Source organism: Canis aureus, chromosome 1 (genome assembly GCF_053574225.1).
Source record: "Canis aureus isolate CA01 chromosome 1, VMU_Caureus_v.1.0, whole genome shotgun sequence".
Taxonomy (NCBI): domain Eukaryota; kingdom Metazoa; phylum Chordata; class Mammalia; order Carnivora; family Canidae; genus Canis; species Canis aureus.
Genome location: NC_135611.1, coordinates 56,834,383 through 56,956,278, shown reverse-complemented (window position 1 = coordinate 56,956,278; position 121,896 = coordinate 56,834,383). Strand labels below are relative to the sequence as shown.

At 50.8% G+C, this 121,896-nt stretch overlaps 1 protein-coding gene and 1 long non-coding RNA gene across 3 annotated transcripts; both read left to right on the top strand.

The window, feature by feature from the left end:
- Positions 1–16,984: 16,984 nt before the first annotated feature.
- LOC144285575 (uncharacterized) lies at positions 16,985–34,766 on the top strand. Of its 2 annotated transcripts, none has more exons than XR_013353856.1 (5): positions 16,985–17,308; positions 18,775–18,934; positions 20,191–20,395; positions 25,023–25,125; positions 34,380–34,766. It is a non-coding gene; the product is annotated as an uncharacterized LOC144285575 (long non-coding RNA). The 2 variants fall into 2 exon arrangements; XR_013353871.1 differs by having other exon boundaries at positions 19,924–20,395.
- A 9,827-nt stretch (positions 34,767–44,593) lies between these two features.
- THBS2 (thrombospondin 2) lies at positions 44,594–73,626 on the top strand. Its single transcript, XM_077900182.1, has 22 exons — positions 44,594–44,933; positions 47,478–47,550; positions 49,134–49,687; positions 51,413–51,497; positions 54,763–54,959; positions 56,388–56,528; positions 57,077–57,173; positions 58,722–58,892; positions 59,504–59,680; positions 60,387–60,560; positions 61,103–61,230; positions 61,301–61,453; positions 61,942–62,160; positions 62,991–63,098; positions 63,470–63,629; positions 64,852–64,970; positions 65,479–65,713; positions 67,016–67,243; positions 67,683–67,954; positions 68,522–68,619; positions 69,845–69,984; positions 71,598–73,626. Exons 2-22 carry the CDS (start codon positions 47,499–47,501, stop codon positions 71,603–71,605), a joined length of 3,516 nt encoding a protein of 1,171 aa, XP_077756308.1. The 5' UTR covers positions 44,594–44,933; positions 47,478–47,498; the 3' UTR covers positions 71,606–73,626.
- The last annotated feature ends 48,270 nt before the right edge of the window (positions 73,627–121,896 follow it).

The window sequence follows — 121,896 nt, the reverse complement described above, 5'->3', positions numbered from 1 at the left end:
ATCAGATTGACCATAAAGGGACTTGAAAACAGCTTGATAAACATGCTTATGGATTTAGAGTAAAATATGCAAATATTGACTAAACAGAACAGAAGTAAGTGGAGAAATGGAAACTATAAAAAAGAGCCAAATGGAAATTCTAGATCTATAAGAATATAATGCCTGAAACTTGAAAAAAAAAAAAAAAAGAAAGAACATTAGAAGGCTCAAGAGAAGATTGAACCCATAGAAAAAAAGATCAGTGAAACTTAAAGGCAAGTCAATACAAGCACAAAATTGAAGCTTCATGGCAGCTAAGACTCCAGTGGACCCCCCACTGGCTTCGGGTGGAGGAAGCATGGATAGAAACCCACGGAGGCTGCATGGAGGGTGTGGTGGGAATCCAGGAGAGGATTCTCCTTATTCTGTGTGTAAACCCACACCCATCTCAGCCCAAAACCTGACTCAGGCATGCATGGAATGGGCCCAAATCAGCATAGCCAGGACTTAGAGAATTGAATTTTCACTTGAACTGATGGTCACGACAGGTGAAAGAGGACTTATGGATTGAATTTAACCAGGTGGTTAGCTTGCTAAAACAAAACTAAGAAGGGTTTCAAGAAGATGAAGATATAACCGGAAGTCTATACAAGATAACATTCTTGTTATAAATAAAATTTTACTTAATATATAAATCAATACCTAATACATAAATAATAACATAAATAAAATTTTACAATAAAAATTTACTTATCATACAAGAACAAGAAAATGTGACCCAGTGTCAAGAGAAAAGATCGAGAGAGAGAGAGAGAGAAAGAGAGAGAAAAGACCACGAAAAGAAGCCAACTGGAGATAACTCACATGTTGGAACCAACAAAGACTTTAAAACAGCTATTGTAACTGTGCTTGTTGAGATAAAAGAAACAAAAAACACTTAAAAGGGATGGAAATATAGGAATTAACAACAGATAAATGGAGTAACAACTAAATAATAGAAATAGTTAAGTAGATATAGCAAATGGAAGTTGTAGAAGCAAAGAATACAATCTGGAAAAAGTCACGAGATGACCTTAGTAGCAGAATGGAGGGAACATGGACAGAGGCCATCTGAAGAAAGGAGAAGGAAGAGATTTAAGGAAATGAACAGAACCTAGAACTTGGGGGCCAATATCAAATGATGCAACATCTGACAGTTGGAATCCTAGAAGGAGAGGAGAAGGAGATTGGGAGACGTGTCAGTCCCCTAGGGCTGGCCGGACAGGGCACCGCCACCGCTGCCCCCACCTTGGCTTCAGTTGAGGATCCAGCAGTGCCACCGGAAGCAGCTGCACTGGGATGCAGACCTGTCCACGAGCACGAGCTCCAGCTGGCACACCAGCCGCTGGGCATCACGGCTCAGGTGCATACCCGATGCTGGCCAACCAATGCCACGCTGTCCTGCCATGGATACTAGAGGGCTGGCGGGAGCTTGGAAAGTTGTGTGAGATGCTGGCGGTGCACAGCAGCATGAAGATGTACACGGCACCACTGTCAGGGGCTGGAGCATGAAGCCTCCGTGCAACAGATCTGTGTGATTTTAGCCTAAAAAGCTAACAATCCACAACTCTTGCTTTGGTCTGGCAGGAGCATAGACTTAAGCAAGGGCTCAGTGGCAATGCCTGTAGCACTCTGTGTCTATGCACCAGATTCCTGGGGAAGCCTCGCTCAGCAGGCTCTGCTGGGTCTCACCGTCCATGCAGTGGACCTGGTGATCTCTGGGTGTGCAGGGCTGATGCAACTAGGATCCTCCATAAGCCCTGAACCCTGCCTCAAAAAATGACACCACATAAAAGCTGTATATTGGGAATCAGCTTTGTATCCTAATTCATACATTTTAAGGGGATTTTAAAAATCTATAATGTTAAGATGAACAGACCATTATTTATTTATTTTTTTTATTTGTTTTTTTTTTTTTTTTTTTATTGGTGTTCAATTTACTAACATACAGAAGAAATGTGTGGGACCATTATTATTTTGCTATAAAATTCTAAATTTAACTCATAATAAAGATCAGTTTTCTAGATTAGAAGCCATGCTTTTTGTTTCCCTCAGGACTTAGGAAACAAATGTGAATGTCTTAAACTATCAGATGAATATGGAAGAGATTATGTTTAAAACTCAATTTACGGGATGCCTGGGTAGTTCAGCAGTTAAACATCTGCCTTTGGCCCAGGGCGTGATCCTGGAGTCCCGGAATCAAGTCCCTGCAGGGAGCCCGCTTGTCCCTCTGCATGTGTCTCTGCCTCTCTCTGTGTCTCTCATGAATAAATAAATAAAATCTTTTAAAAAAATGACTCCGTTTATATTCATGTTAAATATAACATATTACAACTTTAGTATTTCACAGAAGGAGATTTAACAAATTTAACAAGATTTAACAAGATAAAGATTTAACGAGATAAACATTCTAAACATGTCCAGAATCATGTTTAGACTTAAGAAGTATGTTGGTTCCTAGCTGCTTCCCGGATCCACTGAAGCAGACAGTGAGCTGATTTGTGGACGGTTCGGCTGCACGTATCAGAGAATGAAAAACTCTGCAGATCCTGGGCACCCGGTGCGTTATGTTGGGCTCTCCTCTGATGCCGTGGGATGGCTTCCACTGGGCACATGGCTCTGATCGGGGGATTGTAGGGCTTCAGATTCTTGGCTTTAAAGTTTGCATGTTTTGATGGGCATTATGAACTTCCTGTGTCACCTGCATTTGTGTAGGGTAAAGAAAAATGCAAAGATTTTTTTTTAAACAAAAATAAGAGTTGTTCAGTTTTGTTTTCTGGGCCGAAATATGGCGTATTTTGGGGAATGCTTCATGTGATTTTGTTGGATGGGGTATTCTGTGAGTGTTAATTAGATCAAGTTGATCAATAGTTCTGGGCAAACCAGCTCTAACCTGGCTGGTGTTTTGTAATCGATGAGTAGTTGTGCAGAAGGTGTCGAAGCCTCAAGCATCACAGGGTGTCCACTTCTCCTTGCACTTCCATCGGGTTTATCTCACGTGTCTACAGACTCTCTTGCATACGTGTTAAGATTGCTGTGACTTTTTGGAAACAAATCCCTGCATTACGATTTAAAGTTCTTCCTTATTTCCCCCAATTTTCCTTGTGAAGTTTGCTTTCTCTAGAATCAGTGAAGCCAATCCAGTGGTCATTTGGTTAGTGTTTCCATGGGGTGTATCTTTCTCCATTCTCTTATTTTTATTTTTTATTTTTTATTTTTTATTTATTTATTTTTAAATTTCCATTGTCTCCAACTTTTTTTTTAGGATTTTATTTATTTATTCATGAAAGACACACACACACACACACACAGAGAGAGAGAGAGAGAGAGAGAGAGAGAGAGAGGCAGAGGGAGAAGCAGACTCCATGCAGGGAGCCCAAGGTGGGACTCGATCCCGGGACTCTAGGACCATACCCTGGGCCAAAGGCTGGCGCTAAACCGCTGAGCCACCCAGGGATTCCCGTCTTATTTTTAATCTATGAAAGCTCTTACTTTTAAAGTGGATCTCTTGTAGACAAGATGCCGTTAGATCTTGTTTTATCAACCCTTCTTAAAATTCCTCTTTTAACTGGTGTATTTAGACCATTCATTCACATTTAAAGTGATTGATTACTGGCATAGTTGGATTAGTATCTGCCATGTTTCTAGCTATTTCTTCTTTATTTATTTTTTTCTACTTTCCTGCCTTTTCTGGTTTTAATTGAACATTTTATGATTTCATTATAGCTTAACATATTATTTATACTTCTTTTATAAAAATGTTTATTTGCTGTCTCAGGATTTGCAACGTGAATTTTCAGCGAGTATAAATCTATCAATACCACTGGGTGATGTAGGTGTCTTGTAACAAATTACTGCCAATATCTTCATGTCTCTCAACCATACCTGTGACATTTATTTCATTATTTATATGCTATTGATGCCCAATATGTTGTTGCTACTAATGTTACAATGTAAACACATGATATTTTAGAAAAAAATAAGAAAAATAAAGGATCTCACATTATCTTCATTTATTCCTTATCTGGTGTCCTTCCTTCTCTGAGGGCATGGCCATGAGTCTTCCCTTGAAGGGTTTCTCATGTGGGCTGCACAGGTCTGCTGTTGCTGAATTCCCCTGGTTTGGGTTTCTCTAAGACATTTTTTAAAAGATTTTATTTATTTATTCATAAGAGACACACTGAGAGAGGCAGAGACATAGGCAGAGGGAGAAGCAGGCTTCCTGTGGGAAGCCTGATGTGGGACTTGATTCCGGAACCCTGGGATCATGACCTGAGCTGAATGCAAACACTCAACCACTGAGCCACCCAGGTTCCCCTTTCTAAGACATTTTTTTTTTTGTTACTTGAGAAGGATAATTTTTCTGAATATGGAATTCTAGTTTGGTGGATTATTTTTATCTCCACACTTCTAATATTTCATTCTACTCTCTCCTTGCTTATGTGGTTTCTGATGAAAATTTAGTTACGATTTAAATCCTTGTTCCCTGTTCCTGTTTAGATAAGTTGGGTTTTTCCCCTTCTGATTTATTTAAATATTTTCTCTTGTCTTTGGCTTTCTGTAGTTTAAGCATGACATGCCTTATGCCACAGTGTGTGTATATGTGTGTATGCGTGTATTCAGTGTTCATCCTCCTGGGCATTCTCTGAGCTTCTTGGATCTGGGGTTCATTTTCTTCATTAAATTTCAAAAATTATTTTTCTTTACTAGTGTGATAACTGGATTGTAGGGTAGCTATAGGGCTTTTTGGGGGGTACCTCCATACTGTTCTCCAGAGTGGCTGTACCAGCTTGCCCCCCCACCAACAGTTTAAGAGGGCTCCCCTTTCTTCCCAGCCTCACCAACACCTGCTGTTTCCCAAGTTGTCGATTTTAGCCATTCTGACAAGTGTGAGGTGGGTCTCATCTTGATTTTGACTTATATTTCCCTGATGATTAGAGATTCTTAGCTGTCATGATTTCAAATATTTTTTGAGCTCCATTATTTCTCCTTTTAGTATTATAATGATGTGTTCGTTGAACAATTTATTATTTTTTATAGATTTATTTTTTACTGGTGTTCAATTTGCCAACATATAGAATAACACCCAGTGCTCATCCCGTCAAGTGCCTACCTCAGTGCCCATCACCCAGTCACTCCCACACCCCACCCACATCCCCTTCCACCATCCCTAGTTCGTTTCCCAGAGTTAGGAGTCTTTCATGTTCTGTCTCTCTTTCTGATATTTCCCACTCATTTTTTCTCCGTTGAACAATTTAAAGTTGTCTACAATTCTTTTATATTCTGTTTTATTGTTTAAAAGTATTTTCTCTGTTTGCATTTCAGTTGGGAAATTTCTACTGACATACCTTCAAGTCACTGACCTGTTCCTCAGCTGTGTCCAGTCCACCTATAGGCCCAGGGGGCTTTCTTTATTTCTGGTATGGCTGGTGTTGTTTATTTATAGCAGTACCTTTCGATACATTCTTAGTGTCTCCATCCCTAACTAAGCTCACATGAGCCATTTTTCTTGTATTTTGCACACTTTTTATTTAGATTAGAGCCTTAGTGTACTGATCGCCATCATTCTACATTCCTGGTCTTATAATTCCCACACTTGTGACATATCTGCATCTGGTCAGCATACTAATTCTCACCGCACTGTGCCATCTTGGCCTCTAGCACTCCTTGTTGTCTGCTGGTAGGTTGGGTTAAAGCAGACAGAATGGGTTTTGCAGGAAGCCTTTAGTGGGAAGTCGGACAGGACGTGGGCTCGGCTGTGTCCCCTTGGCTGTGATGCCAGTGACCTCCCACTCCTCGCTGTCCTTGGACTCATCCCCCTAAAACTTTCTTCTTAGAGTCTTTAGGCTGAAATCAACTGTCATGATAGGGGTGCCCCATTTGCCCAGTACATGTCAGGAGGGGAAGTATTTGATTTATTTACTATTTTGTTGACTTTCCATGTGTTCTGGGCCTCTGCCCTGGGCTGTTCCCTTCACATGTGCCTTAGCTTTTCCCCCCTTAAGTGCAGTCATTGGTGGGGGCTGGATTTCCCTGTCACCTCCTTCCAGGTGACAGGGAAATTCTTTTTCCCAGACTGTATGCCTTTGTTGTGGAGATTTCTCTGTGCTTATTGCAAAATCATTTCTTTTTTTCCTCCCTCTGTTACCAACATGAGGGATCTTTCTTCGCTCTTCACACAAACAACTGGGGAATTCTGGGGGTAAAACCCACAAATAGGGGAGTCATCCCAAAGACCACGGCTCAGGGACTCTCATCTTCACGCCTCTCCACACTCAACTCTTGCAAGGTGATTTATCCAGACTCCCACTTAGGTGTTCCCACCAGCTTGTGGCCTGTGTCTCCGTGAGTCTCGATGCACCTGCATCTTCAGATTTCAGGGCGGAGCCTTTCCCTGTGATCTCCATTCTCTCCGATCTAAGCAAAGTAGCTGAATTTCCATTTTTTTCTGGAATTTTATTGCAGTGAGGAGGAGACTGGCATCCAAGCTCTTTGTGTCTCAGTCTGGAACTGGAATTTCTGTTATGTGTTTCATTTTGGGGGCTCTCCACGTCCTCTGATTTTGATTTTTCCTGCCTTACTGAGGCCTACTCTTGGTTCACAGATACAGTATCTTTTTTGAAATATCAATTATGGTTTCTTATTAGTTTAAAATAATCTGCTCTTCTAAGGTTAAATGGATAAAAAGACAAACCAAGCACTGGGAGGACTTGTTTGTAAACCATGTATCTGATCAAAGACTTGTGTCCAAATATAGATAGTAACTATCAAAACTCACTGCAGAAAAACAGCCCATTTAAAAATGGACAAAATATTTAACTGACCCTTCATCAAACAAGATAGATGGGTGACAAATAAATGCATGAAAACCTGCTCCACATGATTAGATGTTAGGAATCCACAAATTAAAACCACATGAGGCAAACCCAGGCACCTGTCAGAATGTTTGCAATCTAAAGGACTGGCCGTGGCTGTTAGACGTGTGAGAGCAAACAACCAACCTGGGAAATAGTCTGGCAGCTTCTTAAAAGCCGAACACAGACTCCCTGTGTGCTCTACACTCACACTTCTTACTTGAGAGAAAGGCAAGCATGAGTCTTCATCAAGATTTGTACGTGGATATTCACAGCCACTTTATCTTTAAGAATAGAAAACTGGAAAGAATTCAGAATTTTCTCAGAAGGCGCAAAAGGAAACACAGTGTGTAACATCCAAACAGTGGAATCTTGCTCGGCAGCAAACGCCGTCTCTCAGACGAGCAACAGTGTGTGGATGAGTCTTGGGATAATCATGCTGATGGAGGGAAGCCAGACAAACAAGTGTGTCCTGTTGGTTCCAGGCACAGAAAATGTAGACATTGCAAGTCCCTCTGTAGGAACAGAACTGCAGACCAGCATCTTTCCGAGGACACGCGGGGAGTGGGAAGGTGCCGAGAAGAAGATCCAGAGGCGTATGGGACCTCCTGGGAGAGATGCACAGACTCATTACACTGATCGTGGTGACAGTCTCACTGACAACAGCTGTCAAAACTCAGGGATTGTACACTTTAAATATGTGCACTATATCTTCACTTATACATCAATAAAGATCCTAGTGCTAAAAACTACCAGGAGATCACATAGCATACAATCCAATTTATGGAAATTCTAGAGAAGGAAAAACCAACCTGCAGTGATAATGAACGAGTCCGTACTTGCCTGAGGCCCAGGTGGTGGGGAATGTGTGGTGGGACATGTGGGAATCTTGGGGTCATGAGAGTGTAGTGTCTTGATGGTGGTTGTAATTTTGGGATGCTCATTTGTCAGGACTTGTCAAACTGTACACTTGAGCCATACGTGTTACCCAGGATGTGGATTTTCCCTCAACATAGCTTATTAAACACCAGTCTGATTCCTGCACTCAGTTCTGTGGGGTTCATTGGGGACAGCTGTAGGTTTAAGCAGCTGTCACAAGGAATGGCATTGGGAATCTTCAAGGAACAGATAAACCAGGGGTGTGCGAGCCTGTGCTACGTCTCTAAGGAGGCGACTGCTCACAGGTTGGGGTTTTTCGGGGTGACTGTCGAACGCATCTGTGTCAGACAAATATTTATATGACGTTTGAAACAGTGGACCTTGTCTTTTTGTTCTCATGTAAGGAAACCCCACCTTAGGGATGGTGCTGACATGAGTGCAGAAACTATTTAAACCATCAGAGATTCATAGGAGCAGAGAATACACTTTGTTCTGAGATTCTGATTCAATCCACCTAATTCTAATTATTATTCACCAATGAATGAATTAAAACCATCTGATTTAGTCATGTTTGCAAAATGCTCTTATTAGTAACTACTTTGAGTGTTTTAATTGTATCTTTTTATAATCGTTTGGTAATAAAACCCCCTTTTAAGCTCATACGTGGATGTCAAGTGAGTAACGTAAATGACTTTTAGCATCTACGACAGTTGTGTGCAATGCCCAGAAAACTCTCATTAGCCTTTCCTCAGTGGGTTCCTGCCCCGGGAGGCTAGGGATGGTTTTAATTATTGGTTGAAGAGTACAAGTCTATAAAATATTAAACTATGATGAAATGGAAAGAATATTTTGAGGCAGCTACAGACAAAGCCTTGCCTGTCAAGATGAAAGTCTGAGCATGAGTCACCTAGCAGAGGGAGATCTGGTCCCTTTCTCCAGGAGGGGATCACTGCCGCTGGGCCGATTGCACAACCCATAGCCTTCTCGCCGCGGGGCCGCTGGGCCTGGGTGGGAGGCCGGGTCAAGCCCTCGGGGCAGAGTGGCGCCGCAGACGTCCTGGGGGCGCGCCGCGCCCCACATTGCGCAGAGCCAGCACCTGGGGGAGTCCCCGCGTGGGATTCCTGCTGCTTCAGAGCATATCAGATCTGAAAGTGCTGTGTGCATGTGAAGGAGCCCCGCTCCCGGCAGACAGCGCTTGCACAGCATCCAGGGTGGGTCAGTGGAGGTCCCGTGCACTGATTTCGTGGCCTCATTCAGGTTTCTGGGGCTCAGTGGATTCAGCGAGGAAGTGAAAGTTTATGCAAAAGTCAAGGAAACTTAATCCAGATGATGCGGTGAATCCCTGCCCCCACAGCACCCACAGGGACAGGGGATCAGGGAGAAATGCCTGAAGGAGCCTTGAGAGGACTTGCGAAGAAAAGCCACTGGAGCCAGGCTTGGAGCTCCCTAAACATGCCCAGTGTGTCGAAGCGCCCCCCCCCCCCACAACAGAAGTGTGGCCCTGAAACCAGAGGCAGAAATCGTGAGCGCGGATGGGCGTGAGCATGAGTCATGAGCGAGGGACATTAGTCATATTTCATAATGACTGAAATCGTTCCGTGATTTCACTTTCTTTCATGCCTCATCTAAACACCTGCCCCGATGCATGAACAAGCGGCTCGGCACGGTGGCCGCTCTGCTGGGTCTGAGGGGCCATCCTGATGCTCTGAGGGTTGGCGGCTCCTGGGACGTCATTCCTGACCCATCAGAGGTCACCAGCCCCAATTTATTACAATCTGGGTGGTCCCAGGCTGCGAGGAGTGGTCGCAGATCTGAATCGAGACGTGAGGAGGGCTCTAAGAGAGGCCAGCGAACGCTGACATCCCCCGAGAACTTGTCGGCCTCTCTCCAAGGGGAGCGGGTGCTGTGAGGCTATGGGGGTGCCGTGCGGCTCTGAGAGGGGGGCTGGAGGCAGGGCGAATGGTGCAGGGCTGAGGGTGAGGAGGAAGCAGGGTAGCACGTAGGAGGTCAGCTGATGGAGGTGGGTCGTGTGTCTGCTGTGGCACGTGTCCTGAGGTGTCCAAGGTGTCCCAGGGTGTCTCGGGTGTCCCAGGGTGTCCCAGGGTGTCTGGGGTGTCTGAGGGTGTCCCAGGGTGTCTGAGGGTGTCCCAGGGTGTCCCAGGGTGTCTGGGGTGTCTGAGGGTGTCCCAGGGTGTCCCGAGGTGTCCCAGGATGTCCCAGGGTGTCTGGGGGGTCTGGGGTGTCCTGGGAGCACAGTGGGGCACTTACCCTCATTCCTGGGAACAGGGTGACATGTCGAGAGGAATTCGCTTTGAGCTGAGTCTGAGGGAGAAGACCCAGGTGAAGGAGCCTGGCTGGGCCGGAGCGGCACCTGCGGGGACTCGGAAGAGCCGGGGTCTGCATCAGGGGTGCCCGAAGGTGAGGGCAGCTGCCGGGCCGCGGCGGGCTGCGGAGGTTCACATGTTTCCCAAGGAATCGGGGATTCGTGTGTTGGCCGATGGACCGACAACCCCAAGGGCCAGGCCAGATGGGTCTGTTTGCAGATGACAAGAAACTCGGGTACGAGTGTGGACAGGGATGGATGGAAGGTGAGCAGAGGTCATGAGGAGTGGGGCTGGGCCGGGCCCTCGTCACCAGCTCTGGAGCCCCGTCTTCCACGGCAGCTCACCCGGACACGTGTGAGGCTCTCGGTCCTCCGGGTGCGGTGTCCACCCGCAGGACAGCGGCGCCTGGACGCAGAGCGGGGGCTTTGCAGCCACACGGACCTCAGTCCCATTACGATCTCGTGCCTCACTAGCTGCGTGATTCCGGGGTGCAGGTAAGCTCCAGGAACCTCAGTTTCCTTATAAAAATCAAATAATAATACTCAGCCCTTCGGATCGTGAGTAGCCAGTATCTCGAGTCGTCGCCGGTCAGGGAGTGGGCACACTGGGACTCTAGCCAACTGCAAACATAAGAAGGGATGGACACACATGGGGGATCACCTAAATCTAGTTTCCTCACTTTCAGTATTTGTTTCAAGCCTCTTTATATTTTAAAATAAACCTGCAGTACCTGCATGACAGGATTTTGATACATGTCGTGTCATTTGGATTCATAATAATTCACTTGTGGTAACTGAAAATCAAGGATTTATCCAAAATGTCCCATTATCCCTGTATCAAATATTCCTTGTACGAAAAACCAGAATTGTAGGTGTGCCATTTTCTAGTTGTTTTTGCTTTTGAGTGAAAACAAAATTTTACTCAAAAGTAAGATTACTCAACTTTCTTGGAGCGTTCAATCTTTAAAAGTCATCCTTTTATCCTTTTAATTTGAAACCAGGCACCAACCGTCCCCATCTAAAAAAAAAAAACAAAATACAAAAAGTGAAAACCCCACTTTGCCTCGCTTTGTTACTCAGCGTTACTCATTCACAATGAAAATGATTTGATATTGTGTTTCATTTTAGAGAAAACACAATTTTATTTTTAAAAATTTTTTTAAAGATTTAATTTATTTATTCATGGGATACAGAGAGAGAGAGAGAGAGAGAGAGAGAGAGAGGCAGAGACACAGGCAGTGGGAGAAGCAGGCTCCATGCAGGGAGCCCAACGTGGGACTCGATCCCGGGACTCTAGGATCACGCCCTGGGCTGAAGGTGGCACTAAACCACTGAGCCACCCAGGGATCCCCAAGAAAACACATTTTTAGAGTATAAATCAAACATAAGATGAAACAAAAGAATCTCTGTTAGTGATACATTTAAAAAATCAAATTGGCTCATTTAAAATAGTTTTATTTGCTATTTATTAATAGCACAGCGCTCCTTTGTCAATTCTTGTATTTGACACAATAGAAATTACTTTCGTGTTAATGGTAAAAGATAAATAAGTGAATAAATTTAGTTTCCGGAATGCCTAGGTGGCTCAGAAGTTGAGCATCTGCCTTCAGTCCAGGGCATGATCCTGGAGACCCGGGATCGAGTCCCACGTTGGGATCCCTGCATGGAGCCTGCTTCTCCCTCTGCCTGTGTCTCTGCCTCTATCTCTCTTTCTGTGTGTGTGTCTCTCATGAATAAATAAATAAATCTTCTTTTTTGGATAAAAAGAGGGAATATGAATATTAACATATCTATTTTGTAAAACAATGAATAAGTCCGAAACAAATCAGAATGGTTACCTACAGGGAAATGGGGAGGGCACAGGAGAAGAATCTATGTTTCCCTGAATATCCCTTGTTTTCTAGTTCCGACTTTGGAGTTAAGTGCATTTTTAAAAATTTTACGTAATTTAAAACAAATCGAGAAGAAAATTTTAAAACTCAAAAACATGATTTTAACAGCAAATCAAATGGGTGACACAAACACACAGAAAAGAAATATTTCATGTCACCTTGGAACGTGGTCTTATATCTCTGATAAATAAATCTTAAAAAAATAAATTTAGTTTCCTCATTTTTGTTTATTATGTATTGATGCATTCAAGCTAAACGTTAGTCACCTTGGAACAGTGGCTACTTGGGTCCGGTCCACGATGCAATGTCCTGAGGATGCAGAGCCCGTGTCTGCACCCGCGGGTCCCTGCGGGGAGGGCGCACTGTCCTGGGCACCGTGCTTGTCTTGACGACTCTGCTCCCGACACCGTCCATACTCAGCGTGTCAAAGATTCTCTAACTCACGCCGCCGTCTCTGAGCCTGGCACGCGGGTGAGGACACCCGTGCAGGTCACTGAGCGCTGGGAATAGTCCTCTCTTGCACAAGTGGAGCAGCCCCGTGATGCTGTCCGGACCTGGCACGTCGCCCTGAGGGCCAACGACTGACCTGCGTGCCGGGAAGCCTTTCGAGCCCGACGTTTCTATTCCCAGTACGTGTCTCCTACCCTGTGTGTGGGCTTCTGGGATTTTCCGTCCGTGTGAGGGTGCGGTCCGTCGTCAGCGAAAGAGTAAAGTATCCCTTAACACAGGCAAAAAGTACACAAGAGAAATACTATTTCTGGATCTGTCACCGACTTAGCAACTTTGTCTTTCTGTTCCGCGGACAATCGGCACGTGAACGACGTAGGCCACACGGTCTTCTCCGGCCCGACCGCCAGCCACGCGCTGAGCCGCTGCTCCCGAAGCTGGGGGGCCGGTGAGCCCAAGGTCCGCGCCCGTCAGCGCCCGTCAGAGCCCTGGAACTGCAGCCGTTTGGCCTTCCGAGGTCCCCGCGTGTGATCCCGGAGCCCCACTCTGCATGGGAGCCCCAAACTCCCTCCTCATGCCGGTTGATCCCCGGTGCTATTCGATCCAAAGCACAGAGATGGCTGCGTGGACTAGAGCAGGAAAGCTGGAAAAAAACCAGCCTATGTTGTATGGGGAGAACAGAGCTTCCGTTCATCGCCCATGGGACTGAAGACGCCAGGAGCTCCGCAGGTGATGGATGACTCCGCAGTGTCCTGGAGAGTCGGTGGGACGGCAAACAGCGACGACATGCTCCACACACGCTCTCCTCCGGGCGCACGCCACGTGGAGGGACGGGGATCTCACTCTCAAAGTCTCTGAAGCTGAGCACTGGGCTGACTCGCTCTTGACGTTTTCCCACCAAGAACAGGAGCCCCGAGTGTCGCCTGTGATCTGCCCTGAATACGCTCACGGGGCGCCACGGAGGGCTGCCAACGCCCGGAGCCTCTGACTCGTCAGAGGACAGTGGTCAGGAACGTTCCTTCTTTGGAGCAATCCAACCATCCGTTCCCTCTGCACGTGGCTCTGCTGGGTGCGGGGTCCTGGGTGCACTGTCTCCCCTGGAGAAAGAGTGACAGGCTTGCAGTCCCTGGTGGCAGGAGCGGGAAGCCATGTGCCCGTCGCTCCCCTATCCTGGGGGAGGGGAGATGCAGGGGAGACCAAACCCCACTGGCGGCCCCCCTCTCCATGACCTGGACTTGTCTCCCGAGCTTTGAAGCCTCAGAGCGAGGCCCGGGCAGATGGGAGCGGGGATGTGGCTTTGAATTCAGGCTGCTTCCAAGGCATCCACAAGACATCAGTCTGTGTCACTCGACTTTTTTGAAAAGGTGTGGAAAGTGGGTAAGTCGGCCTTGCCCTCAAGAAAATTCAATGAATCTGTCAAAGTTTATCCTGCTGCATATTCGTGTTCCTTACACATCCACCAGGATGCACCCGTCCTGCCCAAGGAGGCTGGGCACCTGTCCTCCGTGGAGACCCTGACCCCGCCACCCTCTGTGGGGAAAGTGCCCAGACCTCTGCTTAAGAACACGGTCCCCAAACAATTCCAGCGGATGTGGTCGGCTGACCAATGGCTCGAAGGTGTGCAGATCCTCATCCTGGAACCTGTCCTGGTTGAAGAGACATTGCAGGTGAGATGGAATCAGCGTCTCCAGGGGAAGGTAGTTCTGGAAGGTCCACGTGGCCCTAATGCTGCCGCTGCCACCACAGTTCCTTGTAGGAGCGGACGGGGTGTGCATCAGGGGCGCAGAGAAAGGGGCCTGGTCTCCAAAGGAGGCGCCGGGGCGCTGGGCGTGGGTGCACAGTGGGAGCTAACGAGTCTGAGAACTCGGAAAGGAGAGGAAACGGATTTCCGTGGCTCGCGGAAAGCAGTGCTTGGTTCTGGCCCAGCGATGCCGACCGTAGTCTTCCTACCTGCAGAGCTGTGGGCGCCAGTGTGTGTGATGTTATGTCACCAGGTCTGCGGTAATCTGCAGCAGCAGCCACGGGGGGTCAGCACGGTGGACAGGCGCCCCGGGAGAGAGAGCCCAGGTGCACAGCAGCATGTCCATGCAGCGGCGAGCGACTTGCGAGGTGCAGGTGGGTGTGCAGCTCCGACTTCTATAAAGGGGTCCGTCTGCACCCTCTTGCCCTTCCCACGGGTGAAGGCCACATGGCATCTGGGCGCCGCAGCCACCGCAGAGATGACCTGGGAATTGGGTCCACACAGGGTGAGTCAATGAGATGACACCTGAGGATGGACCCAAGGGCACAGCAGCCCGGCTGCCACCCGGTGTTTCATGTAGGGAGAAATGAACTGGACTCCGCCTCGCAGGTGCCATCCCCTTCACACAACCACCTCCATGTCAGTACACGTCCCTGTTGGTCTCCTAGAGGGACACACACTTTTATTTCTCTCTCGGGGAAACTTTGACTGTAATACTGACCATCCGCTGATAAACAGGAAGAACACGATCTGCTTAGATTGATCTACAATAAGCTGTGTTGACCAAGAGCTTTCGATGGTTTACACTTGAAAAGTTGTTTTCACCAGATGTCCCTCCTATGAGTGGAAAGTGCAGCATCAGGAGCGGTCACTTGTGGGACGGTGTGTGTGGTGACAGATGGTGGCCACACCTGTGTGCACACCAGGACGGCCCTGTCGGGCCACCACGTCGTACACCCGCAGCTGAGCACCATCCTGTGCCAAACACACTCAAATAAAAGCATGTAGAACTGCACCACTCCAAGGTGGTACATCTCGGGCTCCAGGATGAGAGGACAGGAGAGAGAGGCAGCCTGCAAACCAGAGGGACAGAGTTGCAAACGCTGGACCCCCCCCCCATGTCTCCCCTACCTGGGCTCAAAGGGGATCACAGGGTGTCTCCCAGAGACAAGCATTGGGGATGAACTTCACATGAACGATTATCCCCTATTACTGAAAACACCATTCTCCAGCCACTAAAGTACCAGGGGCCTAATGAATAGCGTCCTCTGGGTGCTCGCTCTGGGTGCTTCAGCTGCTCTGAAGCACGAGGTGCTCGCTCCCTCCACTCTCCTTCCCCAGCCAGCTCTTCTGACACAGCTCGGCTCTCCTGCCCCAGTTTTAGGGCACCTGGGGGTGAGCTGTAACCTCTTAATTAGGGGCACCTGGGTGGCTCAGAGGTTGAACGTCTGCCTTCAGATCAGACAGTGATCCCTGGGTCCTGGGATCGTCCTGCATCCTGCTCTCTGCTCAGGGGAGGGTCTCCCTCTCCCTCTGCCCCTCACCCTGCTCGTGATTGCTCTCTCTCTCTCTCTCTCTCTCTCAATCTTTCTCTCTCACTCTCTCAAATAAATAAATAAGATCTTTTAAAAAATAAAAGAAAACGGTTCCTCTTTTCTGCTTACTCAAATTCAAAATTCTTTAGAGTTCTGAACTATGCAGTTTATGCCTTTGCTGTCTTCATCAGGGACGGCCCATCCAGGACGCGCTTCTCATAGGGATCCGCAGGGAGGTGTGGGTGGATGTGTGCCACACAGTGGGCTCACAAAAATACCTGCTTTGCTGTCACTCCTTTTATAAGAAAGAGCCCAGTGTATGTACGAATAGAAGAGATTCTAGTGGTTGATGGGTCACAGAAAGTGCTCGTCTGGGGGGTGTGCATGGGTAGGTCCCACCTCGTCTACACAGGCCGCATCTGTGTCCACATTTAGATAACTTGTTGCACTGCAGTTATGCCACATGTCGTTTGATGTGACTAAACGTAATCATGGCAGCAGCACCATGATCGCCGGATACACCCCGTGTCCTAAGTTTCACATAAATTATTTTAGATAGTTCTCAAAATGAATCGACACATAAATTCACTTAAATACATCTGAGAGGCAGCGTACCTTGCTGGCAATCACACAGCTTGTCCCGAGGTCTAGCTGGGTCCCCAGTCCTGGGCCTGCACAGATCTTAAGCTCCGTAATACCACTTCTCACTGTTTATTAATCAAGAAATTAAAAAAAAAAAAGAAGAGAAAAGTTAGAACTCTTCTTATTTATCTGGCATGGAAAATTTTTTCTTACCATGAACAACAGAAACATGCCAAGGCATAACTTTGTGGAAATAATTGTGCACAGTAAGTGATGTCATTGTAGGGTATTTAACATTTAGTGTAAACTAACTTCCAAATATCTGCTGCATGAGAATTGGTTGAAAGTTATGAGTCACGTCACTATGTTTTGATTTAGCATTAATTTTGGGGCCACTCAGGAAGTTGCAAAACTAATAAACTTAGATAAAAAAAATCAAACCATAATTATTTATAGCCTCTTGATTGGGTGGTGGCCAGGGAGGTCTCCAGTGGACCTGGCGGGGGAAGTCAGTGCACAGTCCAACGTGGAAAGGGGCCTGCGAGCCAGGCTCTGAAGGGGCAGCGCCAGCAGCCACACCAGTTCCCAGAAGTGACGCCCAGATGACAAGGCAAAATTACCTGGCATTGCTTTGCAGATACGCTGTCATGATCAGGTTTCTCAGAGCACAGAATTCGGTTAGCGCGGATCACTGAATGCCATTGGACGATACACAGGAGCAGACAGCCGGGCTCCCTTCCCTCTCTGTGCTGCGGACTGGGGTGGCCCAGGCCACGCACTGTCTTAGGATGGCGGTGTGCGTGGGTCCCTGCCCAGCCAACAGTGCTCCCTAAGCACTGGTCAGATGTTCCCCTGAGACTGGCCATCCTTGCTGCCCCAGGGTGCATGATGCCAGCTGTTGTGGGATTCTGGGTGCTACCCACCTGAATCCACAGCAGCAGCTCCTGGGACTCTCCGGCGTCGTGGAGGGAGCTGCCCGCAGCAGTGGGGAGAAGTGAGTCCCGGAAGTCAGCAGGCACGAGAGGGGTCTTCACGTGGTATGTCGGCACTCTCTTAAGGCAATCTCCCTCCAATAAGCTACCAGAGGTGACGCTCTGATCCAGAACAGGAAGGATCCTGTGTCGGTCTGCACTGATGGGGTGGCTGGAGGCATTGCCCGGCGTCCCTGGCCCTCCTCCACCCCCTTGGCCTCCTGCTCTCCTGGTTGCTCTTCGGGAGCTTCCTAACCTGGACCCAGCTGCATCCACCCACTGACTGCTGGGTTCCCCCCACTTAGTGTCTCCCGCCCCCTCTTCTCCATTCTCCCCCGGGGGGTGGGGGTGCACTGGGGCTGCTCCGTGAGGCTGACACCTTCCATCTGCAGTGGCAGGCCTGGATCTTCTCTGGGGTCCCACTCTCAGGGTGAGCCACCTGCGCCCCGTCTTTGTTCCCTGTCCCGACTGAATCCTTCCCATTCCATCTGTGGCCCCCAGTCTAAGTCTCAGGTCCTCCTGTCATTCACAGGCCTGCCACCCTAACAGCCGTGGGATATGCAGGCACCCTGCCCTCCCTGCATCCACAACCCAGGGGCCCCCAGGGGCGCTTCCGCCTGGCGGACCAAGTCTGTAAGGCCCTTGCACAGACGAGGACAGAGCAGGGACCTTTCCCCGTGTCTCACGCTGTGGCCGGGACGCCTTTCTAAATGCAGACCTGCCCAAAGGATACGTCTGGTTACACGCTCCCGGCTGCCCGGAGACTTCGCTGGCTGAAGGGGAAACGGGTCCATTCTGCAGACTGGAATTTGGCCATACTTTTCAAACTTAAAAATTCACAGGCCCTTTGATCAGTAATCTATGGCAACACCGTGATGGGGGAGGGATGGGGTGCAAAGGGGCATAGACGACGCCACAGCGTGAATGTTATATGTCAGCCGAGGCTGGGGGCGTCCTGACTGCCCGCAGTGGGGACGCTGGCTGAACAGTGAGGCGTGCGGTCATGGCCAGCAGTGCCGGGCCTCCTCCTATGCCCTACGGGGACGTCTGCAGATGTGCCTCATTCTACACAGCCCCTCGGAGCCCTCCGGACCTGCCTTCCGCTTCGGGGCGCCCTTCCCCAGCTCTGAGCTGCATTCCTGCCTGTCCCTCCAGGGAGCCCTCCCTGTGTCAACACATGGCTCGCAGCACTATGTAAAGGCCCGCTCCAGGCAGCCTGACTGGAGACGGTTGTGCAGTGGCAACACTGCGCCGTGCTACTGCTCACGTGAATCATGTTTGTGCACACGTGTCCTCAGGAGACACACAAGAAATGGGGGCCCTATAGCTCCCTGGCAGTGGGGAACATGGACAGGGATGCTTACTCTTCACAAAATCCTTTCAGATTTGCTTTTTGTTTTGTACCACATGCATCTATTAGGCATTTGGAAAAAAAAAAAAAAGAAAAAATATTAAAACAGACAAGCAAAATCCAGATCCCCAACATTGACAGAGTGGAGGTAAACTCCTTTTTTTTTTTTTTTTTTTTTAAGGATTTTATTTATTTATTCATGAGAGACACAGAGAGAGAGGCAGAGACATAGGCAGAGGGAGAAGCAGGCTCCATGCAGGGAGCCCGATGTGGGACTCGATCCCGACTCCAGGATCACGCTCTGGGAGGCGCTAAACCACTGAGCCATCCAGGTGTCCCAGGTAAGCTCCTTCTAATACAGTCCTTTGTGTGTGGGCTGCCTGGCTCCTGCCATCTCGTCGCCTCTCCCTCCTTCCAGGGGCCAGGGAGTGCTTTCTTCTGCCCAGATATGCCTCCCACCCCCGAAGCCTCCCCTTGCTCAGGCAGTTTCTTCCTCCTGGGGTCTCTCCTGCTGTCATCCCAGCCGGGGCCACCTACATGCCCTCTCGGGCTCAGCGCAGGTCCCAGTGTGGTGTCCTTGGAACAGCCGTCCGTCCTGGCCGCTCCTTTTCTAATTCATAGTGATTTCCCTGCACAATTCCACTATACATGTTTCTAGTCATATATTTAAACACGTCAGTTGCAAATGTCACATTTTTAATTTCTAACATAGCATATCATGCGCATAATAGATGTTCATTAAACAGTAAACGACTCCAATCAGGTTTTTACCTCCAGGGAGTTGGACATATGAACTCGAGACAGATCCTCTAGGCCAGTGAGGCAGGCACAGACCCTGCTCTCTCACGTGATCTGCAACAGGAAATGTGGTGCACGTGGCGTGTGGGACGTGAACAGTAGGGCTGCACCTCATGGGTTCCCAGCGGCGGCGGCGAGCGGGCTGTAACTACTATCCTTGCACTTCACCGGATTACTCTGTGTATAGTCCCTGAGCGGTTACAGTTTCTTTTAGAAAAATAACACTGTCTTCTCACTGGACCTGACCATATCCTGCAGTTAACTATGATTTAGTTCAGAATAAATAAGCGTTAGTGGAGAAAGCTTTCCGTTGGTGTTGACTCCTAAAATTCTTTTTAAAATGTGGTCAGAATTATATGTAAAAATAAAAAAAAAAAAGAATTATATGTAAAAATATGCACAGCAAAACAACTAAAAGGAGATGTCACAAAATCTCTGGAATATTTAGAGATGATGAAGATTATTTTGGAACGGTGAGGCAGCCAATTATTTATTTCTAAATTCTTTCTTCGATTGTCTTGATTTTCTGTAGTGGTGGAAAACAACAGTGGAAAACAACACTTTGGAAGCCAAGTAGCAGGCGTGCAGGGGTTACTGCAGCAGCTCTAACCTCTCTCGGGGAGGTCAGGTTTCGAATATCGAGGCGTCTTCCGATATCTGGCCAGTTGTGCTCTAATGCTTCCGAAGACTTAATGCCCAGCACAGTTGGTCTGTGTCACCCGACAGACGATTCAGATCGACACCCTTTACCCCACTTGGCTAAAAACAATTGTTTACTCAGTTCTGTCCTTGTTAAAAGGCCATTTTGGGATAACCTGTGACCTTCAGGGACACCTTCAGGGTCTCCTGGATGACTCCAAGTTGCTGATCAAAAGATCCTTTCTGCGTCCCTTCACACCCCTGGAGACGTTCGCCGTTTCTTATTGATAAAATACTGAGGCAAGAGCCTGGCTTGCTCACCTGTGCTCATCTCGGGGGAACAGACGGTTCATAAACACACTCAGGTAACGGTGCTCAGCCTCCCTCAGTTCTTTCAGGTACTTTTGTAAAATTCGTTTTTCTTTCTTTCTTTCTTTCTTTCTTTCTTTCTTTCTTTCTTTCTTTCTTTCTTTCTTTCTTTCTTTCTTTCTTCTTTCTTTCTTTCTTTCTTTCTTTCTTTCTTTCTTTCTTTCTTTCTTTCTTTCTTTCTTTCTTTCTTTTTCTTTCCTTCCTTCCTTCCTTCCTTCCTTCCTTCCTTCCTTCCTTCCTTCCTTCCTTCCTTTCTTTCTTTCTTTCTTTCTTTCTTTCTTTCTTTCTTTCTTTCTTTCTTTCTTTCTTTCTTTCTTTCTCTTTTTTTTTCCTTAAGCATGGCAGACGCGTTTACGGTTGTTCCGATCATTGCATGATACTCTGTTTGAAAAACCCGAGTTGTTGGAACACCTGGGTGGCTCAGCAGTTATGCATCTGCCTTCAGCCCAGGGCGTGATCCTAGAAACCCAGGATCGAGTCCCACGTCGGGCTCCCTGCATGGAGCCTGCTTCTCCCTCTGCCTGTGTCTCTGCCTCTCTCTCTCTCTCTCATTCAAATGAATAGTAAATGAGTAAATAAATAAAATATTTAAATAAAAATAAAGAGAAATAACTATCACAGTCTGTATGAGTTCTGCGAATTGTGCCGATGTTAACTGCTTCTTGCAGTTTCTGGCTAGGTGATAGCACCCAGATTGTGCCCTGGTTGAGTCTGTCGGCCGACGCAGAGGGAGGTACACAGACACGGTCATTCCCAGAGCGTTACTAATTACAGAACCACTTCCTCCAGGAGCAAGTTAAGGGTGATGCTGATGCAGCTGAAGGAAATGTGGGGGTCCCTTCCTTTGCTCCCGGTTTTATTTGATAAAAAGTTCCAGTGAGTTTGCAGCCTTGGGCTTGTTTATAGAGTTGAGCTATAACAGTGCAATTCAACACTCGTGGCAACGTGGACCTGCAGGGAGCATGGAGAGCTGCCATGGACTTGACGAACGAGAGCACTGAGTGACAGGCAGGTTTTTACACCTGTCTTGTCAGATGCCTGGGACACCCAGTGCCCCCTATTTCTCCCGTGTTGGACCTGCATGCTCAAGTCCATATGTCCCCCTCTTGTAGGCTAGCCTAGGCCAGCTCGCCCCCAGCAGTGGGCCTCTGAGGGAGCGCTGGACACTGTGTGTGGACGAAGGTGGGCTTGGGGGACTCTGCTGTCTTCGAGGGAAGGTTAGACGCTGCCACCAGTGATAGCATCCCTGCTTCCTGGGGAAGCTGTGAGTGAACATTTTCCAGGTCACCTCCTGAGTAGAAGCATGAATGTGGGCGAGTTGGTCCTCATTGCTCATTCCAACCCCGTTACCTGGTGTTTGTCTCTCCCTCCAGGATTTTGGCAACAAGTAGTGTGAAAGCCCCTAAACAATGAGAAAGTCTTTAAAAAGGAATTTGTGTATCTAACAGTGAATACACATAGATAGTGTTTTGGATAAACCATATCTCAGAGGGGTGGTAAACTCCAATCCAGCTGAGCGGCGCTGTTTACCCTGACCCCGGAGGAGACGAGGATGCCCATGACGGTGGTGCTGGCAGTCACTCTTCATCCCGAGTGTAGTGTTTTCGATGCACTGCCCTCTCACCGATCCTCACAACGACCCAGTGAGCTCACGGCTGCACTTGGGGCCTTTACAGATGAGGAAGGCAGCTCTTCGAGAGGTTAGGACTGCTCCCCAAAGCAAGGGACAGGACTCCTATCTGGGTTTCCCAGCTTTCTCCTCCTCACTGAGCTAAGCCTCCTCAGAGGCAGATTGAAGGAGATGATTTAATTGTATTTTTCCCTCAGTTTATGAGATACTTTCAGGCTCAACTTTCTGCAGATTGGGTTGCCTGATTTGAGGGCTCAGTTTAAAGCTTAAGAAAATACTTGTGGACATTTAAAATTATCTTACAAATTAGGCAAATAGACTTGCTCTTTTGCAATGTACCCAGTGCATTTTACTGCTGGAAACCAAGTGCCTTGGACACATTTGTCATCACATGAAAATAATCATGAGCCTACTTACAATTATGCTGAAGCAGATGTTTGCACATACCGGGTTATAATCTGAGGGCAAAATGTGTTATATCCTGATCCTGAGGGCATCATGCTTGGTGAAATAAGTCAGACAGAGAAGGACAAATAGCATATGATCTCACCTATCCGTGGAATCCAAAAGCAAAGTCTCAGACAAGAAAGCAGAGGCAGGGAGTGGGGGAGGGGGATTTTGAGGAAGGAGGTCAAAAGGCACAAGCTTCCAGTTTGAAGATAAATAAGTTTCAGGAGTGTCCTGTGCGGTGTGGTGACATCGCTGGGCTGCCTGGAGGGTAGATCCTGGGAGTTCTCACCACAACAGAACAACCCTTCTTCTTCTTTGTCTCTATGAGATGATAAACTTATTGTGGGGATCATTTCACAGTATATGTAAGTCAAATCAATACACTGTCCACCTTGGATTTATACAGTGCTGCGTGTCAGTTATACCTCAATAAAACCAAAAAGAAAAAAAATAATGTTAAGCTTGAAATGTGCGTGAGTATCGAGTGAGGCCTGACCATAATAAAAAGAGACAGTGACATGAAGTACAACATCAGAGACATACCTGCAGGAAATAAGTTGCATTTAAAAATGTACAGGAATACCATAGAAACAGTGAATCTGATAAAATATGAAGACTGGGTATTTATATATCGTTAATTCTGTTGTTACATAAAAAGGATTCATTTGCAGCCATGAAGAGTGTGCTTGCTCTTATAAATGCTACTTGGTGTTTTTAATCATTAATCTGCCATCAGCTTTAGGAAACAGAGAACAGGACACTTTTATGATTTAATGATTATGCCCCCAATATTAATAAAGATAAATAGCTTTAAACACCAAAAATTAATTTAAAAACCTCCCTTATTTATTCATTTTTAGAGAGGGGAGTGCAGGAAAGGACAGAGGAAGAGGAGGGAGAGAGTCCCAAGCAGACCCCATGCTCAGCCTTGATGAGGGCTCGATCTCAAGACCTGGAAATCATGACCTGACTCAAAATCAAGAGTTGGACACTTCACCGACTGAGCTGCCCAGGCACCCCTTAAAATATTCCTTTAAATCCAAAATCCTAGAGGAGAACACAGGCAACACCCTTTTTGAACTTGGCCACAGTAACTTCTTGCAAGATTCATCCATGAAGGCAAGAGAAACAAAAGCAAAAATGAACTATTGGGACTTCATCAAGATAAGAAGCTTTTGCAAAGCAAAAGATACCGTCAACAAAACTAAAAGACAACCTACAGAATGGGAGAAGATATTTGCAAATGACCTATCAGATAAAGAGCTAGTTCCCAAGATCTATAAAGAACTTATTAAACTCAACACCAAAGAAACAAACAATCCAATCATGAAATGGGCAAAAGACATGAACAGAAATCTCACAGAGGAAGACATAGACATGGCCAACAAGCACATGAGAAAATGCTCCGCATCACTGGCCATCAGGGAAATACAAATCAAAACCACAATGAGATACCACCTCACACCAGCGAGAATGGGGAAAATTAACAAGGCAGGAAACCATAAATGTTGGAGAGCATGTGGAGAAAAGGGAACCCTCTTACGCTGTTGGTGGGAATGTGAACTGGTGCAGCCACTCTGGAAAACTGTGTGGAGGTTCCTCAAAGAGTTAAAAATAGACCTGCCCTACGACCCAGCAATTGCACTGCTGGGGATTTACCCCAAAGATACAGATGCAGTGAAATGCAGGGACACCTGCACCCCGATGTTTCTAGCAGCAATGTCCACAATAGCCAAACTGTGGAAGGAGCCTCGGTGTCCACCGAAAGATGAATGGATAAAGAAGCTGTGGTCTCTGTATACAATGGAATATTCCTCAGCCATTAGAAACGACAAATACCCACCATTTGCTTCGACGTCAATGGAACTGGAGGGTATTATGCTGAGTGAAATAAGTCAGAGAAGGACAAACATTATATGGTCTCATTCACTTGGGGAATATAAAAAATAGTGAAAGGGAATAAAGGGGAAGGAGGAAAGATGAGTGGGAAATATCAAAAAGGAAGACAGAACATGAGAGTCTCCTAACTCTGGGAAACCAACTAGGGGGGTGGAAGGAGAGGTGGGCGGGGGGTGGGGGTGACTGGGTGATGGGCACTGAGGTGGGCACTTGATGGGATGAGCAATGGGTGTTATTCTATATGTTGGCAAATTGAACACCAATAAAAAATAAATTTATAAAAAAAATCCTTTAAATCCCTCACAGATCCTATACACAGAAATAGTTATTTACTTGTTTTGATTATGTAAAACAAGAATAGAAACTACACTACTATTGGAAACATTAAATTTCATCATAAAGTAAGAAAGCAATTTAGGTAGATAAGAGATAAAACTCTGTTGAGGTCTCTCTATGTAGAAAGATACATTTACACAATTAGCATCCAAGTAATTTCTATCATTTAAAACTAAAAATTAGAAATAATTATGTCATCCTTTCCTATATAACTTAGCAATTGTCAAGGATTTTCACCCACATTTTATTTTAAGTCAAGTGCATTCTTGGATGACTATTAAATCATTAATTCATTCATTTATCTGTAGATATATGAACTCACCACGGCATGGAAAGTTCTCGGTCAGATGCTGAGCCTGCACTCGGGAAAATGTGTAATTTCTACCCTTCTAGAACCAGACATGGAGTCAGGTAAGTGGAGGCATGGGAATTTGGGTGAAAAATTTCCAGGCAGAGAGAACATTGTGTTCAAAAGGAGAACATGGGGTGCTTAAGGACTTAGTGGTTCTGAGTTCCCGGAATGAAAAATGAGAGAGCCAAAATGATCGTTTCTTTCCCCTTCTTGAGAGGGAGAGGAAAAAAGGCAAGTGCTTCATGACTTTTTCCATCAATATTTTACCAAATTTAATATGATAGAGGATTAAAATTCAGTGTTTTAAGATGTAATGAGTTATTGCCATTTAATTAGTTGATAATATCCAGATATATAAATAAATTTAGTAGTTTATATACTACCTATGTGTAATTAAAAATCAAAAGGAAAATTTTTTTTCTACAAGTAACTCCATCCTCTGACCATGTTTTTATACTCTCAGTGCAGTGGTGTACTGGTAAATGTTTGTCAACCCGCTTTTGAGAAAATGGACGTATGAATAAGTGTCATCATTTCTATGATGTAGGTGGTCCCCACATGAGAATCATAACCCACCAGTTTGACTCTAACTGGCTCACAAAATCCTGAAAACCTAACAACTGGATTTCAGAGCAGAACAAGCCTGTTCTAGCGCATTGTTATTCAATCTCTGTTAGCATTTTTTTGCTTCAATGAGTTATAATAGTATATAATAAACTTTCTCTAAACTGTAAGATTTCATATGTTTTGACACATATATATACTCAGGAAGCCATTACAATATCCCCATCATGTACATCACCACAGACACTTCCTCCTGCCTCTTTGTGAGCCCTCCCTCCTCACCCCCCAGTCTACCCCCCCCATCCCATGGGTAGCCTCTTGATCTTCTTTCTGTCACTATTGATTAATTTACATTTTCTCAAGTTTACTAAGTAGACTTATACATTATCTACTCTTTTGTCTGGATTTCCCCACTCAGCATAACTATATTGAGACTCACCTATTTGTTGCATGGACCATTAGTTCATTTATTGTTATGGATGGGTGGTGCTCCATTGACTGGATACAGCACATTGCATTTAACCAGTTACCTGTTGATGGACATTGGGTTGTTTCCAGTGTGAGGGCTGCTACTTAGAGCTAATATAACATTCTTGTGTAAATGGAGTGGAAATAAGCTTTCATCTATTTTGAGAAAATACCCAGGGATGGAATGGTCAGATCTCAAGGCAGGTGTACATCTAATGTTTGAAGAAATAGACAGATTATTTTCCAAAGTGGTTGTGTTCTTTACCTTCTCAACACTAGTGTATGAAAATTTCAGTTGAGTTCTTTTGCATCCTTGCCAATACTTGGTATGATCAATCTTTTTCACTTTAACCATTCTCATAGGTATGAAGTGGAGTCTCCCTGGATTTTAATTTTCATTGACCTGGTAATTGGTGTATTGAGCATCTTTTCAATCTCATATATTCTTTGATAAAATGCCTGCTCAAATCTTTTAAAATATTTCTCTCCCTCGTTCCTTCTCAAATGAGGATCTTGCTATATTCCATATATAAGTTCTTATTCAGAGATAGAGTTTGCAAATATCCCCCACCCTGGTCTGAGAGTTATCTCCCCATTCTTCTAACATTTTTGTTGAAAAGAAGCACTCTTTAATTTTGATAAAATCCAATTATCAGCGCTTTCTTTTAGGGATTGTGTTTTTTTGTGTCTTTTTTTTATATATTCTTTTATTGGAGATCATTTTGCCAACATATAATATAACACCCAGTGCTCATCCTGTCAAGTGTCCTTTTCAATGCCCATCACCCAGTCACCCCATCCCCCTGCCCGCCTCCCTCTTCCACTATTCTTTCTTAGTTTCCCAGATTTAGGAGTCTCTCATGTTTTGTCACCCTATTTAATTTTTCCCACTCATTTTCCCTCCTTTCCCCTGTAATCCCTCTCACTATTTTTTATATTCCCTGTATGAGTGAAACCATATAATGATTGTCCTTCTCCGACTGACTTACTTCACTTAGCATAATATCCTCCAGTTCCATCCACGGTGAAGCAAATGGTGGGTATTCGTCGTTTCTGATGGCTGAGTAATATTCCATTGTGTACATAGACCACAACTTCTTTATCCATTCATCTTTCGATGGACACCGAGGCTCCTTCCACAGTTTGGCTATTGTGGACATTGATGCTATAAACATTGGAGTGCAGGTGTCCTGCTGTTTCACTGCATCTGTATCTTTGGGGTAAATCCCCAGCAGTGCAATTGCTGGGTCGTAGGGCAGGTCTATTTTTAACTCTTGGAGGAACCTCCACACAGTCTTCCAGAGTGGCTGCATCAGTTCCCATTCCCAGCAACAGTGCAAGAGGGTTCCCTTTTCTCCGCATCCTCTCCAACATTTGTGGTTTCCTGCCTTGTTAATTTTCCCCATTCTCACTGGTGTGAGGTGGTATCTCATTGTGGTTTTGATTTGTATTTCCCTGATGGCCAGTGATGTGGAGCAGTTTCTCATGTGCTTGTTGGCCATGTCTATGTCTTCCTCTGTGAAATTTCTGTTCATGTCTTTTGCCCATTTCATGATTGGGTTGTTTGTTTCTTTGCTGTTGAGTTTAATAAGTTCTTTATAGATCTTGGAAACTAGCCCTTCATCTGATATGTCATTTGCAAATGTCTTTTCCCATTCTGTAGGTAGTCTTAAAAGACAGTTTTGTTGACAGTTTTGTTGACTGTTTCTTTTGCTGTGCAGAAGCTTTTGATCTTGATGAAGTCCTAATAGCTCATTTTTGCTTTTGTTTCCCTTGCCTTCATAGATGTATCTTGCAAGAAGTTGCTGTGACCAAGTTCAAAAAGGGTGTTGCCTGTGTTCGCCTCTAGGATTTTGAAGGAATCTTGTCTCACATTTAGATCTTTCATCCATTTTGAGTTTATCTTTGTGTATGGTGTAAGAGAATGGTCTAGTTTCATTCTTCCACATATGGCTGTCCAGTTTTCCCAGCACCATTTATTGAAGAGACTGTCTTTTTTCCAGTGGATAGTCTTTCCTGTTTTGTCGAATATTAGTTGACCATAGAGGTAAGGGCCCATTTCTGGGTTCTCTAGTCTGTTCCACTGATGTCTGTGTATGTTTTTGTGCCAGTACCACACTGTCTTGATGATCACAGCTTTGTAATACAACTTGAAATTCGGCATTGTGATGTCCCCAGCTCTGGTTTTCTTTTTCAATATTCCCCTGGCTATTCGAAGTCTTTTCTGATTATTTGTTCCAACTCTCTGAAGAAAGTCCATGGTATTCTGATAGGGATTAAATTGAACATGTAAATTGCTTTGCGTAGCATAGACATTTTCACAGTATTAATTCTTCCAATCCACAAGCATGGAATATTTTTCCATCTCTTTGTGTCTTCCTCAATTTCTTTCAGAAGTGTTCTGTAGTTTTTAGGGTATAGATCCTTTACCTCTTTGGTTAGGTTTATTCCTAGGTATCTTATGCTTTTGGGTGCAATTGCAAATGGTATTGACTCCTTAATTTCTCTTTCTTCAGTCTCATTGTTAGTGTATAGAAATGCCGCTGATTTCTAGGCATTGATTTTGTATCCTGCCGCATTGCTCAATTTCTGTATGAGTTTTAGCGATCTTGGGGTGGAGTCTTTTGGGTTTTCTATGTACAGTATCATGTCATCTGCAAAGAGGGAGAGTTTGGCTTCTTCTTTGCCAATTTATATTGTAGCAAATAAGTCTTTGCCTTAAGCATGGCCACAAGGATATTTTCCTGTCTTTTCTCATAGAATTTTTAGTTTTATGTTTTACATTTAAATTTGTCATTTAGGGCAGCCCGGGTGGCTCAGCAGTTTAGCACCTCCTTTAGTCCAGGGCATGATCCTGGAGACCCCAGATCAAGTCCCATGTCGGGCTCCCAGCATGGAGCCTGTTTCTCCCTCTGCCCCTGTCTCTCTTTGTCTCTCATGAATAAATAAATAAAATCTTAAAAAATAAATTTGTCATTTATTTTGCATTAATCTCTGTATATTGTGCAAGATATGAATAAAAGGTTTAATTTGTTTTTTGTTTTGTTTTGTTTTTGCATATATTCAATTTTTCCAGAATCACTTGTTGGGAAAACTATCCTTTCCTTACTGTACTCTCTTTATAACTTTGTCAGAAATCAGTTGTTCATACATTCTCTATTCTCTATTTCATAATTCTCTATTCTGTTCTATTGATTTATCTTTCTATGTGTTTTCAACAATACCATACTGTCTTGATTGGTTTTACAATAAGACTGTAAATCAGGGAATATTAGTCTTCTAACATTGTTCTATTGTTTCAAACTGATTTTGTCTCTTTTAGTCCTTTGCATTTCCACATGGATTTTGTAATCTGTCAATGTCTATAAAATGTATGGTCATATTTTGGTTGAGGATGTATTGAATCTACAGGTCAATTTGGAGATAAGTAGCCTCTTAAAAATATTAAGTCTGCTGATACATGAACATGATATATCTCTCTATTTACTTAGGACTTACTCTCAATGTTTTACAGTTGTAAGTGGACAGCCATTGCACTCTTTTTGTCTCATTAATCTCTAAGTGTTTCATGTTTTTGTTGTTGTACATGGTATCTTAAATTTCAATTTCTGATGGGTCATGGCTAACTGCATTAGTACAATTGTTTTTTGTGTATTGATTTTATATTCTGCAACCTCACTAAACTTTATTTGTAGTAATTTTTCATAGATTACATTGGATTTTTTACATAGATAATCATGTGGTTTGTAAGTAAAGGAACAGTTTAGCTTCTACTTTTCCAGCCTCAATACTCTATTTCTGGCCTTGTTGCACTGGCTAGAACTTCCAATATAATGCTGAATAGGAGCAAGGAGAGAAGACATCTGAGTCTTGTTCTGCATCTTAGGGGAAAACATTCAGTCTTTATTATTAAGTATGTTGTTTACTGTAGGACTTTTATAGATGCCCTTTATCAGGTTGAGGGAGTTCCCTTCTTTTTTACTTCTTATATTTGTATTTTCTTTCTGTTTGATAGACTTCCTTTAACATTTTGTAAACTGCTGGGCCATTGGTGATCAACTCTTTCCAATTTATATGTCTGAAAAAGTGTTTCTTATACTTTTGTTTTTGAAAGATATTTTTGCTGGGTATAGAATTCTAAGCTGGTGGTTTTTTTCTCTTCAGTCTCATAAACATGGGGCTCCATAGTTTGCTCATTTATTTCAATTGTTTCTTATAGAAACCTACTGCTGTTACAAATTTTGTTCCTCTAAATGTAATGTGTTGCTAAATGTAATGTGTATCTCTTTTTCTTCAATGTATAATCAGCACACATATTTTCCATCTTACACATTGTAGTTTTTATCTCTGAAGGTCTGTTTGGATGTGTTTTTTTAAAAATTTTTTAAAAGATTTTATTTATTTATTCATAGAGTCAGAGAGAGAGAGAGGCAGAGACACAGGCAGAGGGAGAAGCAGGCATCATACAGAGAGCCTGATGTGGGACTTGATCCAGGGTCTCCAGGATCACGCCCTGGGCTGCAGGTGGCGCCAAACCGCTGTGCCACCAGGGCTGCCCTGTATGTGTTTTATATCTTCCATGTCTCTACTTAGCTTTTGGAACATGTGGAATACAGTTATAAAAACTGTTTTAATGCCATTTTTTTTTTTGTTGTTGTTATTTCTAACATCCATATAAGTCTGGGCAGTTTTACAGGATTTTTCTCTTTGGAGGTTCTACTTTCCTTCATCAGTACATATGAAGTAATCTTTGATTATATACCAAAATTGAGTATTTTACTCTGTGCCATACTGAATATTTTTATATCCCTATAAATATTTTTATATTCAATTTTGGAATTCAATTAAAGTAGTTGGGGGCAGTTTAACACTTTCATGTCCTTTTTTGAGATTCACAAGATGTAATGAAAGCAGTACATGATTTAGGGCCACTTATTTCCCACTTTCCAGGTCAAGAACTTTCTGAGCACTATATTCAATGTACCGTGAAATGCAATTCGCAGTACAATGATATACCACCTCACACTCATTAGGATGACTACCATAAACAAAATTAACCAGTACTGGTAAGGATGTGAAGAAACAGAGCCTTGAGTACTCTTGTTGGGAATAGACAATGGTACATCCACTATGTAAAACAGTATGATAGTTCCTCAAACAGTAAACATAGAGTTACCATGTGATCAGGCAATTCCACTTATGGATATTTACCCAAAAGAACTGAAAGCAGAGTCTCTAGGAGATATTTGTACAACTATGTTCATAGCAGCATTATTTATAACAGCTGAAAATGGAAGCAAATTGAATGTACATGGATGGATGAATGGATAACCAAAAGGTGGTACATCTATACAATAGAATATGATTCAGTCTTATAAAGGAAGGGGATCCTGACACCTGTTACATTGTGGATAATCCTTAAGGACATTATGCTAAATGAAATAAGCCACCCACAAAATGCTAGTACTATAACATTCCACTTATATGAGATACTTATAGTAGTAAAAATCATGGAGACAGAAAGTAGAATGGTAGTTCCCAGGGGCTGAGGTTAGGAGGAAATGGGGAGTTATTGTTTAATGAATATAGAGTTTCAGTTTTGTAAGATAAAAAGATCATAAAAGATAAATCAATTTTTTAGGTAGATGGGTGTTGGTGATGATTACACAAAATTATGAATATATTTAACTTCACTGAACTGTGCACTGAAAAATAAATCAGATGGTAAATTTTATATTGTGTGTATTTTAGTACAATAGAAAAATGTAAAAAAAAAAATGGAGAGATAAAATTTTTCCCAGACAAACAGAAATTGAGGGAGTTCATCACGCCCAGACCTGCCTTAAAGAAGTGCTTTGAATATCTTCAGTTTGAAGTGAAGGAACACTGAACAAACACAGAAGTGCATGAAAAAATGAACCTTGTAAGGGTAGACAAAGACCTGATACATACAGGAGGCCACAGCACTGCTGGGCAGCATGTAAATCACTTTAAACCCTAGTATGAAGTTAAAACACAAAGTTATTAAAATAACTGTATAAAAGTAGATTTCTTAATTTGACCATAGATATGAATACTAGATAGAATAAATCCAGAGAAAGGTAAATAGCTATATCTTTTTTAAAAAGACTTTTTATTTATTTATCCATGATAGTCACAGAGAGAGGAGAGAGAGGCAGAGACACAGGCAGAGGGAGAAGCAGGCTCCATGCTGGGAGCCCGATGTGGGACTCAATCCCAGGACTCTGGGATTATGCCCTGGGCTAAAGGCAGGTGCTAAACCGCTGAGCCACCCAGGGATCCCTAAATAGCTATATCTGAGTTAAATTGTAACATTTTAATATAATGCTTGGTTTGGGTCTTGGAAAGCCCAAAACTTATTGTGTTTTGTCCAATTTTCCTTTGGCTTTGGATCACTGGCTTCATTTTTGAATTTGCAATTTCAATTAAAAATATGTGTATCACTTGCAGGATATTTTTTTAACATTTTTAAATTTAAATTCAATTTAGTTAACATATAGTGTATTATTAGTTTTAGAGGTAGCATTTAGTGACTTGTCTGTTGTATATAACACCCAGTGCTCATTATATCATGTGCCCTCGTTAATGCCCATCACCCAGTTGCCACATTGTTCTAGGTGCTTTATCAAAAAAATTAATAGGCTCTTTAAAAATAAATTAATTAAGAATATCTTATGTGGATTTTCTCAGTGTTCTTTGGAATGAATACAGTAAAATGTTTTATTAAACTTTGTAATTACAGAAAATTTCTATTATTTTCTCTATTTTTTCAATAGCTTCAAAACCAGACTGACAGTGTTTCCTTTTATACCCTTTAGTGATATCAGCTCTGTTGCCTAATCTGTTGACTGAGTAAAACAGTGTCCTCCTTCACGTGGGTGGGCTACATCCAGGCAGGTGAAGGCCTGAGCAGCTCAAAAGGCAGACCTTCCTCTGAATTACGGAGCCCTCTTCTTGCCTGGCTGTCCTTGAACTGGGATGTTGGCTTTTTTTCTTCCTTTTGAACTCTAATGAAAAGACTGAATATTTCTTGGTCTTGAGCCTGCTGGCCATCAGACAGGAAGGACACCAGTCCTCCTGGATCTCAGGCTGTGTAGACAGGCTGGACCTAAATGATCAACTGTTCCAGGTTCAAGCAGGATGCCCTGCAGATCCTGACACTTGTCAGCCTAGTTGCTTCCTATGATAAATCTTGCTGTATGTATGGCTCTGTTCTGCTAGGTTCTGTGTCTCTGGAAAACCCCAGCTAATACACAAGGTCTGCCAAGCACTTTTGAAAACAACCCAAAATTGAGTAGAAAATAGAGTCCCAGGCAGCCCTGATGACCCAGCGGTTTGGCGCCACCTTCAGCCCGGGGTATGATCCTGGAGACCTGGGATTGAGTCAGGCTCCCTGCATGGAGCCTGCTTCTCCCTCTGCCTGTGTCTCTACCTCTGTCTCTCTGTATCTGTCATGAACAAATAAATAAAATCTTAAAAAAAAAAAAAGGAAAGAGACCCTAAGGTCTGCTTATGAGGTTGTGCAGCTTCGGACATCTGACAAACCAGACCTTACCACTAATTTGCAATGATATCGAAAAGAAAGAAGGAACTTCTGGACTCTTTCCTGTGATTGCACTTTGCCAGGTTGAGCTTGCTCAATACTGGGAGTCACATTTACATCTGTCCCGCTCGCTGGGGTATTTTATAATTACTGGAATTCCTCTGCCCTTTTTGACTAAATAATGAATTCCATAATAACATGGTGCACACATGCACATGCCGAGTGAGTGGTGAGCACAAAACCGGTTGGCCCAAGTGCCTGCCCTTTGACTGTGCTCAGATTCCTGCCTAGTTACAAAAATATTGTGTAAATGTCAGTCACATGAATCTGTTTGTGAAACCCCATTGCCATGTGTGCATTCTCCTAGGACAGCGCACGGCGTGATTCAGCACCAAGATGATTTCCTCCCGAAAGACACAATATGGGGCGAAACCCCGCTAAAGTGTAGCAAATGTGAACAAAATGCTGCAGAAATGCCTTCCTGACACCAATGCTTCCTGATTTAGTAGGATGTACCGGCGGGGGCACAGGCCTGGCTGTGTCTGCAGCAGGCGGGTCCCTCTGGGGCTCCCGTGGTTCCAGAAAACCCTGGCATTCTGCAGGTGGCAGCTAAGAGTGAGATAAATAAAAGTGCTAGTCTTGAGTGTCACGTTCAACAAACTAAATGTGAGTAAACACATATCCATGGAAAGAAACTGAGCAAACTTTTTCTCACAGCTCTATGGAACATGGCAGGTGTTCTGAAGTTTGAGAACCTGCACCATCCTGCAAGTGGACTCAGAGGCAGCTTTTGTTGGAGGCCTTGCTGGGGGTCCGGGCATCCTGTGTGAGATGAGCACTGATGCTCTGGGCTCCCCAGGAAAGCCAGAGCCAGCTTTCCTTCCTGGTTCAGTCACAGAAGCTCCTTTTTATCACTGACCAGGTGGGCCCCGGTGAGCACTCCCCACCCTGCAGGGACCCGTCCCTGGGATCTGAGCCCCTGCAAACTACAAACCCCACTGAGAAGCCCACTTATCTGCGCAGGATCTCCCAGTTGCTTCCTTCCTTCCTTCCTTCCTTCCTTCCTTCCTTCCTTCCTTCCTTCCTTCCTTCCTCTCTCTCTCTCTCCCTTTTCTTTCTTTCTTTCTTTCTTTCTTTCTTTCTTTCTTTCTTTCTTTCTTTCTTTCTTCCTTTCTTTCTTTCTTTTATTCATTCATGAGAGACACAGACAGAGAGGCAGATACATAGGGAGGGAGAAGCAGGCTCCATCTAGGGAGCCCAATGTGGGACTCGATCCCAGGACCTCGGGATCTCGCCCTGAGCTGAAGACAGACGTTCAACCACTGAGTCACACAGGTGCTGCTCCCACTTGCTTTCTTGTTAAGCCCGAGCAAATCCCTTCTGCGACCCTCCTCCTGGCTTCCACGGGACCTTGCACCCTGCCTGGTTCTGCTTACTCCCTTCTCGTGGGCAAGGCACAGAGTCCTGGCCTGTCCCGTGTGTAGCTGTGTGAACTGCTTGCTACAGGCTGCCTGCTGCTCACCCTCCCTCTGCGGTAGGTCGCGTCTGCTGAGCTAATACCTGGCCCAGCAGCTGCTCAGGAGGCTGTGTGCACTGGGGCTGCATGATGGCAGAATTTACCAGGCCAGCTTCCCCGCAGACAACTTCCTCAAGCTACTTCTCCTTCTCATGGCCAGTTCTCTGGAGGCCTTGGATGTGCCCTCCCCTTAACTTACCTGTTGTGATATGACCTGGTAGATGACCAGCTGGAGGCAGGTCCTCTGGGAACAGTGAGGCCCAAGGAGATGGAGGTCACAGTCAGGCACCTGAGAAGAACTTAATCCTTACTCAGGGCACCAACTGTGTCCTTCCTTCCAAGAGGCGGGCCTGCTTGCACGTGCACCTGCGATCTGCACTGTCTCGGCCTCCTTGCTCCCCCCTATGGTTGGCCTGGGGGGACCAGCTGTTGCCCACACCATCCAGCATGGCCATGGACCAAAGCCACTGTTTGGATGGTAAGACTCTGCCTTCAAATACTTTCAGATCCTACCTGTCTCCCATCCCAAAGCCCAGAGAATGATCTGTACCCTTGGAAGTTGCTTACATATGACTTTGCAGACACTGGAGTCTTCATTCCAGTTCTGAGGGTACCGCTTCATGCCAGGGGGCTTGAATGTGCTCTCTGCAGCTCTAGGCTCTCCCTTGTGGTCTGCAAACTCTGACTGCATTGACTTGTGGCACGCTTCTGCCTGTCTGTCTGCCAGCTATCCCAGAGTCTTCCTGGAGCTCCCTTGTGCCAGGTTGGGGGGAAGGGACATGACATGGACAAAGTCCTCTTGGAGGAAACGAGACATTGATTCCCAGCCCTTATATTCCTGCTAAGATCCATTGCTGTCTTCTGAGGGATGCTGGACATTTGACCTCAAGTCTTCTCTGCCATTTCCAAGAAGTCCACCCAGCCTTGTAAGCGGGATGCCTTCCCTGGAGACACATTTGGGGAGACACAGCAGGCCAAGGAGGGCCGAGGTTCTGGTGCAGGCTGACCTCGGTGTGGTCAGCCTGATAGCTGTCAGCATGAGCTAGTGCACCGTTCGGACCCTATAAAATGCAGCTGGTAACACCCACTGCACGGTTTTGCTGTGAGGACTGAGTAGTCCATCTAAGTGGCCAGCAGGGGGCTAGTACACAGTAGACACCTAATAAATGCTATCTTTCACTGTCAATACAGAACGTGCTCTGTGCGACTTCACCTCTTTGTCTAATCCCTGACCCACCAGCAGGCAGTTCTTCCAAATCAGATCCTCTCTTCCCCCTCCCCCAAGGTCACCTGGGTCTACCTTTGGGGGTGCTCGTTCCTCTGAGCACAGCGGCCGGTTCCCTCTGCTCCCCCTTCAGAGAGGGGCCAAACCCCCACGGGTCCTCGAGCCCCGTTTGCCTTCACCTGGCGAGCGGACTGCTGTACGGAAGCCCCGCGGAGAAGGCGACGCTGGCAGAGGGTGTCCGTCAGCAGCAGCAGCAGGGGCAGCCCTTCCGTTGCTCTGGAGTCTCGGGGTCCTGGGGGGAGGTACCCTACACCTGTCTGTACGCTCGCCACCAATGTGTCCAGGCTTCATCACGGAGGTCTTAAGAAGTCACAGCTCTCTTGTGTCGCCAACCTCGTGACTACAGAGAATATACTCTGTGACTAGGGTGCTTTCAGGCGTATGGTGTTCATCAATTTTATACCGATTGGCTTAGCAGATGAACAAAGATATTGGTTAATGAGTGCCTGCTGGGTAATCAGAAGTTCTCCTCTGACACCACATCCCAAGGATTAGTCGGATTGTGGCTGCAGCGAGAGGTGACTCTCTGTCCGTCCCCAGCTAACCGTGTCCCGCACTCCCAGCCGAGAGCAGGGACGCTGCTCCTTCATTAAGTCGGCCGGGCCCACCCAGCACGTCCTCCAGGTCGGCCCACAGCACACCTTCTAGTGCGATCGGAGTCTAGCGAGAGGCGAGGCGAGGTGCGGGCAGCCAGCGAGGAGGCGTCCCTGTGAAACGGGCACGTGGACAGGTCGGGGCCGTGGGGAGCGGCTGGGAGTGGGGAGGGTCTTGTGCTGGACGCTCCTGGAGGAGACCTGGGACCTGAGACCCAAATAACTATTGGTAGAGAGATCCAGCCATCTGAGCAGCTGACGGGAAAGTGCTTCGGGCAGAGGGAGTAGGATTTGGACACAGGCAGGTGACGGGGCCTGGGGAGACGAAGTCCCGGGGAGGCGTTGAGGTGGGCAGGGGCCGACCACGGAGGGCACGCGGACGCTGCTGGTCACCGGGGCTGTAGCCGGGGAGTCCTGCGTCGTTCATGCGGCGTCCCTCTGGGTCCTGGGAACATGTTGCAGGCACGGAGCGCAGAAGGGCCCGGTGATGGGCGCCCTTGCAGGTGGAGAGCATGCCCCGAGGCCGGCCGAGCAGCGTGTGCCCTGCGGGAAGGCACTCGTGTTTTCCGCGCTCTCTTGTAATCTTGTCCGTGCAGAGGGGTTAGGTTGACTACGTGGGTGCTGGGCAGGGGCTGCAGGCGCGGCTGCGGGTGCGCACGGGATAGATCGCGATTCCCAGAGACAGAAGCATCTGGATTCCTTGGGGCGTAGTGTGAGAAGGAGGCCCCTCGCTGACGCTTGCTCATCTGAGAAAGGGGGTGGCGGCCCTCTTGTCCGTGGGGGTGGGGAAGGCGAGGGCATCAAGGCTTCCTTTGTGGGCGTGGAGTTGACACGATGGCACCTTGGGTAGATGGGTTTAAAGCCCCTGCCAAAGGACTGAGCACAGAAGCCAGGAGGAGGTCGGGAGGCATCAGCATCCCCAAGAGAGCCTCCGGGCATGAACAGGGGCTTCCCTTCCTTCCCAGGGTGCCCCAGGGTCACCGACCCTGTTGGAGAGCAAGCGACCTCGGGTGCGGGTTCTGTTCCTTTCACAGCATCTCAGAGTCGTCAATGGAAAGTCGGTGCTCCAGCATTTCATAACCCAGACGGCTGCTCTGGGGGAAAGAGCACCAGGCAGGGAGTCCAGCAGCCTCGCTCCTCTGCTCCTGGCAGTTGCCACCTGACTGGGGTTTTTATAGGTTGCCTGCCTGCTGTGTTCTCTGGACCGGAACCAAAGTCGTATCCCTGCTTCCTCAGTAGCCCCGAGATGTGTGTGGGGCTCTGAGAGGTTGGTGGGGTCTTGGCCTTGCTGATGTCATCAGAAGAACAAAGGGAGGACCATGAGGGCAGGGCTCCTCCCCCCGCAATGTGCACATGGGCCACCTGGGCCTAGCTCGGGAGCAGGCTCCGACTTACTGCGCCCTGGTTGTTGCACCCATTTCACAGGGGAGAAAGCCAAGGCCCAGAAGGGCCCCTCGCGGCCTCGCAGAGCTGATGTGGGGCTAGACCCCAGGCTTTCTGCCCGGCACCTCTCGTTTTATTGCCTCTTCCAGGAAGAGGGGTCTCCCCACAGCTGCCCTGTCACCCGCATGCCCAGAGGCCCGTCCATCTGAGCCCCGGTCCCACCTCTAGCATTTTTGTGTGAGTGCTCAGTGCACGCCAAGAATCTAAATAACCCATGACCTCATCTTGCTGGGCCTCCGTCCACATGAGCTTTTGTTCAGCAATTTCTCCTCGTGCTACCAGCCCTGGGCACACTCACACAGGACTCACTCACTTCCCGTAACCCTCGCCCTCGAAGAGGCCAGGAAAGCCCTCTGCTCACTCGTGGCCCCAGGAGAGACTAAGAGAAAACAGATGGCTGGAGCGGTGACATCTCACAGCGCCAGCAGCTCCCAGCCTCGGCGTGTCACAGGGTCCTGGCTGCCCTGTGCCCTCCCTGGGCCTCCCCTAGCCCCCCAGACACAGCACGGTGAGCCCAGCGCTAGCCACCAGCCCTCACCCCCAGACACCCAGCTTCCCACAGGGACCCAAGGCCCCTTCCCGGGTGGCATGGAACCTGCCAGGCCCCAGCACGGGGCTGCTCCTCTTCCTGCGAGCCCTTTAAAAGCACCCACACTTGGGGCTCCTGTGTGGCTCTGTCGGTGAAGCGTCTGCCTTCAGCTCAGGTCATGATCTCAGGGTCCTGGGATCGAGTCTCACACCGGGCTCACTGCTCAGCGCAGAGCCTGCTTCTCCCTCTCCCCCAGCCGCTCCTCCTGCTTGTGCTCTGTCTCTCTCTCTGTCAAATAAATAAATAAACAAAATCTTAAAAAACAAAAACAAAAACAAACCTGCTCTCACTTTTCACATGGAAAAGACATTAGAGGCCACTTTGTTAATTGGTTCGTGAATCCAGTCCTTCATCCTTCAACTCAAAGATATTAATTGAGCATCTAATATGTACTGGGCAACAGCGATTGGCCTGCCAGGACCGGGCCTGCCTTTCCATGGAGCCCCAGCCCCACTGCACCCTCTGTGTAGACCCCTTGCTGTGTGGACCCCTCTCCCACGAGCCCCTGGTTGTCACATGGACCCCCACTGCGTCTCCCTTGGGGGGTGGGTGCCCAGCAGCCCGTGGATGCTTCAGTGTCGCCTGTGAATGGAGGCTGTGGCGCCGCAGGCAGCTGTGAGCAGGGAGCAGGAATCCTAATCCTGCTTCCTTCGTGCATAAATTCTAAATCTGCCCCAGAAACCACAAACTCCATTTCCCTGCCGTTCTCCAGCTCTGCACCCTGGGGTCCTTGTCAAGGGCTGCACCAGGGTCACCTTTCTCCTAAAATCCAGTGCCTGGACCTGAGCCTGGGCCCAGTATAGCCAGGACCTGGGGGTGGGGGGTGACACTGAGCATGTCCTGCATGAGTACAGCCCAAAAGCGGGTCCCAGGGCCGGGTCCCCACCCTCACCCCACTTCTGTGGAGGATGCCCTGGAAGAGGGGAAGTTTGGTCTGAGTGTGGCCTTTGTTTCATTCTCCAGACTGAGCTGCCCCAAGATTTCCGATCTTCAGACTCGGAGAGGTCCCCGGTCCGGGCGTCCCTAGGTGGGAGTGTTTCTCAGCCCCGGGTCAGCAGCTTAGAAGCCCCACTCCTACCAGGCTCGATGCTGGGACTCTGGGCTGGGCCTGATTCCAGAACCAGCTCTCTGACTGGGCTCTAGTGTGGAGGTCTGTGCACTCCTGTCTCCTCCTCTGTCCTCAGGCTCGGACTGACTGTCCTCCATCACGAGACCTGATGACCGGTCACAGTCACAAGATCCTCACAGTCCAGACCTCTGCCACAGCCACAGCTTCTAGTCACAAGCTAGAATGACCGGCTGTCACACGTGGCCGGAGCCGTCCCCTAGGCGGGACTGGCAGGGCAGGTGTGGGCCTGGGTCTGGTCCCGAGAGGCCCGGGCTCTGTGCTCCTCTGGGGGAGGCTGGCCCTCTGTCGGATGCTGGTCTGCGAACCCCTTGAGGTACAACCAGCCCCATCACCTTGCTGTGTGTCCTCACATCTCAGCCAGTGCCCACCTCGCAGCGGGACCTCAGGACACAGATGGGAATTGACTTGAGCTCTTTAGCAGGTGATGCCACTTCCATCGGGTGGCTTTTCTGCCTTACGTTGGGCCTTCCTGTCACTCCTTCCTGTGTTCCCAGGCCGGAGGGCCTGCCGGGGTTCTGGTCCAGGCTGCTCAGGCCTCCCGGATCCCCATGGGCTCCTTCTGCATCATTTGCTTCTCCAGGTCATGCTCTGTCCCCAGGACCAGTCCTGCTGTCCTGAATGTCCACCTGCCTCTTTTCAACTCCCCTGTGTCTCCTGCCTCAAACAAATCCGTTTCCCACTAAGTCAGATGTTCTAGAAACTTTGGCCGGGCCCCACCCAGTGTCCACAGAGAACTAGGAACCTCTCATTCTGACATTTCTGATGGTCACATTCAACCCATTTTTTAGCCTGTTGAGACCTTTTGCTCCATCATCCAATGTATTATCTGTTCTGGCTTCACCGCAGTCGGGAGTCTGCTGGCTGTGCCTCTGGTGTTCATGGGTCACTGGATGGGAATGTTTGCAGGCCAGGGCTGGAGGATGGCCCTGCGCGGTCCCTGTCATGCTCTTCTCAGACCCCCCTCTATGCTACGTCCTCAGCATCAGACAGCAGCCTGCTCCCCTCCACAAAGCTCGTCTTAATATCATGGACCAGAAGATCTACCTGTCGCAGGAACACCCACTGGATGGCAGGTCTAAGAGGGCCGCTCAGTAAGTGTCCGCTCAGGGCACAAATAGAAGAAGAAATGCATTCAGAGCATCTTTGGCTGATACAGAAGAATGAGGGTATAACCTGCACTTTCTGGCCACAGATAGACCAACCAGTAAGCAAAATAAGATAAACTGATAAATGGACATTTATTTACTGAAGATTCTTTAAGGGAAATGTGGTTATACATTCTTCTTTGCAATTGCAGATAACTAATATAGTGGTGCAGAGTCTCTCTCTCTCTCTATTTTTTTTTTCAAAAGATAACTTCACTATCAACTAGCTGGCCACAGGAAGGTATGTTACCTTCAGACACGCACATTCTTTGTACATCAGAAATTGGTACTCTCCACCAGGTGATAAATGAAGAGCTATATTAGGTAAAATGACTTTCAAAAATGCACAGTGAGGGACGCCTGGGTGGCTCAGTTGGTGAAGTGTCTGCTTTCAGCGCAGGTTGTGATCCCGGGGTCCCAGGATTGAGCCCCATGTCAGGCTCCCTGTTCAGCTGGGTGTCTGCTTCTCCCTCTCCCTCTATCCCTCCCCCTGTTCATGTTCTGTCTGTCAAATAAATAAATAAATAAAACCTTAAAAACATGCACAGTGAGCAAGGATCGTCATCCATCCAGTTGCAGTCCCCATCTCTACCTGCCCCATCCTCAAATACCATGCAGAAGCTCCAGGAACTGGGTCACAGCTGCTGGGCTGTGTGCTTCCTGCTGTCCCTTGGCCCCTCTATGGCCCCAGCCTGATGCTCTCGATCCCAACAGGGACCCAGGTGAAGTGTCAGGTGCCGCACGATGTTATCTTGCTAATAAACTTCCATGGGGGCCTCACTTCATACACTCTTTAATATTCTTTAGTGGAAACTTGACCTTTCTATTGTAGTGGACATTGATGCCCAGGGAGCATGGGTGCCCTCTGCCCTGGACAAGCCTGTGAGCTGACCCCACATCTCCTCCCTCTGTCTACCCTCCTCCTCCCTCTGACCACCTCCTCCTCCCTCTACACTCCTCTTCCCTCTGTCTACCTCCTCTCTCTGACCACCTCCTCCTCCTTCTATCCTTCTCCTCCTCCCTCTACCTCCTGCCTCTGACCACCCCTTCCTCCCTCTGACCACCTCTTTCTCCCTCTGACTACCTCTTCCTACCTCTGTCCTCCTCTTCTCTCTGACCATCTCCTCCCTCTGACCACCTCTTCCTCCCTCTGACCATATCCTCCTCCCTCTCTACTCCTTTTCCCTCTATCTCCTCCCTCTGCCCCCTCCTCCTCCCTCTCTCCTCCTCCTCCCTCTGATCACCTCCTTCTCCCTCTGATCTCCTCCTCCTCCCTCTGTCCTCCTCCTCCCTCTGACACCTCCTCCTCCCTCCTTACTCCTCCTCCCTCTGTCTACCTCTTCCCTCTGCCCCCTCCTCCTCTCTCTGACCACCTCTTCCTCCCTCTCTACTCCTCCTCCTTCTGTCTACCTCCTATTCCCTCTGACCACCCCTCCTCCCCCTGACCACCTTGCTCTCCCTCTGTCCACCTCCGCCTCCCTCTGATCAGGTCTTCCTCCCTCTGACCACATCCTCCTCCCTCTCCTCTCCTCCTCCCTCTTTCCTCCTCCTCTCTCTGTCTACGTCCTCCTCCCTCTGACCACCTCTTCCTCCCTCTGTCCTCCTCCTCCTCCTTCTGATCACCTCCTCCTCCTTCTGACCCCATCCTCCTCCCTCTGACCACGTCTTCCTCCCTCTACACTCCTCTTCCCTCTGTCTACCTCCTCCCTCTGACCACCTCCTTCTCCTTATATCCTCCTCCTCTACCTCCTGTCTCTGACCACCCCTTCCTCCCTCTGACCACCTCTTCTTACCTCTGACCACCTCTTCCTACCTCTGTCCTCCTCTTCCTTCTGACCATCTCCTCCCTCTGTCCACCCTCCTCTCTCTGACCACCTCCTCCTCCCTCTAGACTCCTCCTCCCTCTCTCTACCTCCTCCCTTTGACCATATCCTCCTCCCTCTACACTCCTCTTCCCTCTGACCACCTCCTCCTCCTTCCTCCCTCTACCTCCTGCCTCTGACTACCCCTTCCTCCCTCTGACCACCTCTTCCTCCCTCTGTCCTCCTCCTCCTCCCTCTGACCATATCCTCCTCCCTCTCCACTCATTTTCCCTCTGTCTACCTCCTCCCTCTGCCCCCTTGTCCTCCCTCAGTCCACCTCCTCCTCCCTCTCTCCTCTTCCCTCTGTCCACCTCCTTCTGTCCACGCTCCCTCCCTACTCCTCCTCCTCCTGTCTACCTCTTCCCTCTGTCCTCCTCCTCTTCCCTCTGCCCCCTCCTCCTCTCTCTGATCACCTCCCCCTCCCTCTGACCTCTTCCTCCTCCCTCTGTCTTCCTCCTCCTCCCTCTGTCCTCCTCCTCCTCCCTCTGCCCCCCCTCCTCCCTCTGACCTCCTCCTCCTCCCTCTGACACCTCCTCCTCCCTCCCTACTCCTCCTCCCTCTGTCTACCTCTTCCCTCTGTCCACCTCCTCCTCCCTCTGTCCTCCTCCTATTCCCTCTGCCCCCCTCCTCCTCCCTTTGATCACCTCTTCCTTCCTCTCTACTCTTCCTCCTTCTGTCTACCTCCTATTCCCTCTGACCACCTCCTCCTCCTTCTGTCCACCTCTTCCTCCCTCTGTCCTCCTCCTCCTCCTCCCTCTGTCCACCTCCACCTCCGTCTGATCAGGTCTTCCTCCCTCTGACCACTGTCCACATTGGCTCAATGTTGAGCTCTGGTGAGGGGCAGGGTGTCTGACTGCTGCCACTATTATTATTCTCGAGTCCTTATCCTTCAAGGTGCCTGTCCAGGTGAGCCCATGGAGCTGATGATGGTGTCCATGGCCCTGGGGACAAAGTCCCGGATGGATGTGGCCCCATTCTTGGCACCTGCGGGGAGGCCTCCTATGCAGTCTCGACAGCACAGTGAGGACTTGGATGGAGTAAATCCTCCCTCTCCTATTTCTCAGTCACCTAAGTGCAAAAATAACATTTTCCAACTTCTTTTTTTGATCCAATATTTATTCTGCACGTGATAAATGAATCCAGCCATGCAATAGCTTCATCCATACATCAACTCCTTCCAGGGATGCATCAGTTTGCATCGCGGTGATTGTGACTCGTCTGGGTTAGAAATCCCTTCTCCGTCTGGCTGATGTGAAACTTACTTAAAACTCTAGAACTTGCAATTTTTGTCTTAAGCAAAAAGGGGAGTTCCAGCCAATCTTGCTGGTTGTATTTATAGCATTTTATTTCCTGAGAGAAGACAGGAAAAGCGAGCGCTTGCCTTCCCTTCTCATGTGGCTCCTCCTCTGCTGTCCCCCAGCTGGAGGGCAGGGGGGAGCGGGGCGGCACCAGCGCCCCTGTGCCAGGTGCTCAGAGCGAATGCGGAGGGGGATTATGTCACTCCTTCGAAGGATGAATTAAACGTGCTTCCTTCCGTGTCTGATTGACAGCACCACCCCGGAGACCGGAGCATATAAAGCAGCGGCTGCTGCCCGGCGGCCAGTGCGGGCCGACCCCAGCTCGCCTGCAGGGAGGGCTGAGCCTCCTCCGGCCTCGGTCCCGGTCCCCGCGCTGCACCGGCCCTCGCGTCACCGCTGGCTCCCGCACCGGTAAGCACTTGATAAAATCACTACAAAATTGTGACATCGTATTTTAGTTTTCATAAGAGGCTGTTTTGATTTCTAAAGAGGGAGGAGGGAAAAGTGCCAAACAGATTCCTAATGTAAGGTGGGGGCTTGACTGTTAACTCGGGTTCATGTGGCGCGAAGAGCGGATGCCAGGAAGCCCCGGGGAACCTTCTGGTCGTGCTGGCAGCTTTCCTGGCTGTCGTGCGGTCGCAAGGTCCCTGTGGCTCTCCCGAGCGTACCTGCCTGCGAGCCTGCTTTCGGCTGCGGAGTAGGAAGCTCCCGCAGGGATGTCTGTCGTTGATGGGGGCCAGGAGGGGGTCGTCCTGGAAAAATCCTCCTGAGAAAGTGAGGACATGGTCCGGGACATCATAGACTCCAATTCTAAATGTTACTAACAGCCCAGGAGCGTCCTGAACGTTGTTCATGGACAGTACTTGCCGCAGGTCCAGGGAAGTGTGCGAGGACCGGGGAGCCCGGCGGAGGCTGCAGGGGAGGGGGGCTCTGCACAGACGTGTGGGCTGGGATAGTGGCAGGAGGCTGCTGTGTGGCCTGGGGGGGGGACGGTGAGGGCGGGGGGTCCCGAGGGAGGGGACTACATGTGGCTCAGCAAACTCATTGTCCCTTAGCTTGCGGATATAAAAGAACTTTAGAAGCCCCTCGTGAGTTCTAATTACATTCCGCTGCAGAGAGGCTTTGAAAACCTTTCTTGGGGAAACAGAGCCGACATTACACCCTGAGTGCGTGGAAGCAAAGCGCACGGCGAGGGCAGCGTGTGTCCGTGTATCTGTCCCGCGTGCGGTGGGTGACACGGCGTGCACGCAGCACTGCCCTGGAGCAGCCTTGGACACAGAGTGGCAGTCCCCGCGGCTCATGGTCCTGCTGTGGTGACCCCGTGAGACACGAGGGGACCGCCTCTCACTCATTTATCCACCCCGATACCCAGGGACACTCCTCTTTGAGGGGTCAGAGGCTGGATTTGGGGAGCAGGAGAGTCCAGTTTGCTCTGTTGAAGCCGGGCCTCCAGCGCTTGAGAAAGTGCGTGTTGGACGGAGCCACCCTCTGCTGGAGCGGCTGTCACCTCCGTCTGCAGGGGACGGACCGCACACATCTGGGCAGGGGGCCTGATGTGCTCACCCCAGTTTACACTGGCAGCACTTACGTGCAGCTCCCTGAGCGCCAGGTGTTATTCTGACTTTGGAGGCTTACGGGTGACCTCACTCCTTTGAGAACCAGAACGATCATGTCCCTCCTGTGCTGGAAAGCCCAGGGAACGCGGTCTGGGGGCAGCCACGTGTCCAGCAGGTGCCCGCGCTGCCATGCGATGCACCCTTCACGGTTTGAACCCACTCAGCTCCCTTCTCACCGCGCCCGTCAGGGGATGTTTCAGGTGACTACTCTTCATTGTGCAGGTGACGGGACTGAGGCGGGGAGGTTGAGGAGGCCGCCGTCCCGGCCCGGCTTGGAGCCCGCCGTGTCACCATGCGGCACTCGAGAGCACCCAGGCACAGGGACCTGTCTGTGTTGAGGCTGCGCAGACCTCAGAGGGGCCGGGGGCCCTGCAGAACGGCCTCTGCTCCTGGGGCACATTCCTGCATCCCAGGAAGCTGACCGGGTCCCATTTACTGAGCCTCCCGGAGAGGGACACTCCCTGGGTTTCCCCGACCCTGCGACGCTCCCGAGCTCTGCTGCCGTCCTCAGGGAGCGGTCAGGGTCTCCGCGTGGCTTTGGTCCAGAGCAGGAAGCAGCTCCTGCCGGGGGACCTCTGTGCCCCACGTGCCCGCGGCGGGTGCTGGCGCGGGAGAGCCCAGGCGGAGCAGGGGTTAAGAGCGGACGGGCTTCTGTCCAGGTCTCCTGAGTTCTGGCCCTGCGTCTGCTGGCCTGAACCACGCCAACTGAAAATCCTCAAGAATGGAAAAACAGGCCTGCAGGAAAACAGAACAGCCGAGTAAAAGTGATTGCTAAGTGGAATGCTATGTTTTTTTGTGGTTATGATACACCAAATTAAATTTATTTTTCCTGCATACAGCTAATATTTATTCTATTTAACTTATGCACAACTTTTTTTTTTCTTGGTTATTTGCTCAGAAATGTCTTCGTAGTTGATTTTCTAAACAATGCTGACATTTTCCTGAATTCACGCGTCCTGGGTTTAAGTCCTGGTCACACGTCTCACCAGGACTGGTGGCTCTGGGCCAGCACTGAACATTGCTGGTTCTTCATTTTCTCATCTGTAAAATGGGCGTGATAGTGATAGCACTTGGCCCCTAGGTCATTATGAGGATCAAATCATGTGAATATTGAGATGGTGATTAGCACAGAGCTTTGTCAACACGTGTTGGTCCAACAAAAATCAGCTACAATTACAAGAGCCCTCTTTGAAAGCTAATTCCTTATCTAGCTTTTACTTCCCACAAATGCACTGGTTTTGATTCCGATGCACAAGCTGTTTACTGAGTGGAAATTCCAGGTGCCACGGAAAGTTGCCACCGTGTGCGCCTACGTAACAGGAGTCTGATTCCCCCGCAGGGTTCGGCTGTGGACGGCAGGATGCTCGGGGCGCTCGTGCTGCTTGCCCTCTGGGCCTCGTCCAGCGCTCAAGGTGAGTGTGGGCCGCACTCCCGGTCGTCGGGGCTGCTCGGGCCCCAGCAGGTAACGTGGCCGCTGCTCCTCAGAACATCTGGAACTTCCATTAAAGTAGTAGTTACTTACTTTCAAGGCTATATAATAGGAAATGACTTATTTTGGGGAAGTCTAGGTATTAGATTAGAGATGCAACTTTCGCTGTGCACATTGAGCCTTTTTTTTTACATGCTGAATTTATAACCGTGGAAGTGCTTGATGTTTTAGAACTCTTTTCTTCCACGTTTTTTCCTACTTGAAAATATAACTATTTCCCCGTGTGCTTATTTTCATACAAATGGTTTTTAACGACCGTGTAATATTCCATCAAGAGATAACCCTGGCATTTTTTAGACCAATCTCCATCTCCATCATTACTTTATCATCATTAGCGTAAACGATGCCACCAGGAATCCTGTTGTGATTCATCTCTACTAGTACTTGTGATTATGTCTGAGAATAAGTTCCGAAAATAAAATTGCTGAGTCGGAGGCTTTATTTTAAGGATTTCTGCTGGATTACCAAGTGGCTCTATTAAAGGTGGTGGAAAAAAAAATAAAGGTGGTGGAGTTCTCACTTTGATCAGCAACTCCATGGATATGATGTTTTAATGCACCCTCTAGAAGGCAGAAAGCTGTGCTTCCTTTAAACATTCTGTTGAGTAAATTATTTTGAGTTATTTTAACCGTCATCTTGGGACGGTCTGCTCACTTTTCTGTTAGTCCTTCAGAAGGGTGACTTAAAACCACATATTTGTGGACTTGAGCCCCAACACTGCCTCGGGGCCTTACCTCGAGCATTCAGTAAGAGTTGCGGAATACACCTCCTGCAAAATAAAGAGACACCCATGTAGCTTGTGTAAGTCAGACGATTTCCATGAGAAAGCAGCCTGTGATAGCAAGGGCAGAGACCCACTTTTTTTTTTTTTAAGATTTTATTTATTCATTCATGAGAGACACAGAGAGAGAGAGAGAGAGAGGCAGAGACAGAGGCAGAGGGAGAAGCAGGCTCCATGCAGGGAGCCCGACGTGGGACTCGATCCCGGGACTCCAGGATCACGCCCTGGGCCGAAGGCAGCGCTAAACCGCTGGGCCACCTGGGCTGCCCTAGACTCCCACTTCTTTGGCAGGATGTGTTCTAGGGACAGGGTCGTAGCTTAGCCCTGATGTGGGTGGGAGGACAGTGGGGTGCACTGGGAAGGTGTGCAAGACCCTCGCTCAGGGCGGCGCCTCCTCTCTTGAGAAAAGTCCGGCTGCGGAAAGTGCCAGGCCATCTAGACAGAGTGCTGGGTTCGCCTCCTGGCGCTCGCTCCCCGCGCAGTCCCGGAGGGAAGCGAGCTCCGTGAACCAGCAGCTGTCTCGGGGGCCCCACGTGGGGAAGCAGCCCCAGAAAGAGAGGATCACGGTTTTGCATAACAGCATCCACAAGCACCCTGGTGAGAAGGGAGGGGACCAGAGGGACACCGGCGCCTCATTAGCGCACTTGCACATGAGATCCTCGCACACGAGATCCCGGTCTGCTGCCCCGCCTGCTCGTAACCTCCCTGCTCTGTGCCCCCGGCAGCTGGTGACCAGGACGAGGACATGGCCTTCGACCTTTTCAGGATCAGCAACATAAACCGAAAGACCATCGGGGCCAAGCAGTTCCGGGGGCCCGACCCCAGCGTGCCAGCGTACCGTTTCGTCCGGTTTGACTACATCCCGCCGGTGAGCGCAGATTACCTCAGCAGGATCGCCAAGATCGTGCGGCAGAAGGAGGGCTTCTTTCTCACGGCCAGCCTGAAGCAGGACCCCAAGTCCCGGGGCACGCTCCTGGCGCTGGAGGGCCCCGGCGCCCAGCGGCAATTCGAGATTGTCTCCAACGGCCCGGCAGACACGCTGGACCTCACCTACTGGATAGACGGCACCCAGCACGTCATCTCCCTGGAGGACGTGGGCCTGGCTGACTCGCAGTGGAAGAATGTCACTGTGCAGGTGACGGGGGACACCTACAGCCTGTACGTGGGCTGTGACCTGATTGATAGCTTCACGCTGGACGAGCCTTTCTACGAGCAGCTGCGGACAGAAAAGACCAGGATGTACGTGGCCAAGGGCTCTGCTCGGGACAGTCACTTCAGGGTACGTACGGCAGGCCCGCGGTAGAGGACTTTGGGGGACGTGCAGCAGGCCCGCGGTAGAGGCTCGGAGCCGGGGAGCTGGCTTGGCCGGGAGCAGACCGGCGGGGGCCTCTTCATCTGATGCCCATTTTGGAGCAGGTCAGGGGACACATACCATGTGTGGTCACACAGAGACACATACATATGCACACACGTGTGAGCACACATACAGGTATGCATGTACAAATGTCACGTGTGTATGTACACACATGTACACCAGTCACACACATGCACTCACTGTACACATGCACATGTGTGCACACTCTCACATGCACATAACCACACATGTGCATGTGCACACACATGTACACATGCACATGCCCACACACCGGATCACACATGCATGCATACAAATTGCATATGCACATGTGTGCACACTCTCACACACACATCACCACACACATACATAGGCACACGCACCTGTGGGCACACACATGAGCACACATACAAAATGTCATGTGTGTATGCAGACATATGCACACATGCACATCCAATCACACACAAGCGAGTGTACAAACACTATGCACATGCATGTGTATGAACACTCTCACACTCACACCACCACACACATACATAGGCACATGCACACACACACACCTTTCTCAACCACAAATACACAGAGCAAATAGTCCCAGGTGCTTTCTTACTTGTGCAAACAGTCATTGGTTTCCAGTTTAAAGACTGATTTGGTGACCAAGGCATCAGCCTCCTTCAGATGTTCTGGCAACCGCAGGCTCTGTATGTGGAACCCAATGTCCTCTCCCCATTTAGCCCTGAGACGCTAGGAGAGCCGGTTAGCAGCCATGCTTTTTAAGAAAACAGCTGTTGATTTATAAGAGGATAGTATCATGTTCATCTTTTTAAAAAAAGATTTTTATTTATTCATGAGAGACACAGAGAGAGGCAGAGACACAGGCAGAGGGAAAAGCAGGCTCCCCGAGGGGACCCTTGGGACTCAATCCCAGGACCCCAAGATCACGACCTGAGCCGAAGGCAGATGCTCAGTCACTGAGCCACCCATGTGCCACCATGCTCATCTTAAAATACATTCATGCTAAATATTTTTTGGAAGATCATTCTAAAATCACAAGCATTCAGAGCCTGCAAACAAGTGTCATTGCACTGTCCCCCTCTCCCCACCATGTGTGGCTTCCTTGCAAATAAATGCGTATTTAAATACAGTTATTTGAGTAGAAAGCGAGAATTCTCACCAGTCATTGAACTCACATCTGGTGACTGTCAGGAAGCTCCTGTGGCCTCTGCTGCATGAGCCACTGACCGCTGGTGGTGTGGAAGGCACTATCACCTATGGGACCTATTGTCCACGTCTGTGATTAGACCATCAGCCAGACACCAGGAGCCATCAGAGGCCCCTGCAAAGGAAGTGCAGCCTAGAGTGTCCGACTGGATGTGTTGGGAAGACAGAATTTAGCACACGTGTCTCAGGGCCACCCTCACTGTCTTCCTACGTAAGGTCCCTCATCTCTGCCACGCTGAGAGCAAAGCATCAGAAGTACCAGACACAGGAAAACCTGTGGTAAAGAGCTCAAACCTGCTGGGTGTAAAAGCACAGAAGGAAATACTCTGTCTACTTTAAGATCCTATCTTGTATTTTTTAAATGTCACTTAGTTTCAGACATCTGATGCGTGTCCACTGATCTCTTTCTCTCCTCACATGCATTTCTAGGGTCTGCTGCAGAATGTCCACCTAGTGTTTGAAAACTCAGTGGAAGATGTTCTGAGCAAGAAAGGTTGTCAGCAAAGTCAGGGAGGTAGGTGTGTTTTGAACAACGTACTTCATGTTTCCTTTCTTGTCTTGGATGGATTTCTACTATGAGGTGTGTGCTTGGTGTGTATATATCCATGTGTGCGTGTATGTGTGAGTGTGTGTATGCGTATGCCTGTGTGTGACTCAGTGCGTCTGTGCATGTCTATACACATGTGTGCATGTATGTGTACCTGTACACATGTGTGTCTGTACATGTGTGCCTGTATATGTATGTGCACGTTTCTATGTGCATGTATATATGTGCATGAGTGTTTATAAATGTATATGTGCATTGTGTGTGCATCTCTCTATGGTACTGTGTGTCCATACGTGTGTGTGCTTGTGTGTCTGTGTGTGCATATGTGTATCAGTACATGTGTCTCTACATGTGTTTCTGCCTATGTGTGTCTCTGTGCATGCACATTGCACATATGTGCACATGTGTATCTGTATACGTGCATGTGTTTGGGTGTGTGTCTATACATGTGTGTCTCTGTGATCCTGTACATGTGTGTATGTGTGTCTCTATGTGCATGTGTGTATCTGTATACATGCATGTACGTCTCTGTGTATCTCTATAGGCCTGTGTGTCTGTACATCTGTGTGTGCCTGTGTGTCTTTGTGTGCATGTATGTGTGTATGTAACCGTGCATTTGCACGTGTGTCTGTATATGTGTGTATCTGCCTATGTGTGTGTCTCTGTGTGTGCATGTGCATATGTGCGCATGTGTATCCATATATGTGCATATGAGTCTGTATATGTATGTGTGCCTGTGCGCATGTATATGTGTGCATATATGTACGTGTGTGTGTATATGGGGACACCCTAGTGGGGACTTAAGAAAAAATATTTTAATAAAGTGCTATTATTGTGTTTGAGTGAGTTTGCTGGTTAACTTAGACATACTGACATCTGAAAATGATAAAGTGCTTGAAAGATTAACTTTGAATATATTTTAATAATCCAAAATAATCAGTTTTACAAGCCAAAAAAACAACTCCTGCATTTGAACATGCATTCATGCAAATTTCCCCATGAATTAACGTGTGAACATCATCTCTGTAAGCTAACACCACAGATATTGGCCCCGTTAGGTTTAGGGAGGTTTCCTCACGCTCCTCAGAGTTGCCCACAGATCCCATCCTGAAAACATCGACGCTGCTTGAACCACTGGCCGATGATCTCACGGCGTCTGTTCCTTGCCTTCTGCATTTACCTGCAGCCATAATTTGACAACACGTTCTTGAGCATTTACTTGATGAAGTTCCACTCTGCTGGGCTCTTTACACGCAATGTCAGTGAATCTTCAAATGCCTTTGAGACGGGCTTGTTAGTTTTTCAGTAAAGAAGCCGCGGTCCCGGGCGGGGGAGGTCCCACAGTGACCAGGTGTGACTCCCTGTGGGCGGCTGTCCCACGTCCCCACCCTGGTCTTCCAGGGCAGGATTTATGTTCATTGACACCCTTTGTGTCAACCGTACATTCTGACACGTTTAAATCATTCCCTTGTGATGGATCGATGTGTCCAGAGCACGCAGGATGTGCTATCTGTAATGCTTGATGGCAGCTCCGCGACCCGCACTCCCCAGAGCTGCAAGCTGTACCCAGCCCTGAGTAGACGCTGGACCCCCTGGGTGTCCACTGTGCTGGTGCTGGGCGAGCCGCGTGGGCCGGGAGTCACTCCTGAGGCTGTGCACCTGTCCATCTGTCCATCTTCCACTGTCTGTCAGTTGAACTATGGGGCAGGAAGGGAATCTGGATAGCGATATTTGGCCAGACCGTGGAGTGGAGAGAGGTCCGCAGCACCTGCCCCGTCGCACAGGCTCCCGTCACAAGCCTCTGGTTTGTAGGAGCTAATGGGGCGCAGCCCAGCTAATAGGCCGACTGCTTGTCCCTGTGATTTAAGCCACTGCCTTTTTTTAGGGAGAATGTGGCCATCACAAAGCAGAAAGTTCAGAAAAGGCTAGGATAGTAAATGGACATCCGACAGTAACTGCACCAGGAAGGTTCCACAGACACGGAGAAAGAGGACGGTGGCCCTCAGGTGCTCTGACCCGAGGGGGCTGTGCTGGTGTTTACGGGAAAGCTGAGTGTCACTATTGGGGCTGAGCTCCGCAGGGTGCAGAGACCCCTCACCCTCCATGGCAGGACAAGGGGACTCCAATCCCGGTCCCAGCCCTGACTGCTGGTGACCCTGCCTCACCTCTTGTCACAGGGGGACGGACTCTGTGATGGTGGGGTACCCATCCTGAGTCCTGAGGAGGTGCTCTGGGGTCAGTCTAGAATCAGGCGGCCGTGGGCCGTGGGGTGAGTGCGTGCGTGAGGCCTTGTTTTCAATCTGACACCCTTGTGCAGGGACAGACGTGCTTATGTTGGTGTGGTGCACGCCCCCGGCTGCCCAGCAGGGCAGGGGAGCTCCCAAGGTCACTGCGACAGCAGCGAGGATTTATGACTGAGAATAAAACCCCAGCAGAATGAGGGCATTAGCAAGGCGTGACTCAGCATGGAGCCACCAAGACGTGGGGCATCTAACCCCCATGACACTCACGTGCTGGGGGCCACGGCCATGTCGAGGCTGGCCCGGCTCCCACGGGGGACGACCCCGTCTCTGGATGGGACCAAGGCAGTTTCCAGCTTGTGTCAGCCACTCCGTGGGGAGGACCCCAGAGAGTCTGTGCGGCTCCAGGGGCAGCGAATCCCCCAGTGGCTCTTCTGAGGGGTCTGTCCTTCCCTCCCGGGGATGCTGCAAGGCCCACAGACAGGCCGTGAGTGCAACGTCTGCCAAACTACTTGAATCCGCCTTGATGCGGAGCGAGGGGCCTAAATAAAGGATGTTTGGGATAGAGAAATAGGCAAGAGAGGAGCTGCTGGGGCCGCGGGATTCACCGAGAACGTGTGGGTGGAGGCCGACTCCGGTGGGGACAGACGTGAGGGCCTTCGGAGAGGGAGACCGCCACCTGTCGTCCGGCTGAGTCACTGGTGGGGGCAGAGCTCCAGCCCGTGTGCAGACGGACAGTCTCCAGGGCTTCTGGCGTCTGTTGGGTCCTGTCCTGGGCGCCACCCCCGCGTGTCCGGCTGCCGGCAGGCCCTGTTGGCAGGGTGTCGCTGTGGGCAGAGCCCTGCTTTGCCAGCGGGGGCCGTGATGGACACAGTGCCACCCCTCGTCCCGCCCGTCTGGGGTGGACCTCGGGCGCGGTGTGGGCCCGGCCTTGTCTGGGCGCCGCCTCCATGTGTCCAGGCCGCACTCACCCCGCCTTGTGCTTCCCGCAGCCGAAGCCAACGCCATCAGTGAGAACACGGAGACGCTGCACCTGAGCCCCCAGGGGGGCCCCGAGTACGGGGGCCCGGGCGCCCAACAGAGGCCGGAGGTGTGCGAGCGCTCCTGCGAGGAGCTGAGCACCATGATCACCGAGCTGTCCGGGCTGCACGTCATCGTGAACCAGCTGCATGAGAACCTGCGGAAAGTGGTGGGTCCCAGGCTGGCAGCTCCTGGTGGGGACGCACCCCTGCACTCACGGGGCGTCGGGTGGGAACAGGGCGATGAGGGAGGGCTGGGGGCACGGAGGACTCTGAACGACAGATGCCCTGGGGCTTTGCATCCTCAGGACGGTTCCAAGCCAGGGGATGCTCGTGTCCCCAGTGAGAGGGAGGGTGGGAGGTGGGGGTCAGGGTGCAGCTGCACAGGAGAAGCCAGGGTCTCAGAGGTGTGCCAGCCTAGGAGAGGGGCTGACGGAGCCAGGCTCCCTTGGGACGCGCTCCCAGCTGGGCTCAGGGGACGGGGGCAGGTGGTGCCCATGAAGAGCCAGACAGGCAGTGGGGGGAGAGCAGGGCGGGGAGGTCTGCAGGTCTGGGGTCTCCTCCTGCCCTGGAGGCGTCGCAGAGCCGCTCTGCAGAGGGCACAGCCAGGGCAGCTCGTGCAGAGGCCAGGGCGCTGCTTGGGAGGCCCCCACAGGAGGCTGTGCACCTTCTGGGGTTTGGCCCTGGGCAGGAACGGGGCAGGACTTCCAACCGCACCGCCAGCACTGCCCACGGTTTGCGGGGAGGAAGTTAGGAATTCGGAGGCAGGACAAGGGGTCTTCCTGGGGGCGTTGTGGGCATCGCAGCCTCAGACCCCTGCAGGCTGGACTCTCATGGGGGCAGCAGGGGAATAAGAAGGGCTTGGGACGAGTCTGCCTGACTGGGGGGCAGGGACATGAGTGACCTCCCAGAACCTCACCAGCAGTGTGTTTCTGTGCATTTTCAGAGAGGACCCTGACTTTCTTGTGATTTTCACGAGGCCTGTGGCCCCCACTCAGCAGCCCCGGGTGGGGAGACGAACTCACAGAGCATTGCAGGGAGGGGGCTCTGGAAACACCTGCTGCTGGCAGTCCACGGCCCTTTCACTTGTTTGATTTTGTTTAAAACCCAGTAACTTTCCCTCTGGTCTGTGACAGTAAGAATTAGGTCCACACATGTCCTTGCTGTTGTGTCATCAGGCTAGGTCGGTTGTTTTTGGAGGCGCGCATGAATTCACGAGTGGAGCGTTAGTTTTCAGCGGCGCTGGGCGAGGAGGCCCCGTCTCCGTCCAGCACCAGTCGCCGCCGCTGGACCCCGAGGCATAGGCGCCCCAGGGCTGGAGCTGCTGGGCAGACGTGCAGGGGCAGCTCCCACCGTGTCAGCTGGGCGCTGACGCACGAGCGGAGCCATGGAGGGCGACGGCGGCTGGCCTGCCCCCCTCGACCGAGATGACACGACCCTTCCACCTAGATCTGATCCCGTGTCCCCAATGGGGCTGTGTCGCCCCACACAGAGCCCCATACAGGCCGCGGGCGCGCTGCGGTTAAGAAGGTGCAGGAGCACGGAGAGTGGGTACGTTGTACTTGTCTACACTTCAACGATCCCCCCCAATCTTCCAGTCCAATGATAACCAGTTTCTCTGGGAGCTCATTGGCGGCCCGCCCAAGACGAGGAACATGTCCGCGTGCTGGCAGGACGGCCGGTTCTTCGCGGAAAACGAGACCTGGGTGGTGGACAGCTGCACGAAGTGTACGTGCAAGGTGAGGCGCGGGGAGCCCTCCCCGCGGGGTGGGCAGAGAGGCCCAGTGCGGGGTGGCCGGGGTCCCAGGCTCCCCAGGGGCGCGGCGGCAGGCAGGCCGTGTGCAGGAGTGTCAGGAGGCTGAGTGTGGGGCTGTGCAAGTGGCTTTGACCCTATGTCAGGCTCCGACCGCCTGGCTGCTTCACACAGAAGAAACCGGGCACCGGGAGGTGACTGGCTTGTCCTGGGTCATGAAGGGGGCAAGAGATGGCTGGGGGGAGGCGGCCAGTGTGAGTAACTCCAGGAGGGTCTGCGGGGCCTGGAGGTGAGGTCACTGCCCACGCGGGGGTCGGTAGGTAGCCTGGCCTCTTCCCCTCCGTGATGAGCTCACCGGCTTCCACCGCGGGTGGCCTTGGGGGTCAGTGGGCGACGCCGCCCTGGCCCTCCTGCCCGCGGTGCCCACAAGGTCGCCGGGGTGGGCCCAGCGTCCTTCCGGCCCTTCCAGTCCAGCCCTCACACCAAAGCTTGTTCTGTTAAATGACCATTACACGGACCTTTCTCTGCTTGCAGAAATTTAAGACCGTTTGCCACCAAATCACCTGCCCGCCGGCGACCTGCGCCAACCCGTCCTTTGTGGAAGGAGAATGCTGCCCATCCTGCTTCCACTGTAAGTGCGCCGTGGAGCTCGGGGCGCCCGCCGCTTCACCCCTTAGTGCCTGCGACCCGCAGCCCGCGGAGGGGCCTGCACCTGAGAGCGGATGGCGGGGAGGACCCGAGCTGTCCACACGCATGGCCACAGGGACCAGGAGCCGGACCAGGACCACTGCAGTCAGTGTCCTGTCCTGTCGCCTCTCGGTGGGGAAGCTGGGCTCGGTGGCCACGGTGCAAGGACAGGGCACTGGCTTACAGCCCTCAGCAGGCGCCCTGTCCCGGCTCGGGTCCCACCCTCCAGCCGCTCGCCACCGCCCTGCTCTCCTGCCGCTGGGCTCCGCTGCGTTTGCCCTTCTGTGACCCACGTGGGCCCCTTCCCCTCCTTCCCTGTGTGAGCGTGCCCGCCACCCCGCTGGCGTCCCTGCCCCCTGGGATGTTTATTCTGAAATGCCCTGGTTCACCTCTCGCTGGTTTCTATCCTTGGTGGCCTGGTCTGGGGGCTGCGAGCCCGAGGTCACAGGCTGGGGACGCCCTGCAGGCTTTGCCCGCGGGCCCCTCCCCTTCTCACGCGCCCTCGGGGGGCAGGTGGAGATGTGCTCGGACTCCGCCACTGTGATCTGGAGCAAAATATGACTTTTCGGGTCTCAGATTCATTATCTGTAAAATATGGGATGGTTATCCCCACACACAGGGTTAGTTTTATGGTTAAAACAGACAATATTCAAGTAGACCCGTCTGTGTCTGATGTGCACGTTAGGAGGTAGATGTGCCTCCCGTCGGGACGGGCGGCGTGAGATGAGAATATGACCCCGACAGGCAGGGGCCCGATTCGGGCTACAGGGAGGTGCTCCGCGCCATCGAGAGCCCTTTCCATGACCGTACTGTCTTGTTTCCTGCTTTTGGGAACACTTAATCCTCGCTCGGCACACGACCCGAATATGACGGCCGGAAAGTGGTGCCGTTTGTGGCTCCCAGGAAAGATCCCTCCCTTGGAGACCCCGTCTTTTCTCTTTCTCAGAGATTGCCATTCGCTCTGAAGACTTTCTTTAAGGGAAATTCCCTTTTTATTTAACTTCCCTGATTTAAATTATTTGGTACTAAATTTGGTGACCTGTAATCTCAACCAAAAGTTGAACAACTTCATTATCGCACGTAACACAGCCGTGGAGGTGAGGAGGGAAGCTATTGAAACCTTGTTAGTCCAGTGAGACCCCGTGTAGACGTGATTCCGGACTCTCTCTCCTGAGCCACCTTAAGGAATCCGTAGGCCCCTTCCCTGACACGGGGGACTAGAGCGGCTCCGTGTGCAGACGGTAGACGCCGTGGCCTCTGCAGCGCTCTGTCCGCATCCCCACGTGCCGTCTGTCCTGCCTGGAGAGCAGCCCCTGCTCCCCGACCAGGTGTGGACGTCGGGTGACTCTGGTGGTGGCCCCGCTGGGCAGCGTGCTTGGGGCAGGTGTACACGCACACACCTGCCTCCCGAAGCACATGGGGTCCACCTTGTGAGCCGCCTCATGGGCTGCACCGGGCGGAGGCTTGATGGGCTCCTGTGCTTCCCACCCAGCGCTGGACGGCGAGGAAGGCTGGTCCCCGTGGGCCGAGTGGACCGAGTGCTCCACCACCTGCGGCTCCGGCACTCAGCAGAGAGGGCGGTCCTGTGATGTCACCAGCAACACCTGCTTGGGGCCATCCATCCAGACGCGGGCCTGCAGCCTGGGCAAGTGCGACAATCGCAGTGAGTGTCGGGGCTTAGCTGTGTCGGGGTCGGGGTTGGTGTTGCCAGCAATGGGGTTCTGGGGCCGGTGGGGGCAGGCTGCTGTCAGGGGACCCGGGACCTTGTCTGGGGGCTGCTGCCAGGGGATGCACTCTCTCCTGCTGTGCATCCTCCTGTCCTTCTCCTGCTCCATGTCCTCCTGTCCTCCTGCTGCGTGTCCTCCTTTCCTTCTGTGGCACATCCTCCTGCCCTTCTCCTGCTGCGCATCCTCATGTTCTCCTGCTGTGCATCCTCCTGTCATCCTGCTGTGGGTCCTCCTGTCCTCCTGCTGCACATCCTCCTGTGCTTCTGCTGTGTGTCCTCCTGTCCTTCTGCTGCACATCCTCCTGTCCTTCTGCTGTGCGTCCTCCTGTCCTTCTCCTGCTGCACGTCCTCCTGTCCTTTTCCTGCTGCACGTCCTCCTGTCCTTCTCCTGCTGCACGTCCTCCTGTCCTCCTGCTGCACATCCTCCTGTCCTTCTGCTGCGTGTCCTCCTGTCCTTCTCCTGCTGCGCGTCTTCCTGTCCACCACTGTGTGTGAGCAGACGCCCAGGCCACAGCCTCCCCTGAGGACCTCCTGCCCCCATGTGCTAGTCCGGCAGGACGGGGGCTGGAGCCACTGGTCGCCATGGTCTTCCTGCTCTGTGACCTGCGGTGTCGGCAACATCACGCGCATCCGGCTCTGCAACTCGCCTGTCCCCCAGATGGGGGGCAAGAATTGCAAAGGGAGCGGCCGTGAGACGAAAGGCTGCCAGGGCGTCCCCTGTCCGAGTGAGTGGGGTGAAGGCCGGGCGGGAGCGGGCACTGCAGACAGCTGGACCGGGGCCCCGGGGCCAGGCCCACTCCTGTCCAGGATGACGCAGAAGGGGCATTGCCGTCCCCCACTGGCACCGTGCTGGAAGGTGGCCTGGGGTGACCTCAGTTACCTGGGAGCTCTGACCTCATCTGATTAGCTTGGTTAAAGGACAGCCCAGCCACGACTCAGGGGAACACCAGCCAGACCATGGGAACAGTTGCTGTGTGCCCGTTCCTGGGGGACATGTAGATGGCGTGGGATGCTGGGGGGGCACAACTTCCCCTGCCGCGGGGGACAAGCCAGACCTGGGACCCAGGACACTGGGAGAGCTTTCCGATGCCCGATGCCTGCACGCTGGCAGCCAGGGAAAGGAGAGTGCAGGTGCCTTCTCTGGGGTCCCCTAGAATGCACCTGAGCTCCTCCCTGTGCCCGCCGGCCCTGGCTGACCACCCGGTCTCCACGCACCATGCCCGCAGGCCCACCCGTGTGATCTCTCTTCCTGGAGCTGAAAACCAAGCCAAGTGCAATCTGTCATCTACATTACCCCTGAGCTTAGGGCCCCGAAAAGACACCTCCTAATGTTCCCACCATGGGTAGAGACCCCATTCCAACCTGGCTCTTCCCTTAGGAGCCCCTGCGTGGGTCACCTTCCCCTCGACTGTCTGTGCTCTCTGTCCACAGTCGATGGCCGGTGGAGCCCCTGGTCCCCGTGGTCCGCCTGCACCGTCACCTGTGCCGGGGGGATCCGGGAGCGGACACGCGTCTGCAACAGCCCCGAGCCCCAGCACGGCGGCAAGGACTGCGTGGGCGATGTCAAGGAGCAACAGATGTGTAATAAGAGGAGCTGCCCCATAGGTAGGTGTGTGGGGAGAGGGGCACACCCTGCCCCCGCCACTCGCTCACATCCGTCCCTGTGGTCTGGACCCTGCAGCCAGAGGGCTCTTTGAACAAGCCACCGGGTTTTTATTCTGATTGCAAACAGAAAAATAGAAAATGTAAAATTAAAAGCAGAACAGTAGAAAACAGAAAAGAAAGCGCAGTTCTGCACACGTGATGACGGCTGCTTTCATCAGCCCGCTCCTCAGTGTTTTTTTGTAAAAACAGGAAATGCACGGTGCAGAATGTTTGGTGTGACAACCACTGTCCACGTGCCTGCGTAGCCTCGATATGTTTACCGCCAAGGACCTATTCTGGGAGGTGGTGACTTTGGGGGGCCCGGCATCGCGGTGGCACATCGCCAGCCGCCGGCTCCCTCTGAATAACTCAGTCTCCCTGTGGCTGAGCCGGAGTCCTGGGCAGATGCGGAGCCTCTTGGGGCGCAGGCGGCACTTCCGTCCTTCTGTGAGTTGCTCGGCGGTGCTCGCCCGAGCTCACCTGGCTCCGCGTCCTCCCCGCAGACGGCTGCTTATCCAACCCCTGCTTCCCCGGCGCCCAGTGCAGCAGCTTCCCCGACGGGTCCTGGTCCTGCGGCTCCTGCCCCGTGGGCTTCCTGGGCAACGGCACGCACTGTGAGGACCTGGATGAGGTGGGTGCCCACCCCGGGGATGGGGCGCCCGCGGACTCAGGGTCGGGGCTCACGCCCGCTTATCCTGCAGTGCGCCGTGGTCACGGACGTCTGCTTCACCACGAGCAAGGCCCACCGCTGCGTCAACACAAATCCAGGCTTCCACTGCCTGCCGTGCCCCCCTCGCTACAAAGGGAGCCAGCCCTTCGGCGTCGGCCTGGAGGCAGCCAGGACCGAGAAGCAGGTGAGCAACCGGGCCTTCTGTGTTCTGGGGAAAGGCTGTAGATCAGTTGGGCAGAACCCAGAGCCCTGGGCGGAGGGGATGTAGAGAAGAACAGGGCGGACTCCCTGGAGGAGGCAGCGGGAGGTGCTGACTGCAACGACGCAGGTGGAGGGCTGTTGGAGCCTGTCCACCAGCCTGACCGGACCACCCTGGTGGGGACAGAGCTGAGCCTGAGAGGAGCCCGAGAGGACGCAGGGGCCACTGCACGCTGCTGACCACACGGTCATCTGTGGGCTCGGACGCCCTGCAGGTGCTGCACCAGAGCCCCTGGGAATTGCCTCCAGAGGGAGCCCAGCTCCGAGTCCTGGAGGTCTGCCCAGCACCTGCTGTCCCTGCAGCACCCCCGGGCAGCTCTGCATCCCTGCGCCTGTCCCCGAGTGCCTGCCTCCACCCCTGCACCTGAGGACAGGGTCTTGCCGTGTCCTAACCACGCGGCCCTCTCCCCACAGGTGTGTGAGCCTGAGAACCCGTGCAAGGACAAGACTCACGCCTGCCACAGGCATGCGGAGTGCATCTACCTGGGGCATTTCAGCGACCCCATGTACAAGTGTGAGTGCCAGACGGGCTACGCGGGCGACGGGCTCATCTGCGGGGAGGACTCGGACCTGGACGGCTGGCCCAACAAGAACCTGGTCTGCGCCACCAACGCCACCTACCACTGCATCAAGGTGAGGGCCGGGGCGCGGGACCTGCAGGTGCTCCTGTCCACCACCTCCCGCCATCCAGGGATTCCCACATGGGACGGCTGTGGCCATCGGAGATAATTCTAGGGTCTGAACATCTGGGAGCTCTGGGGGGTTCCCTTCACTCCCTGTGGCTTCTTGTCTCCAGGCGGTAACTTGCTGGGCAGGGCTCCCGTTTTGGTACATTTGCGAGTCTGGGGGAGCCTGGGTGTGATGGCAGCGGGCTGTAGACCTGGCCCCGGGTGGGACCTGTGTGGGACCCGGGGTCCCCGCTGCGTATGTGGACTCTGGGATTCTGTGGCAGCTGGAGAACAGAACTGAAATGCGTGCTTCACCATCCAGTTGGGTTTGAATTATAACATAGTCGGAGTTGGAGTGAAACGAAATGTCCTTCCTAATTACACCCAGTTACCCACCGTGTGAAGAGCTGGTTGGGGAGATGGTTTGGACTCTACGTCTCAGTTTCCGATCAGATGTCCACACCTGACTCCTGGCGCCGTTGGCCGAGGAGGGCGGAGGGCGCGTGAGCTGGCGCTGTGGGAGGAAGGGGACCCCCGGGCTTTGCCCTCCTCCAGGCTTCCAGAGCAGGGCCCTCGCTCCCATGGCTTCTGCTCTTGTGTGGCGGCGTCACGGGGGTCCTGGGCAAGTGCCACGAGTGACCCTGGTTTGGACCCACGGCAGCGGTACGGCGTCCCCAAGCACGGCCTCGCCTCCCTGAGGACAGCTCCTGACCTTGACACCGCAGTTCTGAGCCGACGGGGTCGCTCCCCTGCCCCCTGCGTGTTGTATAACTCGGGCACGTCCTCTGCTTGCAGGACAACTGCCCCCTGCTGCCTAACTCTGGGCAGGAAGACTTTGACAAGGACGGCACTGGGGACGCCTGTGACGATGATGACGACAACGACGGCGTGGACGATGAGAAGGTGGGTCCAGCGGGACTGCTGTCGGCCTAGGGAGCGGGTGGCCGGGGAGGAGAGCTCCGACTCAGGCCGCCGTACGTGTCTGTGATCTCCCTTCCCGCATCCATCACTCACTTGGCTCACGCCTGTGACGTGGATGTATCTGTTCTCACCATCATGCACGTACCACATCATCTTTGCCATAAGAAAATCTCAACATTTGAGCAGGAGGCATATTTAATGTATAAATAATCACAAAATGGTTAGGTGGCAAGAAAGCGTGGCCGGGGCTGGCTGGCTCTGGGTGCGAGGGTGTCCGCCCTGCATGCGGCCGTGACTTGCAGCCCCGTACAACCCCACGCGGTGTCCTGGCTTCTTCCCTTCCCTTTCTGTAGGACAACTGCCAGCTTCTCTTCAACCCCCGGCAATTTGACTACGACAAGGATGAGGTTGGAGACCGCTGTGACAACTGCCCGTACGTGCACAACCCCGCGCAGATCGACACGGACAACAACGGCGAGGGGGACGCGTGCTCCGTGGACATTGACGGAGACGGTCAGTCCTGCTCTTTGCCCTGGATGCGGGTTTACGGCCTCGCGTGTCGGTGTCCTCCTGTGGGCCTGGTGTAAGCTCGCAGCATCCACGGGCTGGCGCGAGGTTCAACGGCGCCTCCGCTGTACTCGCGGGAGCCCAACCTCACTGGCCCGTCCCTTCCTGAGGCCAGTGGGGGACGTTTCCAGCCTCGGGTCCTCCCTTCCTAAGATGGCAGGTGTGGCATCTTCCTTCCTGTGACCCGAGCCCCTGGTCCTGTTCCCTGTGTCCTTCGTGCTTACCCCCTTCCGAACCCCAGGAGCGCTGTCCTGTGTCCTTGCCACACCGCGCCTCTGAGACGCGTCTGATGGTAGTAGCTGCCTCCCTGTCCTGGGATATTCTCCACCCGCACCCTTGGTTCCAACCATTCACGAGTCAGCCACGGTGAAGCTGCCCTTGGGGGACCCCTGGGTGTCAGGAACGTCCGACAAGTCCAGGTCGTGTTCCGCTGCAGAGGCTGGCGCCCTCCAGAGCAGCCCTTGTCCCTATGGTGGTCCGCCCTGCCTGTGGGCGTCTGTGGGCTGGGCCCAGGGCCGACGGGCACCTCTCTCCCCATGGCAGCTGGTGCACGTGCCAGCCCTCCTGGGGACCCGTCCTCACTGGCCTCCCTGTGCCATCCCTGGGGTCCCAGCTGGCCGGGCGGGAGGCGCCTCAGCCTGTCCCACGCGCTCCTTCTGACTCGGTGGTTGTGATATTTGGGGTTGCTGTTGTGCACGGGGTTAAGTCACGTTCCAAGACTCCAACATTGATAGGATTCATCACACCTGGAAGCCCTGTCAGTCTCTGCCGCCATCACTTCCCTCCACATAGCAAACGGGTGACGAGGAGGCAGTCGAACCCCAGGAGCCACTCAGTGTCTGGGGCTCAGGCCATATTTTCAAGGTGATGGGAGGGAAACAGTCCACACGGTGAACTCAGAGCTTGCACCGTGAGAACACAGCTCAGTGTGCAGCGTTTTCCCGGAAGGCTGAGAGCGCCTCTGGTTTAAACTAAGGGGATCTCAACTTTAATGGGAAATCTGACATATGGTCTTCCACAAACCCAATAATATTTACACTTCACCATAATCTTAGATCCTTTTTTATTAAATGAAAGCTTGGCTATAAGTTGCTCTAAATGCAGTAGGAAGGCTCTGGGCTTTTTCTAAACTCAGCCCACTTCCGTGTTTCCTCTTGAAAACCTGCAGATGTGTTCAACGAGAGGGACAACTGTCCGTACGTCTACAACACCGACCAGAGAGACACCGACGGGGACGGTGTGGGTGACCACTGCGACAACTGCCCCCTGGTGCACAACCCCGACCAGGTGATTGATGGCGCGATGGACCGGGTGTGTCCAGGGGCACGAGGGGCCCGAGGGCCTCGTCAGTAGTCGGTGGACGTGCCTGTGGCTTTCCGTTAGCGCTGCCAACAAGTGACAGCATAGGCTTTTCAATAATTTTAATTGAAAACATTTACTGAACCCGGCGCTCCACTCTCATATCTCGGTGGCCCCGGGCCAAATGCGTGGGTGCCTTCGCCTCCCCTGCTGGAGGGAGCCGTGCCTCCTCCATTTATCTTCCCATTTCCCTGCAGCAAACGTGGGAGCTGCTTCCCTCTTCCAGATTTTGCTCTGGAAGACGCAGCGATCGTAACGTCCTGCTGCCGTGCGTGGGGTGTACGGCTGCAAACGATGTCACAAAGGCGCTTGATTCTGTGGCCTTAATTCTTTCCAGTCCTCTTTCTATGTCACGAGCCCACGGAGAGTTGGCAAGAAAGGCAGAGGGCACAGCCCGTCCCCGGGGGCTCACGTGGGTCCCTGTTCTGTCCCCCAGACCGACGTGGATAATGACCTCGTGGGAGACCAGTGTGACAACAATGAGGACATCGACGAGGACGGACACCAGAACAACCAGGACAACTGCCCCTACATCTCCAACGCCAACCAGGCCGACCACGACCACGATGGCCAGGGTGACGCCTGTGACTCGGACGATGACAATGATGGTGTCCCCGATGACAGGGACAACTGCCGGCTTGTGTTCAACCCTGGCCAGGAGGACTCGGATGGTAGGTGTTGAGCCTGGGAGCCCAGGGACCTGTCTGCGGGGGGTGGGGGTGCTGAGCCTCCCCTGCGGCACGTGCCCACTAGCCCACGGGGCCAGGGCAAGCTCTTTGCATCTCAGGGCAGCAGCATCTTAGTGTGAAAGCTGTTAGTGGTCTCCGTGGAGAGGTGCCAGTCACACACGAGATGAGGTGGGGACCTGGGGTCATGACAGGGAAGGTTGGGATTTAGTCTTTCAGGAGCAAAGCAAGCAAAACATGCTGGGTGTGAAATATCAAGAAGAGGACTTGGTTTTCCCGCAGCTGAGCCCATGCAGTGTGCGGCAGCTGGGTCTGGCCTCAGGAATTGGGGTTCTCAGGAGGGTCTCCAGTAGACAGTGAGGTGCATGCTGTGCTGGGGGCTCTGGGGGCCCCATGAGAAAGTGGCTTTAGGGCCGCAAGTGCCTGTGGGGCTGGTTGGCCTTCAGCAGTGTAGGCGGGATGTGGACATCTGAGCTGACTTGGCTCATGGGCAAGTGGGGGACTCAGGATCTGAGGGTGGCTCCAGGGGGTCCCCGCACCATGCGGATGGTTCCAGCAGGACATAGGGAGCCTGTCTGGACCACAGCACTCCGCTCAGGCCATCCTGTGGGAGTCCAGGTACAGGCCAGGATGGGAAGAGGCTGGCTGGCTCGGAGCATTCAGTGCCATCCAGGCTCATGCACAAGGGCGTGCGTGCCTGCATCCCTATCGGTGGGACATGTGCTACTGGGTGGAACCAAGAAGTGGTTTTCAGAATGTGATGGGAAATTAGCTGAACTCAGTACCGTTTTCTCCTTCTGAAGCAGGAGCTAGTTTAGGAAGCTGCCATCGGCCTGGGGATGGTCTCACTCACTGCAGACTGGCAGCTGTTGGGGCCGTGGGTCCCCCCGTGTGCAGCCCGTGGGTCTCCCTCCACCCCTTCCAGCACCTCACTGGACAAGTAGAAAGAAGCTTCTAGGAAAACCAAGGTCATGTCTCACCAAGGAAAGCCATTTGTAGAAAGAGCCCTGCTTTACCATCCAGATAGATTTGGGGCAGGATGATGAAGAAAGGTCGTAACAGAAGTTCTGGAAACAGCTGGCAGTTCAGTTCAGTCTTCCACGTGTCAGCCCCCTGCCCCGCAGCCCAGTGTTGAGGGGGGCCCTTGGGGACTTGCCGGCTGCTGCGGTTACAGCACACGGTTGTGGCTCTTGGGGCATCACATCTACACGTGTGAGGACCCTCCTGAGAGGCAAATGGCAAACCCTCTACTTAGTTTCCTCATTCTCCTCCTTGTCCTGGTGGCAGGTGATGGGCGTGGGGATGCCTGCAAGGACGACTTTGACAATGACAGCATCCCAGACATTGATGATGTGTGTCCCGAAAACAGTGCCATCAGTGAAACCGACTTCAGAAACTTTCAGATGGTCCACTTGGACCCCAAGGGCACCACCCAAATCGACCCCAACTGGGTCATTCGCCATCAAGGCAAGGAGCTGGTGCAGACGGCCAACTCCGACCCCGGCATTGCTGTTGGTGAGCCTCGGACACGTGCTGGGCGTTGTGGGTTCTGGGGGGCAAGGCACCCATGGGCACGCTGGAGGCTAGTGGGGTGGGAAGATTAGGGAGGTCTCTCGGGAGGCCCTGTGCTCCCAGGTCTGCCTATGTGGTCTCAATGGAAGGACTGGAGCATCACACATTGAGATTCAATAAGCCTTTTTATTTTATGGATTTGGTCTGTGAGATGTTACACGATACAGTAGAGCTCTGCCAAAACACGGTATGTGGGATCTGAGCGTATGAAACCCCACACGTTTCATTAATGCCAGAGTCACAGAACCCGAGGTGGATGCCAGAGAAGAGCCAAGCCCCACCTCCTAATATCCACATCCACTGACCCCGGAGCTAATCCAGGCTTTTCCCTCAAAAGCCATTCTGACCAAATCCTATGATGCGTGTTCCCTTTGACATCCAGGGTTTGATGAGTTTGGGTCCGTGGACTTCAGTGGCACGTTTTATGTCAACACCGACCGGGACGATGACTACGCCGGCTTCGTCTTTGGCTACCAGTCCAGTAGCCGCTTCTACGTGGTGATGTGGAAGCAGGTCACGCAGACCTACTGGGAAGACCAGCCCACCCGGGCGTACGGCTACTCCGGCGTGTCCCTCAAGGTGGTGAACTCCACCACGGGGACGGGCGAGCACCTGAGGAATGCTCTGTGGCATACGGGGAACACCGAAGGTCAGGTAGGACGACAGGGCACGCTGAGCCAGTGCCCTTTGACGTGGCCTTGCAGCCACCATGGCTTTTCAAGAGAGCAGCCTTCGTCCAATGCAAAGACGGCTCGCCTCCATGTTGTCATTAATTTTGGCTGAATGTACACTGGTTTTAACACTCTTTTATTGAGTATGAACCTTACTAAAGATGCCATGTCTGGTTCTTTTGTAAACGCCAATGATGATCCTCTTGTAAACTGAACATATTTATACCTTCTTCTAGAGGTAGGGGGAAATGGGTTTTAAAAGTTTAAGTGTTTTACCCAAAGTCCCATGTTGAGGAAGCAGAGGATCCAGAATCTGAATCCACGGCTCCGGCTCAAACACCTCTGCCCTGAGCTCAGGACCACATTGCTCCCTGTCAGTGGGTTTTGATCCACACGAGAGATTCACGCTACGAAATCCAGCCGAGGGTGATGTAGCAGCATGAACCTCAGGCGTGAATGTGCAGAGTAACGTCTTTGCTTCCCATTTGGTAGTGAGACTGTGGTCAAGACTCAGGTGCCAACGGGACTCAGGACAGATGTGTTTTCTCAGGTGCGCACATTGTGGCACGACCCCAAAAATATCGGCTGGAAGGACTACACTGCTTACAGGTGGCACCTGACCCATAGACCGAAGACAGGCTACATAAGGTGAGGGTGGCTTCCCCCAACTGGCTCCCACTGCAAGAGTGTCCTTCTGTCAGATGACGCGTCTGAACAATAACAGACAAATGAGCTGACATGAACGCTCACCTCTTTGCTGTCCTCTTGGCTCTTCCACTTTTGTGCATCTTTTTTCTATCCTGCATCTTCTACTGCACATCACTTATAAAAAAAAACCCAAAAAACAAAACAAAACAAACAAACAAAAAAGAACTATGGAAGAGGAGAAAATCCAGCTTGTCTTGTTTTTCTTTTTTTTAAAGATTTTATTTATTCATGAGAGACATGGGGTGGGGGGGCAGAGACACAGGCAGAGGGAGAAGCAGGCTCCATTCAGGGAGCCTGATGTGGGACTCGATCCTGGGACTCCAGGATCACATCCTGGGCCGAAGGCAGGTGCTAAACCTCTGAGCCACCCAGGGATCCCTACCAACTTGTCTTGTTAATGTAACTTGGAGGCTGATGAGCATCTCTCATCCTTGTGAATATCCCAGGCAGGGGGCAGAAAGTGCAAATGAACCGTGTCTTTGCAAAATTAACATGTGATTCCTTCAGAGAAGACATTCATATTTGTTTCTGATGTTGTGGATGGCTGAACCTAAAACATTTTCCAATAAAGCTTTCACAAATATCAGACTAACAGTATTTTGCTCTTTTGGCATAGACAGCGTTTCTCATTGATCTTGATTGCAACAAACATGAATTATTTAAACTTGAGTAATAAGGGCAGGGCAGGTGGGATTCTCCACAAAGGCCAGAAGCGTGTGTGTCCCCAGCGTGAATAAGCAGACCAGGGCAAGAGAAGCACGACCTCGCTGTCTGGGCACGATGTTCCCTTGCCCATGAGCTGTGACCTGGTCAGGGAGGCAGTGGTGCATGCAGTCCTGCTCTGGGCATGAGGATCGAGCCCTGTCCTTCTTGGCATGCAGCTCTGGCCTAGTGGGTGGATGCCAGTGGGTGATGCCATGTGAAGGCCATGAGGAGGGTGGCCTCGGTGGTGAGGACCTGATGCCAGGCAGAGAGTCTGGAAATGGTGGCTGTCTGTCTGTCCACCAGGCAGCTGGGGACTGGAGGGCACTCTGTCTGCAGCTGGGGGGCCACTTACAGGTCTGCTGGGTTTTGGAGCGCTGGCCTATTTATTGCTGCCAGCTGTAAGGAGAGAGTTGGCCTCTCATCTCCAGCAGTCACACCTTGTTCTTTCTCCTGTTTTCAGGGTCTTGGTGCACGAAGGAAAACAGGTCATGGCCGACTCGGGACCCATCTATGACCAAACCTATGCTGGTGGTCGACTGGGTCTGTTTGTCTTCTCTCAAGAGATGGTCTATTTCTCGGACCTCAAATATGAATGCAGAGGTGGGTGACATTGTCACTGTGCGGGCGGCTCATGGCACAGAGAACAGGGAAGGGACACACATTTTATAAAAGTGGCACATTAGGGTGGTGAGTGGGAGCCCCGTCCAGAGCCACTTCCCAGTTATTCACTGGCTCTGCTTGTCTACACTGTGCTTGGTCCTGGGGCTGTGTACATTTTGTACACGTTCTGGACCTCTGGCAGCATTTTAGATTGCTACCCTTGCTTAGAAAGGGAAGGAGGGAAGGAGGAAGGAAAGAGGGGAGGAAGGAAGGAAGGAAGGAAGGAAGGAAGGAAGGAAGGAAAGATGGAATGAGGGAGGGAGGGAGGAGGAAAGAGGAAAGGAAGGAGGGAGGAAGGAAGGAGGAAAATATGGAAGAGGGAAGGAAGGAGGAAAGGAGGGAAGAAGGGACAAAAGGAAGAAGGAAAGAAGGAGGGAAGGAAGGAAGGAAGGAAGGGAGGAAGGAAGGAAGGAAGGAAGGAAGGAAGGAAGGAAGGAAGAAAGGAAGGAAGAAAAAGATGGAAGGAGGGAGGGAGGAAGGAGGAAAGAGGAAAGGAAGGAGGGAGGAAGGAAGGAGGAAAGGAGGGAAGAAGGGACAAAAGGAGGAAAGAAAGAAGGAGGGAAGGAAGGAATAAAGGAAGGAAGAAAAGATGGAAGGAAGGAGGAAGGAGGAAAGAGGAAAGGAAGGAGGGAGGAAGGAAGGAGGAAAATATGGAAGAGAGAGGAAAGGAAGAAGGAAAGCAAGGAGGGAAGAAGAGATGGAAGGAGGAAGGAAAGAAGGAGGGGGGAAAGAAGGAGAAAAGGAGAGGAGGAAGGGAGGAAGGAAGGAGGAAAGGAAGGAGGGAAGAAGAGAAGGAAGGAAGGAAAGAAGGAAGGAAGGAAAGAAAAAGGAAGAAAGAAGGAGAGTAAAGAGGAAAGGAAGGAAGAAGGAAAGGAAGGAGGAAAAGAAGGAAGGAAGGAGGGAAGAAGAGAAGGAAGAAGAGAAGGAAGGAAGGAGGGAAGGAAGAAAGGAGCAAAGAAAGGAGGGAGGGAAGGAAGGAAAAAAGGAAAGAAAGAAGGAGGGAAGGAAGGAAGGAAGGAAGGAAGGAAGGAAGGAAGGAAGGAAGGAAGGAGGGAGGGAGGGAGGGAAGGAAGGAAGGAAGGAAGGAAGGAAGGAAGGAAGGAAGGAAGGAAGGAAGGAGGGAAGGAAGGAAGAGGGTTCTCTGCCATTCTCTCTCTGGAGCATACTTGGATCACCGTATTGCAGACCCAGAAGCGAGCCTGCCCCATCTAATGTGACCCCACAGCTTCGTGGGGACGTGAACATATTCCCTCCCACTGGCAGGGTCGGTGAGGCCCAGAGGTACTTCTCAACAACCACATGTTGAAAATTACACATAAAGAGAGAACGAGGACACAAGAACGTTGTTTCTTTGTCCCTCTGTTGGGTTGATGTGTTCCTCCCCCCACACACACCCCTTCCACACACAAGTCCAACCATTCACACATCCATCCAAAGTGTGGAGGTTTTAAAAATTAAGATGATATTTTAGGTTACGGGTAGAAGAAAATAAAACCAAACCAAACCTGTGGTCCACCCATGCTAATTCTGTTTATTGTATTTTTATTTTGCAGATGTCTAAGCAAGACTTGCCGCATCTCCGGAAATGTACTGTAGACGCTGTTACCTAGGCCCCAGTCTCTGCTGGTGCTTCCAGCTTCTCTCTCTTTAGCAGCAGCTCCTGTCCTTGACCTTGACTTTGAGGGTCGCTCACCGTCGCCGACCCCAAGCCCACGTGCCTCCAGAGGGTGCGTGTTCGTGGAACCCGACGGGAAACATCCCGCCCGCCGCCGGAAGACAGCCTGATGATGCACCAGACTCTACGTGCAGTGAAAATTGAACATGGCATTACATCGTTTTCTCTTGTTTGTTTAAAAAGAACGACGTTTACATATAAAATGTAATTACTTATTGTATTTATGTGTATATGGAGTTGAAGGGAATATTGTGTGCAAGCCTTTGTCATAAATTAAGCAGGAAAAATATTGCTACACGACTTTCAGTGCTTAGAGCCATTTCCATTCCTGGGTTAGAGCTGTTCCACAGCCGCAGGCAGGTGGCCACGGGGATGGGTCCACTGGAGTATGAAGTGGTACCGTGTAGCCAAGAGGTCAGGGACGTCACACCTCGGGGGGCCAGCCCCATAGTGGGAACACGCACGGGAATTACGAGAACCCCGCTCCCCTGCCCACTGCCCGAGTCCACGGCCTCGACAGGGCAGGGGCGCAGCTTCATCTGAGAAGGGACACCCTGCAAGGCGGTGCCCACATGGGTCCAGGCAGGGCTCCTCAGAGCCCCCGTTAGAGAAGTTAGCAGAGCCGAGCAGGCCGCTCCTGCCCTGCAGCCTTGAGGGAGCTCCTGGCCTGTTGTCCCTTGATTTTCTGATTGCCAGAGTTTCTGCTTGAGCTTCTTTCTCAGTCTCTGCTGCTGGAGATCAGACAAGCGGGCAAACACACCAGCAAATGCACTTTAGCGTCTAACTCCTATTCTAGGCTTCGACACTATGCAAGAGCTGCTTACCTAATCTGGCCAAACTTTCCCCCAAGGTTCCACTTATAAACGTTTTGTTAATATTTATTAAATGACTACAGAATGCAGCTCCATTCACTAATAACTTATTTTAAACATGTCAAGTAACACATGTAGTGTGATTCCTAGGGATGAAAACATACCACACGCATGATAATACAAAGATGAAGTTACAACAAAATACCTTCCTGTCAAGACCCAAGCTCTGCAATATTATGTTGTCACGATAAAGCATGCTTAAAACGGAGGAGGATCAATAAATGATTGTGAAGAGTTTATAATGGAACCTTTATCTATACTGTCGCCAGCGACTGTCCTTCGGTCTGTTACTGTTGCCGACCTGCTGTACATAGGATTTGAGACTTTAATGCTGATGAAGAGTCAGCATCCAGCCTGCTGGGCACACCCGATAACCAGTCATACCATAATATACACACGTTTTTGTTTCTTTTTTTTTTTTTTTGCCTTAAATTGCATGATCTTTCTACAGGAAATATTAATCTCACTCCACAGAAGGGGTTTAATGAGAGGAATTGGTTTTGTCTAATGCAGGCGAATCTTTCTCCCCTTTCTGTCAACAGCAATCTTGTTTCTATGCAAAATAGAGAGGATTCACGACTTTTGTCTCAACTTCCACATTTCATTCGATAAAGTTACGTTTGTTGCTTCCTTCGAGGTTGATTTTTTGTTTTGCTGCACTTTTGACCTTGTTCTGCAGAGCCGTGTCCCCAGAACAGCGGGGTTTGGGGACTGGACTAAATGTAACGGTCGTGGAGGCCGTGCAGGTTTCTCTGTTGGTGTCCCTTGGCCGAACAACACAGTGCTGTGGGATGATGATGTGAATATTTAGAATGTACCATAGTTTTTTTGGTAAATTATTTATGTTTTTTTTTGAACAAACTTCTCTTCCAGATTGATGAAACTTCATTTGTTTTGCCAAAGACTGTAAATATTTATTTATTTGTTCACATGGTCAAAATTTCACCACTGAAACCCTGCATTTAGCTAGAGCCTCAATTTTTATACTTTAAAGATTAATAACAGGAAATAAATTGTAAAAAGGTTTTCTATAAATGAATCTCTCTCCCTTTTTTAAAAAGAATTAGCAGGGTTTCTATTGGGGGGAAGGGAGACCAACCCCAGCTGGGGAGAGCTGACGTCTTGCTTCCCTCTGCGTGAGCACGTCTGGTCACAGGGCTCCCCTCTGCCTTCCTGAGGTTCAGGTGTAGATTTGGGGTCCACTCAGGACAGGCCTCAGGTTCCGTCAGCTATCAGCACTGCACCCGACGGTCACTAGGTGCCCCTTCCCGCTGGCTGCTCTTCCTCCTGACGCGAGAGCAGAGCCAGGTGGTGACTTTCAGCAGGTGTCCCTGAACACAGCGCCCCTCCCAGATGCACCTGTTCTTGTTCCAAACCAGAGATGGATCCTGTGGCAGTAACACAAACAAGCCTGCCCTCTGTAGGAGCTGTGGGGTGTCTCTGGTTCCCAGCTGCTTTGTGGGGTTTCTGAGAGTTATGGTGCAGTCAGATGTGGAGGAAGATGGGGAAATAAGTGCGATTGGCAGTAAATCCAGAGGGAGTCAAGCGCTGGAGCCACAAGATGCAGGACAGACCGCCTGGGGTGACAGGATGAGTCAAGGCCCTGCTTTGATCTGGGAGGTGAAATGGTGGATGTCGTGACATAAATGCCAAGGACAGACCAGCTCTATGTACATGGAACAGGAAGCCTCTGAGGAATATAAAAAGAAATCAATGAGGAGAGTGATCTTTGCGGCCTGGAGGTGACTGTAGAGGGAATCTAATGAAACAAAACACACACGTTTCTTTCCACTGCTCAGGAGGCAGGCAGGAGGGTGAGACACATTTCTCCACACTCTCATTGTCTAGTGACTTAGAGCACAAGTCTGTGAGGGCTGCTCCAAATGCAGTCCAGGGCCCTCGGGACCGTCCCCTCCGGGGATGGTGTCTGTGCCCCGACAGGAACGAGCATCCCTGGAAGGAGACCCAGGACTTGGAGACACTGCTCTGCAGGCCTCTCTCTTCCTTCTGGGCAAGGTTCCAACACAACGTCATCCGGACGCCTCCAATGGGATGTTTGGTTCAGGAGAAGCTGCAGTTGCTCAGTGCACACCATGTGCATCCTCCCCTGCTGCACAACAGCTGGTTCATGGGGCAGTGTGGAGCATCCTGATTCACAGGGATCCAGAATGGGGCTGTAACCACTGGAGGGGAGGTGGTTCCAGGACACTGGCAGCCAGCAGCTTCCACTATAGGTTAACAGGGGTCCCTCCCAGGGTTTCTGTGGGTTTCGACATCTCAGGTTTTGCTCAATTAGTCTGAGTTTCACAAAGTGATGCAGCCATGGCTGCAGAGTGGGACATGGCTTGCAGAGCAGCCCAGACACTGCCACCCAACACCCCCAAGGCCCTGGTCCAGCAGCCCACGGTGAGGTAGAAACCCGGCACTTGCCATGTTCTGTGAAGGACAGAAAGACCCTCAAATAGATCTGATCGGCCACAGGCTGGAATCCCCGTGGGGGAGGGAACAACCCAGGACTTCTGGGGATGAGCCTACCCTGGCCAAGCCGCTGCTCCCAGGGGAGTGACTTGGCGGGGGACCTGAGGTCCAGGGACGAGAGGAGCCACTGCCAGCACCGCCAGGGGCCCTCAGCTTTGGGGAAGCCGGTGGGCACTCCTGCCAAGAAGTCTGGGCCCCGAGCCGCCAAGTATTGGCCCACGGCTGTCCTTGTGGAGTGTGGGCGGCCCGGCCCCTTTGCGGAGCCGGGGCTATAGCTGCAGGCTGGCCTTGCAGACCGGCTTCCAGCTCACGGTCCTGGAGCATCAGCGCCTGAAAACGCCCAGCACTGTCCGGACACTGCATTCTCCTTAGAGTGGCTGTTTCAGCCCAAACACATCAAATGCATTATGAGAGGTGGTATTTTGACATCACAGCGTCCAGCAGATTCCCTTGGCACACAACCCGGACACCCCGGCTCTGGTCAGGACATCACCCGGAGCAGAGTTAGGTCGAGTGCCCGTGTGGGTGGACGCGGGTGCACACGGGATGGCCAGTGTTGGGACCAGCTGCCCAGGAGGCGGGAGGAACAGGTTCCCACAGCCACCAGCCGGGCCCACCCCCCTGATCCCCACGGGCCCAGGAAACACGGGGACTCAGCCTCGCTCTGCCCCAGGGAGTTTGCTCTTGGCTATAACTTCATGTTAAAAGGATAGTCTGACTGCAAATTAACTGTGAGCATCCAAAGGGCTTTGGGGGGAAAAATGGAATAGAAAGAAGAAAAAGTGTTAGTATACTTGGTGACACTTTATTTTATATGATATTTATTTACTTTCAAATTATTGTTTTTTATTTATATAAATTAGTTTGTTGTTCCACAGATTTATTTTGCTATTTGTGAAATTTGTTTAGTTATTCTGGATTGGGACAGAATGTGTGTAACATTCCCCACTCTACAATGGAATTATTTTTCTTTTTAATACGGTTGCTGGAACAAATTCCATTGTTGAACAAGACACATGTATAAGGGGCACCTGGGTGGCTCAGCAGTTGAGCACCTGCCATCAACTCAGGGCTTGGTCCCGGAGTCTTGGGATCAAGTCCCACATTGGGCTCCCTGCATGGAGCCCGCTTCTCCCTCTGCCTCTGTCTCTCCCTTTCTCTTTCTGTGTCTCTCATGAATAAATAAATAAAATCTTTTAAAAAAAGACATATATATTAAATATGTTGCTGTATGTTAACATGGAATATTCAATATTATTCACACACCTTGTATGCATCTCACGAAGACACAGCCTCTTGGAAACTTCTGCCTGCCTGAGGCTCTTCCTGTGTAAGTGGAAGACGCGCTTCCAATGGCCAGTTCTGCAGCATCTGTACAGCCGACTGCCTTCGGGCTATTGCATGTCATTTGCAAAAGAATATGATATCTGCCCATTCTGAAATCTATAGCTAAAATCCCAAAATATCTCATTGAAAGAACTTCTTAGATTATTTATTTATTTTCCAAACCTTTCTTTTCTGGTGCCATAATTTTCAGAGATCTGAAAAAAATGGGAGTACACTTTGAATATTTATTTATTTATTTATTTATTTATTTATTTATTTATTTATTTAAAAGAGAGAGAGAGAGAAAGAGAGAGAGCATGAGCAGAGTGAGAGGCAGAGGGGGAGGGAGAAGCAGCCCTATCAAGCAGGGATCCTGATGCAGGACTCGATCCCAGGACCCTGGGAACATGCCCTGAGCCGAAGGTAGACACCTCACTGACTGAGTCCCCAAGGCACCGCTGAGTACACCTGAAATGTAATGACAATGTTGTACGTCAATCTTAGAGCAACAAGGTGGGAAGCGTGGGAAATGCAGGAAGCTCACAGTGTAGCATCAGTTGTGTTTATGTCCACTTGCAACATGTGATAGGAAAGTGAAGTGAAGAAACAATCCCATTTACAAAAGCATCCCAAACAATAAAATACGTAGAAATAAATTCAACCAAGGAGGTGAAAGACGTGTAGAATAAAAATGGAAAGCATTGCTAAAAGAAATGAGCTCAAACCTAAACCAAAAGACCTACCATGTTTACAGAAGGAAGGTGTCAATATTGTGAGGACAGTACCGGTACGGTACCCCCTGTGGTCATGGGGTCAGTAGGGTTCTCGTTTAAATTCACATGGCCTCATTTGTAGAAATGGAAAAGGTGATTCTCAAACTTTTATGGGATCCAAGGTCTCTGAAGAGCTGAAACAATGCTGAGTGGTAGGGCAAAAAAGCTGGAGAACTCACACCGTCTGGTGTTAAAACTTGTCACAAATCTACAGTACTTACAGAATTTTTAAAAATTTTATTTATTTATTCTTGACAGTCACAGAGACTGAGAGAGAGAGAGAGAGGCAGAGACACAGGCAGAGGGAGAAGCAGGCTCCACGCAGGGAGCCTGACGCAGGACTTGACCCCAGGTCTCCAGGATCACACCCCAGGCCAAAGGCAGTGCCAAACTGCTGGGCCACCGGGGCTACCCATATTTACATAATTTAAAACTGTCATAAGGACAGACCTATAGAGCAATGGGATAGACCAGAGTTCAGAAACAAACCTGTGTCCTTTTGGCTGGTTGGTTTTCAAAAGGGGCTCCAGGACCACCCAAGGAGGAAGGAATCATCTCCAACAAAATGATGCAGGGAAATTGGATTTCCACATGTAAAAGAAGAAAGTTGACCCTCATCTCACACTCTACACAAAAATCAGCTTAGAATGAGTTGGCAACCTAAGTCTAAGAGCTAAAAGTACAGAACTCTCAGGTAGAAACAGTTAAATCTTTACAACCGAGAATTTGGCAATGGATTCTTAAATCTGGCACAAAAAGCATGAGCAACACAACAAACTAGATAAACTGCTCTTTCGAAATGAAAAGCATTTGTGTACCAAAGAACATTATCAAGGAAGTAAAAAGACAAATCACTTAAATGAAAGAATGCATTGACAACCCAGAGATCTGGCAGGGTCTTAAGAGTGTATAAAGAACTCTTACAACCCAACAACAAAGAAGGCAAAAACCTCAATTGAAAAAATGGGCTGTGCGTTTGGATAGATGTTTCTCCAAAGAAGATAAATAAACAAATGTCCGCTCAACATTGGACACCTGGTTGGCTCAGTGGTTGAGCGTCTGCCTTCAGCTCAGGTTGTGATCCTGGGGTCCTGGGTTTGAACCCTCGCTTCCGGCTCCCTGCAGGGAGCCTGCTTCTTCCTCTGCCTATGTCTCTGCCTCTCTCTGTGTGTCTCCCATGAATAAATAAATAAAATTTTAGAAAAAAAAAAAGAGGTGCTCAACATCACTAGCCATCAGCAACATGAAGTGGAAACAACATCACACCCAGGAGAACGATGATGATAAGGACAGACAAGTGTCAGCTAGTGAGGATGTGGAGGTATCAGCATCAGGTGGTGGTAGGACACGAAACGGATCAGTTGCTGTGGGAGACAGGATAGTAGTTCTTCAAAAAGTTAAACCCAGAGTTACCATGTGACCCTGCAAGCCCTCTCCTAGTCACACACCCCCAAGACCTGGAAATAAAGTCAAATACGTGTCCCCAAAGGTTCTGAACACGTTATCCACAGTCAGAATGCAGAGCAGCTTACACGTTCTTGCAGCAGGTGGACGGTAGACCAAATGTGGCCTGGCCCCGCGGTGCAGTATTATCCAGCCGTAACAGGAGGGAGCTCAGAAGGCCCCAGAAAGCTAAACCTGTGCCAACCTAGATCGGATTGTATGGAGAGAAACAAGCCAGGCACAGAAGGTTACATCTTGTACTTGAAATATTCAGAACAGTCAAGTCTATGGAGACAGCAGCGGGGTGGTCACTAGGGCCTGGGCAGTGGGGCAGCAAGATGATTGCTCAGTGGGCACAGAAGTTTCTTTGGGGTGATGTGTTCTTGGGGTGAAGTTTCTTTGGAGCTAGATGGAATGATGGTTTGGCCATGTCATGAATGCACTAAGCCCCACTAGGATGTATACATTAAAATAGCTAATTTTATGTTTACGTGAGTTTCACGTTGGTGAGGAAATGGGATGTTGAGGAGCACATGGTCTAACTGCAGTACAGACCCAGGGAACGAGTCCCTCAGACACATACTGCAACTGAGCTCAGGACATTTGCTTCGTGCAGAGGTTTCAGGTGAGTGTGGACAACACGTCAGAGCAGGGCTGTGAGGACGCCCCCAACCGTCCCCTCTCTGGTGGTTTTGCTTTTTCTCTGGGGTCTGTGCTCCTGCCAGGCCTCCTCGTTCCTGCTGATCTTGGTGAGATCCTGTCCTGGGAGGAAAGAGAAGTGAGAGCAGACTCGGGGGACCCCTGGGTGGCTCAGGGGTTTGGCGCCTGCTTTCAGCCCAGGGTGTGATCCTGGAGTCCTGGGATCGAGTCCCACATCGGGCTCCCTGCATGGAGCCTGCTTCTCCCTCTGCCTGTGTTTCTGCCTCTCTCTCTCTCTCTCTCTGTGTCTCTCATGAATAAATCAATAAAATCTTAAAAAAAAAAAAAGAACAGATTCGGGAGCTGACCGTAGACCACGACTTAGACCCTCGGAGCCTCGTGCTTCCTGTTGGTGAGGCAGGACAGTCGTGTCGTCCTCCCTGGGCCTCCCCGAGAGGAAGGGAGGTGAGATGTGGTGGGTTGGGGGGGACTCAACGTGGCCTCTGCCCTTCGAGAAGGGCAAACAAGCTGGGGTGTCAGGGGCAGGGAGTGGATCTAGGGTAAGGAGGTCACAGAGGTTTAACTCCACATCTGGAGGGATCTCTGGGCAGGCAGTGAGGGGAACGCCCTCAGAGTTGGCATTTGGAGAAGTCGCTGTGACCTGGCCTCCCACCCGCACCCCTGCAGCCCCTTCCGCAGCCCCTGGCTGTGGGATGCCCACCACGGGGCTTGCTCAGACACAGACTCTGAACTCCCCGAAGCTGCCCATGAAAGATGAGGGACAGGTGCACCCGGGCAGGGTTCAGAACTCCTCCTCACACCTTATGGATGATCAGTTACCACCCTCCCCACTCCCCCAGCCAGACCTGGGCAGGAACGAGAAATGAGAGCCAGCTGTGGGCCCCCCGGCCTGGGATGCCGAGGCGGACGGCTGCAGAGTGAGGCTGGGAGCAGCTAGCCTGGGATGGGTGAGGCAGCCTGCCCAGAGGGTAACCTCCCCAAGCAGCAGCCTGCGCAGGAGACGCAGAAGCATCTCAGAAACACCCAAATCCTAATCAGAACGTCCTGGGTGTAACCTTCCCAAGGAATGCATTTGTTAAAGCTGAAATGTGTTTCTCTGTAGGTTGATTTGCTAAGAGAAGATTGTGCTGTTGGAAAAAGGATCCTGAGCCGCAGAGCCCAGACAAAGGGGCGGCGGGGAGGGAGGGCCAGCCAGCCGCCTTCCCAGGAGGCGTGCAAATGGCCAGCCGGCTCCATCCTCAGAGGGCCAGCCAGTCATGCTGTGATGCTTATCAGAGTTTGGTGGTTACAGCTTTTATGATAACAAAAGATTAATTTCCTTGAGTCAGTTCTCTAATAACCAAGGGAACTTTATAATTGGGCTTTGTCTTAGCTGGCTTCCCTTAAAGCAGAGCATGGCCACGGGCGTGGGATCAGGTCATTCATTTTGGAGGTGGTTCTGGGAAGCCGGACCGGGAGCCGGGAAGTGAGAGAGGATTAACATGCACACCGCAGAGTGCGAATCCCTGTGAGCCACCCCCCTCAGCAACTCCCGGGGATGTTGGAAGAACTGGATGGTCCCTGTGAAAGAAAGGAGTCGGGTGTTTGTCCACCCCTAACCCGGGGCTCTCTGCACCCCAGTCCCCCGGCCCTGGGCGGCAGACACTTGTGGTCTGAGCAGCAGGAGGAGGGCGGCTGCAGGGTGGTGGCGCCAGAGGCCCTCCATGTGCACGGGAGGCAGGAGCGGTGGGGGCACAGCAGCCCATGCACAGCAGGTCTGAGGGCACTGCTGGAGCTCAGGGTTTCCTGCAGGGGAGGCAGTACTGCCCTAGACCATCCCTCCCGGCCATATACATCCCGGTAGAGCAGCTGTCCTCCGACTGCGCTCAGCCTTCACCCGAGACGCGTGCCCAGCGCTGCCAGCATGCCCCATATCCAGGCTGGGCTCCTGCCACATCCATCCCACAGCCCAGCCTCAAGGCCTCTCCTGGGGACTCACCGGCCTGAGTTCAAACAGCATTTTGCATTGTGCCCTGGGAGTGCAGGGGCACAGTCTGTGTCTGGGAGGGATTCCTGTTCCCGGAGGGGCCCCCGTCCTCTGTGGGATGCTGGCAGCAGAGGAAGAGGGGCGGCCTGCAGGTGCCAGAAGGGGCATCACAAGCGCCGGGTGCACGCTGATGCTGTGCCGTCACAGTCTTCCTTCCCCATCTCGGGCCGACCCCGACCAGAACCCCTGCATGAGCACGGCTGCCTTTGTAGCACCGGAATATGAGGATTTCGCCTCAACAGATTCGACTAATTGGAGGAGCTCAAGACGTCTTCAGGAGCGAGTGGGAGTCGGTACGGCTCCTGGGGCTAGAGTCCCACCGCTCGAGCCACTGTCCCCACTGCACGTGCCCCTCTGTCCTGCTGCCCAGCACCCCTCACCGGGCCCCATGGCAGATCCCTCGATGAGCCAGAGCAGAGGAGGCCTGCTGGCCCTCACCTCTCTTGCAGAGCCCTGGTCTGGAGGTGGCGATGCCAGCGGCCGGAACTGATGGCACTTCTCCTGTGGGGCTGAAAGAGCAGGAAATGGGGAGGAGGGAGGAACCTCCTGGGATTCAGAGGGTGGGGTCCAGGTTATTTGGTGGAGATGGACAGTTCTTCCCGGCATGTGTGCCCACGGGGGGAAATGTGCTGAGGCTGAGAAGGGCAGCAGGAGCCGTTCCCGACATGCTGTCCCCAAGCAAAAGGATACACACCATCTGTGCCACCTCCCCCAGGGAGAGGGCAACCCCGGGGACCATCTTCCCCATCTCGCTGTAGGATTAGTGACGGGGGTTGGAGGACAGAGCAGGTTCCAGGTGTGTCTTCAGCCGAGTGAGACGATGACACCAGGGGTTGGACCCACAGCTGGTGAGAGGGGCTCCACGGTCTCTGTGAGTTCCCTGCCCGTTCCTCCTGCCACCCTCCGGGAAGGTACTTAGTGGCAAAACGATGAAAAGGAAGTTGCTGCCAAAATACATTTTGGATGCAGTAAAATTAAACTTAAAACACGATTCAATTATAAAGAGGAAAACTAGATATGTTGATACCTTATTCTCTCAGTTTTAATAACAGATGGGCTGGTCCAGGAAGGCAGTGGAGGTGCTAGGCATCTGCGCACGATCTTAAAGCAAAATGTGAGGGACCAGGGTCCCTAATTTTGATCCTGGGACTTGTGGGATATGATTTTATCCTGGAATGAACACAAGTTAACTTTTGGAGGAGGCCGGCACTGCTTTGTAACGAGAGGCACAGGTCTCAGGCACCAACTCTAGGCCTGTCATTTCTGATCCTCCTAAACCACCAAGCACACCAGGAATCAGAGCCCTGCAGGTGCTCAGAGACCCCCGAGAATCTCCTGGGACCCATAGGGGCTGTCAGCACTCTGCTTTCCCTCCCCATCACCAAATCCCATAGTCAGTCACATCACTTTTATCAGGTCCATCCTGGGGTCCAGAGACCACACCTATCTTTCTTCTTCTTTTTTTTTTTTAAGATTTATTTATTTATTTATTTATTTATTTATTTATTTATTTATTTATTTATTTATGATAGACATAGAGAGAGAGGCAGAGACACAGGAGGAGGGAGAAGCAGGCTCCATGCCGGGAGCCTGACGCGGGACTCGATCCCGGGACTCCAGGATCGCGCCCTGGGCCAAAGGCAGGCACTAAACTGCTGAGCCACCCAGGGATCCCCCCCTGCCCTGCACTTATCTTTCTTCCACCAGCATTTGGAAGTTTTAAGTCCTTCTCTCTGTCTGTCTGTTTTTCTGTGTGAGACCCACTTCAGTTATTACAGACAGTGTTTTGTGTTTATTTTGTGTTCAGGGTCTGCTAATAGTTAAATAAACTACAAGTTTTGCATGTTTTAATAGCACTAAATTATGGAGTGTTAATCTTATCACGATGTTTCATGTATTTTCTTATTTTTAAACTGAAGTAGTCTTCAACATTTTAAGTCCAGAGATCTCAGTCAAGGAAAGCTGAAAACCCAGAAATAGCTATTACATTACTTGCCAAAACATGACTTAAAAAACATCTCTGCAGCAAGGCATTTGCGGTTCCCTTAATGGCTAGTGAGACTACATCTAGTTTTTACTTTATTATGAAATGGAAAGTTTCAACATTTACATTAAATAAGTAACATGGATTTCATCAAACACTAAGATTCCAAGTTTCCCAGAAAAGAGCAATTAGGATGACCCAAGATAGGAAGAACCCGGATTCCTGGGGTGGCTGGCCTCCGGCCGCACACAGAGCTCCCCACACACATACCCAGACACTGGCCTCTTCGGGATTGGTGGGTGTGGGACACCCGACCCATCAGGGCCCGGCCGGCAGACATGCGTGCCTGTGGCCAGACTCACTGCAGACTCAGGGCCCGGGGAAGGTCGGGGCCAAGGTTTGCGTTGCTCCCTAGAAACAACGTATGCGACTGCACTCCAGGGCTTGCGGTGCGGGGCACGGGGTGACCCAGGGCTCAACTCCCGGTTTGCTCTGAGGAAGGCAGCGTAGCGGGGCACAGAATTAGGAAGGCAAGTGGATCCAACAGAGCAGGAGCACCTTCTAAAGGACATGCGTCATTCATTCAGTCCACCATTCAGCAGCCGTGCATCTGGTCCTGCGGCGTCGGAGCCCCTGCGCCATGGTGGTGACAACACACGCCAGGCCCCGGCCCTCCTGGGTCTTACACTCCTCAGAACAAAGAGAAGAGGCCCTAGCAGAGCGGACACTCCAGAGACTCATTCAGGGACTGGATCCCAACAGTCGGCAAGCTGTTTTGGGGAGCTACAGGGAAAAGCTTCGGGACGATGTCCTGAAAGGGCTCGGATACACAGGCCATCCTGCAAACTTGCTGCTGTTATACCAGTGGACACGGTCATGCCTCGGTCTTTGTCCTTGGCAACCAGAGTGAAGTCTCACGTGCTGGATGTTAAACACATAGTTTGATCTTACGTAAAAATTTGGATATTGAAAAGAAATAGTTTACTGAATATGTCACGTCCCGTTGCACGATCCTCAATCAGACCCCACGTGCCTGCTCTCCTCAGCCTGGACGGGCTCCCAGGGCCCGACCTCACCAGATCGGCTCCCAGGGTGTGAATGCCGGCCTGTGTCTAATCGGGTCTCCCTCTGCCCGTCCCTAAGCTTCCCCAGAGGCCAACTCACTGGCTCCTTGTTGAGAGCTTGTCCTGAACGTCATCCCCTGTCCGAGCCCCAGGCTCTCTACTGGTGACTTGGGGGCTCTCACCCTGCGCCCCAAACTCCGTGCTCCTGGACCTGGGGATCCTTCCATCCTGCCCCTGCAGACCCCTGCCCAGACCCTGCGGCTCGCAACTCTGTAGGTGGAGAAGGCACACCCACGTGACCGGAAGCTTAGGGATGATTTCCTTCATTTCACGGCTGGGACCCTGAGCTGAAGAGGACACAGGGGTCTTCCGGCCAGCACCAGCGCTCTGCAGCCTAGTGTTCTTCCCGCAACAGCAAACATAAGGTGGCATCATCCTTCTGATGATGAAGTGGACCAACATAAGCACACAACACAAAATTAAGTAAGTATTAAACAAAATCTGATTTCCTCATGATCAAGACTTTTCCTCGGACCCATGTGTGTTTTTTCATATCTATTACATTTCCTAAATATGTGCAAATTCTCGTTATGTTATTACATGAAACTGCATTCATCATTATTTTCCTGAAAACAAACTAAGTTTTAAGCAGCAAAAACAGTTTTGTCTACTTATGATTCCAACCATGCCGTGCTTTCTTTCAGATAACTATAGATTTAATGCCACATATAGAAGTTTTTATGTCATTGGAGACTTAAGTAAATTCGGTTTACTTTTCAAACATATGACTTGGAATAGAGGACATTGTCTTTATAAACTATCTGTAGGTTAACGTTTTCTGGATATGGGTGCAATATTTCCAGATATAAATTGTTTCCTTACTCACTCCACATGCACACAACATACAGACACACACACACACTGAGAGAAAACCGCCTTGACACAGAGTCCACCAAATCACCTGTGCACCTTTATAAACACACCAGCTCCCAGATGTGACCACGCTGCAGCGGGAGAGACACAAACCACACGGGGAAACAGGAAATGAGCCGAGCATTTCCGAGGGTGCAGAATTGCTAACTCTACATGGAAAGGGATTATATTCTCTAGCTGCTGAAAGTAAGAACCAAAAGACTCACTAGGTTCCTTGGTCCCTAAGAGTGTTACAAAGCTGAGCATGGACCTGGGGCACATCCTCCCCATGGGTTCTCCTGGGGGCTGAGTTCTTAGGCACAGAACGTTTTGGGTAAAATAAATGCGACTGCTAATACTTGGATTTTGAAAACTTGAAAAACACCTTCCCCATTTCCTCTCCAATTTCTCCTAGAGCTAAATTATACCAAATGACAAACATAGATAAAAAGTTGTGGGATGGAGTTGGAATGTGGTACCGAAGGCATTTGTGTGCAAAAGTAGCGGATCTGCATTTATGAGCCATGTTTTCTTACTGCTACAGTGACACAACGCTGTCACTCCAGGTTTCATAGGCAGGAAGAACCACGTATATTCGTCCGTCTACACCACTTGCCGTTGTGCCGATGGACTGGACCATAATGGCTGTCACCACACTGGGATCCACGAATGCGAGGCCCACTGACATGGACTTTCAATTTTCTCCAAGCAAAACCTGTGTTATAATTTCAAGGCTATTTTGCTCCAACAAATGGGAATATTTGCTACATTGCACCGCAAGCATCTGTTTGTGAACCTGTCCTTCACTAGACAGAAATTCATCAGGAATAGGACCTTGCTTCACGTATTTGTACATGTGACACCAGAAATGAAAACTGTTGTAGTGCCCTTGAGGACATAGGTTTGGCTGTAAAGTGTCCTGTGTTCCAGGAGGAGACCCAAGGGTCAGCTGGGCCTTCTCAGCCTGCCCTGAATAGAATATCCTTCCAGGAGAAGCTTTAAAAGGCTGAACCATGCCGTGTGTGCCAATGTCTTCCATAAAGCAGGAGGAAAGACTAAACCTTGATTTTTTATTCAGATTATTAGATGCCTGATGGAAATCATTGATGTTGAAATGAAGATCCTGCACATACGGGTGCTTTTTCCTAGATACGAGCCCGAAACATCCCCGGGGAGATGACAAGGTGGGTGGTGGGGGCAGGGGAGGCCAGGAGAGAGAGCAGGAGCCTATCACCAGGGTCGGCTGCCCTTCCACACTGAGCCTTGGCTGAAGGGCAGGCTTGTGGGGTACGTACACCTGTCCTTTGGGGTTGTGCTTGGGAAGCATCTCGGAGAAGCTGGAGGTGCTCCCAGGGGCTGACAGTTGTGCTCAGTGCACTTACTGACCTGGGCTTGAGCTGAACACACTATCTAGAGCTTCCCTGGCACCGCACAGGCAAAATCTGGTTACGAAGAGTGAAATATTTTGACAGTCAACTACGCTCAATGCTGTGTCCTCAGTGAAAGTATGATGCTGACACATGCTGAATAAAGAAAGGCATCAAGAGGTAGCAACAAATTTATCAAATTCCATAGATTTTGTATCTTAAGGCAAAGATACCTGACTTGACTGCAGTGACTTGAAAGGGTCTGAAGGTTCTGTGCCATATTCACACCCCACCTTCAGAAGGTACAGAGGCCGGGGGAACCCAGAGACGCCCTGGTCTGGAAGGCCAGACACTGTCCATCCCGCACTGCGTCGTGCAGACACCCTGACGTCAGCCGGCACTTCTGGAATGCCCGCAAACCCTACCCCACTGCAGTGGGTCATGTAACATACACTCTGCTGAGTAAGAAAGCTGTAAACCAGAGCAATAAAACACAACGAGCTCCGCAAACAGTCAACAAGCCGCAGGACGGTCTAGCACGCTCAGCTGCCACCCCCCGGGGTCTCCGCCAGGACGCGCAGTAATCACTTGCAGGCAGCGCAGGTTTGAGAGATTCTGGACTGGCCCACTTGTGTGCCACACGTCACAGCCCGGCTGTTAATCTGGCATAATTCCTGTCTCCTTGTCCTCAATGATAAAAGCAAGGTGTCTGCCTTTCTGTCTAAGTGATGCTAGAGCACAAAAATAAGACCTTCTGGTGGAAGTCAATGTACAAAACCCCATAAATATCTGCTCCTGACCATCTAGGATGGAAAACAGATCCTTGCTCCAGGAGCTTACAGAGTTTCTATGTCTCCTTAGTTGTGGTGAAGTGTGTCTTGTGTAATATTTCCAAGGGCCAAACACACCAGGAAACAACTTCCCTTCGTCCAGCTGCAGGGCACGTGTTCCGTCCGGCTGCAGAACAGCATCTGCACGGGAGCACGAGAGCAGGTGCTCAGTACATGTGGGAGCCCTCCCTTCTTCATCCTGGGTGAATTTTTAAGTAAGATTTTATTTATTTATTATCAGAAACACACACACACACACACACACACACACACACACACAAAGGCAGAGACACAGGCAGAGGGAGAAGCAGGCTCCATGCAGGGAGCCTGACGTGAGACTTGATCCCGGGAATCCAGGATCAGGCCCTGGGCCGAAGGCAGTGCTAAACCGCTGAACCACCCAGGGATCCCTGATCCCAAGTGAATTTAACAGATAATTGCTGACAGTGAATGAATGCTTACCTGAATCACCTAAGCCTCTTTCAAAGCCAAGGCTGTTTATGCCAGACTCAGTTTTTACAAGGAAAAATCTCAATCAGTGGCCTCCCTTGGTGCCATGTCTCATAGTTGGGGACGCCTGCAGGTGGCACCGGCGTGGCCTCCTTGCAAACCTCCCCCGCCATGCCCACCGCCCCTCGTGCCTCAGCTCCCAGGTCTGCCCACCACGCGGCTGGAGTTGGGCCTCCCCTGTAAACCCAGTAGTTTCCTCCCCGGGCCCCCGATGCACCGTCAGCTGGCTTCCCTCCATCCCCCACTTAAACGGCTGGATGCCCTTTGGAAAGCAGAATGCTGAGGTTGCTTCTCACTCACTCACAACCCTTCGGTGACTGTTGTTGCTCAAGTCCAAGCTCTGATATGAGAAAAATCTGAAGACGCTGTGGGACGGGGTCAGGTCTGCTAAAGTGGGGAGGCCTGGAGGTGGCACGGTGCCGAGCTCAGTCCTGGAGGAGGCCTAGGTCCCCTGGCGCTGGCACCTCTGGGCAGGGTGGGCTTCCTGGCCAGATGTCTCTGAGGCAGGGACCTTGCAGAAGAAACTCCCCTGGGGGGGGGGGGGTGTGCAGGTCATGGTGGGACCCGGAACTGCCTGGGAGAAACAGGGTCCTCTTTCCTGCCCCGGCTCTGCCCTTGGGGCCCCAGAGGCCCAGCCCAGCAGGCCTAGCTGCCAAGGCAGGCATGGTTCGCACAGCCCTGGGGCCAGCATGACGCCATCTAGCCCAGTGGACCATCAGCCTAGTAGAAGTGGCTGCTGAGGAGCTAACCCCTCATGGTTACCGGCTCCACCATGGAGCCAGCCTGAAAATCGCCACTCCGTGGGACACACTTTCTGATTTCAGTTGGGACTGGAAGTGACTACCTGCTGAAGTGACGACCTCCACACCCCTCTGACCTCAGACTGTCTCTCTGGCATCTGAGGCCATCCTGGCATGACCTCTAAGACCAGGCGCTGGGTCCTGTCCGTCGGGGGTCGTCCCAGGTGGCCAGCTCCCCATCTGCTGAGAGCACTGTGGCCACACTTCCAGAGGCCCCCACACCTCACAGGAGCCTTACCAGCATCAGCAGGGCAGGTCACCAGGTTGGTGAAATGAAAATTGTGATGAGGAGAGAAGTGGGTGGTTCTGGTTTACAGGGTGAGGTGTCTGGGGAAGCCATGCTCGAGAGGCACCCAAACAACAGCAGGGACCACACGAGAACACCAGGGGGCAACCCACAGGGACTCCAGTGGGTATCTCACGAGGACCCCTGCAGGGACGGAACAAGGACCAGTGGGGACCCCATAAGGACCCCAGTGGGGACCCCTAAAGGACTCCAGGAGGGGCCCCACAAGGACCCCAGCAAGCACAGAGGACCCCCGCAGGGACCACATGAGGACCCCAGTGGGGACCATATGAGGATCCCCACAAGGACCCCACAAGGACCCCAGCAGGGACCCCACAAGGACCCCAATGGGCACAGAGGAGGCTCAGCACAAAAGCAGTGGGGAGCAGGACTTCAGGATGGGGCTGGTCCTCATGGAGTATCTCACACTCATGTTTGACAAGGGGGCAGAGGCGCAACAAAGTGACCAACGGGTCAGATGCTGGCTGAGCCATGAGGGATGAGTTTCTGTCCCTGGGCCCCTGTAGGACTTGGAGAGATTCCCCTTGTGGGGCCCCAGTTCCTGGCAGGAGCTTTGCTGTCCTGCTCCTTCACGAGATGTGGTTTCTGTCGAATGAACTCCCAGAACTGCTCATCAGAAGGTTTAGCATTAGAAGAAATAAAAAGATTGGTGCAAATAAAGAAAATGTTATCACCAGCATTTCCAAAGATGGACCCTTTCAAGTGAATCCTGTGATTCTTTTGTAGGAAGTTATTGATCATTGACTGATATTACATTTAGTATTTGCGACTCTTATTCTTATGGGATAACATATAAGATCAACACTGCTGTTTTGGTGTCCTCAGGCACCAGGAGCCTTGGAGGAGCTTGGAGGAGGAAAGTTCCCTCATTCCTTGGCCTGGCATAGTGGTCACAGCCATTGTCACTCCACTGTCACCACACAGATTTCATTGTGGGCAGGCGAGGACAAGCTCACCCACATTTCCTCCCGACTGGTTTGGGCTGGGCTGCTGGGATGAGACAGTTCTTCTTCTTTTTAAAAATCTATTTATTTCAGAGAGAGAGACAGAGTGTGAGCAGGAGGGGCCGAGGGAGAGGGAGGGAGAATGCTCAAGCACACCCTGGCTCAGCACAGAGCCTGACACGGGGCTCAATCCCACGACCCTGAGATCACGACCTGAGTTGAAACCAAGAGTCTGATGCTCAACCGACTATACCCCCTGGGGGCCCCAAGGCAGTTCTTAAGTGTAAGCACCATGAGCAAGAACATCAAATCAGTTTTGACACTTCGTCAAAACTTTGTGATACAGTTAATTTTATCCTGTAAGAAATTGTATTTTATGGTCTCACAAATGGATGCTCAGAGGTGAGCTGAGAGACTCACTCAGATTCGCTCCTTCATAAGGAGCCAGAGTGGGACAGATGGGTCTCCTGCCTTCAGATCTTTGTTTCTTTACAGTGTTTCCCACCAAATACCTAACTGAAGCCACTCAGCATGAGATGTCAGCCTACAGACTTGCAAATTCTGAGATTGGTCCAATAAAAATGGCATTGTGGTCATTCTCACTGACAAAATACAAGGAAAGAAAGAAAAAGAAAGAAAGAAAGAAAAAGAAAGAAAAGAAAGAAAGAAAGAAAGAAAGAAAGAAAGAAAGAAAGAAAGAAAGAAAGAAAAAGAAAGAAAGAAAGAAAAGGAGCCCCTTCCACAACTACCCATTTATGGAATTACCCGCGGACCCTGGTCCCATTCTATTTACTTCCATCTGGTGGAATAACCCTGACGGAAACTCCCAAACCCCTAAGGCCAGGTGGGGAGACCTTGGAGCCCATGATCTGCTGGCCTTGTTTCTCCTGATTTGCAAGATTAGCTACATACAACCTTTCTCATTTTGCAAACACGAAGTTGGTAGTTGCAAATCACTACCAATCCCTTTCAAATAAAATTCAAAATACTATCACAGTGTCTGCACAGACAACAAGAAGCCACTGGAGAAGACTGACAACAAACAAGAGATCTTAAAATATTTTTGCTCCTACAGAACAAAGGTTTTGTCCAGCTGGTGAGCAAAGGGGGGTCCAGGAGCATTTCGAGGGCCTGAGTACCAGGACCTATGTGCTGTTTGTTTGTTAAAAATCTTGGCTGATGACACTGGGGGCACTCACTCTCTCTCCCCAGGCCGGGACTGACCCCCTCCCTGGAGGAGCTGAGCCCGAACCCCGGCTCTGGGGCACCTGTAGCCATACGGCTTCACGTTGAAACAGGGACACATCCTCCCTCCCGCCTCTGCTGGGTCTCAGTGAAGTCAGGCTGACACAGGGGTCAGAGCAGGTGGAGGCCTGTCCTCATCACTCGACACCAAGTACCATCCTACACAGCACGGCAGGGAGCGGGACACCACCTGACAACGGTGGCAGGTGTACTTCAGAACCTTCTGCTGTTGGCCAGGAAGCAACCCACAGCCTCTTCCAAAACCAGAGAGTTGAATCATGTTTTTCCATCTGAGAGGTAGAAACCTGGCATCCATGCTTTCCATCAGCAATAAAAAGGTCACGATTTCAAGATTCTGACCAAATTTTACTGCTGGTGTAGGTAAGGGTCATATGGATTTATTCTTAGCAAGGGGCCAAAAATTTACCATAACTACCAAATCTCAAATTACAGTGGTCCGTCTCTTGTTTCTCAGCTTTAAGAGAATTTTAAACGGTTACCCGCAGAAGTGCTCACCGAGAGCGTGCTGTGTGCGCAGTGGGCCCGTGTACGCTGCCGTCTCTGTCAAGGAGCCTCACATATAGTGGTGATTAATAAATGTGTGATGAGGGGTGTGTTATTGAGTGACCTGCATTGTTGTGTCGGCAGGAGGGACACCTGCGACTCCGGGCACAGCGTTCACAGCGTTCACATTCACGCCTGTAGGCAAGTGTGCATCATGCAAGCATGACGCCCTCCCTGTCCGTGGAGGTGGCGTGGCACACTTTGCTGAGGCGTGGTCCACGACTTGGCAGGAGGGGCAAAAGTCAGTGAAGGAGACCTTCCATCTGCAGGAGGGATTGCCCGAGACTTCCTACAACGTGAGGAAAGCTGCCTGTTGCTCACTCAGTGCAAGCGTTCTCGTGTGGGGCTGTCACTTAGACTCCTGAACGTCCCTCCCACCAGGCCGTGGGTCATGTGGCTGACGCCCTGGGACTGCAGAGCAAGCGTGTGCTGGAAATACGCCGGACGCCATCTCTCCACACACAGCACATTTTTGTCTGAATGAGCCTTTGGCTGCGTTGGAAATTATCTCTGGTGAGATAAATCTTTTGGCTAAAATATGACCTTAAAGATTTGCAAATGTTCAAGCTTTCATTTCTGCATTAATTAAATGAAAATGGAGCCAGGGTCTCTGAAACTCACAGGACCTTAGCTCACGAGGCTGCCCCTAATTATGGCATCCTGTTTATGTTCACCTTCCTGTTGGCCAGGAAGAGAAGAATCCAATAAGTAAGCAGACAGTCGTTCAACCTCAGAGCCAGGAGGAGGGTCTCGGGCTCCGTGGGAAACGGGCCGGCCGTGGAGCCAGGCCTCCGTGTCTGTGCTCCTTATTGATGTGTGTTGGTATATTGGCTTCGGACCACGTCCAGTAACGGTCTGTTGTATGCAGTACAGCCCAATGGCTATTAAATATGAAAATAATTAGAATCAGGAAAGATGAAATCATAGAACACAGATTGTAGCATCCACTAATAAAGAAAGAGACCTACTCCTATTTTCTATCTGTCCGTCCATGTCTTTCTTCTTTCACTCACTCGTTTATATCAGATACGGCCTTTCTGCCTGCACTTTCACAACAGTCGGAAATTTGATTTCATTCTGCCCTTCCTACTGGATTGCTGCTCCCACCTCAGCACTCTCGGGGGTGGACAGGCCAGGGGGAGAGGGTGGCCGGAGGGGCGGGGTGTGGGTGGGAGCAGCGGGATGGGGGTGGCGGAATGGGAAAAGCGCCTGGAAATCTGCTGTGTTCTTTCTCCTTTCTGGAAATCCAGTACATTCCTCAGAATGTGTCTTCATATGGAACAAAGTCTATCATTTTATCAATTCTTTATGTTATGAAAGTCTGACGTCATAGAGCAGTGTCTCCTTTCTGGTTTTTCTGCTGTCCTTTCTTCTCCAGAACGTCCAGTGGGGGTATGTGTGGGGAAGTTTGGGCAGCAAAGACCCCAGGGAGACCCACTGCTCGAGCAGAGTGGGCCGGGCCACGGAGGCAGCTGTGGCGTTCTTGCCATTGGAATGATCAGCAGGGGCCAGTGTCATGGAAGCTTCGATCATTTATATAGTAGCTTTTAACTGAAGGAGGAAGACTTACTAGCCGAGCACCATCAATACCACTCAAGGCAGCATCCTCTTGTGCGTCTGCAGCAACAGACAGTGCACCGCAGGCAGAGCGTGGACACCCTCAAAGCTCAGAATCTGAAAGAAGAAGTGCACGCCGCGACATTTACGGGCGACCTCCAGACACTCAGCTCTGAGCAGCGATAATGTCACTCAAACTGCCCAGAACTCCCGGGGCCTCCATGTCACAGACCAGCCGGCTGGGTCACGAGCGGAAGGCGAGGTTAATGGCCCAGCCTGGCCCTGACCCCGCGGCTCGTGAATCCAGGCTGTGGTCCTCACCATCTGCAGTGCCCATCCCGGCTGGAACAGCGTAGATGTTCCCACAAGAAGAAAATAAATGGACTATTTTTGTCACCCGTCACCGATGAAACCAAAGTATTGAAGGAAACTTTCTGCCCCGGGCCCTCAGGGAGCCCAGTGGGCGCCTCCCAGCCGAGCGGCCTCGAGCGTCCGCAGGGGCTGCGTGGAGAAGCCGGTCTGCGGGCCCTCCCTGCGCTGGTCCCGGGGGTTCGTGCTGTGGCTCCAGTATTTCCCCAGCGCACTGGCCAGCTTTGTGGGCCACGGAGCAGGTCCAGGGGGACCTCACGACGAGCACGCGGTGCAGAGCCGACCCCATGAGCATTCCGCATTCGCTTTGCTGAACGCTGCGGTTCAGATCCAAACCCACTTGTTACTGCAAACTCCCACGAGCTCATGCACATCGTGCCTCCGTCCACGGTGCGGGGGAAGCCTGGCTGCAGACTCACTAACCTTCAGAGGAACGGCAGGGATGCGATTCTAACCCAAAAGAAGGACAGGATCCAGGGCTCTTGGTCAAGAAGCTTCAAGGGAGGGGGAGAGGGAGTACAGTGCGTCTGGAGGGGCCAGCAGCTGCGTCCTGCAAAGCTTGCCGTGGCCCGGGGAGGGGGGGCGGTGACCCCGGGGCTGTGGAGGGGAGTGTGGGCAGAGGAGGGAGGACCGCTGGCTGTGAAAACCGCGGAGCTCCTCTGGGGACCAGGCCCAGGGTGCAGATGCGCTCCGTGTCACTCTCCAGAGCGCCCCGGAGGTGGGGGGGCGGTGAGCTCTCTAACCAGCAGTCATGTTTCTCAGCATCACCTAAGACCCACCTAAGCGCCCAAGAGAAAGGGAGGCCGGGATTCCAGATGGTTCCTTCTGTGAGAGGTTGGGGGTTTCTACCAAACAGGACTACTTGCTGAGGATCGTGCTTGGTCATGGGTTGGATGCCAAGTGCCAGGCAGGCGCCCCTCCCCTGCCTCCAGGAACTCTGGAAATGACAGGGGCCCAGAGAGCCTGCGTCTCCCTCGGGCGGACACACCACGTGGTCTGGACGTAGGAGACTGGGGTTTGGATGCCAACCTGGTCACTCACGATCGTACCGTCCTCAGCTCCCTCCTGGGCTTCTGGACACCCCACCTCTTGGGGTCAGGTGCCACCACTGCCTGCACATGGTTCTCGGGGCTCCCTGGATGGGAGCAGCACCCACATCCTCTCCACCACAAACCATTCCTCAGGGGGTTACATACGAATCATTCAGGAACTGGTCTTAACTGAGTAATATTTATTTCTTCGTTTATCCCAAGGGGAGAAGCATTTTTTTTTTAATAATATGAGAAATTACAGATGTAGTTTTGAAAACAAATAGAAGATGATTTATTTTTAGGTCATAAAATAATTTGAGTTTTTAAAATATAAAGTATAGGGACACCCAGGTGGCTCAGCAGTTGAGCATCTGCCTTCGGCTCAGGGTGTGATCCTGGAGACCTGGGATCGAGTCCCACGTCGGGCTCCCTGCATGGAGCCTGCTTCTCCCTCTGCCTGTGTCTCTGCCTCTCTCTCTCTCTCTCTGTATGTGTGTCTCTCATGAATAAATAAATAAAATCTTAAAAATAAATAAAATAAAATAAAATAAAATAAAATAAAATAAAATAAAATAAAATAAAATAAAATATAAGGTGTAGGCATAAGCCTGAAAGTATAATTTTGCCAGGCAAAATTGCTGGGGATTTGCCTATTCTTAACTCATTTTGCAACATAAAGTGACCTCTCTCCACTTCGGTGTGGCTGGCAGCCGGCGCAGGCGGCCCGGTGCTGCCTCCAGGACAGGAGAAGGACCCTGGGTGGTGTGAGAGGACCCCAGGCACAGCCTTCAGAAACCCAGCAGACGACTCGAAATGCTCGCCAACCTGTCATCTGGTGAACAAGCTCCACTCACTCTTTCGTGTGAACCAGGACCGCTCGCTGTGTCCCTGACCCGTTTCCTCCTGAAGCACCTGCCGTCAGTGCCTGCGGTCCACTCCCGAACGGCACCCTCACTTAGTCACCGCGTCTGCATGGAGGCCTCGCCTGTCCACGGACACCGTCCACCAGACTGCCACAGGGACCTCAGCCTGGACGCTGGGCGGCAACCACGCTCAGCGTTTCCCCCAAGGATCATCCTCTCTCCCCACCCTAAACCGCAGTCCTGGCTCCTGCCCCAGCATCCTCTCGCTGTCCGGCTGCAGCTGGGACCCCCCCCCCCAGAAGGGCCTCCTGCTCCCGGGGTCCCTCAGGCTCCTTCCCCACAGCGCCTGGGGGTTGGGTGGATGGGTGTCCTCCTCGCATTTCCGTGACTGTGCGGAATTCGGCAGCAGCACCTGTGAAGTAGGCATGTGCTCTTCTGCTGGACTCCAGGGCCCGAAGTGTGCCTGGAGCCTCATCAAGGGCTTTCCACCCCCGAGGCCTCTGCAGGCGGCTCTTGGTGACCCCGGCTGTGAAGCACACGGCTGTGTAGAGCGGTCATTCCTTTTGTCACGCTGGGTCTCCAGGGTGAGGCCAGGGCCCTCTCTCAACACCTGACCTATGGTTCTCATCACAGGACATCTTCGATGCCTTCATCCAGTGGGCACCTGCCAGCACCTACCAGGAGCAAGGCAGCCCAGCTCCCTGTTCCCGTGACTCTGGGGTAGTAAAGAGCTGAGGGGTGGCAGGTGCTTGCACGCACGCACCCACCAGGGAGCACCTGCGAGTGACCCTTTCTGCGAAGGGCATTAAGCATGGTGAGGGCATGGTGAGGCCTGTGGGGTGTCAGGGGGCCTCTGTCGGGAGGTGGCATATGGCAGGCACAGTGCACGGACAGGGTGCTGGCACAGACAGCCAAGTGAGGGCAGGCAGGAATGAGGAGGAGCGGGGACAGAGGTGTGGGGTGGGGTGAGCATGTCCATCCCAGGAGCAGAGCTGTGGGATGGAGGCCAGCCTTCCTCAGAAGGCACCCAGCCTTCCTAGGGATGTGTGCTCACCTGGGTGGGGGTGCAGGGGCTCCGCACCCTTGCTCTTGGCCCCGAGGCTGACCCCTAGCCTGTCCACTGCACACTTGCAGGGCAGGGAGGACGGACATGGGGTGGACCAGACACTGGCTTTCCAGGGTGGCAGCAGGCAGAGGCTGAGGCCCTCCGACCCCACATACGGCCGGTGCACCCAGACCTCGTCCAGCCTGTACGGAGCCCCAGAGTGCTGTTCCCTGTAGTCTTTCTTCCTTCCTTCCTTCCTTCCTTCCTTCCTTCCTTCCTTCCTTCCTTCCTTCCTTCCTTTCTTTCTTTCTTTCTTTCTTTCTTTCTTTCTTTCTTTTCTCTCTCTCTCTTTTTCTTTCTTTCTTTCTTTCTTTCTTTCTTTCTTTCTTTCTTTCTTTCTTTCTTTCTTTTTCTTTCTTTCTTTCTTTCTTTCTTTCTTTCTTTCTTTCTTTCTTCCTTCCTTCCTTCCTTCCTTCCTTCCTTCCTTCCTTCCTTCCTTCTTTCTTTCTTTCTTTCTTTCTTTCTTTCTTTCTTTCTTTCTTTCTTTCTTTCCTTCTTTCTTTCTTTCTCTTCTTTTAGATTTTATTTATTTATTCATGAGAGACACAAAGAGAGAGAGGCAGAGACATAGGCAGAGGGAGAAGCAGGCTCCGTGCAGGGAACCCAATGTGAGACTCGATCCCAGGACCCTGGGATCACGACTGAGTCAAAGGCAGATGCTCAACTGCTGAGCCACTCAGATGTCCCTGTAGTTTTCAACAAGGGCTGAGGATGCAGCTTTTTATTTTTATTTTTGGGGGGAGGATGCAGGGTTTTATTTGCAGAACAAAATTATTGAATATTTTTCCTTTTCCTAAAGGGAAAGAAATGTCTTCCATGACTCCCTCCCCCAGTGTCTACCCCAGGAGCCCATGGGAGATCCAAGTGAGTGAGTCCCCTGCTTCAGGCCAGGGGGCCATGGGGTCGCAGGCCAGGATTTCTCCGCATTTTCACTATCTCTGGAGACAAATGTAAGGGCCCCATGTAGAGAGACCGTGGAGCGCCTCCTGGAGAGAGGATCTGGCAAGGGGAGCCTGGGCCGTCCTGGGAGCGCGGCCCAGACAGCAGACTCCTGTACAGTTCTTTGCTGTCCTTCTTCTCAACAAAGTCCTATGGATTCAAGACCTGCTTTGCAAATGGTGCAAACAAAATTGTACTTCTGCATCCTTTGACCGCCAGCTACTTAATCAACCCTTTAAAACAAATGAGACTCCTTGGGTTCCCCATTTCCTTTCTCACTCTTTGATACATCATTAACTTATTTAAAATATTTAAAATATTCTTTAAATATTTTATGCTTGAAATATGCTCTTAATGCTTTAAAATATTCTTCCGATGAGCACAAGCTTCCTCATGCCAAGTGTCACCAGGCAAGTCACCCACAGCCCTGGCGCCTCCCGGACGGACGCTGCGGCCGCACACAGTGACTCCCCTGTGAGCCTTCTGGGTCTGGGCTGTGACTTTGGACTTCATTTTTGCTTAAGTTTTCAATTTCCTATTTGCCTGTGATAGCATGTCATTACTTACCACCTTATGATTCCCAGTTTGCCGAAATTCTTGTGGCACTAGTGAGAATGACCTAACGGTGCATTTGGGGATGAAGGAGCAGCTGCCATGTCCCCAGACACACGCCGGGCTCCTGGGAGTCTAGGCGTCTCGAGACCAAGAAAAAGCCATTGTGAAGCAGCCGTGGCACCCCATCAAGGGTTTCCTCAGTGTTTGAGCCAGAGGGGGAAATGTTTGTTAGACAGCTGGAGAGTAATAAAAATGCACACTTCTTCCCCAAGTTTGCAAATAAAGAGACAGTGGAGCCACCAGGCTGGGCTGGCCTAAGAGCCTCGGAAGGGCCACTCTGGGGACTTGGCCCTGGAGGCACTGCTCAGGGAGGCGGCTGCGTGCCCTGAGATCTCCACGGCCACTGGAACCCACGTGCCCCATGGTGGCCGTGTGGGTGGACGAGACCCCTGACCCTGACCTCACTCATGATTCCGGCGTTCTCGGCAGGGTTGTGGCTTGAGCAGGAGGCCGCTCAGAAGGCCCACTGGCCCCTGGAGGGCCCGGCTGGTGGGTTCTCTGGTCAGGAGCCTCGGCGTCCTGGTGGCTCTCTTGTCAGCGTGCCCCAGGTCAGCTCGCCCTGCTGGAGGGTCCCTCCACCTCACTGAGAGACCGCAGAGACCAACCCTCAGCGGTCGGGGGCCCGCCCCAACATGGTGTGGGTGTGTGTCCTCATCTCTTATGGGGCCACCATTGTGCTTTACTTCAAGGATATGAAACTTGCTGACTGATTCACTCATTTCAAGTCCCTCCAGGTCCATCGTCCAGGACTGGGGACCAGGGATGGTGCCATATGGTTCCCGCGGAACTGGCACCTGGCAGCTCTCAAGAGATAGTCATTCACGGTCTGACGTGCTGTCTATAAGATGCCCTCCATGACCTAGGTGTGACAGGGTCACTGTTGGTCATCCCTGGACCCAGCCTCCAGGCCAGGCTCTGAGTCGTGCAGAGCACAGGCTGCTTCTTGCCCCATGGCCATCCCAGGGCCATCCCAGTCCTGTGTGTGGTTCCAACGAGCCCCAGTGGCTGATCCCTGAGAGCTACACAAACAGCCAAACACCCTTCTTAAAATCTGCGGGGAGCTGGCCATGCCTGTTGCTCAGGCTCACGCTGTGAAAGTTGGCACATTAACCAGAGTCAAGAAACAGTTGTCTCCGTGTTGGTGAGGGTTCACCACCATCACTTGTGCCCTCCCCTGGTAACAAAGCACAGCGGATCAGGGGACCAGGGCTTTCACAGGCAGATCTCAAGCAAGCATCCAGAGAGGGCCCACAGGCTCTGTCCACACCATGTGTTGGTGAGGCTTCAGGGTGTGAAACCATAACCCTCGGGAAGGCCTGTCAGTGCAGCCCTTGCCAGGGCCGGGGCAGGAGTCCTGTCTGAAGGTGGAGATTGGCACACACAGTGCTTGGTGAGGGATGGGGAGGAGGAGGGTGTGTGCTGGGAGTGGCACAAAGTGGTGACAGCCAAGCTTTGATTTGAGGTGTTGGGGTGTGGCCCTTTTTCAGTGTCCTTCTGTTATGTTTCCTTTGCTTTTGGCCTTGATTTTGTGGGAAAATTGAGTCTTAGTTATTCCAGGAAGGCCTCTGGCTTCACTCCTTGACTCGTGGGACATGAAGTCTGTGTGACTCAGGCCCTGCCTGGTCTCATCCAGAGTATGGATCCATGGGTTTCTTGGATCCTGACAGCAGTCGCTATGAGAGACCCGCAGGCAGCTGGGAACACAGAGGTGCTCTGCAGGGTCAACCTTGTTTTCATGAGCTTATCCTTCGAGAGCTAACCTGTATGTGTCACCCTATTCTCAATTCATACTCTGGACACAGAGCCATGGGGTCTTTGACAGTTCTGTGTGGAAAAATTTGGAGTTATTACAGTGGAGCGGTCCACTGAGAAGACCAGATAAATGGTGTTAGGAGTCCAAGTAGGATGTTCTAGCACACAGGCCTCTTCAAGCCAGACAGACTAGACGATGTCTTTATTAGCCACATCTGACTCAACGTTTTACTGGTTACCCAGTGGGAAGGCCAGGAAGTCACTAGTAGGTGTCATGTTTGAGCTGAAGGAGGGCACAAGTTCTGTGGGTGTTAGAACATCTCCCCACAGGGGCCACCCTTCTCCCACCTGTTTCAAACGTCCTGTCCCCAGAGTTGCCCTTTGGGTTGGACACCGCTTGGGAGGCATCATCTTCAGAAGGGAGCTGACAGAGAAGACATGGCCGCACATATTCCCATGGGTGACCTGGTCAAAGCAGCAGGGCCTCCATGTGTGGAAGGTGTGAGGAGCCACCAGAAACAGCCTCAGTCTCCTCGTTTCCTAGGGCCTACTTGGGTCTGAGACTATGGTCTCCAAAGGCAGACCCTCCAAAGGCACAGCTGCACCAGTCAGTAGTCAGTTGTTGTAGTAAATCCACATCCTTTTCATTAACCCATTTTAATGGACAGACTTTCTTTCTTACTGGAGGGACCAGACCACAGATAGGATGTTAACACTGTTTTGACTTCAACCAGCTGATCTACCTACCAAGTAGCCAAGAAGTCAACAGGATGTGCTACATGGGGTGGCACTGCACCTGCGTTCAGATGCATGGGGCTTCCCTGTAGTCTGTGTGTACATGCTATTCGAAGCTAGTGAGTCCTACTGGCTTCCTAAAGCCTTTCCTGGCTGCTCCGTTTCTTGCTAAAGCCTCCTTGGCATGCCTAATTGTGGTTATTCCATAGAGACAGGTAGATAGATGGATAGATAGATGACAGAGAATGGCTGACTGCCTGGCTGGCTGGCTGGCTGGCTGGAGATATAGATAAATAGATAAATGGATGGATGGATGGATAGATAGATAAATGGATAGATAAATGGATGGATGGGTGGATATGTGGATGGATGGATGGATGGATGGATGGATGGATGGATAAAAATAGATATGGAGAGATGATAGATTGGTGAATATTTTTTCTTCTGCTCTTTAGTAAGGAGCAGTACTTTGGTTTGCATTTCACATGGTTTCTGTATTATTTTTCAGGAAATGGGTGATGAGAAGATTTATGTTTATTTTCTCATTGGTTCCTACCTCAAGCTGGATATGAAGCACTGTCTACAATATGGAGACCATTGCTGTAGGCCCACATGGCGATATGAAGTGTTGGTCAGGTTCTCCAGAGACACAGAAAGAACAGGATGCACATAGATATGTGTAAGGAGAGATTTGTTACAGAAATTGGCACACGTGGGCAGCCCCAGTGGCCCAGGGTGTGATCCTGGAGATCCAGGATCAAGTCCCACGTCGGGCTTCCTCCGTGGAGCCTGCTTCTCCCTCTGCCTGTGTCTCTGCCTCTCTCTCTCTCTCTCACTCTCTCTCTCTCTGTCATGAATAAATAAAATCTTAAAAAAAAATAAGAATTGGCTCACGTGATTGTGGAGGCTGGGAGGTCCCATAGTCTGTGCCCTATAAGCTGGAGAGCCAGGGACACCAGTGATGGGATTTAGGTGGAGGTGGAAAGCCTGTGAACCAAGAGTATAGATGTCTGAGGGCAGGACAGGACAGGCAGTCCAGTGCAGGAAGAGACAGCACCAATTTGGTCTTGCTCTACCTCTCTGTGCCATTGAGGGTCTTGGGGACCCCTGCCCACGTGGGTCATGACCCTCTTTGTTCATTCTATGGTCTACCGACTCGGATGTTCACCTTTTCTGGTATTACCCTCAGAGAAACACCAAGAGGTAACATCTCACCAGCTCCCTGAGCCCCTTGTGGGCAAACACATAAGAAAAGATGAGCCACCACCAGTGCCTGAAGAGGAAGGAGCCTTGAGAACCCCTGTGCCATAGGGGTGATTAGCTCATGGAAACATGGCTGTCTGCGTCTACACTACTCACCTTTACATGGCCTCAGGAGGGGAGTCCGTTTTCACCAACCCACGTCACATCAGAACAACTTGGTTTCAGCACAAATAAGCCTCCCACAGGTTACATTTTTCAAGTTTTTAAGTTGAGGAAAAGAAACAACACACAATTAGGATTTTTCTTTTTTTTTTTTAGGCTTATATCTGAAGACACAGTAAAATGATACACTCTGACTTGTCAACCACGTAAATTCCGTTACAAAATTGTAAATATACCAGGAAAACTGGAATCACTTCAGACATTATTTTTGTGAACTTTGGGTACAATCACGCAATGAAGAACATTCCACCAGATCTGCACTGAGTAGACCTCTGACTTTTAAGTAGTGACCTAAGAATGCATGAATGTCCAAAAGAACCTAACAGAATAAACCTCGGGGAGGGGATTTGGTGAGAAAGAGTAAATAAAAAATGAGGAAGTCTAATCCCCGCTGACCCTACAAGCCGCCAGAGCCCTGGTCCACGTCAGAGCCATGGGAAGAGATGCAAGACCGGCCTGAATAGACTGGAGGAGAGTCTAACTCTTAAATGAGTGCTGACCAACTATTCATGTAATGAGGGTTTGACAAGGTGTTTCTCATCTGTAAGAGCACAAACTGTAGGATCCTGCAAAGCCAACACACCTACGTCGATATGTAAGTGACCTTCTGATTCATATCTCCTGGTGCATACATAACGCTAAAAAGAAAACCAATAATTTAGAAGGGTTATTTACAAAATTTGAGCATGATAGAGGTTTCATAGGCAGGAAATTGATTTTTATTATGGTTTTCAGTAAACAAAGAGGCAAGCTGAGACACCCCCTGTGAGCTGGACGACAGGACAGGATGTTAGGAAGGCAGACCCCGTTTCTCGGGCTGGCGACTACCCGTCTGCATCCCGCATCCCGCAGTCGGCCTGTCCTGACACCTCTGACGACGCCCCATCTTCCTTGTTTACCACCCCAGTTCCTGTGTTAATATTTGGTATTTTGTGGTGTACGCGGCGCTGAACCAGGCCCAGGATACGTGCTCCTCTGCTTATTACTTAAGAATGGATGCGAGAAACAAATATAAGACTTTAAAAAAATGCAACGCATTGCATTTTTCAAACAACCTGACATCTACATGAGTAACATTTTTCAAAAATAATAAAGCAACCTCTAAACCACAAATCCCATTAACTTCTGAGTGAATGGTCTTTTGTGAATGCCGTAATTGGAAAACAGCAGTTATTCCTACCAAGTAAATTTCAAAAAGCATTAGTGGAAAGACCACGAATAATGTCATTTCAGTAAAAGAAAAAAAAATGCTGTTTCTGTTTGTCCCCTCATCCTTGTGAGGGTGTCTGAATGGTGAGATCAGTGACTTTTACCCTTGATACTGGGGCGGGGGGCGGGGCGGTCTTCACATCTCCTCCCTCCAAGCAGGAAGGATTCCACCTGCAGAGCCACGGCAAGACATGCTCCAGAGCTCTCTGGAGAGGGTGCTGGAGATGCACTGAGCACAGATCTGGCACACGGGCTACACCGACCTCCCACCAGCGCCATGTCAGTGAGGCAGCTGGTGGATGGGGACACGGGCCCAGGAGGCCACACGTGCCCCAGCTCGCCTTCATCGCCGGGCAGCTGTCATGCAGAGGAAAGCAGGCCTTGGCCCCACTCGGTCATTTCTTTCTCCCACTTTTCTCTGTGACTCATAATAACATACCACCGATGTGAACGTGCCAAAGATCAAAGAAAATCAGTTAAATAACCAAAGTCCATCCAATTTCCTTTCTTGGAACACATGACGCCATGTCTTCTGGTACCTTCAGGGCAATTGGCTTTTCTGGCCTGACTCACATTTACCATGTGAATGTTTCCCCCTTTTCCTAAAAAACATGCCACAGGTGTCACTGCAGACAGAAGACTCCCGTGTGGCGGTGCCACGTGGCCCAGGATCGGCCGCTCCCTGGAAGGAGCCCTGGTGCTCCCTGGGCGGGCGATCTGGTTCATGGGAAGGCAAAGTTCACATCGATCATGCTCCAAAAACAAACACCCACCACCCCTCCCAATGAGACAAGACCTGAGTCCACCTGGTCAGACACGCCCCTGGCGGTAGGGTTTTGCCTTGGAACCTGCAGGTGGGTTCATGCACAGGCCCCGCACCTGTGTGTCCCCCATGCCCAGTCAGCAAGCAGCTGCAGCGGTGAGGCCCCTGTCTGACTGGGGGTCTGGCAGCAGCCCCTCTGTGGCCCACTGCCCCCGCCTCCGGGTCCCTGTCCCGCTGGATGCCACCCCCCCACACTGTCCCTCTGCCAGGGAGGCCTTCCTGGTGGCTCCTGGTCCTTGGTTGGCTCCTCATGTCTTCCGTCCTGGGGTGACCGCTTCTCTCCATCGCACCTGCTCTGACTGAAGTATCTGCAGACATTTCCATTCTCCCGATCAGAGCCGATCCACATGTCCTCCCAGGGATGTTTAAATTCCTTGCAGATGTGGGAGGACCCCTGAAAGGCTTTGTTGGCAAAGCTTAACGCTGCAGGTGCTCGTGAATGAGGGCACTGTTGGGGGTACGGCTGGTGGGTTGGTGGGAAGGGCCAGTGAGGACCACGCGGAGTCATGTTCATGGAGAGACGACACAGCAGCAACTGAAGGGGTTCCTCCCGGGTCATAAGTCAACATGCTAGCATCGCTAGATGGTAGGCATGAGCTAGACGGTAGGCATGAGCATGGCCTACAGAGTCGGACGCAGCTGGGCCCACCGTGTCCGACCAGTCTGTGCTGGTTCAAGGGAATGAAATCACCCTCTGGGCAGCAGAGTCCTCATCCACGACTGGAAATACAGGAGCCCACTCACTGCTGAAGTCAGGATTCAGCACAGCACCGGGTGGGGGGCGTCATTCATGAATGGCAGCCAATGGCTGCTGTCTCTCCATCAAGCTTCGGTGCCCACCTCAGCTGAGCAAGCACACTGTTCTAGGTGTTTAGGACTCAGTCAAACACAGACAAAGGTCCTTGGTGGAAGGCTTCGTGCGGAGTAGAGTCTACGAGCAGAGACAGCCCGCGAGGACGGAGCGTTAAGTCAGCAATGAGCGTGGTTTGTCAGGGGCCGTGGGAGACCAGGGGTTGGGGACACTCTGTGAGGGCCGGGGGGCTGCCTGACTGAGAAGCTGGTGTGAGGATGCGAGAGGTGGCTTGGGCTGTCTGCACACAGAGGCCAAGGAAGTGCTGCCCACGGGCCGGGAGAGGCTCCAGCCGAGCCACAGCTGGACGTGCAATGCCGGGTGTCGCGGCCACGAGAAGAGCGAGTTCCGGGGGTGGGAGCCTGGGGGGCGGTGGGTAGAGGCCGGGGGGGCGTTTGTCTGGAAGCACCCACAGCAGTTCAAGGGGCTGGCAGACAGTGCGGTTCAAGGAAGGTTTCTGCTCCGTCTTGTTTTGATTGTGTGTTAAAATGGGCCAGATAACAGCGTGCATGCCGGCTGATGGGAAGAATCCACTGGAAAAACAGTGAAGTAGGGGAAATAAGGAGAGATTTGCTGGAGGAAGGCTGTGGCGTAGGCGAGATGAGCCGGGTCCAGGGCACACGAGGGGGTTTCCTTTGGATTGGACAAGGATTGTCCTCATGGTGGTCAGGACGGTCAGGACGGAAGGACAGGAGGACCAGAGGGCGGGAAGATGGGAGGATGGGCCCGTGGCCACAGATGGGGACACAGGTGCCTGTGACCAGGGAGCAGGAGGGGGAGGCCTGTGGGACAGTGAGTGGACAGTGAGAACACGGCAGTGGGCGGCCGAGGAGGCAAGAGGATGGATGGACAGACAGGCAGACACGTGGCCCTGAGAGCAGGGCCTGGGCTCCTGGTGACGCCGCCCAGTCATGGAATGCTCTCCAGCGTGGCCAGCTGGACAGCCGCCGACCAGAACTGGGAGGGACTGGAGTTTAACCACAGAGGGTACAGGGGTACAGCAGTGGGACAGTGGGCCGTGGCTGTACGGGACGGTCACCGAGCAGTCACAGGGCAAGAGGCCGAGGTCGAGGATCTGCAAACCCGGGTACGGGGAGACGATGCACATGCCTGGCGCATCTGCCAAGAAATTTCATGAGTCGGCTGGAAGGCCACACGAGCTGCTCCTTCCAGCTTGTTGCTTTTGCAGAAATGAGACTCTGTTCCCACGGGGTGAGTCTCCTCGGGTCACAGAGAGGAGATGCTGGTCCCTGTCATGGACTGAAGTGCATCCCCCCGAGCTCACGGGTTGAAGTCCTGAGCCCAGCACCATCACACTTGGGGATGGGGCCCCTTAGGAAACTATTAGAGTCCAGTGAGGTCCCCTTTATGGGTCCTGATCCCATAGGTCTGGTGTCCTCACAAGAAGAGGAAGATGCCAGAGCCCTGTCCCCACTCCCACAGGCAGAGGAAGGCCATGCGAGCACAGGGCAGGAGGGCAGCGGACTGAATCAAGGAGGGCCCTCGGGGGAAGCAGCCCTGGGCACCTGACCTGGGACTCCCTGCGGCCGGCAGACAGGGCTGGTGGTCCAGCCCCTGGTTCTGGTGCTTCATTGCGGGGCCGAGCTCACCGAGAGACCAACCGTCTTCTTCCGACATCAGGGTGACCGTCCATCTGGACAGCGATGGCCCCAAGCCTGTGGTTCAGCCAGTATTTGGGGGACCTGGGGTTTGGAAAAGGAGACCCTCAGACCCTCAGCTGAAGCACCAGTGAGTCACATCCAGCTCCATCGGCACCAGCATCCTCTCTGGCTGCTGCGCCGGGGGCCGTGTTCCCGCTGCACGGAGGCACCCGTGTCCTAGCCCTCTCCTCACCTCGTTACTCCTGACAACATGACTCCTCTCACTCAGTTTTAACATCTGGGATGCAGACGTGGCAGCCTCATGAAGCTGTGGTCAGGACTGGTGGGTGGCCGGGGTGGCTGCTGGGCCCACACGGGGCCTAGGACACTGCAAACCCCAGCTGAGCAGGAGCCAAACTCAACTGCTGGCTCAACATGGGCCCTGAAATGCAGGTGCTGAGCAAAGAAAATGATGGATTAGTTCTCTGTCACGTCATGTTCCTGAGAGTGACCACTGGTCCTGGGGGGGAGGGTCCCACTTCACCAGCAGAGCCAGGTCCCCTGCTGCTCTGGCGTCCTTCTGCACAGGACCCTCCAAGCTGGTCACCGGCAGCGTGTGCAAACAAACCCCCATCCCCTCCCAGAAGGAGGAGAGAAGCAGAGCACCAAGGCACAGGGCAGGGACACTCCTTCTCAGGGGGTCACAGGGACACAGCGTCTACTCAGACCTCGTGCAGAAGGACTTGATCTACAACCTGCTTCTCCACAAGGTGGGCTCTGGGTGGTCTCTAGGGGTGGACATGTCTGCTGAGAACCAGGGTCTTATTACTACCAAGAAGGAGAGCTGTTCTGGGACAGTTACTCATCGTGTTAACAGGTATTTATTGAACCTGCAGGCCTCTTGTTCTTTTCTTTTATTTATTTATTTTTTTAAGATTTTATTTATTCATGAGAGACAGAGAGAGAGGCAGAGATACAGGCAGCGGGAGAAGCAGGCTCCATGCAGGGAGCCTGACGTGGGACTCGATCCTGGGTCTCCAGGATCACGCCCTGGGCCAAAGGCAGGCGCTAAACCACTGGGCCACCCAGGGATCCCCCACACCTCTTGTGACTCAGTGGGATGTGTCCAGCAACACAGGACACTGTCCCCTCCTTGGAGATGCAGTACTGCCCCTCACCCCGGGGTTGTTCCTGTCGTGACAAAAGGGGAAGCAGAAGGTGCCTCCTGTGCATGAAGCAACAATAGGAAGATCTGGAGGGTCAGGACCAGAGGGGTGCCCAGGCTCTGTTAGGGGTCATGTGCAGGACTCTGGGAGCTTCTATGAGCTTCTGGAAAACCTACCAGCATGGCTGGAATTTTTTTCAATGAAAAACATGAATGTCCATTGCTAAACAACTTCCCAACCTTGGTCGTGAGATTTGCTCTGAACTTGCGAGGCCATCGTTGGCATCTGGCTGACTTCTGTCTCTGAGCCTCGCGTGGGTGGCATGGTCCTGGGGAGACAGAAAACCATGTCTGATGGAGGCGCCTCCGGCCTCCATGGGCTCTCAGACACTGTCATGAGCCTGGGGCCTGCGACTTCGGTGTGCATCCATGAGCCTTGCACCCCTGCGGCAAAGAATCCCCGGCACCACCCGGCTCGCCCTGGACACCCTCCACCCGAACAGGATGACCTGTCATTTTGAAGTGGCCACAAAGGAAATGTGCAGGTGCCCGCTGAGCGGGAGGGAGCCAATGTCACCCTGGGCTGATGTGGCGTTTGCAGTGTGCAGACCAAGCTGCAGGCTCCCTGTGACGCTCACTGCGCACCCTGGTCCCTGCGTATTCAGGCTCTCACGGCCGGGGCCGGGCTGGGCAGTCCTCCTGTTCGCAGGGGCCGGCGAGCCCGCGGGGGAGGCCGCTCTGCTCTCCCAGGCCTGGCCTCCGCGGCTGCCACGTTGCTCAGAACTTCTGGCAGCAGGAAACCCTCGTCTGCTGGCGCTGCCCCAGCCCGGCAGGAAGTCTCTAAATGTGCATTTGTTTCCTAACAGACAAAAAAATCCTTGACTCCAGAATGATTTCCAGGAACTACAGTGTAAGAACTTAGTATGTGAGATTTTAATTTTCTTCCTAAAAAAATAAAAATGAAATCGAAGTACAAGAAACCAGACTGAACAGAGCACTTCCCGCTTTACACCACAAATGCCTGTTTTTTCCCCATCACCTGCCCCAGATCGGGGTCGTCAGTTCCCTGGCTTTTCCGATGGCAGGAAATGAGGTGACAGGAGAGTCAGGGGCTCCCCCCTGCCCCGGCTGCCCACCTTGTCCTCTTCCTGGGGCTCTGGGGGGAGGCTCAGGGAGCCCTTCTGACTGCGGGTGTTGGGTCGGGTTGGGGGTGGACAGCGGCAGGCCCGAAGGAGGCAGCGCTAGTGGGTGGTGGGGTGAGTCCTTGGGCTCTGATGGCACCTGCGCATCTCGCCCGCAGGCAGAAGGTGAGCAGCATTACTGAGTCCTGTCAGTCCTGGCCCTGGGGGTCCGGTGGTCCCTGTGGGACTCCGGGTAGGACCTGTGCCCTCCATAGGCTCCTCACCGAGACAGTGGCCTTGCTGGCTTGACGGGAGCCTGTGAATACCTGTTTTTGGTCTCAGGTTCACAAGGCCCTGTCTCTACTGCATCCCTGACCTCCTCACCCACTCCTGCACATGCTCTGAACATTCTGGAACACATCAGAGGTACTCCTGACCTAGGGTGCTGCACTGGGTCCCCGACTCGGGCCTTCTCTCCCTCCGAGAGCTCCTGGACAGTGTCCGAGTCCATTCGTGGGTCACTTCTCAGTAGACCTGATGTGATTTTGAAGTTATTGCCTACCCTACTCATCTCTCTGGCCCCTCATCCTCCCCTGGAAGCACCCCCCTCACTGCTGCTACTCTTCCCTTCCCTGCATAGAACAACCATCCCAGTCCTCACCCCGGTTTATCACTGTCCTCCCACCGTGAGGGTGTGAGTCTCCGTGGGGCCCAGGCCTGTTTGTTTTTCTTTCTTGCTTCATACTTGTCTCCCCAGAGCCTGGGTTAGAGCCTGGCACATAGCAGATGCTCAGTAAATATTCAGTGAGTGAATTAGCTTGGGTGGAGGGCAGCCGAGTAATCTGGGAGGCACGGCCGCAAGCCTACAGGGGCTCGTTTCACTAGCAAAAGCCTGTTTGCGTGAGGTTTGCATACAAAGATGCTTTAAAAATTTCACTGAATTATCTAGATGCTCACCTTCCTGTGACATCAGTCTGGAAATGTGACGAGCAAATGTTTCACTAGCAGAGCAGATCGACATGAAGAGTGAGTGCTGAGCACACGGATTAACACTGTGGCTTTCGCTTTGCAAGCATTCAGTGCTAACACTGTTTTCTGTAAAAACATGTTTTCAAGAGAAGCTAGCAGGATACTGAAACCTCACCAGCATCCGCCCCTTTGACGGCCAGTTTCTTCCACTGGTGACACAGCCAACCCGGCTATACCTGCGTCCTCAGAAGACCCCCCAGACCAGTGGAGCACGTCCCCACAGCCTCCACAGAGTGGAATGTGCCCGCGTCCATGGTGCCAGCCTCCACCTTCAGGCCATCTGGTTATTCCCGGGATGATGCCAGTGTGGCCACAGGGGAGGAGCGGGCACTATGCAGAGTAGTTGGCCTATCTTCTATGGGAAACACAGTAAAGCAAGAAGTTTTAGGAAGAGTGTAACCTCTGATCACTGTGGCTAAACACTCAATTGTAGGTTTCACCGGATATTTTGTTTATATAATTGCATCAATTGTTTGTATGACATGATGTTTCTCATTATTTTATTTTATTTTTTTATAAATTTATTTTTTATTGGTGTTCAATTTGCCAACATATAGAATAACACCCAGTGCTCATCCCGGTGGGTACTTGATGTTTCTCATTATGTAGAAGTAATGAGCATTTATGATTTTTGACTTGTAAACAGATGCAAAGAACACTGTTGAGTGCTACATTCAGCTGGTAAGTTTTCATGTCGCAACTGGACTTACTGAAGTGCATGCATTTATTCCTCAGTTCATTCTGAAAGTAACTTTAAATGTTTATAAATACAAACAATGTGCTTGTTTTCCGGCCAAAATGTAAATCATGCTTACATTATACTTCTATCTTGGTGTCAGTATAATATTTATTTTCAAATGAAAGGAGTTCAGTTTTTCATAATTTGATGTCTTGGGTCCAGTAATCACATGCTAATCCATAAGGAATGGGTCAGATCTGAGTCATCTTCAAACATGTCATCAAATGTACAGAAATAGTTCAAGGTGTTGAAAGAACAAATCAGAAAAGCCTAGCAACAAATTGGTTCCCTGCTCAGGAACTTGCCCTGGAAGGGTCATTTCTGTGCAGAACTGGTAATGAACTGACTCACAAGTGGGGCACGGTTACCAATGCCTACAGAGGAAGAGCTGGGACACAGCCTGTAAGCTCCTGCCTGGTGGAGCCACATTCAGCCCCAGGCACCCCTGCAGTGGCACAGGGCCCCCACCGTGGATGTGGAATTATAGCCTCTGCGATTCAGTGGGCTTCTCCCTACCCTGTCCACCAAAAACACCAAAGTCATTTGATCTTAAAAAAGGAACCAATACATTTTTTTTTTAAAGAATCTTTCTTAATGTCTGGGTCATCTGATCTCTCTTGCGTGTTCTCATCTCCCACCCACTCCTTAGTTGTTGGCAACAGACGGTGTCGGCCACCTGAGTTCACAGAGATGGAGTTCAGGATGGGAGAGTCACTAACTACAGTATCTGTCCCCTTCCCCTCCTGAGTAAACATGATGCTGGTGAAAGGAGTGCCCACAGAAGCCAAGAGAAGGAAGGGGAATTATGTAATGAAATTTCAGCAAACTCGGAGGATGGTGAGGGAATGAAGGCAGCAATGGGTCATTGCTGACACATGAAATGGCCTCGGATATTTGGAAAATGGCAAAGACAGGACAAAATCCAAGTGAGGTTTCAGGCTTAGTACCAGGTGGGCGTAGAATGTGGACAAGAAGCAGGTGTGTGTGAGGAGGCTACCTCACTTGCTCCCCGCACCCCCACTTCTTCCCACCCCTATTCTGTGCAGAGTTCAGGCAATCTGGCATTTGCACCCTATTTTAGGGACTGTGGAGTCCAGCACCAAAGGATGGGTTTCTATCTGCTCAGCCCCATGCATAAATTCTGAATGTATCTTTTGCTAATAATGGGAGTGATGTAGAGGCTGTAGAACTCAGGGCTTAATCGGAGAAACAGAACCCCTGAGAAGCAGCTATGTACACATATCTATGTGAGTCCCTTTATCTCTATGGTGTTATGTGTTTCTTCCAGAGTTGGCATTGTGCAGGTGTGGGCACACACCAGCCCTGAAGCAACAGAGAAGCTCATGCTAATACCTGCAAAAACCATCTCACTATCCCATCTGTAAATATAAACACTCCAAAATTAGACTTGAAGAGAAAACACATAGGATGAAAGAAAAAGACCAAGATGAACAAAGGTAAGTAATGACCCACAAAACAACACAGAATGTTGAAGGAACAGTGATTTTAAGTACATGTAGTTGCCATTTGCAGAAAGACTAAAGGTGACAAAAAATAATACTTTAAGAAGATAAAATAGTCCTTGGCTATTATTGTCAAATGGAAAATTAACTGCAAGAAACAGAAGACAAAGTAAAGGAAAGATTTCAAAGATACAGGAAAAAATGAAAAACCAGTGAGAAATTTTGGACAAAGAACAGTTAAAGGGGATTTGTTTAGGAGATTTATTGCCGGAGTAATAAGAGAAAACCAACAGTAGATAAAAGCAGATCATTCACAGACTGAAGAGCTGCTTACGAGGTAAGGCCCAGGTGCTTCCAGGGAAGAGACCCAGTCCATGCCATGAGAGCAAACAGACATGGGCAGAACGAGGCACATCCTTGTGAATTTTTGTGACAAGAAAATGGAGAGTATCCTAAAAATGGCCAATGAGGAAAGATGCCATGAGAGGGTGAAAGCATTTCTCCCCCAGACTTTGACATAGTTGAGATTTCTTTGGGTAAAAACTAGTTTCATAATAGGAGGTAAGTAATTTTTACTTAGGATTTCATCCAGTCGAGCTATCTGTTGAGTGAGCACAGAACAAAACAGCACCAATCCATGGATCTTTTCTAAAAAGATTACTGTAGGGTGTGTTCCAGCAAAATCATTGCTTAAATAAAACAAACAAACAAGCAAAACAAGAAAGAGAAAGCCCATGGATATGCAGCATGCTCGAGGGTGGCAGGTGTCATGGTGCAAACCAAACCGCAAGTCCAAGTCTGTGGTTTCCAAGATCAATTCCTCAAGCCATTGCCCAGAATTGACCAGTGGAATGGTCTCGCAGGGCAGCGGCAAGGGAGCAGGGTGACTGAGGGAGCAGTTTTCTAATCGTTGCTTGTAAACCCCCTGGAAGAATTTTGTGAGACCATTGATAGAAAAGATGCCACATTTTTAAGTATGTTGATACATTTTTCCTCATGTGTTTAAATAGTTATGATATCACTGATGGTTTAAAATAAAATTAGCACATCACTAAAAAATACAGACCAGCACACTTAGTGTCACAAATCGATACCAAGATTACCCACATTAAAAATACAAGGAAAAGTTCATCTTTAACAGTCAGATCTTTAATTTCACTAGGGAATTTACATTAGTTCTCTAATGAATTTTTATTCATATATAATAGCTTTTTGGATAGAAATTATGGATAGCCTATCATATTCTTTAAAAAAGTATAATTTACTTTAAGAAAGTAAAGTGAAAAATATTATAAAAAACTGACGCCATTGTGGTTGCATATTTTTAAAAAGTTTTTGGTATTATTATCAATCCTATTATTTTTAATACCTAATTTGTTGAACCCACATGAAATAGCACAAATTTTATCAGATATTAAGTATAGTAGTAAAATTTGATGGGAAATGAGCTAAGTAGGGATTCTCTCTCATTTATTTCACATGTATATGTATAAAAGTTATTTAATGTCATGATTAGACAATTTAATGTGTCAATTGATAAAAAAAATGTTAGATTGGGTTTAAATGGCAAAACTTAATTATATGTTTTTAACACAGGACCTTGTTTAAATATACGGGCATAGAGGAAAGAAAGACAAGGAAATTCTAGCAACACTGAACAAGGTAGAAGTTCCCACAGAGGAGGATCCCTGGGTGGCTTAGTGGTTTAGTGCCTGCCTTCAGCCCAGGGTGTGATCCAGGAGTCCCAGGATCGAGTCCCACATCAGGCTCTCTGCATGGAGCCTGCTTCTCCCTCTGCCTGTGTCTCTGCCTCTCTCTCTCTGTGTCTCTCATGAATAAATAAATAAAATCTTAAAAAAAAAAAGAAAGAAGTTCCCACAGAGGAAGGAGGTGGAGAATCCATGGAAGATACTTATTCTGCATCTGAGTAAAATTTAGACTTCTATCTAATATAATTATAGTAATGCACCCAAATAAAATTACCTTAAAATATATTTTTAAAAAGTGGACAAATGTAAAAGAAGGACTAGATACATCTACAGCCATATTGTAATAATTCAGTACAGCTTTTTAGTAGCTGTAAAACGGGCAAGCAAAGACCCAGTGGTGATATTGGAGAGATGAGCAAGGGGACTTACGAAGCCGACCTGGAAGACCGTCCTGGGCGCGGCTTGCAGAGACCCCACTAGGTGTATATGGACGATTCCCCAAAGGTAACTACATGTTGCGGGAGAGAAAATCTCCACATAATTTAGCAGATGATGCCCTTGGGATGTTGCACTTCCTGCAAAATGACGATGTTTGTGTCCTGACCCCCTTCTGACGCCCCGCTCAGCCCTGTCTGGCTTCTGCCTATAGGTCCCCGTGCTAACATATACAACGACGGCCGCATAACCAGCCCCTCTAGGTTTCTCCATCCTCACAGAGTGTATTTCTCAGCATCATCATGCTCTGTTGACTCTGCCCCCCTTACCACATTCTCTTCTTCCAAATTTATGAGGAATCTCAGTTCCTCATGCCTGTGGAGCATGTCTTCAGCCGCGGATGCCCCCACGAAGGCAGGGTTAAACCAGTGTCTGCTCACAAACCTGTTGCAGGTGGAGCCTCCACATGGCTGATTGCACACACGCAGCAAATGCTGGTCAGGTGACTACACAGAGGGTGTCCCATCCATTGTGGGGTGAGGCAAGGCTCTCCGTCCCAGGTGGTTGTGAGAGCACACACTCCTGGGCTCCGGCTCACACTCTGGCTTTACCTCCTGTGGGCCCCATCAAGGATTGACACCTGTGAGCTGGAAATGCCTGGAAAGGCAGGCCTGGGGACTCCAGGGCAGGGGCCTCTCAACTTCCCGTGTGTATCCATGTCTTCAGATGCCAGAGCTCCCGGTCTGCTGTCTGGGTGCTCCTTGGGGTGCTTGGGCCTCTGCTTCGGGCTGCCCCTGCCCAGCTGGCCTGAGCTGCCTGGCAGAGGTGACCATGGAAGACGGGGCTGGTTCTGAGACAAATGGCAACTGTCCGTCCGGAGGCTGCAGAGAGAAAGGGCAGGACCTGACCCCTAACCCCTAACTGAGAACTCGGGGTTAGGGGATGAGTGGCCCCCCCAATGCCTCCTGAAACAGGGGAGGAAAAAAAAAACCTGTTTTTTGAGAAGAAGTCACCTCAGCAGCAGCCTCAGACACCCCAAGGGACGCCCAGTGACACATGCAGGCCGCGTGGCCACCGCATCTTCCGTGGATGGTGAAGGCTTGCGAGCCTGAAGCTTATGTTGAAGACTTAATTTCAGAATCCCATGCCCAGCTTTTCTGAGTCTGAAATCCCTTCCTTTCTGGTTGTCTCTGAGAAGAGGCTGCTAAGGGATGCCACCTGTGTCATGCTGAGTGGGGGCTGTGAGACACAGATGGCGGCTCTGCAGGAGATGGGGAGCACAACCTGCTCCCTGCTGTGGGGAGTGCTGCGTCCTCGTCATTTCTTTTCTCAAGGAGGAAAATCACCCCATTGCATCTTGATAAATATGTGATCCTTCCACTATGAGGACAATGAAATGAGGGACGATGAGGCGAGTTGGTGACAGTCTCCTGCTCGGGGACAGGTTTCTGCCCACGAGCGTGAAGAGCAGGTGCTCTGGTGGGTCTGTCTCTGCGCCCCTGCATGCACGCTGTCTTCATTACAGGGACCACCTTGGGCCCGGCATGAAGAAGCCCAGGGATTCGCCCTTGGGCCCCATTCAGAATGTGCTTTATGCTTCCACTCCTCAGAGAAATTATGTCCAGCACGTGTGGGAGGCTCTGGGATGGGCCAGCCTGTCCCTGGATGCCCACCGCAGCCCGTGCAGAGCGGCCCTGATCCTGCCCGCGGGCCACGGCGCTGCAACGGACAGAGTAGCTGTGTTTATGCAGAATCTGCCACTCAGATTTATGTTTGGAAACCATTTTCTGTTTGTTTTGGTGATTCTGAAGTATGTCGGAGACCGCAATTGCCTTAAACTATGAGCTTGTGATCTTCGCGTCCGCTGATGTAGCTCAAGATTTATTTCTTTACTCATGTTCTGTAATTTCGTGTATCATTTTAAAATAAAATAAACACTGGCTTAGCAAAAGTGTCCAAAGGAGCTTATTTAGAAAACCCTGCCTCAGTTCACGATCTCAGGGTCTTCGCGACACATTTTATGGCACGTTTATTAATTCATTAACAAATTTATATCACTTCAGAATCAATACATATTGATTCTAAAAGATGGAGATGAGCAATGAATGAAACAGGCTGAGTCCTGCTGCTATGGAGTCTACTTTCTAGTGGGGCATAGAGGCTAAGAGAGCGGAACTCGATCTCAGATCTTCAATAGGGCCTGGGGGCAGGACAGGGCCGTGCTGGTGGTGGTGCTCTGCCCATGAACACCCGCACCACCTGCAGAAGCGGCCCTGCCACTGGAGGAGCCCGGGCAAGAGTGCGGTGCCAGCGACTGGGGACCAATGGAGCTTCATGAATGAACAGAACATCTGACTTAGATGCAGAAACTAAAATAGTGTCTTATTAACTCTGGGCTTTGATGTGCAATCATAAGATTGAATTTCTATTTTCGATTAAATACAAAAAAAGTTAATTTTTCTTTCCAAAGAAGTTTTTTAATAATAAATTTATTTTTTATTGGTGTTCAATGTGCCAACATACAGAATAACACCCAGTGCTCATCCTGTCAAGTGCCTCCCTCAGTGCCCGTCACCCATTCACCCCCCCCTCCCCTTCCACCACCCCTAGTTCGTTTCCCAGAGTTAGGAGTCTTCATGTTCTGTCTCCCTTTCTCATTCATTAGGAGTCTTCATGTTCTGTCTCCCTTTCTCATTCATTAGTGAAAGGGAATAGAAGGGAAGGGAGAAGAAATGGGTAGGAAATATCAGGAAATAACAAAGAAGTTCTTAACTGATAGTGTTTATTAACAATCAACCCAAAACAAGATAACACCTTGTTTCTTCCTGCGTATGTTGCCGTGACTCTCCTCAAAAGATGAGTTCTGCATTTTATTTTATTTTTAAAATTTTATTTATTTATTTGAGAGAGGGAACGAGAGAGAGCACTAGCAGGCGTAGGGGCAGAGGGAGAGGGAGAGGGAGAAGGAGAAGGAGAAGCAGACTCCTTGCCGAGCAGAGAGCCCACTGTGGGGCTCAGTCCCAGGACCCTGAGATCATGACCTGAGCCTAAGGCAGATGCTTACCCACTGAGCCACCCAGGTGCCCCAAATTCTGCATTTTTAAGTCTAACACAAAATGGTCTGGAACTAGGAATAAACTCATTTTTGCCAATCAATGGAAAACTCATAAACTTACTGAGGAAAAGTGGCGTTATGCAATTTCAGTGTGCAACCAAAAACTGCTATTTCCATTCCCAAGTGGGAAATGGGTTTGTAGAGAGGTCAGAGGGGACACAAGGCAAGGAGCATGACACTTCTGCTGGGTCGGACAGCATGCTCTGAAGGACGACACAGAAACCCAGAAAGAATTTTAGGAGAAGGTGTCCACTTTTTCACAAAATGTTTGGTTCTTTGTAAAAGAGAATGTGATTTAGATTTGTCTTAATCTCCTCTTTTGTGTTTAGGATTAAAATTTCCTAAAGAGAATGAGTCTGGCTGCCTCCTCTCTGCTGTCCCTGGCTCTGTGAGCCTCCGCCCTCTCCTTAAACTTTATTTAAATGTAAAAGGAACTTTTCCCAACTAGAATGTGTTTGTTCTCTGATCAGCTAATCAAATTCTACTTTTTCACAATGGCAATTAAATAAAATATGAAGTATTTAAGCTCTTACAAAAGGTTCTAAAATTAATACATAATATCCATATAGTGAAGAATATATTCAGTGTGTGCTCTTCATGAAAGATCAGAATGACACAAATTCTGATGGAAGTATAATCTGTTTCATTTCCTACACCTTTCTGAGCCTATAAATAATGATACAAAAGGAACAAATTCATGTCCCCACAGCAAAAATCTTTTTTTTTTTTAATTTATTTATGATAGTCAGAGAGAGAGAGAGAGAGGCAGAGACATAGGCAGAGGGAGAAGCAGGCTCCATGCAGGGAGCCCGATGTGGGACTCGATTTAGGGTCTCCAGGATCACACCCTGGGCCAAAGGCAGGTGCTAAACCGCTGCGCCACCCAGGGATCCTCAGCAAAAATCTTTTTTCAAAAATATTTTCCAGGGATCCCTGGATGGCTCAGCTGTTTAGTGCCTGCCTTCGGCCCAAGGCGTGGTCCTGGGGTCCCGGGATTGAGTCCCACGTTGGGTTCCCTGAGTGGAAACTGCTTCTCTCTCTGCCTATGTCTCTGCCTCTCTCTGTGTGTCTCTCTTGAATAAATAAATAAAATCTTTCAAAAAAATATTTTCCTAAATGAAAAAACATAATTCTACAGAAAAGCTGCTTCACTTCACAATTCATTTTAATATTAATATCCTAGGAATGCTTATATCTCACTAAAAATTTATGTTTGAAGACAATTTTGTGGCTAGCTCTATAAAACTAGTTTTTGTAGTTTTGTAGTTTTGTTGGTAGTGATATTTGCAAGTCCTAGAGTAAGAAAAATACATGCCAGCATGTTGGACTGGGGAACAGAGATGCAGTCGGTATGATTATAGTTAGTTCATTAGATCCAGCCCATGCCTGCTGCTTTACCTGCCTTCAGCGTGAATTTGCAGATGTAGCTTGCAAGTGGCCTTGGGGTAGAAGCACCGTCTCCATCATGATCCATACACAGTCCTGCCACGTGGCTGTTCAAGATGCTTCGCTCAGAGGCTGCGAGCGGCTGCTCTCGGTGCAGCATCCCGAAGGTCAACACTTGGAAGGAGTTCGACCATTGTTGATGGGGACAGATATGCTTGAAGACTCTGAGGACCCGTGTGTTGTGCCAGGATGGACGCGGAGGGAGCCCAAGGGAAATGGAGGGATTGCTGGCACTCCCGGCCAGTGTCAGGTGAAAGAATTGATGTGTGCATTTGTCCTACGAGATGGCCTATTTGGGAAGGTCTCTGGCTGGAAGATCCAGGTAGAGTAGGAATGGGATCTACCAGCTTCTAGGACAGGTCTTGTCTGTTGTTTAAGGATTGACTGGCTTTACCTTCCCCGAGCCTCAGCTGTCCAGGAAGGGTGCTTCTCTGCACATGTGTGACCTTTCCAGCAGATCCAGCGCAGCGTGCAAAATGCTCTGTTCCTTTAAGAAACCACATTCACTCCTTGTGCCTGCACACATGCTTCGTGTGTAGCTGCCACAACCATTACTTACGAAGGGGAATCAATGCATCATGTGTAACTATTGCCAAGTAAATAGTCACCTGGGCATGCATACACCTACCACCTGGTATGTCAGGGCTGGCCGAAATAGAACTAGGCTTTTGTCAGAACGCACAGTTATGTTCACCAACTTGTTTCTGAGCAATGATTCCTTGTGGTCCCTTTGGTGGGATTTGTGCTTGGCTTCGTGCACCTGTCAGGCAGCACCCACCCTGTGACACAGCAATGCCTGCTGGCTCAGGTTGTGCATGAGGTCAACCAGAGAAAGGAGGCCGGATTCCCCTGGGAGAGGACAACCACTCCTGGGACTGCACCATGCTGTCCTGGGGAGGCAGTCAGAGGCCCTCCAGCCAGTCACCAGTCTTGATTTGTGAGCCTCTCTCTAACCGTCCTGCTCACTGGGGTGTCACCGGAAACCACACAGAAGGCCGTCACAGCCTGTCCTGGGAGCAGATGCTTGTCATCATTTTAATTCCACAACAGAGGAGAAAGCTCAGCTGAAAAGTATGCAACCTTGTTTTTTTAAGTAACCCAAGATTGTGTCAATATTAGCAGCATTTCAAAAGTGTAAATCAGCGGAACAAGTCCAGGGTTTTGCACAGAGCCTCCTCTTCTCCTCTGACCCTGGGAGCACCGCTCACTGTGCAGAAGAGAAGCCATGGAGGAGGGACAGGGTACCCTTGTGACGCGGGTGCTGGCCAGGACGGCCTCCGACCAGGCTGAAGGTGGCACAGAGCCTGGACAGAAGGAGCCAGAACAAGTCCCCAACCTAATCCACCCCACGCGGTGGTCACGGGGTTGGCCGTTCCCCGGTAGAGACCCCACAGTCCTGTAGGTCTCCAGCCCTCTCCCGTGGAGGCCTCATCAGGTGCTCAGACCTCTCATTTTGTGTGATTTCAATTTCCTTGAATAAGTAGCCTGGAATCAAATATTACTTTTAACACTGAATAATGTCAGTGCAGTACCTCAGAGCCAGAAGTCTCCGGAAGGAATCCGAGTTTGAGGACTCACTGTGCGATCAGAGACAGTGGTCACAGTGTGAGTCACACCAAATCACACCCATGTTGTCCTAATACACAGCCCGTGGGCTTTCAAAACACTGTTCCAACCTTTTGTCAACAAGTGTTTCCTGACACCTGCACCTGCTAATGGCAAACTGTGTGTTGCCTGATAGTTAATACCCTGAATGAGCATGTCCAATAGTGAATCCGAGACTGAGAACCATCCCCAGGTTTGCAGAGTGTGTTTTGTGCTTCTTAAGAGTTTTGGTTTGAGTCTATCCCCCAGATACTAACAACAACTCTGGGAGGTAGGCACAAAAGTTCCTGTGCACAATTATACAGATGCTAATGGGCGCTGGTCCTGTGGGCAAGTCTGCAGGACTGTTGGCGCCACACCCGGAAGCGACAACAGAGCCTTGACTTTTATGGATATTTGCTAGTTATGGTCAATGATCTTTTAAAAAGAGTGGTTGTAGATGTTAGGCCAGGGTGCTTAAATCTACTCCTCAAAAGGCAAGGCAAGAACATGTACGCACATACACACACATGTGTACACAAACGTATATGCATGCAAGCACACACACGCACACATGCACACCAAGGAAACATAAATATTCATTAAGCATGTGTATGTATTTGATGATGTTTTGCAGTAGGAAGATGAAAAGAGAATGCTATTTATTTATTAGGCATTTTTTTTTTTGTATCAGACAATACATGGCCTTTTTATCTACCATTTTTGAGACTCTGTCATCACCGAGCAGTGGGCGTTCTTTCCATGGTGGGATGAAGAAAGATTCACAGGTAAGTGCGTTGGGACTTTAGTAAGTGGGTGCCCGCTGACTCCAAACTCCTTGTCTTCTGAGTCCCCCTGCCCTGACCCTGCAGGTCCCTGGGGCCCCTGATGCCCCAGAGGGCATTCCAAAGCTGCTTGGAGGCCCCTGGTTTCAGAGTGGGGGTGTTTTAGGACGGTTTTAGGGGGGAAGCGAGGAAGGGAGCCCTGGGAGCAGAGCAGCGATGAGCCCAGTGATGCTCTGGCTTCTGTCTCTCACCAAACCTGTCACTACGTGGAGGGTTACAGACACCAGTGAAGGTCACAGAGTCCAGGTGCCTTTCCAGCCCCGATGTCGGGGGCTGATGCTCACCTGCCATGGTATGCAGGTGCTCAGCAGCCATGCTCCTGGGGGCAGAGTCTGTGTGGTGGCCACCAGCCAGGTCCCTGGGCCTTCCTCCTTCCCTTCCAGGTGCCCACATGTGATGCTCACCTCGGGCAGGCCTTGTGACTCCAGGAGCCCTGGGACCTCAGTTTCCCCTTCCGTAAAATGGGAATAAGAGACTTGTCCCTCCTGAGAAATAACGTCTTGGTGAGGGGCAAACCAGACATCTGTTCAGGTTCTCTCAGGCCTGG

Coding starts and splice junctions, on each gene's coding strand:
- THBS2 (XM_077900182.1), top strand. CDS start 47,499: ATGCTCGGGGCGCTCGTGCTGCTTGCCCTCTGGGCCTCGTCCAGCGCT. Junction 56,529..57,076: donor GCACGAAGTGTACGTGCAAG/GTGAGGCGCGGG, acceptor CTCTGCTTGCAG/AAATTTAAGACCGTTTGCCA. Junction 58,893..59,503: donor GGGCAAGTGCGACAATCGCA/GTGAGTGTCGGG, acceptor CCCATGTGCTAG/TCCGGCAGGACGGGGGCTGG.